At 40.1% G+C, this 122,270-nt stretch overlaps 3 protein-coding genes across 5 annotated transcripts; 1 reads left to right on the top strand and 2 right to left on the bottom strand.

Annotated features, from left to right (window-relative positions):
* Nucleotides 1–17,490: 17,490 nt before the first annotated feature.
* On the bottom strand, nt 17,491–58,190 carry pof1b (POF1B actin binding protein). Of its 2 annotated transcripts, none has more exons than XM_030069523.1 (13): nt 57,680–58,190; nt 51,014–51,091; nt 31,654–31,919; nt 28,713–28,746; nt 28,117–28,197; nt 27,576–27,668; nt 25,841–25,954; nt 25,550–25,702; nt 24,701–24,820; nt 24,191–24,322; nt 21,691–21,761; nt 21,457–21,571; nt 17,491–19,015 (listed from the first exon to the last, which is right to left on the bottom strand). In XM_030069523.1, the coding sequence occupies exons 1-13, from the start codon at nt 58,019–58,021 to the stop codon at nt 19,010–19,012; spliced, it is 1,605 nt and encodes a 534-aa protein (XP_029925383.1). In that variant the 5' UTR covers nt 58,022–58,190; the 3' UTR covers nt 17,491–19,009. The 2 variants fall into 2 exon arrangements, with proteins under 2 accessions (XP_029925383.1, XP_029925382.1); XM_030069522.1 differs by having other exon boundaries at nt 17,491–19,060.
* An 11,066-nt stretch (nt 58,191–69,256) lies between these two features.
* slc25a14 (solute carrier family 25 member 14) lies at nt 69,257–99,600 on the bottom strand. 2 transcript variants are annotated; one of them, XM_030068745.1, is made up of 9 exons: nt 99,462–99,600; nt 98,743–98,841; nt 97,381–97,519; nt 90,171–90,265; nt 77,840–77,925; nt 77,207–77,302; nt 73,175–73,299; nt 71,116–71,329; nt 69,257–69,866 (listed from the first exon to the last, which is right to left on the bottom strand). In XM_030068745.1, the coding sequence occupies exons 2-9, from the start codon at nt 98,804–98,806 to the stop codon at nt 69,825–69,827; spliced, it is 861 nt and encodes a 286-aa protein (XP_029924605.1). In that variant the 5' UTR covers nt 98,807–98,841; nt 99,462–99,600; the 3' UTR covers nt 69,257–69,824. The 2 variants fall into 2 exon arrangements, with proteins under 2 accessions (XP_029924605.1, XP_029924606.1); XM_030068746.1 differs by having other exon boundaries at nt 98,743–98,844.
* A 4,262-nt stretch (nt 99,601–103,862) lies between these two features.
* Nucleotides 103,863–105,260, top strand: LOC115371588 (cation channel sperm-associated protein 3-like). The gene is made up of 2 exons (XM_030069039.1): nt 103,863–104,858; nt 105,099–105,260. The coding sequence occupies exons 1-2, from the start codon at nt 103,863–103,865 to the stop codon at nt 105,258–105,260; spliced, it is 1,158 nt and encodes a 385-aa protein (XP_029924899.1).
* The last annotated feature ends 17,010 nt before the right edge of the window (nt 105,261–122,270 follow it).

Consider the following 122,270-nt stretch of genomic DNA (forward strand, 5'->3'; position numbering starts at 1 on the left):
GTTCTGTCAGCTTCTACTTGTATGGTTCCAATAACTGCTTACAGCCCCCCCCCCCCCCCCCCCCCCCCCCCCCCTCCCCTTAGCTTTATAATTGTTGCTGATATTTGGGTGAAGAGAGAAGTACAGTCACTGATCCATTAACTGACCAGGACTTGCTTGATTGGCTCCGGACGAACCCCCTGAAATAGCAGGATTGGCTGTCGGCCAAGCGCCCATTTCCTGTGTGTCTGAGAGGCAGCTCCAGCCACCAGGGCTCAAATGCATTTCCTGACTGTGTATAAAAGTTTTATTAATGACCAGGAGTGCATCAGTGGCTCTGCCCACTTGCCCACACTCACTCACTCATCAAGGGGGAGGGAGAGAGAGAGAGAGAGAGAGGGAGAGAGAGAGAGAGAGAGAGAGAGAGAGAGAGAGAGTCTAGCAGTGAAAGAGCAATAGAGAGTGAATGAGAGAGAAGATATGGCAAAGGGAGGAAGAGAGCAAGTGAGAGAGCAAGAGGGGGAAGAAAGAAACAAAGAAAGTGAGTGAGAGAGGGAGAGGGAGAGAGAGAGAGAGAGAGAGAGAGACTGAGAGAGACACTGATGGATGGATCAGGAGATGGGGAGATAGAATTAAGTGAGACGAACCAGGGTGGAGACATTAAATGAGAGAGAGAGAGCGAGAGTCGTCGACTCGTCTCAGTGCAGCTTCCCAGTTCAGCTGCAACCACACTGCAAGTCACATTAAAACCAACAGATGCATAAATGAAGGATTTCCTTCCAAAATGAAACATGCATCACTTAGCAAAATAAAATAAAATAAAATAATACAAAGTAAAATAAAATAAAATAAAATAAAATAATGATGATACTCATAAAATGATGGCTGGGATGAAAGTGAAACACATTATGGGTTAGGGTTAAGACTAAAACAATATTATCCGCTGATATTGGCTCGTTACAAATACATTGTAACAGGTGTAAATGTTGGCCAATATGCCAAAAAATACTTATTGCCGTAAAAAAGCAGTTCAAATAATTCAGAATTCAAAAATAGCATTAATTAGCACGAAAAAGTGCCAGCAGAGATTAAAATGAGGTCTTTGGGTGGAACTGGCATTTACAGCGATGCAGCTGTGGTGTTTTGCCTCCATCCTTGTTCTGATTTTTTTTTTTTTTATATATATATATAAAACAAAGACGCACATTAATTGGATGGGAACAACTCCACATCAACTAATAAGATTTGTCAACTTTCAAGTTTGTCACCTCTGAAATTTGGTTTTGATATCATTTGGAGTTGAATGAAAGAAAAGACATAAACTTGAATAAATGGGTAAATAAGTCATAAAACTTTCTTGATAAGGGCACGCAAAAATCTTAAGGAATCTTCAAAAGGCCTTGGTGGAAAGTGGGCTTAACATTCACTGTGGTCGGAGGTTTCCTTTAAGAACCCATAACTGTAATTGAATTTATATTGGAGAAACAGATGAAACTTGGTTGAGAGCTGTGAGAGAAACAGTGATACGTGGCCTCCGTCTGTCCTTTCACTGCACCATAACAAGAATGTGAATGGAGAGCTTCAGATGCATATAGAGGAGCATAATTACATCATATGGATGAAAGATGAGAGCTGTCAACACTTTCCAGGCAGGATGGATGGACAGAGAGAGAGAGATGAAGAGGAAGAGGGAGGGAAAGACAGAGCAAAACAAAGAGAGCGAGTGATAGAGAGACACTGACTGGCATGACTGGTGGAAAACAGATGACATCCAGGCTGACTGGACACAAAATGGCCATAGAAAGAGGCTGTCACATCCAGACTTGGCAACCCAAGAAGGCGAGGCGGTGCTCATTTTGAAGCGATGGTGCTGTTCTTTTTACTGTTGCAGAAACGTGTGACTCACTTTGCCAGATAGGCAAAATTTATATTAGGTTTATCTTTCTCCTCCATTGCACAGAAGGTTTCTGTGAAACGAGATTCATTTTGAAATGTTAGCTGCAAAATGTGTTGAATGTGGTTGTTAATTTGTAATTGTGAACGTAATAAACACAGAAAAGCATGGTAAACAGTGAAATCCCACAGCTGAATTGCCACCCCACTCAGGTCATATGAACATTTTATAACATAGAATTCTATAACATAGAATATTCTACCTGCTGGGGTACTAAAGATTTCACAACATATAATCAAACTCACTCCTTTTTCAAACTGGAATTGTTGGTTGAAACAGCCACATTATTATGTTCTGCTTCTGTGGTGAACAAAGTCCTTGCCGTTTTAGCCACGAAACTGATAATAGGCTGTGTAAAGTAAGTTTTTCTTCAGGGACTATTTTCCCTGGCGGAGGGAGCTTTTAATTCCGTCCAATTTCAAATTATTGACACACAACAGTGCTGCTGCTTTGAGGAAAACAAACATGGATGACTTTATTATGGTTATGGAATACTGGTGTGAAGGAAGTTTGAAGTCTCTGACAGTTCATTTTTATAATGTGGTGGAATGAATGGAAACCACCTGTTGGACAAAAGGGGGAGGAAAAATGATATCAGAGTTTAGTTTAGTTTAGTTTATTATAATTATTATTCCACATAAAAAAAAAAAAAAAAAAAAAACACATATAAGGGCTTGCCCTGCTACAATGAGACATACAACATAAAAGCAAACACAAACAAATAAATTAAGTAAGGGAAAAACATAATAACTAAGATGCTACAAGTATGCAGGAAAGTAGGGCTGGGACGATATGCTTTTGTCCCGATTCGATTCTGTAACGATTTTTTGGGTGCCGATTCGATTTAAATTGCGATTCTGATTAAACGAGTATTTCGATTCGATTTTACCAAGTATTGCGATTTTATATTTCAATTATTGTGATTTTCTTTCCTTAAACAAGAACAGGTAAAAAAAAACCAAACACTTGACAATACATCATAAGTCATATTTACATAAAACAATACACACATAACATCAGTTTGTGAGATATTTTTAATCTCTATGCATATGAAATGCACAATTACTGCAGTTACCCTCGACGCCTTGTATGATCCAGCTGGAAAACCGAGTAGACTCCATGTGTTGGATTTGAAGTTGGGCGGTGGGGGAAAAGAGTTCAGGTGGCTCTGTGGACGTACCCGGCTGGCTGCGCTCCGCCATTTTGTTGTGTGCGTTTTGCTCACGTTCAGGTTACTATGGTGACCCATGTGCTTGTGCAGATGACGAAAAGAGATGGCCAGAACGAACATGAGTCGGATTGACTTGATGTTGAGTGTAATGGCACAGAAAACATGGTCGTACAATAAAAACTGGTTGTCATAAATAAATAAATAAATATCGATTTTTGTATGAGAATCGATTTTTAAAAATCGCCAGAAAAAAATTGTGATTATATAAAAATCGATTTTTTTGGCCCAGGCCTACAGGAAAGGTGACTATATGACAAATGCTGTGAATGTGTTAAGACAATGACAATGGTTATGATGTTGCATTGATTAACTGGCTCAAAAATAAAAGAAAAAGAATAGATAGATATTACATTAAGCATGCTGAATCACTGGTGTGGTCCTTTAAAAATGGACAACCAACACGATTAACTCACACCTGCACTCTGTGTGTCTGTTGGATTTGTCTTAGTGAGACCTTCAGCTTCAAACCCTCACACTGACATCCCTCCTGGCCTCCCGGCTCACAGAGGGCAGATCATAATGTGTGTGGTGTGACTCTGACTTGTAGAGAGGGCTCTCTGCCCCCACCTCGACCCACTGGAGGCTCACAGCTAGGCAGGGGGCCTTGGTGGGTCGCTGACCCCAGGCATGGAGCCTGGTTATTGTGGGAGAGAGGTCGATAGGCAGGCCTGAGCGGGGAAGAGTGGAAGATGTCAATAGAGACCAGAGAGAGCGAGAGAGGGAGAGAGAAAGAGAGAGATGCCACACGTGACAGAGAGAGAGAGTGTGAACCCACTGTCATTTACATTTGCATGTATATTTTGTATGCGTTGTGAATGTACAGTATGTACCAAGTCCTCACATCCTATCAAATTTTGCAGTATTTGCTACCTTGAGGCTGTTAATGAAAATATTACACGCTAAACACACTGTCAAATCCATCAGTCAATCCATTTTTAATTTGTTGTCAGTAAGGACTAAACCTTTTGTTTTTGCCTGTTTTGCTGGTTGCTACATCCAGGTCAAAGTTTATAAAGTCTGATTTCATGGGTTTCATTTCAGGCCTCAAGACAGTAAAACTAGAAAATTTGGAGGAGTGTGCAGACTTTTGATTTCCATATGAGTGTTTTTTTTTTGTTGTTGTTGTTGTTCTGTATTTTTCCTTTGTTTGTGTGGTTGTTTGCTTACTTTGACTCCCTTTTTTCCGATGGATTCCCATTTTATATTCAAACACTTTAGCAATACTGATACCATATTACCATTCAAGCCAATAAGGCATATTGAACTGATTTGACAGGGAGAGAAAGAGGACAGGGAGAGAGAGAGATAGATAGATAGAGGGAGAGAGAGAGAGAGAGAGAGAGAGAGAGAGAGAGGCTGACTGGAGTGCGTAATGGGGAAGCATTGATTATGGCTGATAACTGTAGCTCTTTGATGTGGATAATGCAGTCTCTCTCTTCCTGCCGCTGCACTGCCTTTACACTCTAAAACCCCCGGGCCTCAGAGGATATTGAGTTTACAGGGAGAGAAAGAGAAAGAGAGAGACACAGAGAGAGACAGAGAGAGAGAGACGGGGGAGAGACAGAGAGAGAGAGTGGTTATAGCATCATGTGTGAATATACATAAAATTTGGAGGGCCATTTTAATTCTTTATTTCCTCTTTAAAGGCCACAGTGGCCACAGTTCAGCTCTGCCTGCTTTATTTCCTCTTGCTGGATGGTGTGTTGTATTTTCATTTAGAGATTATGGCCAAATGTAATAACCTCCAAGACATATTAAAGGTGCACTATGCAAAATTGCAGCTCAGTTTCCATGAGAGCTGTTAAGACTCAACTGAGTCTAACGGTGTTTCACATTTAATGTCTGTTGAGTCTAAATAGTCCTTACTCAAACTGACCCCCACAAATTTTGCACAGTGCACCTTTCAAGGTAACACATGCTGATGAGTTAATTTATTGACCTAACTGATGCATTAAATATCAACATAGCTGTCTGTATGCAACAGACAGTCGGTACTGATGTGAATGTTTTATTCCTAGAGCACTGAAGAGTTGTGGTTATACCAAGAAACAACACCAAGTGTGTCATGTTGTCAGCAAAGTGGCTAAATATTGCTCCAAACTTAGGTTAAATTTTGGTGAGGGGAAAATAGCATGGCTTAAAGATCTCTGAATGAAAATGGGTTCTCTGGGCAGCCACGGCTCTCCCCTTTGCAGACATGCCCACCTTCTGCTAATCCCATGCAGTCCTAATGTGTTCTTTTGCTCTTTTGGCCTGTTGTAAAATGGTGTGTTTGTGCAGACTGAAGCCTAAACAGTCTTGGAGTTGCATCAATTGGCTTTGACTGGAAAGCTGAGACTCTTGTGGATTCAATGAGCCACATTTGATTCAAGCGTGATGATGTCAACCCCCATAGGAGCCACAGTATGGGTAGCCACAGTAGTAGTACAGTACTCACTGTATAAACTGACCTATAGATCACAGCCTCGTGAAACTTTACAACCACAAACTAGAGACTGGGGGCATTCACAGGATGTCTGCTTTTCCAGGTTGACTGACAATAAGGGCGAGTTTCTGAGACATTTCCACAACAGAATGCTCACCATCCAATCACCTAAAAATTCTTACAGAAATCTCCAAGTGTCAAAAGATTTTGATACCAAAGCACAGCATGAATTTTTCTATGGTGTTCCTCAAGGTCTGAGTCCTAATGTGGTATTTTGGAGGGATCATTGACAATTTTTATTTATTCTCAAGCACCATTGGTATCAAATTATTCTTTTCAAATGGCATTAAAGTTTGTAACAAGTGGTAAACCAAAAACCCCTGCAACAACAAGTGACACATAATTGAACACAGGAATGACCATCATATACTTCCACCCTAAGGTTCTAACTCTTATACAGTCTGAACTTTAAAAATTTGAATGGGCGCATTACTAAAACACAGTGTGTATTAGAGATTTATGACTAGAAAAACTTAATTAATTAACTTAATTAATCTTCAGGTCCCTGGTTTTCAGATGATTTTTACCACTTCTATGTGGCATCTACTGCAGACCTTTTATCCATCGCTAAAGATCACCACTCACCACCTCCCAAAACAGGTCTAAAAGAATCAGGGTGGAGTGGAGGAGGTTGATGTGAAAATTCAGGCATGGAAGGGCACAAGGCAGTAATTTTGCCTAGAGCGCCACCATAGGTAGAGCCGGCACTGTGGATAGAACCACGTGTTTAGCAGCCTTGCAAAGAACATCACTCTGACAAGCTGCACACTACAACAAACAAACAAACATATATATATGTATGTGTATATATGTATATATATATATATATATATATATATATTATTTTATTTTTTTTTACAGTGTAGATCCTCATATTTAATGCATGAGGCCTACATAGAATGGGCTGCATAATTGACTCAGTGAAGAAATGTGTCAGTGAGGAGAGAGGAAACATGGTGAATGACTTCAGCCACAACATGTTTTTAAGCCTAATGAAAAGAATAACAAACTTTATGCATATTGCACTACACTTTACTACCACATTTTGCACAAAGTATAGCACAAAGTGCTTTGTCGCCTATAAAACTATCTCAAATAAAAGTGACAAAACATTCCAGATGAATAAATCACACAAGGACTTTTTATGAATGGAATTTCAAAGTGCTGATTTGATTTGCTTGTTTTCTCCTGCTCCTGTAGACACACACAGTGTTTTAAACAGTGACTGTCACTCATATGCAGTCACCTACAAATCTGAAGTTCAGTGATGCAACTTGTTTTATTTGAGTTTATTTATTTTGAGTTAGCCTTTTCTCCAAAATTTCCTGCATGAAACAATGAAACAGACATTTACTGATCCCCATTTACCAAGTGAACTGTTATATTAAGATGGACAAAATGATGTGTATCAGTAGATATGATCTCAAACAAGCAAAAACAAATAAACAAAACAATAAATAAAAATGAATAACAATCCCATTCCTGCACACTTTTGATGAAGTGATAACAACAAGCTACCTTTTTTCTGTCGAATCTCAAATCTGATTGTCTCATTTGTCCAGGTATCTGTGAGCACTTGCTGTCAGCAGTTCTTGTGATCTCTTCATGTGTAACCGGTTACTGGTTGGGCCTGGCAGTACGTGTGTGTGTATGTGTGTGTGTGTGTGCGCAGTGTGGCCCTGTGTGAGCTTCCACAAACCCCGACAAGTAAGTGAAGTCAAAATGGTTGACAAGCATCCAACTGAGCCAAGCCCTACAGAGCTGGGATGACCTCATTCTCTCTCCCGTCTCCCTCTCTGTCAGCTCCACTCAGTGACCCCGAGCAGGCGGGGGGCCGCTGCCTGTGCTGTGGGAAGCTGGCCCCCTCTGCTGGTGGCACTTTGGGACAGCACCCTTGAGCCCTCAGTGTGGAGGTGTTTCCATGATGGATTTGTTCGGTTCAATATCTCAGGTCCTCTACCAGAGGCCTGTGAGCCTGAGGGTTCTGCGCAGTATCTTAGCTGTTCTGAGGACTGTGCTCTTCTGGACAGAGATCTCAGATGTTGATCCTGGATTCTGCTGGAGCCGCTCTCCCAGTTTGGATATATGGTTACAAATCTGCTACCATGTGGTCAGTTGGACAATACTCTAATACCCCTTTTCCACCAGGGCTGGTTCGGAGCGGGTGAGGGCCTTAGCACCAGTTTTTTGGTTTTCCATCGCCCAAGCACCGGCCAAACTGGTTCCAAATCAGTTCCAAGCAAGCACCAACAGCGAGCAGGGGCTAAACGGGAGCCAGAGAAAGAACAGATGACGCGGCCCACCGCGTCATTGGTGGGCGGGCTTACAGACTCAAACGGGAGCAGCGATCGCTATAAACGTAAAGCTAAACATACTCACCGTTCGTTCCGACTACGAATACGACAGGTAGCCGGCAATAATTGCGTTTTTCGCCTCTGGACCGCAATATAGGCTTGTAAACACACGAGCAGTATTTGCATCGCTACGGTGGGTCGTCCATGTTTGTTGTTGTGATTCCAAGCGAGCGTCTCGCACACCCACGTGATCACGTTTTACGATGACGTAATGATGTGGCTCTGACTTGGCTCCGCTTGGCTCTTGGCCAGTGGAAAAGCAAACCGGTTCTTTGTTGGCACCAGTTAAGCACTGGCTCTAGCACCAGCTCCGAACTAGCACCATGTGCTTTTTGGTGGAAAAGGGGTATAAAAGTACTTTCCCATCATTCACAGTAGACCTTATGAAGTGATACTTTATGTCCACATGTTTACACCTCTGTCTGGACACAGGGTTCTTGGCTAAGCCAACTGTACCTTGGTTGTCCTTATAAACTTTAGGTAGTGCATACAGATGTTTATCAATAGCCTCTAAAAGTTGTGAGGTACAGACACTCTTGAATGGTTGCGGCTATAGCAATATACTCTGCCTCACAAGTGGACAGTGGGCTTCTTTTTGGTCTTCCATGACACTAAAGTGCCGCTTTATAGCCTTACTCTGCCAACAAGCTCGCCAAGTTCAAGCACTTTGATGAAGAGTTCCAGGCTGGGACACACTGAGTGGAGCTGGCTGACGGTACGAGGTGCAAGGGAGTGGCAGAGCGCCGAGGCGATGCACAGGTCTGTCTGATCGACAGCAGAGGCAGACATCTCAACATCTATAATGGTACATACCTATACCTGGATATGAACAAAAATACAAGCAGGAGGGCCGTACCAGCTTGGACGTCACCTGGCTCAACAAGGTCTGCATCAGGTGTTGGGGAACCAGGGCAGCCTGATGACAAGTTGGCTACTGGAACAAGCCACACTTGAACTAAGACCGAGAATAACATAGCAGAGGCGAGAAACGGCTGGACTGGGAGACAGCACAGAGGCTCTGATCATGGCAGCACAAGAACAGGCTCTAAGCACCAGATCCATAGAGGCCAGGGTGTACCATACCAGGCAGGAACCCAGGTGCAGGCTGTGCAGAGGGGCCCCTGAGACAGAAAGGCACATAATTTCTCATAGCTGTGAATGAAAGAGTGCATCTGTCTGTGCTGGCTCTTTGATGGACTCGTGAGCTCACAGAGCTTGAATGGAGTAAAATGGTCATTCCCATTCAAACCAACATACCAGGATGTGCCCCACTGCCATGGTACCAGGCTAGCTTTCATATAAATTGACTTCCAGAGAGCCGCTGGCTCTCTGAGATGAGAGTTTTGACTTTGACTACAGTTTTGACTACAATGTAAATGTAGTAATGTTGATAACAGAATAATCCAAATTGCACTTTAAATTTAATGTTCTGTTTAAGACACTCTGCTTCTCATTTGTCTGCTGTTGAACAAACAGTTTAATAATGCAGCTCCTCTGAAGTCTTCTGAAACTTTGACATAATAATTCATTCTAATTCACACAGTCAGAAAGACCTTTTGTGTTAAATAAACCACCAGGCTTAATTTTTGTTTGCGTGTTGCAGCTATTCTTCACTATAATTCAGTGTTTACCTGTCATGTGTTATTGCTTAATATAGAAGTGCTATGCAAGCTGATAGGCTTGTATCATGTTGCTTATTGACTTACTTATGTCCTTGTGGCCATGTAGGAGGATTTTTATTTATGTGTTTGATTTTCTGCAGTCGTTTAGGTGAGTTTTGCATGTGGGGAGGTTGGGGTTAGGGAATTTTTATATTTGTATTATATTTGTATAAAATCAAGTGCCACTGAAATGGCACTTGTGTGTTTTTTGCAACCATTCAAAGTGAAATCTCCTATTCATCATGTGAAAACTGCAACAACTATTAATTTTCTTTTTTCAGAAAGATGAGAAAAAATATGGAAATTTGACTTAAACTAGAAATATTAGAAATAAAGGCTACTTTATTTGAGTGGGGTTTTATGTATAAGGTGTTATATTTTCATAGAAAATGTAATCCAAAGCTTCACTGTTTCCATTTGTTGATGACAAGTTTCCTCTAGAAGTCACAACTTGGCAACTTTGTGATCAGAGGAAATCCTGTCTTTCCCTGATATATTTTTGTCATATGATTACAATATTCCCAACCACACCTTGAAGGAATTTTATTAGCTCCATACAGTACTTTTTTGAGTATTTTTTCAAGGGTAGTAATTTTACTTTTACCTTCACTGCATTTTCATAACAGATAACAAAATGATCAATGGCCGATTGTGGAAACTTTAACTTTAAAAGCTCAGTCAGCAAAGGTGAGCAGAGGAACCTGCTTCTGCTTTGTTGGTCCTACTTTTTGTCATCTCCAAATTTCACAATAAAAGCTGCACCATGAAAAACTGCAGATGGTTGGTGGAATCGAGGACCATAGAGCCTCAACTGACAAAAAATGTGAATACGTTTGGGGAAAAAGGAGAAGAATATCAGTGACCTGGTCCAATGATGGTCCATCTAGACTCAACCATCAAATTATGTTTTTTATTTCACGTGTCAGTTGAGTCTACAGGGTCCTCACTTCAGTTGAGTGTAATGCCCCTTTAACAGAGTGTAGTTTGCAGCGTGTTCCCTCCTCCTTTTCTAACTGCATGGAAAAGATCCCAGCTAACACAGTTACTGTTTGGAAAAAGGAGCTCAGTCACTTTTACTGCCAGGACATTTGAAATGACACACTTCACTTTTACTGCAGTAGATTTTTACTGCACTACTTCTACTTCTACTGCAGTCAGATATCATCAGAGGAACAGCACTTCTACTTCTACTGCAGTCAGATATCAGCAGAGGAACAGGAATTTAATTTATAGTAGCACACATGGAGTGCTGCTGGCCTCTCAACTTTTAATACTAATATATTATATTTACAAAGAAACCACCCTCAGGTCAACTACATAAAAACTCAAATAAAGGCTCCTTATTTTGTCATTTAACTTTCCTGGCGAGGCAGAAGGACTTTTGGCGCCATCTGGTGGCCAATGGTTAGCCAGGTTTTAAGGCGTACAGAACATTGAACAGTGTCATGCATCTTCATGATTTATACTGATAACTCAGCTGTGGTTTTATAGTGTGATCAGGAATCAGTTCCTTCACATAAAATGATCAAATACATAAGAATACTTTCCAGCAGACTGACCAGACTGAGTGTGCTACATGTATATAGTGCATATATGGGTAATTCTTCAATTGAGGGAACTTTTGACTTCTTAAATTGTAAGAAAATACAACTTGTAGAAACATATTTTTATCCATCTGAATATTGCTTTTATTTTCTCAGGAATTCATTCTTGTGGATGGTTGTGACCATTTATTTCAGATATATTAATATATTTATAGGTTTTTCCAAGATGTCAGGACAAAACGTCATTACCATCACATCATCAAATAATGAATTATTTTTCAAAACAACATGAAAATATGGTGTTTTTAAAACATTGCATGTAATTTCAAACATTAATTTTGACTAAGCTGTGCTGAGAATGATTTTTATTTCATTTTAAACATATTTATAGGGGTTGTTTGTTCTGATATTTCAATATTATGTTAGATGCTACTCTGACAATTCAATTTATGCTTTCAGTACATTAATAATTTACATATTTTTTGGATAAAATGTTAAGAAAAAATGTTAAATTCTCACAAATACAAAATAAATATATAGAAATTATTTAATAAATTTGTTTTTCTCAAAAAATATGCTCTGTGGTGGTAATGACTGTGTGTTGCGGTAATGACAAAATGTTTTGGTAATGACATTTGATACAAACAGCTAATGTAAAAATGAATTAAATCCACCTTTTGAAATAGAAAATGTTTATTACCTTGTTACAAAACAGTTAACGTTAATGTTTTTGACCTTTGCGCAGTTGTTTTTGGTGCCATGTTGAATTAACTGTAGCCTATTAAGAGAAAATGTATGAATTTATTTTAAATGACACGTGAGGCCTTTATAAAATATTCAGACATAATATTTATGAACTGGTGCAGAAAAATGTTATTCAATAATGTTATAATGGAGTTATTTAACACAGCTGTTATTTTAAAATTTTAACACATATTATCCTTGGGGTTAAACCTCCAGAAAATCACACACACACACACACACACACACAGACAAAGGGCTCTAGTTTCGCAGACCTGGCGAGGCGGGGGCGTAGCGCAGATGCGCTTCGCCAACTGGGTGTGGCCAGGTGGATTTTCCAAGTTTGGCACGCCGTTCTCGGTGGCGCAAGTACTCCGCCGTTCCTCCTACCGGCGCAAGGGAGGAGAGAAGGCGTGGAGTGGGTTTGGCACAGCCGATTCACATTTAACCAATCAAATGAGCCCCTGTCCTCGCCTTTAAAATGCGCTGCGTGAAGGCGTAATGAAAGTTTACACAGCTGACATGGAGGTCTATTGCCGCAGGCGGAGCGGAGCACAGGAGACAGGCGCGGAGCGGAGACCGGCGAGCAGTGCAGACACGTCACCAAAACCTCACAGGCAGGCTTCCGGAATGTCAGGCACATTAACGATGCAATAAATACCGAAAAAACACTATTCAATGCTACGATCACAATCAGCACATACATATATCTCCATATCAACTGTCCCGTCACAACTGATGTCAGATCAAAGGAGATTGGCACCGTTTGTGCTGATTGTGAGGTTTTGGTGACGTGTGCGGCAGTCAGCCAAACTTCCACTGCGCCGGCTCCGCTCCACCTTGCGCTGAAAGTAGACTTGCCCTGCGTTCCAATACTCATACTATCATACTATTTAGTAGGGAAAAAAAAGATTTAGTGTGTCCCAATACATAGTATGTCAGATGCACTATGCCAAGAGTACCAGGATGTTCTACTACATCCGGTCAGATTTCGCAGTATGGATTTCAGCATGCTGCTCTGGCCATTCTGACCCACAATCCTTTGTGCAGCGGACGTTACGTCGCACTGACTGAGTTGCGTGTACAGGCCACACCCACATATGGACGACAACAAAACACACATATCGCACAAAACTCGCTCAGTGACAGCAGAAGAGACAGGAAGACAGAAGATCAGAAATATGACAAAGGACAGGACAGTATGAAACAGCACCGGCATTTTGACAACAACATTCAAATTTGCCGCTATACGCACGGCGGCAGAAGTGAGCGAGAGGGCCGGACTTCAGGGACGATGTATGTAGTGTGTCCCAATAGTATGCATATGCATGCATATTTCATACTAAACTACATACTTTGTAAGGGCAGCTGCAGTACATACTAAAAGTAAAAAGTATAAGTATGCGATTTGGAACGCAGGGCCGGTTTCAGATGGCGAGCTTTTGGCGCACCTCGGCGAAGCCTTTTGGCACGAAACTGTCACTGCGCCAAGCTGAATCTGTCGGCACCTCCCCCTGCTGCAACGCCACTCCCATCTTGGCGCACCTCCGTCTGCGAAACTTGCAAACTGTCTCACTGTGCCACCCCGCGCTGCGCCGGGAAACTAGAGCCCAAAGACAGACACATATGTTTTATAGAAGCCAGGGCCCAAATTGACCGCATCTAAAACTCCAGTGTCAAAATAGTCAAAATGTGTACTAGACATTGATAATATATCTGTGAATTTTATCTTTACTCAGTTATCTCCATTAAATAAGGAAAAATCATTGAGTATGAGGCAAGAAAAAAAAAGAAATGTCATTACCACCACACTTTGTCTTTACCATCACAGCTTATTGTGTGGTGGTAATGACGTGTGATGGTAATGACATTTCTTACTTTCCTGGTAAAAAATAGCTCATTGTATGACTTGGTAAGGCTAACCCAACAGCTAACATAAAATGCACTCTAGTTACACACAAACAGAGCAAATTTTCATAAAACTACACTAAAATAACAACATTGAAGCTTATTTGGTAATGACGTGTAATAAACATACTCTACTGTCACCCTATATAAATCTTGAATTTACTTACATTTCTGATGATCAAAATGTAAAACTTTCCTCTTTACAGCCATGTGCTCATCTGCCTCTTCCCATATGCAGATGAGTGAAGTGAACTGATTTTGGAAAACCTTTATTATTCTGTGATTTGTTCAAAGTGATGGTAATGACCACAGTACTTAGGGACAGCCATATTTTGTTTGAGAAAACCCACATATGGCACATTAAAATGAAATATCTATGTGAAATTTATTTATTCAACTTGTTTTGAAGAAGTATAATGTAAAAATTTAGTTATTTTTAAACTTTTTTTCACTTTATAACATAGTTGAAGTACCACACTCTGGGCTGGGGACATGGCCAAAGCACTGAAAATTTGACATAAAACACATTTAAAAACGTATAAAAATACATGACAAAGAGACAATAAAAAAAGTTCAGGGTTAATTTTATTGCTACTTAGCAAATGTGACAAAACCTAATATGATTTTAATTTTTTTCATGAAATTTTAGGCCAGGGACTGAAAAGTTACCCAAATTGAAGAATTACCCATATACTGCAGGTTAGTGATGCCAGGGTTTGTTAATCCCTGCACCCACTTGACCCGTTAGCAAAACCACAGTGAACCACAAGAAAAAAACAAAACAAAACATAAAAACAAATTAACAAACTTGTAGGTGAGGCTTCCAGGCTCTAAAACACATGCATTGACCAAACCTTCAATCACAAAGCTGCTTGTGTGTGTGTTTGTGTGTGTATGAGAGAGAGGAGAGGGGGGACTAATAATGCACAGCTGAGCCCATTGCATGCAATGTTTCTGTAACTTATTCATAACTTACTTTGAAAACGGCTTTGTAACTTTTTGACCTGCCTTCCCAGACCTGTGATATTTTGTAGTAGGCTTAACCGAACCTGCACGACCCGCAGGTCACTAATGCACCAAGTCTCAATAGATGCTATTAGATCAGAGTACTTGCTCCACACGGAGCATGTGGAGGAGCAGTGCCTGAAAACAGCTGCTGAAAGACTTGTGAACGCTTCCTTGGATGGCAAAACCATAACTGAGGCAATTAAATGTGGTCCAAATTTTATGGTGAGTTTAGTCCCTGAAGTTTGATGCCGAGTGAACGGGATGCCTCTCTACACCGACTGCTGATGTGCTGGTTACACGCCAAATGTGATTTTCACCAGAAAAAGAAAAGGAAAAAAATAAATAAATAACTTGAGAGTTTCATTTCAACATAACATATGGACTTGAGTTTCAATCACCTGCTGTACCTGAATGAAGAAGAAAACACAAGTGCACTTCTGAAAAGATACATGACTGATTTTAATCACAAACTATTATAGCTTCAACATTTCTCATTGGGCAGGACTGAGGCAGTAATCTTGCCAGGTTAGTAGCCAAACTCCTTTTGGATTGGAAAATAAGGAAATGGTCTGAATAAGAAAATAGATTTAGAAGTACACACATCAGCAACAGCCTCTTCATGTGGCTCAACACACTATGTACTCTCTCTATAAAAAAGAAAGGCGAGATTTGGACTTCTTAGTTAAGGATCACCCAGGTAGCAAACAAATGAAGGCCATTCATTTGGCCAGTGTTAGTGCTGCTGCTGGTTGAGGCTGGTGAAGTGGTTTGAAAATAGGCAATCTGGCCAGATTCAGACTGTGGGGCCAACTGCGGTAAGGATGATGTAAATTATGTGGCTCACAACAAGTCCACAGCTAATCCAGGTCAGGCATTTGTTTGCTAACATGGTAAATAGTCTGAAAGGCACCTGAGGAGATACAGTTTTCATTAAAATATTTAATAATCCTAGAGGCTTTCTTGCTGGAATGAGGCTCTGTGTCCACTGGGCAACTCTGTTTGATGTTTGGTGTTGGAAGTGCTGCTTAAGGAAGGGCCGGTCCTGCAATCAAACTGAAACCCTGTCTGAAATGCAGCACTCTTTAGGTGAAAGTTTGAATATTATTTTATCCTTGAGATCTCTGTGCTTTGAGCAGCGAAAATGTACTCTGTTGAAGAATGATCCACCACCTTCCTAGTGAAAAAGTTTAGGAAAAACACCAGCAGCCTGCAGTGCCATTTATGCTTCAGTTCCACTGTAGGATTGTCTGAATGAAAAACATATGACTAAAATCAAATTTATGACACCACTCAAACTTTAACCAACCCTCTACTGAATGTAAAATCAGTAGAGGGTTAGCCATCTTTTTCCCTCACTGAAAAAAATATTAACTATGCACACTGTTAACCCTATAAAGCCATTTGTATCATATATGATACACGTTTTCAATTCCGTTTTCCGTTTTCAGTTTAATCAATACTTGACCACTTGACTAAAATACCTTTGAACACTTCCCCTGTTCACCCTGGACCATACCATTGGCACTTCAAGTACATATCAATTCTTTCATAGTTCAGACTTTATAGGGTTAATTTAGGCAGGGAAAATCTGGTTGTTTCGCATTATACTTTAAAGGAATACTGCAACTTTGTGGACAAAATACCTTTTTTATGATTTACCCAGACTGAGACAAGATGTTTGATACCATTTTCATTTCTGTAGTGGTTCAGCTGCTATGGGTAGCATTTTGTGTAGCTTGGGTAGCTTAGCATATAGACTTTAAGAATGCTACCCATAGGACCTGAACCACTGGATGTGCAGAGGTGAAAATGGTATCCAACGTCTTGTCTCAGGCTGGGTAGTGGGAAAAAAAGTGAATTTTGCCCAAACCGTTACAGTGTTCTTTTAAGATACTATTGCTTTCAACATGTGCCTTCAGTCTCCATGGTGCAGTTAAATACGGTCACAGCTTTTGTGACAAATCATCTAGTTTCACTGTAATGTTTAGTGTCAACTTTACATCCAAACTTACAGTCATTCAGACAGTCAACTGGTGCTGCAGGCGGCTGTGCCTTACAGATGAGCCCCCAGTGGACACGCAGCCTTCAACATGCTTATTCTTTATAACAGTAAAGTGTTAAGCCTGTGCACAGACAACCAGAAAGACAAAGCAAGTAAAAGACATACATACAGTTCATATATCTTGTGCTTTTGAACTTGATTCCACCATCTTACAGACCAATAAAACCATGCCCCAATTCCCCTCCATTGAATCCCTCTTGTAAATCCTGCCATTCACCCAACTCACACCCGGATCCTTCACCCTAACCCCCCCTCCTCCTCCTCCCCCCACCCGGCTCTGATGCCTTACACCCATGGGAGTCTATGCAACCTTCAGGAGCCAAGGCTTGCATAGGTTCTCATTGGTGTCAAATGTCAGGCTGCCTCTGGCATTCAAAAACACATCAAAGCTACATGTTAACAGCACATACCCATGCACCTCAGATTACATCAGGACAGACCTCAAAAGAAACTGCTTCCAAAACAAAAAAAAAATGATTATTACACAACACAGGTGAGAGCTACAACTACCATTTACCATAAAACAAAGGCAAAGCAAACTACCCGAACATTAACAAAAAAAAAAAAAAAAAAAAAATCCATCACACCATATTAAATAGGGCTGCTCAACAGTCTCATCTGAGAAAACATTCACTGAGCATGCCCAACTTTCGAAAAACAAACAAACAAACAAACAAACAAAAATGTACATGCGGAGCAGTAATCGCAACAACACCTGCACTTCCTCGTCCCCAAGGCTGGCACGGCTGGTGGCTCTGTTAACAATATGACCTTACATGCTGGAGCGTATTAAAAAGTGCACTCATGACAACTGGAAGCTGGCACTGGGTTCCACAATGTACTCCTTGGCTTACCTGGGATAATACACTGAAACATCTCGCAAAAATAGCTAAATTGTGTTTTTCAGAGGTGGATACCACCAAATGCTGTGAGAAACATTCAAATAAATAATCTACTGTTAAACCTGCTCACTCATCTATATATACAGACTTTTTTTTGCTTTGGTCATGGTCATTGTGATGTTTTGGTGGCCCCACACCCACTATGTGTCACCACATGGGGACAACATAAAGATTCAAGTCATGATAATAATCCAGGGAGTGGAGAAACACAGATAGAATGGATAAAAACAAAGACAGTGATTTTCACTGTGAGAGCCTGGAACCATCTACCTGATGTGACTGTCTGATCTGATTTACCTCCTCTTAAATTACTCTGTGTAATACATTTCATAGAGCAATTTATTCTCAAATATTTTCTCATTTTTTAAAAATGCATTTTAACAGTAAAGCCACTCTCAAATGACTATTCAGCACAACATTGTTTTTTTTTTTTCAGTATATAGACATAACATCTAGCTTGTGATGTCTTCATAATGTTAACAGAAAATATCTCCACTAGCATGACAAGTTTCTCACATTTTTCTCTTGATGCCAATAAGCACAAACAACAAAACTGCACAATCTGAACCCTCTGGCTTGCCGTACCTGTCTGCTCTGCGGGCCCTGCCTGGCCAGACCTCTGCACCAGATTACAGGCCACATCTTTGTTTTTATCTGCCATCTTTGCCACTGCTATATACAGAGATGCTGTGACAAGTAGCCAATCAGGAACCTGACTGACATGGAGCCATTGTTTTTGGTTTGATATGGTTGGTTCATGGTACGGTGGCCAACAGGGACAAAAACTGAGAACAGGAAAAGACCAAAGGGATTCAGATATTTTGTGTCAGATGCCAGTTTCCAGCTGTCATGGATGCTCCTTTCCTGCCACCTAGTCCTTTTCACCTTCCCTTTGTCAGCAGCATCAGCTGAAAATAAGATTGTTGTTTGATTATCAGTTTATTCAGTGCATTTACAAAAAGCCCAAACAAAATGATCAGCCCAAACAAACCCAATTTGGTCAAACAAAGGATTTGAGCCAATGATCCCAAATTTAGGGGGGAAAGGGAATTGAACCACCACCAACCCTAGGAGCCCTGAGGAGGGGATGGGTGCGACGGGGGAGGGGGTGCATGCAGGGTGGGGAGAGGGAGAGGGGAGGAGGGAGGGTGGGTGACGTCTGCGTCTTCTTGTCGTTCATTCATTCCTGTCGGAGAGAAGCAGTGTGTCTTTAAGGAGTTGTAATGATTTCCTGTTTCAAAATAAACAGAACACAGGTACGTTCGTTACGTTCGGCACACATGTTCAGGCAGTCAGCTGCAGAGAAAAAGGAGTCCGCTCATCAGACGAGGGCAGCAGTCAAATACACTTTTGTGATTTGGGGAGAAGATGCTGAGTGCTTGATTTATCTTAGATTAAAAGTAACATAAAAAACAAAAACAAACAAAAAAAAAAAACAGCAAGATAAATCAAATGTAGCTCAAGCACTTCAGAAAGGAATCATTTACAGCAAGTGTGAGGGATCGTCAGTGACTCTGTCAGGTCTTCATTTACAGCTTGCTGTTATTATAATTATACAGCTATTTACCACAGGCAATCATTTAACACAAAATACGGATTTATAAGGATCTGATTGTAAACTAAAACAATTTAGAGGCTTCTGCCCACAATAACAGGCCAGCAGATCCGTCTGCAGTAATCAAGGAGGAACATATTTTAACTGCAAGCTGCTGATGATTTATTTGATCGGAAATCAAGAAAATGGATTGGACTACAGAGTGAAACGATTGAATGTGAAACAGCTGTGTGCTATTCAGAAAAATATTAATTGCTTTACTGTCTGATTAAAATTTAGTCTTCCTAAAAAAATAAAAACAAAGAAAGAAAATATTAATTATTGTAATTATGAAAATAAGAATGCACCAGTACTGTTTACCACTATGACTGGATATTATGCTATAATCGGACTCTACATAAGTATAGGTATAGATCATTTCTCCAACAGTAAAATGGGATAACATGTTAGAATTTGGGGCAACACCACCTGACTTTTCAATGACGATGTTGGAAAAATGAAAGAGATCTCAGTGATTTTCTGTCAACATCCAGTGATTCACTAAAAGTGATGTAGCAGTATGGGTGCATCCACATTTGAAAATACGTTTTGCATTCAAGTTTGGATTTGAACCGGATGTGAATATAAGCCCAGTGAAAATTCAGATATACTGTTAACTGAATTTCTCTCACCTGGCCTTCACTTCCCCCCATGATACAGATTATCAGTAACACATTGTACATATCTGCTGTTGTCTAAAACCTCTGCATCTGCACATTTATAGTGCTTTGCTTTGTTCCTTAGAAATAGCCATGGCTATTTCTATGCTAAAGTTTCTCCATTAAAGCCTGAGCCTGTGTTTAATGTTTTGAAAGATACAGATGCCATTTAGAAAATAATCTCTCTTTTCTAAATTCCTAAAAACTTCTCTTGACAGTTAACTCCAATTATGTGAGCCCTGTTGACTTTAACCTGGACTGCAATAATGATGGCTATGCCTATACCTACGTCACTCAGGTTTAAACAGACTCTCTCTCTCCTACAACAGCAATGTTGGATATCTTATTTTTCATGCACATGCTGACTTTACAGCAAATGAAGCAAAGTTGAGAGAACAGGAAACAAAAACAGCAGAAAAAAAGAGAGAAACAGAAGAGAGCAGGCAAATGAGGTTGTGTGTAGTTGAAGGAAAGCAGATCTAACTTTGAGGAGACTTGATTGGTTTTGGGATGTTTTTTTTTCCCATCAAATTAACCCACATGTCTCTGGTGAATCACTTGCTCTGGTGCTTCATGCTAACACTTCATCATACACTCTGCTGAGTGACAGTAAGCAGAGACTGATGAGCAGATTTTTATTTTTGGATAAAGATATTAGATAATGATATATAATTCATAAGATAATTGAAAGTACTGGAGATGGTTTGATGAATCAGATTTCAGATGGTTTTTGGGGTGTGTTTACGCTTTACTTTTATGTGGTGAGACACAAGTAGATAGTTATCTGATTACTAATGATGCATTTTGTGTGCCAAATGTAAACAGGAGTTCATGGCATGTGGCCAAGTCTGGGATTTTTGTTTTGGTCATAGAAAATATTTTACAAATGAAAACAACTGAAAAAAAAAAACAAAAAAACAAAAAAACAAAAACAAAACAACTATTCAGAAGTACTAAAGACGTCTTTGCTTGTTAAAATTCTGCAGAGCTAAAAATGTCTGTGCTGCAGATGAATACATGGTTGCCTACATGAAATAACTGCAACAATAAACAACAAACATCACCCATATTTACTTAATGACATTTTGCTTTTAAAATGTATGACTCTACAGGCCTGGCAATTAATATCATGTGAAGATATTTTATAACTTGGAGGTCGGTCTTCCCACTTCGATATTTAGCTACTATCACTGAACACAGAGCTCACTCAAGTGTTAGCATGTGGCACAGATGTATTGTGTATTGTGTTGTCATTTTTTTAATTTGTAGGTTGACCACCACGTCTCTTATAAAACATGACTCTTATTTTGCCCCCTTATAAAAGATTACAGTCTTCTCTCATGTACTTTTTTTTTTTTTTTTTTTTTTTTTTACCTGTTTGATAATCTCTCCTGTTCTTTCGATGACGATGGTCTTGGCCTCCTTGATGGGCGAGGTCGCCTGGTAGTCGTCACCCAGCAGACCAAGGATGGGATACTGGTTCCTGTACCTACACGCACACACACACACACACACACACACACACACACACACACACACACAGGTCATGTAGCGTAGTGTACAGCAGCATAATGAAGTAGTGCGGTGTATTTTGGTGTATCAGCCCACCTCTTGGTGATGATGGTCTTGGTGACGTTCTTGGAGCTGTCAGTCTTCTCCTGCAGCAGCTTCTTGATCTCCTGGCAACCACAAGGGGTCAAAGGTCATGAGTGGTCATAGGGTTAAAAACTCAGTGGAAAGTCTGTTTGTACTCAGTGATGTTGACTGTATGTCTTTAATGCTTTGATACCGCCTTTTCAGATTTTTCCCTCTCTCCTTGAACTTGCACACACACACACACACACACACACACACGCACACGCACACGCACGCACACACACACACACACACACACACGCGCGCGCGCGCGCGCACACACACACACACACACACTCATGACAGCACTCACTATTTAATACACATAATTACTGCCAAAAAATTAAAAATTCTAACAAAATATATTGCCTCATTTATATCCTTTGTTATTTTGTTGATTTGTAAATTTTATTTGAAATTGGTCTCACAGCTCTGCTAAACATCTTGCTTTTCTGTGGTTTTAACTGGTGCATGTGTGTTTGTTTGTTTTTTTGTAAAAGGTCATGCTTCTATGATTTATTACTATGCAAATCAACTGTCAGTTGCAGCTCATGCTTTTATATGTCTGCGTCTCAGTGACAGAGGTTTCTCACGCTACAACCCACAGGTGACAAACACATTCCTGAGGTAAAATGAAACTGCCGCCTGGCTTCATGATGATGACGATGATGATGATGGAAAGATGAAAGAGATACAACCCTCAGAATGCACTTGGACAAAACTGCTGAAAGCAAATTAGTGGAATAAAGAAATAATTAACTCACATACCTAAAAGGTGTGTGTCTGTGTATGAGTATATATTGTATCTGTATAAACGTGTGAGTGTAATGTCAATATGAAGGTATGCATCTCTTCATTTCTTATAAACCAGTTGGTTTGGTTTTCTCAGGGTACACAGTTCAATCCAGGCAACTTGAACAGCTCCTTTAAGTAACTTGGGTGTTCCTGATTATGAAATATATGTAGTTACTACAAAAAAAAAAACAAAACAAAAAAAACATTAACTTAACATGTATGTACATGAATAATGATCAAACATGTTTACTAAATAAAAAGTCAAAAATTTAACTGAATTTATTTGTGACATTAAAATTATTGCATTTTGTACAATTCATGTTTTTTTCATTACAGGTTTCGCATGAAGTCCAATGCATCACAGCTTGACTGGGTCCTGATTGGCTACTGCACTAAAGCTTTACTCAAATCCGTCCAGTCAGGCCAGTTTGCAGTTTGCCCCTGCTCGGCAGGTTCACTGGTTCTCCCCGACAGACTTGTGTATTTATCTGTGCACTTGCTTGTATCTGTGCTGTGTAGTTTTATGGCTTTTTTCTTGTAATTGTGTGTATTTGTGCATTTACAAGGATTCTACACTTATTTGCCATTACAAATTCAAAAACTTTTCCATAATTTTGCCATGACCACATAACAAATTTCCAGGACTGTATTTTTCTGTGGTGTAATGAGTGAAACAACCTTTTCAACTAGGAGGTGGAATCACAAGGCAAAATATGTCTCATTACAACTGACGCGTCTCATGACTCTGATTGGCTGGTTTCCTGGAGTGATAGGAGAGCTGATCGAGGAAATAAAAGCATCTTAATTTCTCTGCCTTCTCAGGCTGTAGCTCAACTTGTCAAGATTACAGTCATTTTTATACATTTGCAAAACTGGAAAAATGTCCAGGTCTGGGAATGTTTGTTTTAAGTTCCAGGACATTTCCAGGATTTTCCAAGATGTGTTGGACTTCGTCTGAAACCCTGAACTGATTCCTGGCTGTAAATCACATTTCCCATCTGGAACAACCTGGACTTGGTCTCCATATTTATTCAGTTTAACTAATTCAAATCAACTTTTAACCAAACTACATTCATCTGCAAAACATCACTGCAAAAAACTCAAAATCTTACCAAGATTATTTGTCTTATTTCAAGTCAAAAATGTCTTATTACTAGTCAAAATATCTCATTACACTTAAAATAAGACATGATCACCTCAGAAGTAAATTGTTTTTAGACTTGTTTTTTGTTTCAAGTGAAAATTTGCTTGAAACAAGTGAAAATTTGCTTGTTTCATTGGCAAAATTTGTTTCTTGTTTCTAGCTAATTTTCACTTATTTCAAGTTAATTTTCACTTTTTTCACTGGCAAATTTTGCCAATGAAACAAGCAAATTTTCACTTGTTTCAAGTGAATTTGCACTTGAAACAAGTGAAAATTGTCTAAAACAATTTACTTCTGAGGCGATCATGTCTTATTTTAAGTGTAATGAGATATTTTGACTAGAAATAAGACATTTTTGACTTGAAATAAGACAAATAATCTTGGTAAAATTTTGCGTTTTTGCAGTGATCACATCTGTAAACAAAATCATGAAAGCTGAACAATGCAGAGCCTTTAAAAAGAATCAACCCAATCCAAGGAAATGAGCTGAAATGAAAGTAGTGAGACAGAAATGAAAAGTGTTTGTGTGCTGACCTCCTCCTGTCGCTTGATGATGCTCTGCCGCTGCTCCAGCGAGGCCAGCAGCTCTGAAATCTTCAGCTGGAGACTTTTCTCTGTGGACGATCTTTCAGTGGTGACCGTCGTCTGGATCTTCGTCAGCTGGGACTACATGTGAGTGTGTGTGTGTGTGTGTGTGTGTGTGTGTGTGTGTGTGTGTGCAAAAACATAAATACAGCAGAGAGAGCGGTGGTAAGTAAACAAGAGTGATCTATATTAAAGGACTGTTGTCACTACTAACAATAGCTTCCACTAGACACTACAAGCAAATACAACATTTATGTTTAATTTGTTTGAAATTCCAAAACAGTAGTTCTGCTGAAAAGGTGTCAAATTTAGAAATGCAGTCAGACTTTCACAGGTTTTAGTGTCCAAGAGCTGAGGGCTTCCATTACAGCTGTCAGAGGGTGTGTTAGCTCTCTGTGTTTTGATCCCACTTCACCAGATACCAGTTTATATGTTTAACCCTCCCTTCGCCCCTCTCACCCGAAGGCTCTGCAGCTCCCTGTCTTTTTCCTCTCGCATGGAGTTGAGCTGCTCGTTGTACTGACGGGACAACTCCTCTGTCTTGACCTGCAGGGTGGAGCTGCTGGCCTGACCTGCCAACTGCAGGACAGACAGAGAGAGGGAGACAGTGACAGAGACAGAACCATCATTTAGTAAAGTGGGCCAACTGTAATGGCTTTGTCTGTGTATACAAAATGTCATGACCACAGAACTTGAATAAAGTAGAATGGACATCGCTCTGTTTGCTGTGGCACAGAATGAAATGGTGACTGTGGTTCTTTGCTATGGTGACGAGTCAGTAGGACCGTGAAGTGTGTCACAGTGACTTGACAGACGTGCAGACATGTTGTGCTGTGGCTGTGGCCTGAAACTGTGAACATTTAAATGTGTGTGTCCCGAGGTGTTCGCATAACATTAGCTCCTCTTCTTGCCACTGCTTTGGTCCTCACTGCAAAACCTCTCACCTGAGAAAGTCTGCCTGAATCTAACGTCATTTTAAGTTGACACTGATGTGTTGCCATGCTGACAAACTGGTTTTGTCTGGGTTTCAAAGAGAGGAGCAGAGTGAAGTAAAAACTACAATGTCAGGTGATACTGAGAGAACACGCGTCGTGTTTGTAAAATAAATCTATTGATCAAGGAGGCATCAGGGGCGCCCAGGTAGCTCATGTGATAGTGCACATACCACTTGTTTAGGCTGAGTCCTGATCGCAGTGTCCTGGGTTCAAATCTAACCCCAGGCTATTTGCTCTCTCTCTCTCTCTCTCTCCTGCCATTCCTGTCTGACTGAGTGATGGCGTCTAGGAAATAAAACAGGATGTGCGGTACCTTCTGCCTGAGCATGTCATTCTCCTTCTCCAGCGCTCGCAGCCGCCCCTCCAGCTCCTTCAGCTTGAACTCCCGACTCGAGTCGGTGCTGCGGACACTCATCAGCTGGCTCTCCAGGGTGCGCTGGTTGGCACTGCTCTCTTTCAGGGACAGCTAGAACGGGGGGGGAGGACACAGAGGAGTTTAGAAACACACACACACACACACACACACACATCCCCCCTCTTAACCCTCAACCTGAGCACTGACACACACACACACACACACACACACACACACACAGAAGAGTACCTGCAGCTGTCTGTTGTTCTCTCTGACACCCTCCAGGAGGCGATCATACTGCAGAGCCTGGTCTGTCTTAAAACTCAGATCTCTCTCCAAGACCTCCTTCTCACTCTCTATACGCTGGGATGAGAGAGAGAGAGAGAGAGAGAGAGAGAGAGAGAGAGAGAGAGAGAGAGAGAGAGAGAGAGAGAGAGAGAGAGAGAGAGAGAGAGAGGGAGGGAGGGAGGGAGGGAGAGAGAGAGAGAGAGAGAGAGAGAGAGAGAGAGAGAGAGAGAGAGAGAGAGAGGAAGAGAGAGTCTCAAATCTCCTACCTTTACATGAGCAATGCCACAATAAATTCAGATATTTACATACTTATTTCATCCCCCTCTTAAATAATTAGAAAAATATTTTAAAAATCTTAGCAGGTTCACTTGATTTCTTAGAGAACATGGGAAAAAAAAAGGCAATGAGGGTATTTGGCAGATAATTCGCAAGAAATCACCAGAAAACTCAGTGGGTGGGGAGACCAAACCTATTTTGATAATTATTAATACTATATACTTAACACCAAATCAGCGATGCATGTTTTCAATGCTGAGGCTGTGGGTTAAACAGAGTTTGCTCCCAGCAACAACAAGCAGGGAACATGTCAACGTAATGAGTTCTCACTATGCTGGGAAAGTTCATGACTTACTTTAAAGTCATCTGACAAGACATGATCATTAATACAAAGTGAATGACGTGTAATAACCAAAATGACAAGGTACAAGATCTTCCAAGTGAACCCTCCTATTATCGTTGATGTCAAGTGTCAATTTGACCTCATTCAGTGTCTAACATCTCTAAGCACATGATTGATGTTTTTTTTCCATATTAAATGACTTTTCATAATATAATGGGGACAACTAGGAAAACATGAAATTGACATGATGATATATTTCCTGACATGATGATATATTTTACACCCATCAGTGTTTCCTTAGGGTCAATTTGACCCCAGGCTGTTTTAGCTTTTTTTTAACATACAAGAAATATTAACATTTGACAAACATTTACTTTAGTTGTTTTGGATGACGCTGAGGAACTATAACATGACAATTATAATGTGCCATTTATAATCAAAAAACTTCCCTCTTCTTTAGGGCCCTCACCTAACATAACACACCTGTAGTAACATAACAGACCTGTAGTAACATAACACACCTGTAGTAACATAACACACCTGTAGTAACATAACAGACCTGTAGTAACATAACACACCTGTAGTAACATAACACACCTGCAGTAACATAACACACCTGCAGTAACATAACACACCTGAAGTAACATAACACACCTGCAGTAACATAACACACCTGCAGTAATATAACACACCTGCAGTAACATAACACACCTGTAGTAACATAGCATAGCCACACCTGAACTGTAATCATTTTCTGAAGGTTTAGATTACTGGAGTCAATTTGACCCAAGTCATTGGGGTAAATTGGGGTCACTGGATAAGAAAGTGGGAGGCAATAAGCCCTTTTAGGTCAAGACCCTGATTTCATTTTTCATGTACCACTAAGTGACTAAAAGAAAATGCTGGAATGGCAAATCGCAGAGGAATTTGAAAAGAGAAAAGCAATCTTTCGGTGCAACTGCTGTGAAAACTACCAGCAGCACGAGCAATGAAGTTACTGTTTATTTCAGACATGGCAGCTCCACAAGGATCTAATGCAAATCCTAGAGACTCATGGAGCCGGATGTCTGGTCTTACCCTGAGGTCATCTGACATGTTGATGAGCTCCTCTCTGAGGCTGCTGAAGGTGGACAGCAGGAGACGCATGCTCTTATCCGCAGTGAGACGAGTCTGACGGAGAAGCAGAAAGAGGTTAGTCCTGCAAACACAGTGAAAGACAGAGAAACAAACACCGTGGACACATTTAGAGTGGCCTGCTCTAAACTCTCTTCTTCAAATATAATCCATTCTTGAAATTAACTGCTGACAAAATCTGAATCCACAGTGAGTTTGCATCAGAGTCGATGTGAATAAATCTTTTACTCCTCATAAACACTGAGGCAGGGCTGCTGTCCTTCACTGAATTGTGTGTTAATATCGGTGGGAACCAACAGACAAAGATAATATGACAAAGATCCTGTTAAAAAAAAACAGATACAACAAGAGCAGCTTTTCACTAAAGACAGAGAAAATAACAACTGAAAAGATACATGTTGATATTTGTGCTTGGTCCAAAGGAGACGCCACAATCACAAGTGTCACATCAGTCTTTGTCAGTTTCTCTCTCTCTGCGTCTTACCTGGAGCAGGTAGCGAATCTGTTGTTTGGTCAGTTCAGTTGCTCCTCTGGGGATCAGTCTCTCCACCTCTTCTTTCTCCATCTGAGCACAGACACACAAACACACACACACACACCTTGGGGTTACCACCTTCTAAAAATTAAAAATCATTAGCGAAACAATGGAATATGGAAATGCAAGCAAGAGTGTCACATTTGGTTCCCATGTCTGAAGGTGACTGGAAAATAAATTCTTTCTTTTCTGTAACTGATTTTACGCTGGGTGTAGTTGATGCAGCTGCTACACAAATGTATAAATTGGGTGTTTTTGCTTAGTGCTAACATTTTAAAACACAGTAACACAGTAACTACTACCTTGTTTTAAGAAAAACAAGATTGTAGCGTTGAACATGGGATGAAATGTATATATATATATATATATATATATATATATGACCATGTGATGATGATGATTTCATATGTGATACTTCACTGTAATCTGATTGTTCACAGTAATTGTGGAGTGTTATGTGTGTGTGAAGCACAGGTAACTGTTATATTTGTCCGGCCTGGTGCAGATGTGGCTGTCAGGTGTTTCACATCGAGTCTGGTTCATACCTTGTAGTCGTTGCTGGGATCCAACTGGTGTTTCCTGTAAATACACACAGAGGAAAGACAAACAATGAGGAAGCCGGCATGACAGGATAGGAGGGGGTGTGTCTGAGTTTGTGTGTGTGTGTGTGTGTGTGTGTGAGTGTGAGAAAGTGAGACACACAGAGAGTGTTTGTCTATGGCGTAAGTGTGTACATGACTACTGTGTGCATGTTTCTGCTGTATTTTGAGTGGCTTGCTTGTCCATAAATCATCAGGGTCTCAAACACATACTGAGACAGATGTGTGTGTGTGTGTGTGTGTCTCTGCATTCAGTGACTGAAGTCATGAGTGGCTGACAGAGAGGGTCAAACGTCAGACAGAGATTAAGCCCTAGTGACTGATCGCACTCATTCACTTGCGCGCACAAACACACACACACACACACACACACACACACACACACACACACACACACACACACACACACACACACACACACACACACACACACACACACACACACACACACACACACACACTTTTCAACTTTTGAACCTTTGCTTTAACCAGCAAATGCTCACTGACATTAAAAATCTCTCAAGATAGGCACCAGCACACATCAGTGTTGTAGACATGTAAGAACATATAACAAGGTACAGAAAAAAAAGGAAACACATACATATATACATAGAGATAGATAGATAGATAGATGGACATAAGTAACTAACTGTAATTCTGAACCCGTCTTGCTGACTGAAGTACAGCAAGACCAAAACCAAAATATATATATTTTTTTATTTATTGAATTTTTTTTTTTTTTTTTAGCTGTTACACAGTTTTCAGGCTTCGTTTGTGCACTGCAAATTCTCCCATGGATCTCCATGACGGCACCGACTGTGGTTGCCAGGAGATTTATGACACAATCAAAAGCTTCACAGTATCTAATGGCACATAATAATCTAATAATAACATATGCCAAACATAACTCTTCAAAAAAGGAGAGAGAGCACGAGATCGGAGCATCACTGATGAAAAACCAACGGGGGAGAGGGAGAGAGAGAAAACCTCAGATGGGAACCGAAACTGCTGCTGTTTCTGATCTGTTCAGGCATGTTGCTCTTAATACTGGATCAAACTGCCAAACTCGGTCTCCATGGATAAAGTCTTCTCTAGGAATGCTTTATTGTTTTGTAAAACCACAAGGATGGTCAATTATGTCAATGCATAACACAGCGGTGCTCAGTGTTAAGCGTTCACACTGTAACAGATTTCATCCAGTAGCTCAGCCGTGCTGGGAGTTTAGTTTCAAATTCATGTCTATATCCAAAGTTTGAAGTTTGCTGAGTCACTGGCCCTACAGGTTACATATGCTACTTATTTAGTGTCTCGGTGTGTCTTTGTTTCTGTTACGTCATGTCATGTGAAAACATGTCAAAACTTGGATTCAGAAAATATGTATCACATGACTTTTGATGTATTTTTTATGCAAAATGCAGGTTGTAGATAACATCTGATACATGCAAACTTTACTGCATTTAGCTGGTATAAATTTAAAGTTCATGAATGAATGGTTTGATACTGTATGTGAATAAATGCAAGTAATACAACACTTTCATTTAAAAAAAAAAAATAGCTCTTGGATGAAAAAAGGTTGGAGAGCCCTGCTCTTTCCTAAGTGTGGTCAGAAATGATGTTTGGAGAAGTAACTCCCACATGGCTCAGTTTCTCTTTAGAAGCCCTCTGGCCGGTACAGCAGGTCCCTAGGAGGCATAATAAACTCTCTTTAATCTGAACTTCCTCCACAAAGCTGCACAAAACTTCAGCTGGCCCTGCACTGAGTTTTCCACTATGATTTATCAACTCCTGTGAACTGCTATTGTATTTGCATGTATGAGTCTGTTCCACTTTGTAGTATAACATACAGGATATTCTGTTTTACTTTGCAGCGTATATCTGTTGTGTTTTACTCAAACTGATGTGCAGTGCTACAGTTTGTTGCATCTTGTAAATCTTGTTTTATTCATGTGTACTGAAATGAACTCCACCGATTTGTATGGCCATCAAAGGAACTTCACCTTGAACCAGTGACTTCGTGCACTGCATGATCCTTGGGTCTGAGGCTCACTGTATATTTGTGCTTGTCAAATTCTATGACTTCCAGGATTTTTTCCATAACACAGGACTATGGAACAATTTTCATGACCAGTGTTTGGTGCCCGGCATTATTCACTTCAACATAAAAGACTTCCATCATTTGGCGGATCACTCTCTGCCTGTGTCGTGTGGGTTTCCTATGTCTGACCACACCTATGGACCTAAAACAAGAAACCTTGGGCGTTAAATAAGGTATGTCTGTCGGTGACTCTGTTCAAATGGTGCATTTGTTTGTTAGATATGCTGATTAGAATGATCTTTACTTGTATATGCAACTATCAGTAAATTATATAGGATAAAATACAAAAATTCTAGAATGGTGTCATTACTCTATCAACTCGATGTAACTTGACGTAACAGGCAAACTTGACATTTGATGCTTTACTGGATTTTTCTGAATGGATATACAACTTGAGGATTACAGGCTTGATCCTCCAGTTTTTGGCACAAGACCACTTGGATGGGAGCATAAATGATATTCATCCAAGTTATTATAGTCATAAATCTGTAATAAACATTGTGTTTTGGTTAGGTGCCTATGGTTTGTTGCCCAAACTGCATGGGATTAGCATAAAGTGAGAGTGTCTGCAAATGGGAGAGCCGTGGCTGTCCAGAGAACCCATTTTCATTCAGAGATCTGCAGGTCAGAGGTCAAGGAACCCCCTTGAAAATGACAATGCTTGTTTTTCCCTTGCCAAAATTTAGCTTAACTTTCAGCAATATTTAGCCCTTTTGCCAACATAACATGAAATGCTAGACATCAAACGATTCCTTAGGTCGCCTAGAGAGTAAGATGGTCTTTGAGACCTACCGTCCGCGGATCTTGGCCACATGCTCGGAGATGCAGGAGTGGATGTCGCAGTTCTTCCTGTAGACCTCGGCCAGCAGCTCGCCGAAGAAGCGCGTGTCCATCTTCGTCGGCTGAGGCACTTCCTTCACCTCGCTTCTCACCTCTGTCTTGACGACCTTCTCGATCACTGCAGGCAGCGGCGGCGGCGGCTTCTGCTCGATTACGTTGACGATCTCCACCTCCTCCACCTCCACCACCTCCTCTTCCTCCTCCTCCTGCTCTTCCACCTGGAGGAACATGAGAGAGAAACTGGCTCACACACTTACCAGTAACACTTTACTATAACCTTAGTTATTAACCTTAGCTTATTAAGATTAATAAATTGGATATTAATAGTTAATTAAACTTTAGTTTATAATAAATTTACAGTTAACAAACATTAAAATGCTAAATAATGTTTATTTAACACAGTAAACTATGTATGAACAGTTTATTATTGCAGACATTAGAACATTACATTTACTATCATAAGTATTTCTTAATAATTATCAATTGATTTGTAAACCATTCATAAATTATTTGTAAAACAGTTACAAACATTACACAGATAGATGGACCAGATATTTTGTAACACTTCATTAATGGGTAATAATTGATTTATAGATTGTTATTGTGGCCTATAGACGGTATTTGGATGGCTCTAATGAGGTTACAACTGATGATTATAATATCTTGTTAAATGATTAATAAATATACATATATGTAAATAAAATGTTAGGATATGTGCAACAATAAACTGTTAATAAACAGTTCACTATATAATAAGTAAACATCATTATTATGATATACATTATTATTAAATTATTAACATGCTCAATTAATTATTTGTTAACTGGACATAACTATTGACTAAAGTTTTATTTACTATTAATTTACCATTTATTAATGATGGTTATTATACAGTTTTACTCACTTGTCTGCTGAAATTGGATATTTAACTGTTGCATCCTGGTTAACCAGGAGGCCAACTGATGCTCTTTCTTGTTTTCTTGCTTTCATACTTTGCATTAAAGCCATAAAGCTTTTATAACCATAATCAAGGTTAAAGGTTGTTATTGTTTTATTCAGCCGGTGAGGCTGTACAGCTTCACCTCAGGTGTTGGCTGTGACGGGAGACAGGCCAGAGATAAAGTGACTGCACTGATTAGAGGTCATAGGCCAGGGAGTGACACATTAACAAAATAGACCGAAACCCCACAAACTGCCTTTGTATGGACACTGGCACACAAGGAAGTCAAAAATTGAACAACTGATGGATGTTTTGCCAAGACTGTGTGAGGAAAAAAAAAAAAAAAAAAAAAAAAAAAAATCCATGTAACTGATTATACCCACAGAATTACAACAGGTAACAGGTGAGTGATGACACCAAGCACAATGTAATAGAAGAGTATATCTTCAGATGTCAGCGTGATAATATACACATACATGACATCAGCCGTCACTCATCATTACTGGGTTTCTCAGTCATGCAAGAGATTTATTACGAGCTGCTCCTCGCCTCAGGAGCACATCTGCCAAACCGCTGCTCAAACACATCATCTGGTGAAGGAAGAAATAGGAGTGGAGGAAAAAGAAGTAGAGGTTGGAGAAACACACTTTAGAAAAGACAGCATAATTATACCAGTTGGAAAATGCAGTAGAAGTTCACAAAGTATTTCACTGATCAGAACAGATCAATCAGGGTCTTAGGCTAACCCTCACCCGAAATTTGATATTGTCCATGTTGTTGCCTTTTGAGATATTAATATCTCACATGTTCACATCTAGATAATGATATGATTACGATATATCATTCAGGCTTACTGTGAACTGAAAGCCTGCAACGGCTAACACCATTTCTACCCATTCAGTGTCTCTGATTATATCCCCCTGACACAGATCTCCCACACTGCAATCACACACTCCACCTCTATGTGATCGCAGGAAAACACACCCACCTGTTATCTGCGTGCAGCTGCAGGGCTGAGACAAACAAATGTTGCATAACCTGTTACCCAACATGGCTGTGTACACTCCTCGCTCTCTACAAACGCCTGTCCATCAAGCTCTCTGTTTGCTGACACAAGATGGACTGGAGGTCTGACTGAACCAACAACAAGCAGACTTTGTTTTGTCCCCCTTTTATCCTGAGAAGCATTTTGTGAGAGCCATTTGGTGAAAGAGCGTCACAAACGATTTCTGCTCACTCACTAGACCGTCGCCATGCTCTCACAGCCATGACTCGGAGGCGGGAAAAGAATGAGCCACAACTGATTATTAGCGTTGGGCGAATTGCTCTGCAAGGGATTCCACCTCATGTTTTTACATGGTTGGGGTTTCCAGACGCCTCTCTTGTCAAACCGAGTGTCATTTCAGGACAAATGATGATGTACACAAGTTTAACAAAGCGATAATGTGTGACTTTTTTTGAATATGGAAATTTAAACGAATTAAAGACCAGCTCCAAGTCATGAATAAAGAATTCTGATTAAGTTGTGTCGATGCTGTTTATTTTATGGAGCCACACTGATAAGCCACTTAGATGTTTTTGGCCTTCCTTGCAAATTTTCTTTTATTTTTTCATTTCCATTTGTTGTTCTATATAACTGTATGAAGTATGAACTGTATGAAACTGTGCTACAAAACATGCTAAAAAGGAGTGAGCCAAAAAATCCGGAATCAGATTATAGATTACATTTGCTTTGCCATTTTTTAAATTATATCCTGAAGTGATCATAAAGTAAAATGGAGGCTTAAGTCCAGTGTTTCCTCTGTATTAGTTTAGCATTGATGACCACCACTGCAAGAGAAAAATGTTCCATTAAAACAAACTTTGTGATTTAATCTTACTGTTATCTAACTCTAAATGGAGCATTCCAAATGTTTTAGAAGTAACGTGTTTTTTTAATTAGGATTAAAAAACATATTTTGCACTGGAGCCCTAACTTTTATCATAACTTGGAGCAACAAATGTGGAACAAAACTAGAATTATCGCCAAATCGCAGAATACTTTTTATAAATGGTCTCGTGATTTAGATGGTTGAGGACAGAGCAGGGAGGCAGAAGCAGGCGAGACACAACTGTTGTATTAACATAAGACACCATGGTGAGGAAATAACTTCTAATACTGTATGCCAGGGTTTACGGTACCATGATATCATGATGTGAAAATGTTGGGCTTGTTTGGACTGAGTTGAGCTTATTGCCTGTGGGAAATGCTTGCCACCCTCTACAAAAACAAACATCCTTGAGCCACCGCCGCAGCTCTCTCTGTTTGGGTTGAGGTGGCTGTCGATAGTCGGGTTTCCATCCACCTATTTTTTGGCAAATTTTTAATTTGTGCATAAATAAACCTGGTTGGAATCTGTACTTCTGACCAGAGCTCCCGTGAGGCTGGGGTGGTGCCATGGATCACCCCCTTGCCAAATTAATCCCTGTTATTTTTGCATATCCAGGAGGCACAATACTTCTTCTGGTAATACTTACTGCCCACACGTTTGTAATGTCAACATCATTTGTGGACTGTGGCCTGAGCGCGGTGCAGCAGCAAGAGAGGCATTCTTGCCACATACAGTGGATTACATCTGAGCGTGGAGATCATTCAATCACTCCGTCCTCTGTCTGGCTGTTGGCGCTTGTTCACGTGCTATTAAAGAGCCCTTTTCAGGTTAATTCTCATCATTTGATGGAGACCTGCATTTGTTCACATTTTCTTTTTCCCATTTTCTGAAAATTCAGTTAAAATTTGCAATACATTTGGATGGAAGCCCAACTAATTCAACTCTGCAGTGTGAATGACTTCCCTATTTTGCTTTAGAGGGACAGACTGAATTATGATTCCACCTTCTAAATTTATCATAACAAAATTTACAACTTTTTTTTTTTTTTTTTTGATTGTTTGATTTTTTTAACTTCCCCTTTCTCTCCTAAACTATTTTCTTGGAACACTTTATGCTTTGATATTTTTTTCTTTTTTCCTTAAAATCAAATGTTATTGTTGTAACACTACAAATGACATTTACTGATTTTTTTTTTTTTTTTTTTTTTTTTTTTTTCTAAGCTTGTCACTTCCACTGCCAAATCAGGCAAAAGTGGAATTTTAAAGGCAGGATTTCCTTGTTAGCCTGGTTATACTTAAATATGAAATAATTTATCAAATTAACTTGGACATTTGGAAATCTTGGATATCTTATTATTCAAATTGTATCAATGATTCATTATAAGTGAATCTTGTGACCCTATAAAAAAAACAAAAAACAAGTAGGACAAGAGAGAGAAAGGAAGATAAAGAAAGAGACAGAGAATTAAAATGGACTTAAACAACACAAGAAACTATAATTTCAGCTCCCTTAAAAAATAGCTCTTCATAAAAGCCAGCTATGTCACCTCTTGGACCATGGGCTGTATATGATTTCTGATATCAATCATCCCAGGCGGCATTAAGCCTGGTGAGATCCAAAGGTTGAATTCCCATTTCAGAAGTCCTGTGAAAAGACAAGTGTGACCGTAGACATGAAGAAATCTTTTCAGGACTGATTCAAAAGACCAAACCGCTTCACTGCATGTGGTATTCTCATGTCATGCCAATACATACATCACAGAAACTCTAAATATGGTTTCCATAAAGGTCAGCACAGGTTCAGTCCTCCCAGTCTCAGACAAGGGGGTTTAGTGACTGTACACTAGAACTGCCTGATGGTTGGTTATGATATCATGGTAGTTTAACTTCTGGGAAGATGAGGAAATCTATGCCATTGTAATGATTAGATACAATCCAGGAGAAATGTTGGCGAGAACGAGAGGGATTTGTGAAAGAGGCGAGTGTCTTCCTGAATGATACAAAGGCTCAGTGCAAGCCTGAACACATCGGCCTAATTACAGTCTGTCATTTGCGGTAAGATTTGATCCGATTTCAACTTGTTTTCATTTTACCGCGGAGGGAAAGAAAGGGAGAGAGAAAATGGTTTAGCTGATGTCATCCCTTCTTAAGTATCAAAGCCGTGGCGGTGCAGAGAGTGGAGTGGTCCAGGCAGATTCCACACAGGCCTGGTGAACCACTCGGGCCCAAAAACTTCCCGGCAGGTTGGAATGACACTACTGTGTTACTGGACGGCCGCAGAAGACCCCCAACGGAGCCCTACGGCACTTCAGCCATCCAAATAAACAACCTCATCTACTGCATAATATGTACGTTCTGTAAAGGTTGTGACAATTTCAGGAGGAAAACTCACAAATTTCCATTTAATTGTAAACATGTTTTTAAGGCTGATTGGAATTTCAGTTATGCAGAGGGAGAGCTGCTCTGGAGGCAGAAATTATCTCCTTGGTTCAGTCAAAACTCAGTGGGCGGGGCCAGAGAACCACATTGTTTCTGGCTAATTAAAGCTGAGAAATAGTAAGAAAAAAAAAAAAAAACAGGGGGTAAGAGAGGAAGTTGCTAATATCAAGAATGGCATTCCAAGTTCAAACGAGCCAAACTAGCCTATAGTTTAGGGTATGGAAAAAATACAGCATAGCAAAGCGGTATTTTGTGTGTTAATACTGTACTGATGATACATGGATGCCAAGAACTGAAGCAGCATTCATGACAGAGCTGGTTACTCTGCCTGCTTGACAATCCCATTTTGCTGAATTAAAGTTGATTGAAGTGAGATAAACAGAATTTAAACATGATCTTTTCAGATAAAACAAAATTCAGACAAAGTTTTCCCTTGGGGACATAAAGATGGGAGACAGGTAGGTTCACACTCTTCACTGAGAACCTGCCAGCTAAATCTCATCACATGGGGATCCCTGAAACTACATCTTATCAAATCTGGGTCTGCAGATTGGTGTGTATCAGTTTGGGGGTCCCTGGCACCAAAAAGGTTGAGAACCAATGAGTTGGTGTTCTGATCTTCCAGCATCATGAATGTCATGGTCCTGAATGGTCCACTCAGAAACATATGGACCCCCAAACCAGCCCTCAAAGTCACACAATAAAGAAACTGGAAGCCATTGTTGGGCACCAAAAATTTCAATTTAATTTTGTTAATATTCTAATAAGCCATGTCTTAACCAGCCTTGGTGTTTGATTCATTTGATGGTGCATTTGATTCTCATGTGTCATAACTATGCTAATTGTCAAAATTAACTCCAATACAGCTTCTTTATTGCATGAATGATTAAGTAAATAACCTACTGCAGTTTATCTTTATTTATATTTCAACCAGAGCTTCATCTTTGTCACTGAAGCTTGCCAATTGGGTAACTTGTGTTTTGGAAAACTGTGGTTCTGTGGTTGGGCTTTGTCTTCTCAGATTTTCCCAGCCAGTGTGGGCAAACAAGCCAAACCAGATTGCTCCTCCTCTCCTCTAGTGCTACCATTTTGTGAGCCAGATACAAGATGGAGAAAATATTCTAGTGCTAACAAAACTGTCCATTTCTATTGTTTCAAAATGTTGCCTTTGGACCACTGCTCTTTGCACTTCCTGTAGCTGTTAATCAGGAAAACCCCACCTGCTCACCACCAGCCAATCGTACAAAGACTAAACAATGATGTCATCACTCTCAGGAAATGGTTAATGGGTCACACATTGCCACAGGAACGGTTCAGCACCATTTTCATGAAAAAATCAAAGAAACTGAGCATGAGGGAAGAGCAACTCGGGCAGCAGAGTGGTCTACAGTGGCTCAAGAGATCTTCTTGTATCTGGAAGTTCACAGGTTTGATCCCTGCAACTACAAATGCACTTTTGAGCAGCGGCACATTTGACCAACCTGCTCACTTACCGGCCTGCGTAGCTCAATGAGCAGATAATGGCACTGACACTACCTGCGCTCAGGGTTTCACTCCCGCAGAGACCACACACACACACACACACACACACACACACACACACACATCACACATTCAGCTATTCAGGATAAAAATAACACCAAATATGCAAAACATTACAGAAATTATGCTAACTACTGTTGCCATGCCAACATTCACTTCTGCAAAACCTGAATCAACATAACTGAAACCTAATCCTACCTGACTAACCCTGGATACACATGCACTCAATCACTCTGACATTCAAATGCCATAACTGCATAACTATGGGCTTGAGGGGTTTGTGGCACACTTAATCCCTAAAAAAAACAAAGAAAAGAAAACAAAAGAAAAAAAAACAATAAATAAATAAAATTGAAAAAAAAAAAAAAAAAAAAAAACGCACATGCACACACATGCATTACATTAATTATAAATCAGACACCTCTGGAGTTACCTTGTTCCTAGCGAACTGTCTGATCTCATATAATTTGGATAAGCTCCCGGCACCCGAAATCTTGTTCATGTGTTGCAGAAAACCGCAGGAATAAAACTTAGTTTGGGGTTTGGGTTTGGTATGGCGATTAAACTTGGTGGCCACAGGGGGCCACCTACATGGAATATTTGGTGGCCACAGGACAATTTTTTGTGGCCAGGGGCCACAGGGTCATGGTTACTGTCCCACCCTGTAACGGGTGGCCCAAAGGTTAGAGGCGTATTTTTGAATGGAAGGTTGAATCCCCAGACCATCTGAACAAAAACAACAGAGACGAAAACAGAGTAAGAAAGAAAATCTGCGTGGTCAAGAGGGAGGGAGTTGTGCTTTCCACTTGAACTGCTGCTGCTGAGGTTGTGCTGCTCAGGAGCCAGCAGCAGAAAACTGTGGGTGGTGGGCAGCTGCCTGGTGTGAATGTGCATAAATGTATGAATATGAAATGGAGAGGTGCTGAAAAAAGAACATGCATGCTCAACAAAATCCTCTCCTGAATTAATGAGCTTCAATAGAATTGAAGAACTCAGGAGGGTAAACCTACAATCATTTCTTAAATGGATGTTTGTCTTCTCTCAGTTTCCCACTTACTTCATAAAAACAGACTCAAGTATCCCCTTCTTCCCAGCCTGAAGCCTCTCCGGTCTGCTACAACATGTCACTCAAGCTTTTAAAGAGAGCCTCTCTGAGTGTTTCTTAAGTGTTGAGCAACTGTTGCGCCGTTCGCCCCCTCGTCATTCACTTGACGTCTTACAGAGAGTGAAGCAGCAGAATGAGCTACAACTACTGGGTTTCTGACCTTGCAAGAAAACCATAGTGAGGAATGCTACAAGGATCTGATCACATGGAGGGTTTGCATGCCTGTGCTCTGAGAGGTGTGGCAGGCTAATATGGTAACATTCCTGTCATTCCTGCAGTGAAAGGGAGTGTAGAGATGACAGACTGAGATTTACTGGCCTCTGATTACCTGAACCAGTCTGAGGGCAGCAGACACCTGAGGGCAGACACCACAGCAGAAGCAGAGCGCCAAATTCAGTGCCAGCTTTGATTTTAGACCATCTTGGATGCACTGGTATTTATATTTCATATTTTAAAAGGGCGAGGAGTGGTATTTCAACACTATTAAGTTATCACCATATAATTGTGACACTAAGGTTTAATTAATACGGGAGTGACCATTCACCGATGCATCTAGAAGTGCTGGGTTTGATGTGTAAGATGCAGCAACATTGATTCAGATGAACTGTATTGGTACAAGGCTGAAAACAAATTGCGACAGTAAAGAAATTATTCACCATCAAATGTTCATAAATTGCAAATGTGGACTAATTTGGGTTTATAAGAGAGATGGGAAACTTTGATGGACAACATTGATGGAAAAACATGTCAAACAGCAGGGAAACACAGAGGCGGCACCACTAATCTTATGTTTTACATCCAGAAATGCCCCGGAGTCACGAGTGACGTGACCTGCAGCTTCAAGCATTGAAAAGGCAGCGTCAGAATGTTCCTCCACACATTTCCCACTTCCTCTGCACAGTCACATTCTACCAGAAAAACCACAGCACTCTTCATATCGAACAGTATCATCAAATGAAACAGAATATCTCACTGCAATAATGCATTATAAAGACTGGACTGTTTTAAAGAGTTGAGTTATTTACATGCTTTACAAACAAATGAGGTTTTTAGTAAGATGCTGACGGCGCCACTCTAATGTCCCCTCCTCATCGTTTTGCATTATGACATGGCCAAATCTTATTGTACCAATCAGATAGCTACTTAAAATGCATTCATCAGTGACTGTTTTACATGACGCAGAACAAGAAGAGAGTGCTGTTCTTCCAGAGGAAATGGAGTTTCTGGCAGCTTCTGGTAGATGGTGGAGGGAGTGAAATGTTGATGGAAAAAACCTCTTCACAGAGGGGCAGGGAGGATCAGACAACTACAAGTAAATTTGATTTCTGATGGGAAACCGTCTGAATTTGGAGACGTTGTAGCTGACAGTCTCATCCAGAAACTCAGTCAATGAAATCAGTAACTTACAGCTTTACGAGCAACGGAGTAGAGAGGTCAAAGGTCAAAGTCACACTGACCTGGTGATATTCCTGTGACATTAAAAACACTTTTCTAAAATCGTTTTCCTGGCTACAATGGGTCAGTTGTCTCAGTCAGACAGTTAGAGCTACTTCGCCTTTCTTCCTCTGCTTTGTCAGTGATCACAAAAATACCACAGGTTGACTGCCTCAGAATAATGAGTAGTCACCTTCAGACGCTAAATTCCACTGATTTATTGCTGCACCACAGTCATACGGGTGTGCAGAATGTGTGGGAGGGTTATAGCAACCATATGATGATAGGTTACACTCACAGTAGAGACACGTGTGTGTGTGTGTGTGTGTGTGTGTGTGTGTGGGATGGGCTGACCTAGAAGACAGACAAAGCAGGGAGGGAACAAATCAGACCAGAGTCAAATGGAAAGCTATTTTAAATTCTTAGCATTTGTTTTGGTTTTCTTGAGCTACCAGGTGGGTGGAGCTGATCTATGACCTCCGACCTCCCTGTTGAGCAACAACAAAATGTCCTTACGAGGATCAATAAATATACAAATTCTATTAGTTCAATCATTTATTTATTTATTTAAACAAGAGCCAGTTCATCAGAAAATAATAACTGAACTTTATTTCTAATTATTTAAAATTTCAAAAATAATTTTATGGATGTCAGCAAAGCAACAATAATGTCAATTCTAAAGCATAATAAACTCAAATATGACAGGGATGACCATTTCTTTCATTTTGAACTTGACTTACTGTCACAGAATGAAACATGTGACATATTATAAGAGCGAAGCCACTGTGAACGTGAAAGTGAGCCTTTGTATCAGGAGGCATGTTTCAGGTTTGCTGGTACACAGGTTTACTGTTTTTGGAAAGAAATTCTGTGTTGATGTCCTATTTTGTTCTATTTTTCAAGTCAATGCACTGTCCTCCTGACCAGTGGAAAAAAAATGGTAGAAAAAAAAAATCCTATATAGAGAGGTCAAATATAGCACCATCATTGTGTGACAACAACCTGATAGTGGGGATATTTTGTTGTTTCTGTTTTTGCTTCTTTTCCACTCCCTCCTCCTTGTTTTCAGCTGTATCGCTGCTATATTTCAACCACTAATCCATTTTCTGGATTGTTTTCTGGCTTCTGAACAAATGTCCTTGCTCGACGACCACAGCAGCAGATTTAAACCACAAACACAAATTTGACTCCTTTGGGAAACCCGGAGGGGAAACTGAAGATAAAATGTGGTTTATCAAACTTTCAATTTCATTTTTATTGAACTTATTATAGCATAGGGCTGATTATTTCAGGAATTACGCATAACTGATATTTATTTATTTATTTATTTTATTTTTAATGTCACATAACCCTTAAATGGGGATAGGCATAACCCAATCTGAGAACCACTGCCTTAAAGGATGCTGATTGGTCCGGCTGTTTTGTGGCTTCCAGTGAAGCTTCAGTTGGAGCGGGGCCAGATGGTTTCACAAATCAAATGAAAAGCACCTTGGGAGAGAGGGGAAACCTGACTACTAAAATCTGACACCCATAACCTGAAAGGTCTCACAATACTCAACACCACCTAAATCTGAAATGTCATGTCTTCAAGGCCTGTCTCTTTACAAACTATGTGAATCCTGTCACTGGATATAAATGATGGTTGATAACTAATCTTGTGGAAAACCCACGGCGCTTTGGCCCTCAGAGTTGCCGTAGGTGAAAAACTACTGGGCGCCAAACTTGCTTGAGCAGTTGTGACTACTGAAGTATCATTAGTGTGTTGGTTTGGCTGGATCTGAGGTGTGGAGGAGGAAGCAGATCAGTTGGCAGAAGTTGGTGTTCTGATGTCAGATTCCTCTGGCGCTGTGGCTCCTTTAACATGTGTGTTTCTAGGCTGCCCTGTGTGAATCGTGCACCTTAATCCCTGCTGTACCTACTTTAAATGCCGTTCAACATATTTAACATCTTGCCTCGAAGCAGTCAGCAGTTGATGCCAACTAGTGCCGTCATTTGTCATCTTCTGGCCTATTATCATTTCCTTTGCATTGACCTATTTTCTTCTAGCCTATGCTTGTGGCTCTTCTCTTCAGTCAGCGCCAGAGCAGAATGTACTTAGAAAGTGAACACAGTCAAATGTATGTATAAATATTCAGTTGCTTTTAAAGAACTATACCAGTGATCATGCATATTTGACCCACTTACTACAATTTCCCCCAATTTTACATCACAACAAACCATTTTGCAAATCATGCAGGGGTACTAAAGATTTCACAACATAGAATCAAAATACCTCCATTTTCAAATGTCAATTTTTGGTCGAGACAGCCACCTCATAATGTTCAATCCTTAGTGTTCATAAGCCACCGAACTGAGAATTGGATGTGGAAAGCAAACATTTCCCCGGGGACTATTTTCCCTGGCGGAGGAGGGAGTGTTTTTTTCACCCCCAATTTCAAAAAGTCATCAAAAATCATGCTGCTGCTTTTAGAAAATAAATAAATGAATGAATGAATGAATAAATAAATAAATAAATAAATAAATAAATAAACAAACAAATAAGATAAAGTGGAGGTCTTTATTACAGTGATGGGGTACTGTTGCAAAAAACGTTTGAAGTCTCTGAAAGTTCATTTTCATATCATAGTGGAATGAATGTAAACCAGTGGCTGGTTTACAGGGAAAAATGAAATATGACTGCTTGCTTTGGGAATAGATTAGCAGAAACATTTTTTCCATTTTGTAAATATTACGCTAACAATGCACAATCACTGGTGTGGTCCTTTAAGGCACAATTTCATTATGTGAGACATGTTATTGTAAAAGTGAAGACCTTTTAAGACTCTTCAAGGATCTTTGGGAACCCTGCCAAACACATTTCATTTGATTTCAAAGGAAGTAAAGTTACTGTATTCAAACCCAAACACGTATCGGTAGATATTTTTATGACACCGACCAAGTTGCTTCAGTACTATCAAAAACCCAAGAAATAAATCCCATCAGTGTTATTGAGCCAACAAGCACACAATATGCTGGTACCAAGGTCTAATCATGCTGGTGACTGGCTGTCTGACATTACACATCGTAAAGGCATGCAGGAAAAACATCCATGGAATAAAACTGATTTACTAACTGATGGTTTTGTTTTGCTTCATCTCTACTCTCCAAACTAAAGGCAGAGCAGATGAAGCAGGTTTCCTGTGGCTCCAACCTGAGAAAGCTGTGTCCTTAAAGACTATCTGCCCTGTAATCCAAGAGGAAAACACAATACATCATCATTCCACCTCTTCACCGTGGCAGGCCCTCTCTGGGCTTCACCCACAAAGCCTTCCTCTGTGTGTGTGTGTGTGTGTGTGTATGTGTGTGTGTGTGTGTGTGTGTGTGTGTGTGTGTGTGTGTGTGTGTGTGTGTGTGTGTGTGTGTGTGTGTGTCTGGTGTGTTCTGTGTGAATGCTGATGTAGGTCAGTGTGTGAGCCAGGCCTTCAGGACTCTGTGTGACCGTGTAACTAGAGTCTGCCTATTGGAGAGAAAGGAGTCAGCTTACCAAACAGCCACTTTGTGTTTGTGTGTGTCTGTGCGTGTGTGTGTGTGAGCGCAAAGAAGGACAGAGGGAGAAATATCAGAGGAGTGGGATCTACCGTGGTGCCAGGGGGTGGCATCTGCTACCCTTAAAACAGGTCTTGCCACCCCAGTTTGGCAAGTCTAATAGGAAAAAAAAAAAATGTAATGTCAGAAATGTACAAGACTGAAAATCTGCTGTCCCAGAATAAGTGAATGTGGCATAAGATGATACAGCAACAGGTCCCATTCCTCTATTTTTTCAGAGCGATTTCACCAGTGATAGACAGAAAACCACCGATACAACCAGAATGACATAATATTTACTTTTCAACTCTGAAGAAATTTGAATTATCAGAACAGTGTCAAACTGGTGGGTCTATATTCAAACAGTTTATGGTGTTTGCTCATTAGTAAAAGTGATGATCTGTCTATCTGCCACCCTGTAAAGTTTGCACGTATGAAAAAAAGGTCATGAGAAGTCATGCACGCACACTTTGCTCGCATCAAAGTGAGAATGAAATAATCCCAGTTGGAGTATTTGCCTGTACAGGATTAGGTTACTGTCGGCCTGCCAAGCCGAGCCTCTTCTGCAGTCATTATCAGCTGGATGACATCCAGCTGTCTTTTCAGCATCAGAGATTTCAACACAACAAAAAGTTCAGAAGATAATTAGTCTCCCCTTTGAGAAAATCCATCAGCTTAGGGTTAAAGGAGCATAGTGTTCTAGTTCTTATATGGATGTACAGGAAAGAAAAAAAAAAAAACTACAGCACTGGATGTTAGGGTTAGGTAGATGATTGTTTTTTCATTTTTCATTTTCACCCTCCCCTGAGAGGTGTGAGGCTCACCCACTTTGAAAACCTCTGGTCTACAGTATTAAAACTTTGAGATTAAAATAATGTGACAACAAATGGGTTCGACCTGTCTCATCACAGTCTCTCCTGTCTCACTCCTCCCACTGCGTTATCTGATGAAGCAGAAACAACGTAAAGAAGCACCTTGCATCAACAGTTACGGTTCAGTATTCCAGTAGCACAGTTCCTCCTCAGATTTAATTCTTAGCTCTCAGTAGTAACGCGCAGTATTGAGCAAAAACAGGCAAAGATAAAAATACACCACAACTCCAGACTGGCTGCCAAACTGTTACAAATATGAAGTCAGATATCATCAAGAGGTCGTCACTCTGTTTACAACACCGAGCTTGAGACAAAGAGGTAAACACAATTTTAATCAGCAGCAGACTCCAGGTCAGATGGTGTGCAGATCTGCTATGATAAAAATGAAAATATACAAATGACTTCCAGCTGTATGACTCTGAATGCAAACAGAGCTGTGTGCTGTGAACTCTTCAGCTGCAGTGTGGTGCAAGCTATCAACATGGACGGGATGATACAGTATTTTATCGCAGCTCGTGAGTCTGCAACATTCACAAAAACTTCCTGTAAGCATTTATTTGATGATATATTCAAAATCTCAGTCTTTATCATCTGCCATACCCCTCATGCAATCCAATCCACCAATTGTTTTTTTTTTTTTTCCTTTTTTTTTAAGATATGTTCATTGCAATACCACAATAAAACAAATCAAATGGAGCCAAGGAAGCAAGAAGTACCTTTATGATCACAGTGACAAAGAAAGCCGAGAAAGCCAGAGATGTAAACACACACATGCACGCACGCACGCACGCACACACTAGAATCTCAACAGTGCGGCTGCTGTTGAAACTGTAAGTGCTGTATATCAACTGTGAAAAAAAAAAAAAAAAAAAAAAAAAATCCCAGGAGAAATACTTACTTGATACTGGATTTTGGTCGATTTAGGTGTAAGGTGTTAAATGATTTATTTGCTTACATTTCCAGTCCAGACTTGTGTGCTGTCTTGTTATAAGACGCATTATAATTCAAATTAGCCGGGAATTAAAATCTTTATGCAGCTGGCATAAATTCTAAATGCTTGGACATGTTTGTGTGTCTCTGCTGTATTTGATTATAAGTGATTGCAGTTGCTTTGATTGTTATTAACGTGGTCTATCAACACTGGAACGTGTGCCTTTTCTGACTGCCAGAAAGACTAAAATCTTGGACTGAGGAAGTTGTTGTGAGTCGGGCACGGCCTTAATCTTTACTAACATCTGGCAGCCTGTGAGGAAGAAACATAAAGTTTGTCAGATTTATTGCAGCTAACAGGGGCTGGAGCTCATGACGCCGAAGGCCATCGCCAGGCGTTGTTACAGAAAACAGGTCTCTCCTAGTTTTGATGTGGATGCTGCCGTCTGGGATGTTGTTGTGAAAAGGTGGTGGTGAGACTCCCTGCTGTTTATCAAGGTGCTCTATGGGAAAGGATGTCACCAGAAAAACAAGCCAATTAAATCAGAATTGGACGAATCATAACGGGCCTCATCAAAAAGCAACCAGTCATTTAGAATATTCAATTAGCGTCAGCCTGGCCATGTTTTAGCAGCCATGTGGGGCACGAGGGAGGAGGGCGGGGCCACAAATGCTATCAGCCAATAAGCAGACAGTGTCACCAAAATGGTTTGATAGATTCCAAGCAAAGGCAGATTTAGAACCAGAGGTGTGACTCAGGTCCAAATGACTGGTCAGCGATGTCCTCATCAATTGTGGATTGTACCTTTAATTATAAAGGGTTGCAAACATAATACCTCTTCAAGTAATTCTGGATAATGATATTGTAATAGATGTATCCTGTTTGGCTTGTTGACTACGGTAATACATGGCACAAAATGTTTTTTTTTTTTTTTTTTTTTTTTTGTCAGAATGAGCTTTGAACAGTGATATCCTGTCTAGCGTGCCTGCCTCGCCGGAACGGGACACCTCCTCTGTAATGTTGCTCCATCCACTGGCTCAGTGTGTCCTGTAATTAGGCCAAGATACTTCACATACTGTGGTGGTGGTGAGTAAAGCCTCTTCAGAGGGCGAGCTGTACAGACAGCACTCTAAAAAACGGGAAATACCACTGAACTTCAGCTCAGAGAGACGTCATGCTCCTGTGATTCCCTCAGTCTGTGATGTGAGGTCAGACAAACGCAAGTCAGCAAAATCAGTCTCACCCTCTGCGGAAAAAATGCAGCTTTGACAGGGAACAATACAGATACCACAAATTTGCTTCATATCCAGCCTTTTGCATAGAAAACCTACATTACAAGGTGATACATAATACAAGGCGAAAAAAAAATATCATAACAAGCTGTCCTCATGTTAATGAATGCAAAAGTGTATACAATGTATATAATTGTGTATGTTTGTATATAATGTGTGTATGTATATAATTTTGAGTTTAGCCTGAGGAGATCTGTAAACCTCCACCCAGAGCTACAGGCAGAACTCACACATGCCTTTTCCACCAACAAAGAACAGGTCCAAATGTTGAACCATTCTTTGTATTTCCACCAAATACAGAATGGTGCCCAAATGGTAGTGGCAAGTGGCAGAGTGTGTGCCAGTCACCAGCTGCAGCCTCCCAGCAACTTCACAGTATCTCTGCGTTCATTATACACTGGAACAAATGAGTGTTCTCACACTTAAAGACAGGTTAGCCTGGCGAGGCTGATGTCCCTCATTTAGCACCCTGTCACTTTGTTTTAAACACTTTCCATCATGCCATAAAACAAAAACTAGCAAAACAACAAAAACTGAGTATGAGAAAAAAATAGGATGCCATCTTTTACCGACTGACTGTCAAAGTAACGAGATAAAATACTAATTATACAGCAAATTAACCACACATAAATGTAGGTATATAAATAGCTTAATTAATCCATATATTATATTGCAATGTAAAATTATAGTGAAATAAAGTAATATAAATGGATTTTTAAAATAAATAAATAAATAAATAAAAGAGAGACCCGTGACCCTTGTGAGGATAAGCGGTTTGGACAATGAATGAATGAATGAATGAATGAATAAAAGAGAGAGAGCAGAGGCATGGCAGCCATTTTCTCCACATGGCTGTTGCACCTTTTCAGTTCCTGTAGGAAACCACCCAACCTGTGGACAACCTGCCCTCGCTGCCGTTGAGGCCATCAAACAATAAATCATCAAAAGATTTCCTTGAGAAAAGCTAACAAGTGACTATGCGTTAAAAGACTGACACCCCAAACTATGTTCTGAAGTTGGATCTGACTCAGGAATAAACAAATCCTGGGCAAGTTGGAGCGAATTTGGATTCACTCACAGATACACTCTGGAGATGATGCGAAATGCAAGACTGAGGGCAGCAGCCACATGACTTTTGTTCTTGTTGTTTTTTTTGGTTTGTTTTGGTTTCTTCAGATTTTGACTGGAAGCTGCATCGGTGCCACACAAATACGCCTGTGGCTTTCTGGCAGGAAGAACATGAGTGACACTGAGGCGGAGGAGTCACTCAACTCAACGTATCCAGTCAACAATCAAAACATGCAAACCTACATGAAAACGGGAACTTCAGTGGCATATTCTTCCATTATGCAACCAGCATTATCAAAGTCCTGTCAAACTCAAAGTAATGATTGAGAAGTTTTCAATCAACAAGGCTTTGACTGAAAACAAGTGACATCTATTCTGATAAAATGAGCACTGACAAGAAATTTAACACTTGATATCAAAAAGAAACATTTAAATTTGCAGGTATTTTGCAGCTTTTGCCCACCAAACACCAACATCTTTATGTTTTTGAGTGATGAACTGCAATTACCACTGTCACTTACATAAAAACAGCAAAACCTATCAATTACATTACTCTGTACATGCAAATGAAGTCAGGAGTTTTTCAAGTGCTGCCAAGCCGAGTGGCATTGAAGCCATAAATCAGAGATCCTCCCTGTTTTGAAAGCGGCTGAAAGCGTGACGCTGCAGGTTCAAATTGAAGGAATGCAGCCACCCACAGCAGAGGCCTCTGGGAAACAGACGGACACACCCTGGTAAACCCCCACCCTGAGAGGTTAGTCAGTGTTGCCACAATCACAGGCCAAGGTCCTGTGATTGTGAACAAAGTGCAGTTGTAACTGTGCGAATGTGAAAGCAGGGAGTTGTTGGAGAAGAGGGCATGCATGCTCAGCAAATCGCCCCCGGCTAAATAAAAGGTTTAAGTACAAAAGCTCTCGTCATGTAACTGTACTTTTGCACGCTGAAACGCTCCCATATTGAGCTGTCAAGCTGACAGTGTCCAAATGAACTCTTGTGCTACACACTGCACAATTGCTTCATATTTTTCGGCCTTTTTTCTATCTCTATCTCTGTTTAACAGCCACGTTGTCTCCAGTAACATTTTATTTAAAGTGTTGAACCAGTTGGAAAGTTTACCAAAGGGGAGAAATTCATGTGAACCTGACACTGGAGGCCTTATTTTGGTGATGTAATGTTACATCACTTATGGAATTTTAGCCCTGTTTAACGTTTATTCTGCCTATTTACATGTGAAGCACTCGGTGCATGTCATTTATGTAAAGCACTTTGAGCTGCCTGTCCTGTATGAAAGGTGCTACACCAATAGAGTTTGTTTTAATCAATTTATTTATTTATGTAGTTATGCATTTACGTTAGGCTAATTCTGGGAATTAAAGCTTCTTCCTCTGCTGTGGATGCCCATCAGCGCCATCCTGTCTAATATCAGGTCAAAACTCTTTTCCAAAGCTTTTATCAAATCATAAATATCACATTGTGACAATTTTGTGTTTGCTTGAGCTGATGTTGAACTTGGCTGCGCCCATCATGAAAAAAACAAAAAAAAAACAAAAAAAAAAAACAGCCAAATTCTCTGTAAATGACCCTCACATGGCACTTCTAACCAATCACAAGAAGCTCATCCAGGCTGCACTACAACACTGTGCAGGTTAATTGTTATATTTCAATGCAAGACATTTATTCTATCAAAAGGTAAAAAATTTAAAAAATGACAGTAATTGCATATGGGAGACATGCCAGCTTGGGAAATGAGGCAAACCTTCACCGACACTTGAGGTGGAGTGACGCTGGCAAAGGCCTCGTCATCTGCAGCCTGTTGTGACAAGCAACAGGATCCTTTCTGTGTCTGTGAGCAGACTGTCACTGTTTCTGTTGCAGTTAAAAAGGCAGTCACTGCAGCTTATCATCCTGCTTTCTCTGTCTCTTTATCTTTGTGTAAAGAGAGACTGGATATTTACAGGAACACTTGTATTTGCGTTTGATCTTACTGTTTGTACCACTTTGCCTCTATGTGTTATCACTGCACAAAAATGTCAAAGTAAACTAAACTAAACTAGATAAGACAAAACCAAACTGGATCAGACTGAGTCACGGCTCAGGAGGCGTTTTGCTCCAGCAGACTTGTAAGAAGCATGCTTGTATGTTTGCCAGGTTTTGGGATTATTGTGCCTTTTACTCCTGCAGGAATGTATTCATCAATTTGTCTGTTTGTGTGTGTGTGTGTGTGTGTGTGTGTGTGTCTGTGTTTGTGTGTTTACCTCCTCCACACTTGGCTCTGGGCTCTTGATGGGGCTGGACGACTGGCTGAACACAGAGGAAGATTTCCCGTTGAAGCTCTGAAATAACAGACGGGACAGGGAAAGAACAGTCTGTTTTATTTGGATGTCAAACGGCTCAATGACTAAACAAAAACTAAACAATAACTAAACAAACAGTACCACCATGTCTTTGTGCTTCAGTCTCTGAAAATACCACTGTGAAAAATGTAAAATAATCCTGCTTATGGAGAAAAACAGCTCTATCTTGATATAGTTTGTCCAGTGAAGTTTAAAAAAAAAAAAGTCCAAGTCAGCAGTTTTCTAAGTAGGGTCTTTGATTTCACTGCCATTTAATTTATTCTAAATATTTACGATAAAAAAATATATATATATATATGAGATGACATCTAAATAATTTAACCCTTTGAAACCTGAACAAATTCACTTGATTTCTTTCAAAGACATATGAAGAAAGGAAAACTAAAATAAATAAATAAATAAATAAATAAATCAAACACTGGTACAAACAAGCAAACAAACAAACAAACAAACAAATAAATAAATACAGAAAAAAGACAAGACAAACAAACAAAAAAATGAGACAATTAGCAAAAAAATAACAAACTTAGAGAAATTAGAGAAAAAAATAATATTAGCAAAAAATAACTACGTAAATAACTAACTAATTAACTAAATAAATAAATCAGTAAATAAACAAACAAAAAAATAAATAAATAAATGAAATACAACAATAATAATAATAATTCCAAGAAACTGACATTTATATTTGTTAAATGTCAGATCAGTGATGCTGGACTGACATTAGATTTATTATGTTTAGATGCATTTAATATTGCATACAAATGAAATCATCTTTTAATAAAAGGGTCTCACTACACACCACCACTCTGCAGCACACTGGACCCTATTTAACGTTAACTATGTGGAAGTGCTGCTGCTGCCAACGTGGTTGTTTACTGCTGAGTGAGTGACAGCAGCGGTTCAGAAAAAGAAAAGCTACACAGAACATGTGGTTCAAATCTGAGCCAGCAGGAGGGCAGCAGCACCACAGAGACAGATTCCTCTGAGGCAGCACATCAACATCACAGCCATGTGACTCACAACACCAAGCAACAACACAATACTGCTCCAAAACCGTCCCATCTTTGATTACCGTTTGGCTCCTGCCCGCATTTTCTCCTCTGGTTATCACACCGTCAAAGCAACATGATGTCACTTGTCAAAACAAGTCAGTAGCGAGGCCTTGTACCGCTGAAAAAGTGATTTACTTGTTGCAAACTGACATATTTACCACTCAGAGAGTGCTGTGTGTGCTGATGGCCAAGTCTTACACTGGAAGCCTTGGTGTTTCTCAAAATTAAGATAACATTTCCCATCAACCCTCCTTCATCCTGATGCAAAGATGATGCTGTTACTCATCCCCCATCCGTGGTGCAGTTATTTAAAAGAACAAGATGCAGGATATGAGCCCACTGCAGTGCTGATAAAAAGTCACTGTCTATTAAAACAACATGAGCTAACATGACACTGTGTATGCATAATTACTCCTGTTCTGCGTCATACAGCGATCGGACTGTCTGCCAAGACCAACCGGTGCCACACTGGATGCTAGAGGCTGCCAGACTTCTCAGCAGCAATCTCCACTGTTAACAGTAATTATGCTAATTTATCATAATTACTGCCATTTGTTGATGTTTAAATACTTCATATTGCAAGAGCTGATAGTGTATATATTGTTTCGAAAAATGAGAAAAATTATTGGGTTGTCACTGATTTGAATAATAGATCTACTGTACTTGAAATCAATGAGTGCAGCACAATGGCATGCATATCTCCTTATGGAGATCACAACTCCACCAACACTTCCTGAACAACCTTATTGATAGCCAAAACCAACGCATTTCAGCTTGTGGCCTTAGTCAGGGTCATCATAAAACACATTTTTTATGATGAGCCTGATGAAGGCCACAAGCCAAAACGCATTGCTGTATCAGTAAAGTTGATCTTTATGCTACAAGTGCTGCTGGAGCTTTGATCACTATAGACTTTCTCGTTTCTCCATGCACCTTGGCAGTAGCTGAAGTTCTGCCAGTAACTCCTGCTCAGCTTCACATTTGTCCATATCACACATAAAGTGAATATGAACTTCTAGCTTACAGGTTATGTCTATGAGATAAAACACTCTGATTTAGAGTAACCATGTATGTATGCATACAATGTGTGATGACCATTTGATATCCACAGTTTCATTATTCTGATTTTCAACAAGACATACTTTTGTTAATTCAGTGTCTTTGCAGCATGAAACTAGTCTATCCAAACTGGTAGTGTGCAGCTCGCTGCAACTCTCCACTGTCCTTTAACCAGCTAACATGCATTCATACAGTCCCTCATGATGGCTGATTGGCTGCAGCACATAGGTCCCAGCAGGCTGATTTTATGTTTGTAAAGCAACTACGAGGAGTTTTAACTGATTATGAAACAGTCAGTTTAATCCTGGTGGCTCTATATGACCTGCATCAGTAAACCAGACCATCAACGAGACGATTGGCTATTTCTGTATTGTTGATCTAAATGCTTGCTTCCTCCCTTACATGAAATATTGTCACTGCAGTCGTATTTCACTGTGTCAGGATCTTTTTTGGTGAAGCTAAGTGTTTGAGTGTTTGCTGCAGTCAAAAAAAAAAAAAAAAAAAAAAAAAGTCCAGTAGTGGCATGTTAAGAATGATAAACCTCTGTGGAAAAATCACCACCACATGAAGATAAAACCAGGCAAAGAGTTAGTGGATCAGTACCGCGCAGGACAAGGCTGCTTATCTGAACAAAATACAAAGTTATTGCACATTAGACACCTCATCTCTTTAATGTGCTAATTAACTATGGTGAGGAAAAATACAGTTAACTGTTTCTATCGCTGTTGTCACAAAAGCTGCTTTGGGGCAGTATTTTATGTCACTGAGTCGGAGCTCCTAGTTGGTTTGGCACGTGGGCTTCAATAACAATAAAACATAAAAGAGACAGAGTGAAACTCCCCACAGCACACTAATACAGAACAGGATTCAGCCCGACCAAGACAAGATGAGGAACTTGAACCTAAAAAAGGTAAGTACTTCTGTCTTTAAAAACAAAACAAAACAAAACAAAACAAAAATATGACACTAACCAGAATATGGTGCTTTGCAACATACACTGCAGACCAGTTCCCACATCAGACTACACAACAAGCCTCCTCTACCTCTTAGAGAAGAACCACAGCAGGAGGGACAGGGAGAACCAAAAGATGTGAGCTCCATGGAAGCCAATCAAACCTCAGTTCTGCTCAATGTCTCCCCCAAATAAAAGGAGAAAAGAGAAAGTGCCTTTCATTTGCATAAGGTCACATAACTATCAAAAAGTAGTCATGATGGGTGTGGTTATTTCGTAAAGACAATATTTTCATCAGGTCTACAGAAAACATACTATAACTGTGATATGAAATCGTTCATCACAGAAGATTTTGTCCATATGGCCCAGCCTAATTTCAGGCATGTAGCTGATGCTCTTGCCAACAGGAGACTTTTGACCTTTCAGCTGCACGGCAGTCTGTCTAACCACTAGTTTGCAGCCAACAGGGGTGATTCAGCAAGGTGGAAGAATGTGTTTGTCTTCAAATGTCAGGGTGTGCCACTTCAGCAGAACTAGACTGGGTGTGGCAGTGCCTCTTTATCAGGCGTTCAGCTGAAGCTCTCATTCACAGCAGTGAACAGCGATGGCACCACAAAAACAAAGTGAGGACTGTTTTTTTTTTTTTTTTTTTTTTTTTTTTTAAATGACCCCAGATTGATCAAGTAAGAAAGCCATATTGTAAAAGGGCACGTTAGAGTGAGCAGAGGAGGACAATGTGACAGAGCAGATCTGACTCACAGAGACGGAGAGGAGCGATGCATCGATTAAACAGAGGAGCCTGTGTTTTAAGCTCAGGGCTAAAGCGAAGGCATTCAGGAAGTAATCACTTATCAGACCACTGAGCAGCTTGCTGCCAAGCCCTCAGCAGGTGCAGGAGTACACCGCTGTCTGGCAGCAAGGCTTCCATAGACAGAGGAAAACATCACAAAGTCAAACACCTTCACTGTTAATTATGGCCTTTTTCCACTAGTACCTACTCGGCTCGACTCTACTCGGTTTGAGAGCTTTTCCATTAGGTGGTAGCGCCTGGTAGCAGAAACCATTTTGGGACCTACTCAGCCGGGGATCCAAGCGAGCTGAGTCGAGCTGAGTCGAGCCAAAATGTGACGTAAACGCCGTGCAGGCCACTGATTGGACGGGGAGCGATGACACATGAGAGCGACTCCTGCACGAAAACCAAACCCGGCATTTAAAAAAAAAAACAAAAAACAAAAACAAAAAACAAAAAAAAAACAAATGGCAACAGCGACCGTGTGCATTGTTCATCGCTGAAGTTGGCAAATTAGGAAAATGGCAAGCAAACTGGTACTGTGGTCAAACGAAGGGGTGGAGACTTTTCTGTTCTTGGTGGCGGCCCAAATAATCCAGAGGGAGCTGGACGGTGCACCACCTTGCTATGAGGACTCCACCCACGGTGAGCTGGTACTCAATTGTAATGGAAAACCACCGAAACTGCATCGAAGCGAGTAGAGTCAAGCCGAGGAGGTACTAGTGGAAAAGGGCCATTAGAAACAATCTCTGAAGCCTGAAGCACAGTTTGGATTGTAGAAGGCAGGATGTCCATGCTTTAGGTCAGGGCTTTTCAAACTTTCATGTTCTAGACCCCAAGCGGACACTCATGAGGCCCCGAACCCCGACTTGAAGGGATTTTGTTCTTGGAACTCTGACTTTTTAGTTTGCATTAGTCAACAAGTATGACACTGAGACAGTGTCATACTTGTCAAATGCATTCGAAGTGGTTCATTCAAACACACTTGTCAAAATAATCACTTGTGCATATTTTTTTGTGTAAACACAACATCTAGTTAATTAAGCCTTTGTTACCTGAGCAAATTAATTAGATTTGCTCAGGTAAGAAATAACATAATTAGCAAACACTACTACCACCACTACTGTTACTACTACTACTACTACTAGGCTACTACTAACAATAATTATAATAATGATAGTAATAATAACAAGAAAAACCATATCTAGAATGATTAATATGACATATTTAAATGTCAGATCAGTAATACTGGATCAGCCTCAGATTTGCTGATCCTGCAGGGTGATCATGCCGTGTCTGTGTCCAGTTAACATTCGTACACTCGGCTCTGATGTGTCTGGCTGTTCACACTTCACAAGTTTCTTGCCTTAAAGGAGTACACAGCTGCACAACCCATGCCTTAACAGCCTTGTGCCTTACAAATTCCCTTTATAACTGCCTCCTCCCATCCACATCAACCCTTCACACAAGAGTGGATTTCGCAGGTGAAATCACTGAGGTTTCACACCAAGCATATTTGGAGCTGTTTATTTGAACTATAAAGCGGCATTTGAAATTTTGTGACATCAAATAATGACATTGAGAGCCTTGAAAATGTCTCAGTCTTCTTATGAGCCAACATCTCAATTATAAGAAAGTAATCCAACCTGGTGATGCATCACTCAGGGTTTCTGGGGCCGATTCCAGTTGTCTACACACATGATCACCTGATGACTGATAACTGATCACTGATCTGACTGATCAAACTTTCCAATAACATCAGGGCATCAAGTAAAAATACACAGCACCTTAAATATCTGTATAACAGGTAGCTGCCTTGAAAGTTGATGTTCTTTTTTCTCCAGCCAAAACAGTGATCATTCACTATCAATCACTGGTAATCTGTTCAGAATGTTTATTGATAATATAATGATTGGTGGTTAGTTGATTGGTTCAACCTTGGCTAAAACACAAGTTTTTATGTCTATAGGCAGGAAGATGCTGACATCTGGAAATCCTAGCATAACAAAACACAGCCTAGACTCATGCTTATATTAAATTGTTTCTTCATGTGTAACTGCATTTTTTTTTTTTTAATAATTTCAAATAAGTGTGAACCCACAGTCACACTGTATGTCATATCAGTGCCAAGATAACTGGCATAAGTATCCAGGTATGAAATTTTGTCCACATCTTGCAGCCCTTGCATGAACACCACAGTAGAAGAGACAGACAAGTCCATAATGTTAGAGAAACCTACAGGAAGTGGAAGTGGACTTTACTTTTGATCCTCTCACTGCCAAACCCTCTCACCTGGCAGGGAGAGAGGGTGCCAAAACTGTCCAGTGCAAGGAACAGGCTACTCGTGAGTCACTTTTGTTTACAAGCCCTGAGTCATGTGTGAATCTAAACAAACAGCCAGCATAAACGCACAAATACCCGAACCACAGAAAATAAGTAATAATAATAATGTTAATACTAATACGACTACAAGAAGCTCTGTGTGAACACGATCATAACAATAACAATAAACACTATACATTAGCAATCTACTTGGCTGCTGCTCTTCACGACAATCACGATCATAAACAATAAGAAGGAAAAGAAGAGGAATACAAAAAAGACTAGACCTCTATAAGCCCAGCTTTTCCTCCTGCAACTCTGACTGCTTATATTATTAATTTGAATAAAGTACTGCCAGGCTGAGGTGCGCAAAGGAGCAGTCAGCTCACCTCGGACAGGCTGTACTGCCGGTACATGGCGTCGGACTCCTCCTGGCTGCTGACGCTGTAGCGGGGTAAACTCTGCAGGTAGACCGGAGAGACCATCTGAGGGACCATCTGCGGGACCATCTGCTGAACCATCTGCGGCATCACCAGGACAGACTGCTGCTGCATGGCCGCCTGTTGCACCGGCACCAGGTACCGCACCGTGTCATACGAACCGTTCATGCTGTAGGGGAGTGGGGACAGCTGGCCGCCCTGGATCACCGTGGCGGTCGTCGGTTCCGACGCGACGTTCACGGTCCGGTACATGGTCCTGGTTGTCGTCGTCTGGCCCACCGGAACAGACATCTCGACGCGGGTCAAGAGTTTCTCACACCAGTAGAATCAGGCAGAAGTTTAAAGATATAAATTAAGTGTTCCGGGAGAGAGCGGAGGTGCGGGGTGAAAACCCTGCGGGTCTGGAGTTTCGCTGACTTTGTGGAAGTTGTCGGCGGTGCGGGGCGGGAGGTGAACTACATTCGGTCCGCTTCCTGCAGCTGGCAGGCTGGGCTGGGCTCGGCGGCCAGCCCCGCTGGTGGGCGGTGCTCGGAGCTGTATGCAAATACTATTACTTTCTGGATCAGGAGGAGGAGGAGGCCCGGCCAGTGCCTTCCACAGACCATCCACAGAGGGCCTTAACAATAACATAACACAACACATCACATCATAACATAACATAACATAACATAACACAACATAACATTCTCTCTCTCTCTCTCTCTCTCTCTCTCTCTCTCTCTCTCTCTCTCTCTCTCTCTCTCTCTCTCTCTCTTTCTCTCTCTGGGAGTTATTAGTTATTATTTCACAAAGTAGGATTACAAAGTTAGCCGGATATCTGTGAAAACATGATGCTGCTTGCTGGTAACAGTGATTTAAATCCGTAAAAAATTTAGATATATTTCATTTCACTTTTTAAGAGGTACCTGGCTAATTTCCTTTGTGAAATACGCACAAGATAAACCCTAACAAAAAACACACTACCACTACTACTGCTACTACTACTACTACTACTACTGCGATTATATTACTATATTTATTATTAATTTATAATAATAATAATAATAATTATTATTATTATTATTATTATTATTATTATTATTATTATGTGGAGTGTATCTGTGACCTTGCACCCTGATTTGTGTGTGTGTGTGTGTGTGTGTGTGTGTGTGTGTGTGTGTGTGTGTTCGGAATAGACTTGAAGACTAACCCAATAACCCTGTACAAACTGACTAATAATGTGACTTGCGTCCTCCATGTTCCTGGTTCAGTCAGGTGCCGAAAGGTTTATGCGGGTTTACACAGCCAGTAAACTAATGACCAACATCGCCATCTTGTGGTCAAATTTATTTATTACAGTACTCAGTCTACCACCTGCTTTCTTTTTTCTTTTTTTAAAACGTGGCATCCACCTTTTGAAGTGACACACTCAAAATGACCAACAGCACACCATTAACACACAAACAACAGATGAAAATAGATCACTTATTTATTTATTTTCATTATTTTTATTGCTTTAATAAACACTATGGCTTTTGGGGCTTTCAAGGACCTTTCAAGGACCTTTCAGTGATTTTAAAGAGTTTGTCTGGCCCAATTCCAGGAAGCATGTGGTATGTTAAAAAAATAACTATGTATGTATGCATTATTAATGTTGTTGCTGTTGTTATTATTTTTATTATTATTACTGTCATCCTCATCATCATCATCACTTTGCAGCTAAGCCAGGAGGGAGGCTGGGAGGAGGATTAATCATCCAGGTTTAGAATGACATCCCAACTCAGAGAACAAGAAGAAACACAGGACTCCAGTATGGAAACCATCAGTGGATATATTTCATTTCCAAGTGTACATTTAATTCATGTAAAGCCAAATCCAATTTGTCAACAAGAAAGAAAGAAAGAAAGAAAGATAGAAAGAACAGGATTCACAAGCCAAACTTCAACCATGACAATCCTTGGACTGAGAGAAGCAAAAACATGGCTGAAACCAAACAGGCTGCACAGACATTTGAGCAAAGTGCAAAATGACCAGAAGTGACACAGAGCTAGCAAACACATTTACAGTTTCCTGTTTTCTTGCCGTGGTGCCAGATGCCAATGTTCACCACATGACCAACACACCTTGTGCCAGAGTTTGTTCAGACTGTCAGAGTAATTCAAAGTAAAAAGTATAGCTCCTCTAACTTCAATCTGATGATTTTCAGAGATATCAGTGTTTCCCAAGGATTTTCCTTTTTGCCATACACCTGAAAGATTTAGATTGAAAAAAAAAAAAAAAGACAGAAAGAAAAATGTATATAAGCAGTATATAAACAGAAACTGTGAGGGAAAAAAAATCTATCCAGGTTTTAGGGATTGTTTTTATGTTGTTGTATGGGAGAAAACTGGGATGAAACTGATTTCAGTTTTCTGTTATTAATTAAATGAAATGTGTTATTTCATCAGTAGTTGGTAGTGTTGCAAAGGGGTGGCAAGTTTCCGGTAAATTTCCCGGAAAGTTTCCGAAAGTTCCCGTGGGAATTTTCGCTCTGGAATATTGGAAATTTTCAGGAGATTTTGGCTGTCACTTTTTTCCAATTTTTCCAAAAATTCCCGGGAAAATTCGGCTCGGGAAATTGGGGAATTTTCTTTTTTTTTTTTTTTTTCTTGTCATCAATTTGAATGAAGTTTTTAAAAAGTTTCCATGGAAATTTGAGCTTGAGCTTGTTTTTGGTGTTGTGAACTTAAGGTGAATGGGGCAAAAATAAACAATCGATAAAATGAATGTCAACATCAATATCACCATTTTGGAAATGGAAACTCTAATCTCCTGAACTCAGGACTCACCTCTAACCCAAAGGCCACAATGCCAGCATACTGTAAAATCATCATCCCCATACCCAAGTGTGTGAAATAAAACTTATAATATAAAACTTAAATAAAAACAGTCAACTTTGCACTTTGGTAGAAACAAATAAATTCAATGCAAATTCAACTGTCCACCATGATTCACATATGCAATTAATTTCGAGCGCATTTGATCATCATCAATCAGTAGCCTATACTCCACTAGGCTGCAGCACTTCCACTGAGACAGACGATCATCACATCAGCATCAGCATTCAGTTTCCTGCATTTCTATGCATTTTAATGGGTAGTTTGAACCACTTCATATGCACACCTTAACAACAGTACTACACACAGTCCAATGCCTGAATTAACAGCCTACACCTCTTACTAACACTGTATAACTGCTGGTCGTTACATTAATATCCTACAACAGAACAGACAGGATTATTATAAAGAGAAAATTCGTTACACACGTGTGATACCATTAATATCTTAATGTAGGATATTTACATAAAACGCCCCGATGGATCAGGTTAATTTCATTTGAAAAACAGATTTCCCAAGCATTTATATGGGCTACGCAAACTTCAATCCACATGATAAAAAAATCAATCCACGAACCACCAAAGTAACGTTCAACTTACTCTGGTATGGTTGGAGGGGGGTGTGCCCCAGTATGGTACGGGCGCTCATGCACGAGCACATGCACAATGTAAATCATGCCGTCCTCCTGCTTCCGCAAAATTGTTTAATGCGCACAGCGCGATTAACTGCAAATTGCGGCATTGTACAATCAATAATCAACTGATAATAATAATCAACCAGATCCAGCAGATGTGACCGGGTGGCCGCGCACACTGTGTGGCGCTGGCTGGCACTGAGCAGGTGCCGCTCCCCCAAAATTTCACAATGTTTCCATCCAGGGGAGCTCATCTCACCACCAGGGGAGCTGTGCACCCCTTTGCTCCCCCTTATTTCGCACACTGGTTATGCCAATATTCACGACAGTTTGACTCAGCTAGGGAAAATTCCAGAAAATTCCCTGGAAATTCATTATAATGTAACATGTTTGCATGCATATCTGCTTATAACAAACCAAAATGCTTATTATGTATACATATATATGACCGGGTGAATACAGTGAATATAAATTCCCGAAAATTCCGCCAAAATTCCCGTTTATTCCCGTTAATTCCCATTAATTTCCGAAAAATTCCCATGGAAATTTTCCAACTTTGAAAATTCTGTGAATTTTGCAACACTAGTAGTTGGTAAAAATGGGTCTAATTTCCACACTGGCATCTCTCCCTCATGAATTTACTTTGGTTGTTGTTGTTCCGTTATTTGTCTACCTTTGGATAGAATAAAGACTTGAGATGCTGATACAAAAAACAATGATACAACCCAAATGCCATAATATTTACTTTTCAAGTCTGAAGAAATTTGAATTATCAGAACTGTCAAACTGGTGGGTCTGTATTCAAACTGTTTATGGTGTTAGCTCATTAGTAAAAGTGATGATATCTATCTACCTATCTATCTATCCATCCAACCATCATCCTGTAAAGTTCCCATGCCACCCTTTCATGCCCCATGGATATTCCTCTAGATGTGCCCCCAGTGTGCACACTGCATTTGAAAAAGTGGCAGCTTTGTGAGGAAAGAACAACTCTCAAGTCTCAACTGCAATGTATAGTAAATGTTTTTAGGCAACTACCATGAATGCAGCTGGATTGCGTCTTACAACCCAGGAGGGAGAGAAGCCGATATGGAAGAGGGATCTAATATTCATGAACACTGGAGGAATCCTTTAACACAAACACAAATAATAACTTGCAAATGCCATGAGAGATAGGTGTGGTGACGTTAGAGAATACAGGATTACAGCCACCTGATTGCAGGTAAAAAATGAAGTAATCAGATTAATGACAGAGGTAATTACAAGGTGGATTAGTCAGGAAAATGTCTGAAGGGGAAGTGAGTATTTAGTTGTGAAACTATGGACACAGCAACATGTTTTTACATGACTAAAAATATACATATTAAAGTAAAATAAAACAGATGGAGTCAAAATAATCCAGCATTATCTGAGAGTAATCCAACGGCATCAACTAATTTAAGAACCGAAGCAGGCTGCATTAATAAACATGAAGCGCAACGCAACGTCAACAGTAATCTTCTGCACACCAGATCTCGAGACACACACGAAACTTGTTGTCCATAGCTTCTGATGGCACTCATGAAGAAACCAAATTTTTGAATACAGGTGTTCACCTTTCTTTCTCTGTATCAAACACATCATTTTTTATTATTATTTTAAAGATAAAGAATTACACAAATCAGAATCAGAAGAATTGTATTTGTAGAGCACAGTGACAGCACATGAATCGTCTTGTGGATTTCTCTTGCAACACACGCACACACGCATACACGCACGCACACAAAAAAATATTTAAAAAAAATATTATTTGGTATCAAAAAGGGTAACCCTACATCCAAAGAGCTTTTTTCGTTAGTGTTTAGCTCTCTTGGGAACTTTTGAGGCTTTTCTTGATTTGTTGTGTGTGATAATAAAGCAAGGCTTGTCATTTCACCAGAGTGTAACAGCTGGTGGGAGTTTCCCGTTTAGGATGTCCAACATAAACAAGTGGAGACAGCAACTCAATCAATAAGCTTAGCTCAAATTAACACAACACATATAAAGAGGTTTACTCAAAAACAACCTATTAACTGATTTCAGTAACATCTACTAACAAAATGTTTGACTATTATGCAGGAATAATAGTCTAATTCATTTAGAAATATCTTACTAATAATATCTAAAATCAGTACAAACATTTTTACCATTTTTACAATTTAACTGTTTGTGTTTGTACTTTTCATATGTTGGAATGAAACTGTATTCAGGTTGGATTGTGTTAGTAAGGGAGCCTGTAAAAATAATGCTGGTGATCAGAACAAGCTTTTTAGGCAAGGAGAGCGGTATGATGAAAAAGTGTGTCAATTCAGTGCACATGAAAACAACATAAAAATGAAACACACAAAGTTACAGCTGTTTACTACAAATTAAAAAGACATCAGCATTAAATGCATTAACCACTGCCAGGCAGGAATGGATGACAACAGCAGCCAAACTGGATTCAGCTTCGCTAAATACATGAACAAATAAATACATCTTTCAGTCTATTGGGTCAAATCAGACAACAAGCATAAGTTAATAGTTAGAAAGTAGATCAAACTTTGCATTATGGGAAAAAAGAATATATACACTACTCACAAAAAGTTAGGGATATTCGGCTTTCGGGTGAAATTTCAGGATGAACCTGAAATGCATTCTAACCTTTACAGGTGAACTTAATGTGACCTTCTGTAAACTTTTGAATGCGCATGTCCAACTGTTCAATGTTTCAGTACTTTTTGCACAAGTTGCTGTTCTCTAACAAGGAGTTTAACGGCAAAATTCACATCAGGTGTTTGATGCTCCAGCTCATCGAGGTCGTATCATTAGGGAACGGCTGCTGGAGACTGGGGTACCTCAAATGGAGTGGCCTGCACTTTCTCCAGACCTGAATCCCATAGAAAACCTATGGGATCAGCTGAGTCGCCGTGTAGAGGCTCGGAGCTCTGTACCCCAGAACCTCAATGACCTGAGGGCCGCCCTTCAAGAGGAGTGGGATGCCATGCCTCAGCAGACAATAAGTCGACTTGTGAACAGCATGAGACGTCGTTGTCAAGCTGTAATTGATGCTCAAGGGCACATGACAAGTTATTGACACTGACATTTTTTGTTGTGGTATATCCACCACTGTTGTTGGCTTTTGTTTCAAGAAATTGTTTGAGATGAGGAAATCACCAGTGCATGCTTCTACTTAAATGCCCTACTTTCATGATATAATATCACTGTAGCGTGAACTTTTTACATTTTCCATAAATTTCACCCAAAAGCCAAATATCCCTAACTTTTTGTGAGTAGTGTGTGTATATATATATATATATATATATATATATATATGTACACACACACACACACACACACACACACACATACACACACACACATATAATCAATAGGAGTGTCTGAGACAATACAAATTATAAATGGAAATCTTTGGATGTGTTTAAATGGTGGAAAGGTCACAACATAATTTCCATATAAAACAGAAAGGGCACTCTATCGCTTCCAACACATCTGTGTCTAGTTGGGGACAACACAAGTTTATTAGTACCTTCATGACTTTGTGTTGAAATGTAACATCGGGTGTTGTCACAAAGTAGCCACAGACTGCACAGCAGATTTGCTGGCAATTGTACATTCTTTCAAACAATTTAAATATGATTGTTAAAACAGAGCTGGCACATAGCTCTGGACCCACAGAACCAGCATGGAGTAGAGCGGTCCTTGAACTGTTTGCTGTGATCATGTGACTGGTACAGAACTCCTTAGAGACCCCATGAAATGCACTCTTAGTTTCTTGATTTGATGTATTTCCTGTTGAAACAGCATGTTTGGGCAGTACATGGGGCAGAGAAGGATCATTCACGTGTAAACCAAGAGTAAATCAGTTTGGGAGAGAAAAACAACTTCATTTGAAGGGCTCAGGTGAATGACAGAGGATGTTAAAAGATTTGTGAAGGTTTTATTGGTTGAAATTACAATTTACACCCACTACTGCACAATGATGTCACTATTAAAGATGCTCTGTTTTACAGGAGGTAGAAGTCATGTGAGGTCATTTCATGGGGACTTGAAATGCTACAAACTGTCTTAGTTTAGCCCGACTTTAGTGGAGAAGAAAAGTGTTTGGTAACTTTATAATGCTAACAAACACAAGACATCTTCCCACTGCTTTGGTCCTCACTGTGAAACCATCTCTTGCCTGAGCAAGTCAGTGATTTGCTACTAGCCTGGTACCATGGCAATGATACACATAAGCATGGCTGCTGTTCCAATCATCATGGTATGTTGATTTGAGTGAGAAAGACCGTTCTAATCCATTCAAGTTCTGTGACTGAACCCAAACTGTGTACACACACCACCAGCCGCAAATGCTCCACTCCTTTTCTATTACCAAAGAAACATCCAGCATATAAAACATGACACCGCCAATCTGTTGCCAATCATATGACTGTAATGCTGTTGGTGTTTGGAAACTGCATGGCAATGCTCCTTCTAACAGTATGAATACAGTTTTCACCAAAAAAGAAAAAAAAGGTACCAGTAAATACACCTATGTATTAAGCTTGTTTTCTTGACTCTTTGTATATAACTATGCAAGTTTTCATAAGTATGGATGCCACAATACCACAATTTTACCCAATGATAAAATATGGCAGACCAAGTATCACAATACCAAGTACAGTAGATTCAGTGTAACATGTCACAGACTGCAGAAAGCTGCTGTTAGTATTTGGTACATGAAGAAGTTTTAGATACACTAGCGGGCCACTATTGTTTTACACTTTGGAAATTAGAGTATTTAATTGTAAAACATTAACGCTACTAGCACAAGCCACTCTACAGTATGCACCATAGATTTTAATTCTCAGTATGATAATTTAGACTCTTTGGCATCATAGCCAGGCTGTTGTGATCTATCTATCACACTTTAGGGACTGAAGGTGTTACCACTGCATTTCATCTGTTTCATTAGCAGTGAGTCTTGATGTTGCAATGGCAATGCCTGATTTGTTTGATCGAGTCACAGATTCTCTGCAGGAGGATAAATGAGTGGGTTTGTGGTGTTTGGTACTGTGATACTTTGGTTGATCTAAGTATTGTGCAAAGCTGATGGCTCAGGAAAGCATGACTGCTGAAGTAACAGTACATATCTGTTCACAAAAATACCGAAATGGATGTCAGCTGGTTTAAAAAATGTCAACTTAATTACTGAGAAATATTATATTACTATCATCTATAGAAAGTGGAATATAAAGAAATATAACCTCACGTGAAAGCACACAAACTGCACATGATAATGAGGCATCAGTACAGGCATTCGGCAAAAATTCATAATAATGTTGACAGGTGATAAAAGAAAAGTGTAAGGCTTGAGGAACTATGTTACAGTGCACCTCTCACAGCAGCTGCACAGCTGTGGACTGGGTTTCCCAAAAGCATCTTTGAAACCAAATTCATGTTTGTTCTACTCAGGCAAGACATAAAAGCACTGCAAATGGCTAAGACACAGTTTACAGTTTTCAGTGGCTTGATTCAAACTCAAAGAATCAGGCACATCAAGACTTGATGCATCTGATCTGAATTTGTTTTGGGTTTTAGCTGGCCTGGTCTCCTCTCCAGTATCGACTTGTAAAAGGTTGACTGCATGACAGGCCACAAAACAGAAAAGATAAGAAGGCGACAGCGGTGTAGAAATGCTGCTAATGCTTCCAATCTCCTGCCTGTTACAGCATCCAGGGAGTTTGGGCCTTTAACAACAGAACAAAGACGATGTTTTTGGGGAACCCATCTCTGACCTACTGACAGAAACTTTCCTCTGACAGAGAACAGCTGCCAGGACAGGAAACTGTTCAACAACCACCTGCAAAACACTGGAGTTCCTTCTCTCAGCTGTGATCAGGGCATTTTGAAACTTAAAACAACAACATAGACAACAACAACAATAATAATATAAATAAAGGTTTTTTTTGTTTTGTTTTGTTTTGTTGTTTAACAGCTAAAATGGTGAATGTGTTTACCTGCAGGTAGATGAACATGTGAGATTTCCTGCCCTGGCAGCTATTACTGAACTGTACAAAACAAAGGACAATTACGAGTATCTGCAAATAATTCCTAGAATTTGCCAAGAGTAATATTAAAAAGTAAAATGAATTGCTCTGATTCTGCAGTTATTTCAGCAGCACAGAATAGATTATTAAAAATTATAAGTAGTAAAAACACATGCTGCCATCTTTCAGTTTACAGTGTCAAATTTCTATAATTTAAACAGCATCATGTATGTTATTAGTTGTGAATGTGTATAGTATCAAGTAGTTTCAAATGAAACTCTAGGAGTTATTAACAAAAACCTTTTGACAAAACAGAGTTTGGCACAATGGCCCTTTCCTGTCCATGTCAGGTGCCTCTTTTCCATTCATGCCTCAACTCTAATCGCAAGAGAGGGGAAAAAAAAAAAAAAAAAATTATATATATATATATATATATATATATATATATATATATATATATATATATATATATATAGTTTAGCATGGTTATATGTACAACTGGATCAAATCCTGCCCAGGATAAAATACATCCACCTCTGTGTGTGTGTTTCTGTGCGTGTGTATGTACGTGTGAGTGTGTATGTGCGTGTGTGTGTCTGTACATCCATTGACAATATGTACGCACAGAACACTGGGAACACCATGACAAACCACAACAGGCTCTCCCAAAATTCATTAAAGTACTTCCATTGACTGTGTCCATGCATATGAGTGCGTGTGTGTGTGCGCGCGTGTGTGTGTGTGTGTGTGTATGAGTGTACCCAGGGCAAAAGCAGGCTCAACCTCTCACTGATGTAGCTTGATAACACTACACAAAAAATAAAATAAAATAAAATAAATGTCATAGTATAAAAAATGTTGAAATAAAATAAATAAAATAATATTCTTCATTGGGATTGAGTGTGTAGGTTTTCATAAAAATAAAACAAAATAAAAAATGAATAAATAAAAACTGCGAAGTGAAGAAAAAAACAATTTGGTTTGTCATGGTGAATGAAAAGAGCAAAAGTCATTCCTTCTCATTAGAGGGCTTTGGTGCAGATGTTAGATCGGCTTCTAGTAGCAGAGTCGACTTTAGTGGTGTTGTGGGTTTGTTTTCCAACGTCTGGAAATCGCTGCTTTCAGGGAAAAACTTTTTCACTAAACTTGTTAAAACTTTGACTTAAAAACTCACTCACTTTTTTTTTTTCCCCCCTTTTTTTCGTACTTTAATTTCAAATTTACAGTAATTTGTGTGTTGAGTGAGTTCTATGACCATGAAACATGTTAAAAACTCCACTGTATAATTTCAAAAAAATATATAGTCATTTGATAAAATCAGCACTCTTTTCTTCTTTCCTGAAAAACCTTTTTGGAGATGAACTTTTTGGTTTTCACCAAGAACCAGGCAGAGTTTGGATTGGGTTCAGCTTCAAATCTACATGATACTCTCCGTGTCAAAGCCATCAACACTCCTAAGCAGAGCTGACTATTGGAAATTTTTCTATAATGGGGTTCAAAACAATGTTGTTCTGATACCACTCGTTGTTGAATGAAATTGTAATATGGAAATTTGAATTTGGTTTTGTTTTCTAAAGCAAATCAGACCATGCTCAGCTGAACTTCTCAATATAAATTCCTATTAAAAGAACATAAGTGAGCTCACATTAAGAATGTAACACCAAGGCTTTCCTGAAACCCAACACCAAAATTCAGAATATATTGCTGGGTTTGTTTCTGATAAAAGGTCTAAGCTACCTGGAGTGATGCTCTTATTCTGAAACTACAGAAAACGGCGGGGAAACATGCTTCCTATTTGTTGCTGTAAACACTGTCTTACAGCATATCCTCTAATACTCTCTCACTGACAAGCCATAACAGTCATGTTGTCATTAAAGCCACTGTAGCATGCCATTCCTCAACATTCAACACTTTCATGCAATGCCAATGTGTCTAAAATACAAGCTTCCGACACATTTTTCATTTCAAAATATCATACTCTTTCCAGATCTTGTTTTTTAAACTTATCCCCATATTTTCTGAACTACACAATTTCCAGGCTTTTCAGCACTTGATAATGATCAAATTATGTTTTAAAATATTTCCAAACATCCATATGAGCCTCGAGTTTACAGTCCTAAGCCTTTTCTATTTCTCTTGGGGAAAAAAGTCATAAGATTCTTCTCATCAACTCCAAAGCACTATGTCCCTTTTTCCTCATCAGCTCATATGACAGTGACAATTATCTAACTCTGGCCAAAACTCAAGATTCCATCTTCTGCTACAATCAAACATTTAGCTGCCTATGGTGTCAAAAGGTGGTTGAGGGTGAGAGCAATCAAAGCAACACTCCTCAAAATAATGCAAAAAACAGAACCAATAATGATATAATAAAATAAATCCAGATGAAGTGAACAGATGATCTGGATGAGTAAGCAGACTCATTGTGCAGAAGGATTATGAATGTAACAGGGACAAAAAGCAGGGGTGCTACTGTGTCTGCCCTCCCTCCACCTCTGCCCAACACACACACACACACAGTCTAGTAGACCGACGGAGTGTCCTGCTTCCTGCTCGCACTAAAATGGAAGCTTCTTCAGCTGCTCGAAGGTGATGAAGAACTGAGGAGTTTGTTAAGGACAATCTCATGAGTCGCATCACAAACATGTCATAAATCTCCGAGCGACCACATCTGGAACTTTCATTTTAAAGTTAAATAATTTTTCCAGATTTCAATCTCTGGATGGGGCATAATGTCGCTGGGTAATACGACTGCACCATACATCCACTACACAGTCTCGGCACGTTAGTGTGTGGAAGTAGGTATATGTTTTCATAACTGTGTTTTTGTATTGTTTATTCTGTCTAATGTCTGTCAAGAATTTGTCTCATTGATGTCTGTACAGAGTATTCTGAAATTTTTTCCCATGGACATGGAAAAACAAACAAAAAAGTACTTGACTTGACAGAACATCTATAACCACACAAAACAAATGTAGGATGTGTGTCTGAGCATAGCGAAATTGTTTCAAACATCATCTTATCATTACCATTAACATTAACAACCCTTTCAAGATCCAGAATAACATTTAAATCAACATTTAGGACTCTATTTTAATGATCTAAGTGCACAGTCTGAAGAGTATAACACAAGCACGTTTAGGGCATGTCCAAGTTCACTTTTGCTATTTTAAATGGTGGAAAAAAAGTGCATGGATCAAAAAGGTTATACTTAATCTCTTAATTAATCATAGGTGTTTTTTGGACATAATGTGCAATCAACCAATTGAGTGCCGTCTCCCATTCTCTTAAAAAGCCAGGTGTGCTTGCACCTTGGCAGATTGCTATTATAATGGTGTATTTTGCAGGTAAGAAGGAAGGCTTCTCCGCAGAAGCCTCTGCAGAAAATGAAAGTGCACAAGCAGATAATCTATGGCAACAGAAGGACTCCATCAAAGATCCCTGAGGTGAAGCAGTCGTCCCTGTGTGTGGAACAGGCAGGAGCACACGCACTGGCGCCTGCCCATATAGGCGCACATTACTACCTTGGTAATGAGCTTCTAATAACAGAGAAAACTGCAGCACTAATTTAAGACCTGCTTTTTGTTTCTCACTCACTTTCAAGTACCTCAGGATACCAATGCAGCAACATTGCACCTGACCACAGCTCATTTTAAGACCAACACGCCCATGGGCGCTCAGATGGACATTTGCTATTTACACAACGTGGACACTGGATGGAAAAATGACAACTGCGCCTTTTAGAAACAAGCAAAGACACTTGCATTGCCTGGTGTATGACAGGGCCCTTAGATTTTCCATCAATCCCTTCCAGACTTGTGAAGGACTCCTGTAGACAGAAAAGGATACAATGATGTTCCAAGGCCCCAGTCTCAGCCAGTTCGGCCAAAATCCCTTATATAGGGCGAAGAACCCCTCGTTCCTCCATGTCTGCATCACTCCATCCAGAGTTCCTTTGTAGATGGGACTCCCTGACAGAACTCGCTGGTTCATCATCCGGGTCCTAACAACATCTACAGGGTTGGAGGCCAGTGCCCCAGCCAGGCCACACGTGAAACTTGAACTGTGGACATATCCGGATATGGAACAAAGTTAAGTATAGTTGAAGAGCTTCATCCAAAAAAAGATATAACTGTCTATTCTTACAGAATAATTGCTGAAATTAAAAGCACTGCACATGTAAGGTTTCTTTTAAAAGGTGCTACATGTAGCATTTTATCATTAACACACTGTAAACAATGCTACACAGAGCATGTCCTATGTCGATGAGTTGGGATTATACCCAAGTTGTATACCAAACAAAACGACACGTTACCACAATCAGGATGTCTCCAGATATCAGAGTGATAAATTTGCTAATTTTTAAGACCTTTAGAAAATACCTTTTAACAAAATATAATTTTTATTTTTTTTTTTTCAAAATTCATTCTTTTCTTATTCAAATGAGGACTCCAAGTAAGTGTAAAGATAAGAACAATATGTCTGGTCTTGTGCCATGGTTGGTTTCAGGTAGGCATATGTTTGGTTATTGACAACATGATTGTGACAGACTTCTTTAGCTTAGATAGCAAGCTGCTGGTAGGAAAAAAAAAAATCACATCAGGACATACAGGTTGGGGATTTCTCTCTACAGATGCTTAAGTGAGCAATCTGGCTTCTTTCATGCATGTAAATGTAGTACATAACAGTATGCATGAGTGAGTAATCTTTAAGAGTGCAACATGTCAATAAAAAGCAAGTATTGGTTTCAGGAGGTTTGGAGTTTTGTAACATCAGAAATGAGGAACTTCATGAAATTAAAAGTAGGGCTGAACGATTTGGGAAAATAATCTAATTGCGATTTTTTCCCCCAATATTGCGATTGAGATTTAATATGCAATTTTTTATTTTATCCTCTTTTTTCCCCCAAAAAAATCGTAATGATTGATTTAAATTTGACCAACACAGTATTAGATACATTTTGTATACAATGTTCTTTCCCGTAGGCTGGGCCAATTTGTTAGAATTAAATTAAAAGATGTTTCGGGGGGGTTGGGGGGTCCTATCAATTCAGCTACCAATGAACGAGCAGTAGTATGCCTGCTGCCGTCAGGCAAAAGATACAGAAGTATTCGCTGCCGTACCACCAGACTACAGAGCAGCTTCTTCCCTCAGGCTGTGAGACTACTAAATGCACCATCTGAACTCCTCCAGGCTTAATCAATCAAGAGGGAACCACTATTTATCAATCCAATTAATCAATCGAAGGGGGAACCACACTTTAATTTCATTATTCAACCTGTTGTATAATGACAAATAAACTTCCTTGTATCCTTGTATCCTTGTATAACACAGATTGAAAAATAAGCCGAAGTGATACCTCTTCTCTGAATAGACAAGCTAAGCCAGTGTGCTGCTGTTAGCCAGTGAAAATACAGCAGAGTGGAAACTCTTCACTTTGTTACACAATCTATGTCAAAAAAACTCATCGGATCTGCACGATTCACACAAGTCACCCAAATGGCCACCAAGAAAGCGAGTTCCGCTTTTCGGCGCACTGTTTGCATCCCTGAAAATAATTCCACACCACTGACATGCTGTTCCTCTTCGAGACTAAAGTCTCACTTGTGTCAGTTTCTGACTGCTCCATTGAGCCAGAGGACATTGCGTAACAGGTGGGCAGGATGAAAAGTTGGTGCGGCTGAGAGCTCTCAGTTGCGGTTAGGAAAGTTACGGTTAGGAAATCGCGTTTTATCATATCGCAATATTATCGCAAATGCAATTAATCGTTCAGCCCTAATTAAAAGATAGATAAATAATGTTTACCAAATTGAATTTAAGACATTTTAAGACTTTTTAAGAACCTCCGGACACCCTGCTTATGCAGGACCATCTCTTGAAAGTAAGAAAGAAAAAAGAAAAAGCTTACATAAAATGTGCCAAAATGGTGTCTCCCATGAGGCCTGAGCGAATGAGGTGCTTCTTTGTGATGTCATAGACAGGAAGTTCAACGCCGACAACAATGGCTGCTCGCTGTGCTGTGGGGATGACGCCCTGAAGAAGAAGAGGATGGAGAATATGGCCACTCAGCGGACAGATCTGATTACATAATGAGAGACAACATGTGACAATGACTGTAAAAGATATTAATGTGTGTGTGTGTGTGTGTGTGTGTGGGTGAGAGAGGTTTCTGCTATGTTTTCCTGAAATGTGAGGTCACACATCAACAATTTATGTATGGATTGACAGAAATCCTGATATGTCTACACACACGCTGAACACAAACATGTAACAAACACACATTTTTACACTCACACACCCATTTTCTTACATCCATTATCAGCCAACATGTCATTTTCTGCTCTCAACAGCAGTGACACCTTCAGCAAGAAAAGACAGAAATGATGGCAGAGATTCTCTCATGTCAGCTCCTGCCTCACTGCCAAGCAGTTTTGACTGTCATGCTAACTGTATGTTAAGTGTGTATGTTGTGATTTATTTGGATGAAACTGAAGCTTATTTTTAAGGGTTGTTAATGCATTTCATTACTATACATTTCATTGAATATTTGATTTGTGAGGTAATAAGTATGCAAGATAATTTAGAGGCCAAATGCTTTAGGTTGCATAAAAAGGACTTCCCCATCCATAATGCTCCTAGAGCAGAAACAGGGAACGATGTTTAGACAACAGTTTGTTTTTTTAGGGGCCAGGCAGCCTAAGCTGCCAGGGGCCTATTTCACGAAACCTAGATTAGGCTTTAAGCCTGGATTTAGCAGCTATCCTGGCTTAATCTAGCCAGGATTAGGGATTAATGGGTTTATTTTACAAGATTAACTGGCCAGTAACCTGGCTATAATTAGCCTGAACTCGGTTTCATGAAAGTAATCCCACCTTAATAACCATGGAAACTTAGCCTAAGCCATAGCCTGCTACGGACCAGGCTAGAAGTCAAGCTTAAATTAATCCAGTGCCCTGTTGTTCAACTTTGTGAAATTACTATTAGTCAATGACTCCAATCGTAAACCAATGACTTTGTTAATTCAACACCTGTTAGTATATGGACTAATTTCAAATTATACTACATTCAAATAAAATAAAAATAAATGCATTAAGATATAATCAATTTAATTATATTACTCTTATAGTGTGTGGCCATGAATCATAGTTGTTTCACAATGGCTCATGTGATATAATCATTGTCACTCTCAGTCTCTCATTATTATGGAAGTACACATTTAATTGGTATTGCCATGCAATCATGGCATTACACGGCACTGCAGATAGAGTGATAGATAGAGCGCATATAATAGGCCTATAGCATTGGAGATTAATAGGTTGACAACTGCTTAGCCTATATATTTATGGACTAAATAATAATAATAATAATAATATATATATATTTGGATATATATATATATATATATATATACAGTACAGGCCAAAAGTTTGGACACACCTTCTCATTCAATGTGTTTTCTTTATTTTCATGACTATTTAAATTGTAGATTCTCACTGAAGGAATCAAAACTATGAATGAACACATGTGGAGTTATGTACTTAACAAAAAAAGGTGAAATAACTGAAAACATGTTTTATATTCTAGTTTCTTCAAAATAGCCACCCTTTGCTCTGATTACTGCTTTGCACACTCTTGGCATTCTCTCGATGAGCTTCAAGAGGTAGTCACCTGAAATGGTTTTCACTTCACAGGTGTGCCTTATCAGGGTTAATTAGTGGAATTTCTTGCTTTATCAATGGGGTTGGGACCATCAGTTGTGTTGTGAAGAAGTCAGGTTACTACACAGCCGACAGCCCTATTGGACAACTGTTAAAATTCATATGATGGCAAGAACCAATCAGCTAACTAAAGAAAAACGAGTGGCCATCATTACTTTAAGAAATGAAGGTCAGTCAGTCCGGAAAATTGCAAAAACTTTAAATGTGTCCCCAAGTGGAGTCGCAAAAACCATCAAGCGCTACAACGAAACTGGCACACATGAGGACTGACCCAGGAAAGGAAGACCAAGAGTCACCTCTGCTTCTGAGGACAAGTTCATCCGAGTCACCAGCCTCAGAAATCGCAAGTTAACAGCAGCTCAGATCAGAGACCAGATAAATGCCACACAGAGTTCAAGCAGCAGACCCATCTCTAGAACAACTGTTAAGAGGAGACTGCGCCAATCAGGCCTTCATGGTCAAATAGCTGCTAGGAAACCACTGCTAAGGAGAGGCAACAAGCAGAAGAGATTTGTTTGGGCCAAGAAACACAAGGAAGGGACATTAGACCAGTGGAAATCTGTGCTTTGGTCTGATGAGTCCAAATTTGAGATCTTTGGTTCCAACCGCCGTGTCTTTGTGAGACGCAGAAAAGGTGAACGGATGGATTCCACATGCCTGGTTCCCACTGTGAAGCATGGGGGAGGAGGTGTGATGGTGTGGGGGTGTTTTGCTGGTGACACTGTTGGGGATTTATTCAAAATTGAAGGCACACTGAACCAGCATGGCTACCACAGCATCCTGCAGCGACATGCCATCCCATCCGGTTTGCGTTTAGTTGGACCATCATTTATTTTTCAACAGGACAATGACCCTAAACACACCTCCAGGCTGTGTAAGGGCTATTTGACCAAGAAGGAGAGTGATGGAGTGCTGCGGCAGATGACCTGGCCTCCACAGTCACCGGACCTGAACCCAATCCAGATGGTTTGGGGTGAGCTGGACCGCAGGGTGAAGGCAAAGGGGGCCAACAAGTGCTAAACACCTCTGGGAACTCCTTCAAGACTGTTGGAAAACCATTTCAGGTGACTACCTCTTGAAGCTCATCGAGAGAATGCCAAGAGTGTGCAAAGCAGTAATCAGAGCAAAGGGTGGCTATTTTGAAGAAACTAGAATATAAAACATGTTTTCAGTTATTTCACCTTTTTTTGTTAAGTACATAACTCCACATGTGTTCATTCATAGTTTTGATTCCTTCAGTTAGAATCTACAATGTAAATAGTCATGAAAATAAAGAAAATGCATTGAATGAGAAGGTGTGTCCAAAGTTTTGGCCTGTACTGTATATATATATAGCTTTTAGCTTTTTCCATTAATATCAGTTTTTGCAATTAGATGAACTACAGTGTAGCCTAATTCATATGAATCAGAACAGAACTTCTTTCAAATTTTTAAGTGAAATTGTCAGCTTCTTGTCCACAGTGACATATGACCTTCATATCGACTAAATCATATTTCTCCAGAGTTGTTTTCTGTGCAATTTAATCTAAGTGAAAATGTCCTGTGACATGTTTTAAGGCAAAGACAAATTAACATGTACTGTGCATCACTATTTAACCATCCTGTTACCTTAAAATTTACTAACAGTTATTTATACCTCCATAAAATGATTATAATAAAAATTGTTACCCAAGTTTATGTGTCAGGTACTTAACTAAATAAAAATAAATAAATAAATGAATAAATAAAATATTGCCTTCCCCACTCCCATCCCCTCTTATCCCCACAGGTGTGGTTATGTTACTACAGGTGTGGTTGAGGTTATGTTACTACAAGTCTGGTTATGTTACTATAGCTGTGGATATGTTACTACCAGTGTGACTGTGTTACCACAGCTGTGGATATGTTACTACCGGTGTGACTGTGTTACTACAGCTGTGAATATGTTACTACCGGTGTGATTGTGTTACTACAAATGTGATTATGTTACTACAGGTGTGATTATGTTACTAAAAATGTGATTATGTTACTTTAAATGAACCCCAATGAAACACTGATGCATGCACAATGTGACCATCACATTGAAAACATATGATCATGATAATTTAATGTTTACTCATTTGCCCCCATTAAATTAGGGGAAAAATAACATCACAACACCCATCCCATCCCATCTCATCCCATCCCATCCCACACACACACACACACACACACACACACACACACAGTAATCCACCACTCACTCTCCACAGTCCCCTGGTTCCCTCTGTCTGGTAGATGTTGATGAAGTTGGACATCATGCTTCCTTGCAGTAGGCTACCCTGGGCCTGCATCCTGATCTGCAGCAACACACACACACATACACAGATGCAGTAAGAAAAACCAAATTCACACTACTTCACTCAGCAAATAAATATTTAATTTTTTTTTTTAAATTATTTTCATTTTAAGGCCAATTTCAAAACCATCATTTGTCGATAACCAATATAATATGTTTAAAGTTTCCCATTCTCATGCCAGCAAGAATTGCAAGGATTCAGAATTTTATTCTTATCAGTGTCCTTACTGCACTGATGAACCACCCAAATAAATGAATTTTATGAGGAAATCTGGGTTATGTTGTGACATTCACTTAGGAATTAATTACTTAAATAAATAAATAAATAAATAAATAAAAATAACTGAACAAAAAAAATGTACCCAATTTAATTTATTTAACTCTTAACTTATTTAATCTCCTCACTAAGCACAATGTAGCTGTGCTCAGTGAGGAACTTGCATGGACAGCATGACTCGTCAATATCTCATGTACCGAAAGGCCAACCTCAGACCTCTATATTTAGCGGTCCAACATGTATTCAACACCTCAGATCTACCTTGAGGACATCAGTAGGGTTGGCCAGAGAGGAGGACAGGACTCCAGATACAACTCCACAGAAGACGTTGATGACCATGGTCTCATCTGTCAGAACAGACAAAAATCAGTGTTAAACTAAAACTCCTAGCTGAATACCAGCAAACACACACAATAACATGTAGAGTATATACATACAAGCAAAGCTATAAAGAATATTATGTTTTGCCAATAGAATATGATATCATGCACAATCTTCAGGCTTAAAAATGATGTGTCATTTTCAAGGAAGCCATGTGTCTAGCTTGGGACAACCTATTTATGCAACTTATCAACACAATGCATAAATATTAAAAGGTAACATTTAGACACTTTTGTTGAATAATCATTTTTGCTTGGCCAGTGAAGGAATTTTAAAGCCTGCTGTGTCTGAATAATAGACCGCTGATTCATTTCTAATCAAATTAACTTAACTTTTTGTACCAGAAATAATTTACTTTTTGGTCATTGCAGACAGTCCTGCTAGAATACATGACAGACTTTTTTTTGTGCTCCTTTTCCATCTTTTACCTGGCAAAAAAGAGTAAGATCCCACCAATGGTGAGTTGTATTAATTATTTGATTTTAAAATCTATGTAATTTCCATCCATGCCTGTTTTTGTTCATGTCCTTGTAACTTGTGCTGGACACATCAAAGAGAGGTGTGCATTTCTCTAGTTTGAACATCAGCCTCTCTACATGTCTACTCTCCCAGCATGAACAAAGCAGAGATTCAGTGCAGTTTCCATCCAACAGCAGAGCTTTAGAGGCTTGGTACACAAACCACATGTCACTGAAATAGAGACAAAGTGACAAATCTTTTAAAACCAAAGCAGTGGTGCTCGCTTTACTTGCTGACACTCACTGCAAGTTTAGACATCCTCATTCAAACTACTAACTCCTGTTCATTTTTTGTGGCAGCTCTCCATTTGCTTGATCACATCGAGTTCAGTGAGGAACACATGTCAGGCTGGGATCTTCAGTCAGCAGGTGTTAACTTTGCAAGATGACCAAATGATATGTATCCATTACAGAAAAAAAATAAAACAAAACTAATAATAATAATAATGACGATGATGATAACAACAACAACAACAACAATAATAATAATAATAATAACATTTGATTTATATCATTCACTGTCTTTAAAATATAGAGGAATTACTCAAGAAATAAACTTCATGCCAACCAAGCACTTTGGAGGCTTACTATTTTAAGTATTAAAAAAAAAATTAAATTAAATTTAAAAAAATACTAAAAATAAAAATAAAATGAAAATAATTTAAAAAATGGGTTCAATCTAATTTTGGAACAAATGGTTTTGTTTTATTTTAACATACTACTAACATACTAACATACATAAATCTATGTTGTTCAAAACTGGACACACTGTTTTGAAAGTGACACATGCCGAGAATGTACAGAAAGGAAGAGGCCATGGTCAAGAGGCCAAGGCCATGATAAAAAAAAATAGCAAAAATTTGCATACATAGACTATACTTTACTGTAGGAAGGCTAGAAAACAGAATTAGGCTACTATGTATACTACAAACCAGAAAAGACAGAGAACCTTGCAGAAAAGAAGTGATAATTTTCAATAATAATTTTGATTTCAACATCTATTAATTAGAGATTCATACAAGCATGCAGAATTTCCTAGACAGTAGTAGGGAATCTCCTAAGGCAAAACAAAGCAAGGGTTCTGTTAGTCTAACTACTAGGCTATTCAACTCTGTCATGGCGGACATTTTATACAGTCCAGTATAACAGTATATACGACATCCAGGCCTGGGCTCAATGGTATCTGCAAATGATTCCTAATGTTTGTTTTCCCCAGCTGGGGGACTGCACAGATGGAGTCCACAGCATTGGGACCTTTAAAGGAATACTCCAACAGTTTTGGGCAAAATCCCCCTTTTCCGACTTCCCCAGACTGAGACAATATGTTTGATAAGATTTTCACCTCTGTACGTCTCATGGTTCTGTTCCAATGGGTAGCATTTCCTGTTAGCTTAGCATAAAGAGTTGAATTAGTTGTTAGTCTGACTCTGTGAAAGTAGTAAAAAAAAAAAAAAAAAATTAAGGCAACTCTGTGGTGGCTCTATTTACACCATACATCATATGTACTTGAAATACATGCCTTGGAATTAAAAAAAAGTGTTCTATGGACCGTTGAAGGTATAGGTAGATCCAGTATAAATGAAGTTCTCCTATTAAGGTTGATTTATGGTTCTGTGTACGCATAGCTCACGGAAGATTTGTGTAGCAAATGCATCCCTTGCGGGTACTCTGCGACTGCCGCAGAGACTTGCTGCGCACCTCCCAAAAATTGTAACTATGTGTTGGAACTATGCAGACCCTACGCAGACCACAAGAGCTATGATTGGTCTGCCAAACTGCATCATTTTCGGCATTTCGCCCCTCCAGCTTCACTGAGCACGTTTACATGCACACCTTATTCCTGTATTAACCAGAATATTCGCAATATTCTGGTTGTGCACGTGTCATGTAAACACGCACCGAACCCGATTAAGGTCATATTCCGGTTGGAGAGAATTCCGAATAAGACCCCTGGAATATTCCTGTTCCAACCGGAATATTGGGGCATGTAAACACCTTAGTCAGAAAACTCCCCGAACCAGAATATTCAGTCACGACTGCGCATGCTCGACTCAGAAGGAATTCTGTGGCATCTTTGTTGCTATGGTTACCTGCAAGCGGGGAAAACGGCAGGGCAAACAGCAGCAAGAGCCAGGAGACTGCGGTCCACCTTCAGCTAATGAAAGACTTAAATATCACGGAGGATATCGATGGGAGAAAACATAGAACTAGCGACAGAAGAAGAAGAAAAAGAAGAAGAAGACAAGGAAGAAGACTTCTTCGTCTGTTTTTCCGGCAGACCGGACGCCTATACGCGTACTGCTGCCCCCCACGGCTGAGTGTCGCATTACGTCAGAGAGTGGAATACGCCGAAACACGGGAACATGCCAAGTAACATGTAAACGGAATATTCCAGTTGCCGCGGCGCAGTTACCTTAGCCGGAATATTGAGCCGAACCGGAATATGGTGTGCATGTAAACGTACTCACTGTCTGCTGTAGTATCACATTCCAATAGATTTCACCTCACTACTTTGCACCTTTTGTTTGTATTGACTTGCACATTCCAATAGTTTTCACCTCACTACTTTGCACCTTTTGTTTGTATTCAGGGTTCCTACAAGTTTCTTCAAGTTAAATTCAAGTCTTTTTAAGACGATTTATTTAAAAAATTAATACCTATTTCTCGGCCTATTTCACAGCCCTACCGGCGAAGAAAAATGAACTCCTTGAATGTCGGAGTCGGGGAACATGCACTTGAAAAGATGTGAAATACCCTCGTTTCCATTGTATGACTGGTGTTTGGCGATGGCGTGAAGAGTCCACAACACCTCTGCTTTCAGCGTTGGTGTGGACCCGAAAGACGCGCGTAGATCGACTCTAACGTTAGCTGCGGTCGTAGCAGGAGGGGCTGAAAAAGCACTAGCAGCTAGCTGGCTAGCGTTAGCTGCGACTTCAGGCGCATTAGCAGCTAGCTGGCTAAAGTTAGCTGGTGGGAACCTGGCGGTGATTGAAGGAGTTTTTTCCTTTCCTCTGGGGTATTTAATGTGCCTAGCCGATTTGGCGTGCGACTCCAATGCCTCCACCCCCACTGTTCCAAGCTGAATCCTCTTTTTGCACAAGGTGCAGTAGGCTTCAAAAACGTTATCTACCACAGGTTTTAACCAATGACGGAAAGAAATTTTATCCATCCACGCTTCGTTGAATTTACATTTCCCCATTTTCCAAGCGTGAATTAACTAACGTTAAAAAAACAAAAACAAAACTACTTGTCTTGTCGTTCATAGTCTTGTGTCTGCTGTAGCAAGGTCTTCAGTGACGTAGTCGTAGCATTTTCCCGGGGCTGAATTGCGTTCGAAATTATTGGTTCAGCTGCTCTGTTTACATTAAAATAATTGTGGTTGACAAATGAAATGTTTGACGGGAAATGTGATACATACAGAACAAATTTTAAGACCTATATATCAAAATTCAAGACTTTTTCAAGTCTTTTTAAAGGTATTATTTCCAAATTCATAAATTTAATGCTTTTAAGGCTTTTTAAGACCCTGCGGGAACCCTGCGTATAACTAAAAACTTTTTTGCCCTTAAATTTCAAGTCATGTATTTCAAATATAAATGATACACTGTGTAAACAAGACAGCTTTGGAGTTGCTGTAAGGTTTATTTTTTTCACTTTGGTGGAGCCAGGCTAATGACCCATCAAATATCTTCTCTCAGTCTGGTTAAGTCAGAAAAAGGGGATTTCACCCAAACTGTTGGGAGTATTCTTTTAAGGAAAGTTGATGATCACAGAAAACTGGACTGAATGGACTTGCAAACAGTCCACACTTTCTGGCACTCAAACTCCACCCATCTGGAACTCCAGCAGGTTAAAACAAGCACTGAGGAATTATTTGCGAAGTCTGAGCCTGTCAGTGTTAGCGAGAGGTGGATCTCATTAGTAGAAACCCGGTGTGTTAACTACAGTGGAGTGAGAGGAAGGAGAAGGAGACAAAATAATAATGGATTGAGTTTAGAACAATATTTACAGTGATTGATCAATGTGACCAACAGTTAGTGTAGCGGTCCTCGCACCGTTCATTTTTTGGGGCAGGGGAACAGGCGTTCGATCCCACCACAACCACAGGGCAAACCCAAGCCTGTATCTGCATCAAAACAAGCATTCAAATCACAGTGGCACCTTCGTGGCACAGGGCATGCAGAGTGGAGAGGCAAAACAATCAGCAGAAAGACAGTGCTTGGTATTTTTTACAAAACACACACATCAAAAAAGCTGAAACCCTTCCTTCGTTACCATCCTACCCTCCTTACCTCACCCCCTTTCCTTCTACTGCTTCCTGCCCACTTTCACTCTGAATCAGAATCAGTTTTTAATCAATAAGTATGTATAATTCAGTCCTTCTTATTACAGTGGAAACTGCTTACAGTGATCAACTGCTTATATGGATCAAAAAGCTTGGGACAGAAGCAGCGGTTACACACTTCCAGAGTGTGGGTCTAATGTCAAAGTGAAATAAATAGCCTACAGAGGAGAACAATAAAAACTCAAGAGGCTTTGGGAGTTTTATGGTATCCTATTTGTATGCTGTACTGTATTATTGATTTAGACAGTAAGTTTCTTTGTAATTTGAAAAATGTTTGAAACACCTGTACTGTATTTTGACACAGTCAATAAAATTCAGTGAATAGTGAGGGTGTCAATTTAATTACCACATATTCATGTAATAAATATACAAATGTCAAATAGATGGTCATCTCACAGAGAACTAAAAATCATTTCCTTGTCTGCTTATTATCCATTCTGCCTGGACAGGTGTGATCACAATAATGTAAACAGCATGTTTACATTATGCTGATGTTTGTTATCATGCTGATAACAAACTTCAGCTTGTGGGCAAAAAAGCGAATGGCCTGTATGTACACTGGGACAGTGCTGTAGAAACTGTGCCATTATACAGTTGCTATGCAAAGTACAACTAGGCTGATCAATAACAAAGTGCACCATAATGACAAAAAGTGCAAAATACAGTGCCATTCCCTCCTGCTACTCCTATCTGTCCTGCTAGATTGAATGGCTCCATCATTTATATCATCCATCTGAGGTAGAGTGACTTTTAAACAGAGAGAGAAAATAGAGAGAGCAAAGGCAAGATAAAGAAAGGAAGACAGAGAATAAGGAGGAAAGAGGCAGAAATGAGAGAGAAAAGCAGACAGAATGAGGGAAAGCAGATCACCTGCAGTTGCTCATTTCCTCTGAGCTTGAGAAACACGCTGGCGCCGGCAATTTGCTGATAAATGTAATGTAAACTCATCTGACTGATAACTGGAGTCTCTTTCGCTCTGTCTCCATGATAAATGGACACAGGCCTGTGATGCTAAAACCTTTTTTGGGAAAATATCAGTTTACAGCTGCTCAGTTAGAGCAAAACTTATGGCAATTAACCCAAATCACTTAGATAAATATTGAAAATTTAAATATTATATTATATATCAAACTTGTTGGCTATTTCAGGGAAGAAAATTATGTTTGTGCACTTGTACACATATATGTATATTTTAACTTTTTCGAGTATTCCTCAAAGCAGCAGCAGTGAGACAGTCTTACTTGAACTCTTACTGTGTCCTTATTTTAAAAAAATCAGAATTACAAACACTTGACCTTACACTTGACGTTAAGGCAACTTTTGCATACAATCTGGACTTGTTTGTCCTCATCCTGTTTGAAACCAAAGCATCCTCAAGTAACAGCTCACAATCCACTTTTAGGAACTAAAATGTTTTTGTTCACACCTGAGAAGCATTTTCCTCTAAAATGCTGTACTGCTCCATTCTTTTTGATTTTGCTCATGGCTATGTTTTTCCAAAGATCATCTGTGTAAGGTTTTTCTCCTTTCCCAGAGCTCTTCTCCACCTGAACTTTTGTTTTGGTCAAATTTGGTATGTGTTTGCATTCAAAGTTTGTGATCAGTCACATGTGATGGAAACTTTTGATAAAACCACACTGAGACTTCATTATTATTGAATCGAACAACGCTTAACCATAGGATAAGGTTGGGCAATAGAACATATTTACTGGTAATGAGCTGAATTTGTCACCAGTGGATTATTTTTTTGCCAATTTCAAAAGGTTGTCAGGGTTTCCTAGCAGTTTGTACTAGGAAACCCTCCCAGTTCCCAGTAGGCTGATCTGTGGCACAGTACCACATATTTGAGCAGAGAAAAAAAAAAAAAAAAACGGTTGGTTAACGTTGAGATTTGATCTAAATTAATCTCTACTGCTACACATTATTAGCAACCACAATTAATGGTAGCTAATTTTAATTTGAACTACTCTGTTACAGTTTATTTTAAGTTCTCTGACTGTCTCTCTCTGTGAGTGTTCAAATGTATTCTAGGACGCAACCTGATACCAACAGGAACTGACAACAGTGTGAAGAGACTCAGTGAGTCGTCACATCTGTTTTTGTCTCTATGTGCTTTTGCAAGACGTTTTGAGCAGGCTTGACCCCTAAAAAACAGTGAAATTGGGTTTTATTTTTGATGCAAAATAAAGAGACCACCACCAGGCCTTCATAGCAATTGCTAGATCAGCCTGTGTACCACAACGTGTAGGTGTATGTTTTTAACCTTTCTCATGCATTAGCCATGCTAATAAAGGCTTTTTACCTTTCTACCACATGAGTCCCTTGGTCTTCCAAAGATCAGGTACTCCTCTCTCCATTGTTCCGCATTAGTTTTTACGTTTTTTTTATTTTGTTTCCTCAGTTGTGTATTGCTGCTCTCCATGCTAATACTGCAAATGACTCAAACAAATCACGCAAGATTTACCTACTGCCATAGCAGCACTAACAAATTCTGATCTGAGTATTAAGTTGCATGTAGGTCGCACACACCTCAAGATCCATTTTGTATCAAATATTCATGTGATGAGGGGGAAAAAAAAATCAGAATTGGGACACTTTCAGTTGCAGTGGGATTGTAGCCAAACTCTTTCTCTGTGTTTTCCTCTCTCCTCTCCCTCCCTGCCTGCCTGCAAGCTGTCTGCCTCTTGTTTAGCTTCCATATTAGTGCCGGCAGGTTAACTCTGTCTCTGCCTGTTTTTAGGTGCTGGTCTGCGTCAGCAGAGGCTGTCTCAATGTGTCTGAATTGCATGTGTGTTCTGCATGATAGCTGCAGATGAAATGACGTGGCCTATGAGGGGAAAATTCTGCTGTCAAGCTGAAGAGTTCAAGAAATCAAACACTCCCAACTGATATGATGATGACAAATTAACGAATGCGTCAATACATTTTCCACCGGTGACCTCATCATTAGCTTACAACGCTGCGTTTAGGTGGAATCAGAGAGACGGTGAGCGGCAAAATAGCACAGGAAAAAAAAAACTGTGTGACAGAACAACAGGAGGGCAAAAAACACTAAAGGACGATGGGCTGCTATGGTGATGCTGTATCGTTTGCAGAAAAAAATATAGTGTTCAAAACTGTTTTGTGTATGGTTTATACAATTACATTCAATAACACTGGTAATTCATATAACTCTAAATTACCATATTAATATAGCCTGCCATTGCAAATGAAAGGATTTATATTTCTATAGGACTTCAGACTCAGTAATCCTAATCCTGAGTATTGTTGCATAGATTACCATCTTCTTGTCCACCAAGTTTTTTGTTGTGTGATATGCTATGTAACATCTGGTCAAAATTCCATCATGGAGGATGGCAAAAAGTTAAAATATTTGCAGTCCACTGTTGCTATTGCCAGCATAATATGCCGGTCTCCTCTGATTTTACCATCCTGCTCTCCACCACAATAATGACATCTGGATTTCCGTCTGTTAGCTGATTAAAGCTTGGTATTGAACTTAGATACATTTATGGCACCAACTGAACTGTTTCAACACTATCTAGAATTGAAAAAAGTCATGGTACCGAAATTTGGTACACAATGTTGTTCAGTGCCAAATTTCAATACTTAAGAAGTAAACCCTATCAGTGTCATTAAGCTAATAAGCATGCAATATGCTTGTACCAAACTCTAATAATGCTGGTGACTGGCTGCCTAACATTAAATGTCATAGAGGCATGCAGTTAAAAAACTACATTACACCCAGAGCTGTTATGAAATTGATTTTTTAAAACTGGTATGAAAAAAAAAGTATTGTTCAGGACCCGGTATTTAAGTCAAGGTACTGGTACTGGTACTGGTATCGAAAAACACTTAACAATACCAGGCCCTATACCCGATTCCATCTAAATGCAGCATTACCTCACAACCTGTTCTGAGCTTTGTACAATGAACCCCGCCCTAAAAACATTTTTTTTTTCTTAAATGTGACCCACTGATCCAGCAAGTCTTTCTTATCGTGACCATATGTACATCACTGATTCTTGAGAATTTGGATAAATCATGTCCCACTAAGAAAAATGCTATTTCTGCTGAAAATTTACAACATTTTAATGAATAAAAAGAATCAAGGGCATAATCAGGGGGTCCTTTGCACATTTGTAAGGTTCTTTTGTAGGTTTATTTTTAATTTGTATTAATTTAATGATTATATGTTGGCCCATGGCCTACAAAACCAGTTGTCCTCGGATAGGAGATAATCATTTCAACTTGATTAAAACAACAAAAAGTAATAATTTCATTGAATAATATCTTTACCACATGAAAGAGTACATCATAATATGTATTAAAAACTACAAATGATGAGTTTTGAACAATATTTACTATTATTTTGTGGTTGCTCAAAATGTGTCCCAGATATTCGTCACCACCGTCAGATGTTTATTTAAAAAATAATAATAAAAAAACTACAAGGTCAATTACATTCCTGAGGATCCCTTTTCAAACCTTCAGCTCTACTGCATGCTTCAAGACCGCTCAGGCTCCTGGAAGTTTTCTATTTTCTCTTAAATCTCTTCATATTTTTGGACACTGCTACTGTCACAACCATAAATTGTCAACACCATCACTTCTGTATAAAAAATATTAGATTAGATTATGGAATAAATGTATACTTTTTAAGAAGAGGTCTGATGCAGGTAGCAACAGGGGGGAAACAAGCTGTATAATGTGAACAACTCATGCTTATCATGTGAAAGAGCAGGTTTTTGTCACCACCGTCAGACGTCACCACCGTCAGGTTTTCTGTGTGACAGTGATGACTGAAGTCTGAAAAATGCTTATAACAGTGCTCAGGATTGTTATTTTTTGTACCAAATAGTTAAATAAAGTTGTTAAGCAAGAAGCCATTGACTTGAGTGGTATAAATTTTGGAAATGTATGTTGTAACGAGGCCACTGTCACCACCGTCAGATTAGTGTCACCACCGTCAGAGGCAGTTAAATTGGTTTTAAATGAATATGCTTACAATATGTTTCTTTGGTGCTGCTGAGTTATTAAAGTAATAGTCTCTTTAATACAAAAATATGTTTTTCAAATTAAAAAAAAAAAAAAAAACATTACGGTGATGGTGTTGACAAAAACAAAGTAGCCTAATAACTGGAAAAACCTATTTTATGAAAAAAATGCAAAATGAGGAGGTTGCACCGGTACATTGCTGAACAGCCAAGACCTTGGCCTATAATGATATACCTTCAGATTTTGTAATTTAACGCACTTTTTTTTTTCAAAATTAAAACTTGTTTTATCCAAATTCCCAAGAATCAGTGACATATGATTCTGTTTCTGTTTGCCAGTGCCAGTGTCACCAAGTTAAATCCCTGTGCATTCAGTGAACTTGTACAATGATTCTGATTATCAAGCTGCTTTACTGTTGATAATCCATTCAGCAAGAAAAAAAAAAAAAAAAAAGCAACAGTCAAAGTTGTGGTTCTGCATGTGCAGAGATATGCATTTCAGATTCAGTTGAATCTGTTTAATTTCCCTGACACTAAATGATTGTGATACATTATGCATACTTGATCCACGAGAGACATGGTCTTTTCTCTCTCTCTCTCTCTTTTATTTTTTTTTCTGAGATCTCCTGAATTGAAGTAAATCCCAGCCGTGTGGGACTCTAAGCTGCTTAAGACAAGCGCAAAGATTATTTGTGAATGCTCACTGACCCAGGTCTTCAGTCTAGATAGCAGCATCCCACTAAGACAGCTTTCACAATCATCACACTACCCACTAGTCTACACCAAAACATCCGGCATGCAAGAGAAGTGTCCCTACATAACAATCAGAGGTGAGCAGGTCTGTCCTTGGATCTGTGTTATTTAAAAATGAACACAATTCAAGGCATCACACAGTCACAATAAAGGAAAGGGAAAGGAAAGGCAGAATACCAGAATAAGAGGCCACTCACACTGGCAAGTTTGATCCGCGCCCAAGCACGATTGCCCTTAAAATCCGGATTCTTTGACCAGTGTGATCGCTCCGTATCGTGCTTGAATACAGTACACTTCCCCCGCTCTGGCACGGTTGGAAGGGGTGTGCTTCAGCGCGGTACGGGCGCGTACATGAGCACATGCACGGTCACGCACGCAGTGCGCGGATGTAAATCATGCAACTTTCCTCCTGCCTCTGCAAAACTGTTTAATGTGCACAGCGCGATTACCGGCGAATGGCCGCGTTGCGCAAACAATAATCAACCATGTTGTCTGTGTCATTGTCCGTTGTGCTGCTGCAACCACGTATAAACAAAAGTCGGTTTATAATGAAAGTACAGCAGTCTGTGTGCGGAGATCCGGCAGACCTGGTGCTGGCCGGCACCGCGTCGGCACTGGCCGGCACTGGCCGCGGCACCGCGCGGTGTGCGGCCACCCGGTCACCCGGGCTGCCGGATCTGACAGGTGCCGCTCCGGCTGTCAGTTGGACCTTTCTGAAGGAGGAGAAAGTTACCTCCGAAACTGTCAAGGTAAATAAACATCCCATGTCTGATTAAAAGGACCAAAAACGTTTTTTAGTTAAAAGGAAGACATGATGTATTTGAACTACATTTATTTATAATGACATCGGGCCATGCCTGTTGTTGTCGTATTTCAACGTGATGACGCGCACACCGGGGGCAATCGTGCTTGGGCGCGTTTGGGAAAAAGGTAATGTGAGTGCAGGCCAGCCGGGGACTGGGGAGGGGGGGATTTTGGCGTTAGCACGATACGGGCTCAAACTTGCCAATGTGAGTGGGCCCTAAGAGAAAAGAAGAAAGCAATATGGAGTAGGGTCAGGGTCAAATATATCCCATGACTACTATTTTTGCCTGGACATAAAGCACTGCGAGCATCAAAATAAAATACATACTTGCTTCAAAGCCTTAATCTGAGCCTTGCTTAGTACTGTTTCTTGTAATGTTGGTTATCTAGAAGTCAAAGTGTATCGTACTATTACACTTCAGGTACAAACTGTCCCACTGTGGGTCACTCTGAATGACAGCATCACTTAAACAGCTAAAACTTAAATGCAATGACCAAAACAAAATTATGTACAATTCACCAGCCAAACACAATCAAATCTTTTGTTGTGGTTGATTTGATGGTGTGCTAGTCATCATTTTTGCTGTGTTTTCTAGTCTACAAACCTGGCTAGGTGGAAAAAGAAGTGAAAGTCCCAGGTGAGTTTTGGGGTTAGTTATCACCTGTAAACAAACAAGTCTAGTTTCCTTCCCCACTGGTAGGTTCAAAAACCTTGGTGATGAGAAAGGTTAAAAGAGAAGGAATCATAGAGGAAGTAAAGCAGCACATCAGAGTAAGAAATAAGTGACTCCCACCTTCTGGACGACTGACAAACAGCCTCTTCAGGGTGTTGTAGGTTCCTATCTTGATTGTCCCATATGATGCTTGCCTCAAGAGGGCTGGGGAAATCCTGTGAAGAGAATGGGAATATTTTTGGTGGCCTTTTCGTGACTGTTGCTATGAGCAACCAGTTTGTTTGCTAGCTACATGGCTGTGCTTTTGCAAAGAACAGAACCCATTGCTGTTTCTCAGTATCGCTCTTCCATTCTTGGCAGATCTGATACAAAGAAATGAGTTAATTTCTTTACCTGTCAACCCAGAGCCCTGTCTGAAGTCAGGGGTCAAAAAGCAACTGGTCAAGTGATTAAATCTTATGTGTGTGCATGTCTTGTTTTCATTCTGCAAATGTGATTCCGTTGCAAATTAGCACACTTCTTTTTATTGAATAAAAGCTTTATCCAGCTCAAGAAAACATCTAAACTTTTAGTCCCATTTTGGGGGGATTTTAATTGCCATTTCCATAAAGCAGTTTTAGCCCATGTGGCAAAATGTCATTTAAAAAGGTGTTGATGGAAACTACTTTTCTACTAATGGCCAATGAGCAGCTGAAATGAATCAGCTGAGGGTAAAGTGGTGATGGTGAAGTGCTTGTCATTGACTTTCCCTGCCCAAGTTTTTCTCCAGTGTTTCTCCAGGCTAAGGACTCAAGCCACCAACCTTCTGAATCACAGGCCGCTCCTCTCACCTCTGGGTTAGCGCTGCCTGAATATCAGGCCTGAGGCTGGATAGAAGTCATTCTGGATTTGAGCCTGAGACAAGTGACACTGGACAGAACCTGCACTTTCAGCTTCACTGAATGTGTAAAATGTTATGACCACTCATCTTTCAAGGAAGCAGGCTGACCAGATGAATCCTGATGAAATCTGATCTCTCTCTCTCTCTCATTTTCTGAACTTGTCAGACTATTTTAGTTGTTCTGTTATTTGTCTAAACCTACTAAAAATTCCATGTAAATATTTTTTGAAAGGACCAAGTCTTTCCTACAACATCATCACAATATTGATAACAAGGTATTTGTCCATATCACCCAGCCCTAATTCAAAGCAACACAGTTTCATCTGTAATACGCAGACACAGATGGATTGATTTAATGTTAGTCATGTTAGTTCACTCCTAAAAGGACCTGACACAAAGAGATCAAGCCCACTGATACTGATATTAGACAGGATTAGTGATTTATCAGTACACCTGTACTGATCTTTATTAGAATTCAGTCAGCATCACCCATAACGAAGGTGACAAAAATGTTTTAGTTTAGACAACCAGCGTCAGGGGTGAAAGTCTATAAAACCTTCACTGAAACCTGCCTCAGTCTGACTTGAAGAGCTGCTAAACCAACATAAAAACTCAATTAGTTTGGCGTTCAGTGGAGAGGATTAGTGCCCTTGATGGTTTAAATACAATTTTAAAGACTTTTAGGTGTGTTTTTCCACATTCTAATAGTCAAATTTAAATATAGAGAATACTGGCATAAAATATCATTGACTGGCAAAATATTACTATGGCCCTTCAAAAAATGCCAGCTGAACCTCATTATTTTACATGCTGTTTTTGTTAGTTAATATTGGGTGCTCTTGTTTGATGTATACATGGAATGTAGCAGGATTATTTTCCGTTTGCTATTTGTGCACAAGCCTGCTATACTGTATCTACAAATGAGGAATTTCTTTACAAAATAAAATCTGTCATCAGCAAGGAGCACAATGAATGAATGAATGAAAGAATTTGATATTTCCCAAAGGAGGGCAGAAATCTTAACTTCCCAACTGAGTAAATATCAACACCACTTCTCACAGCAAAGATTCCTGTTACATATTAACTAGTGCTGTCAAGTGTTTTTTTTTGTTGTTGTTGTTGTTTTTTTCACATTAAACACAAGGTAATTCATGGATTAATCATGATTAATCATATAATGAAAATGTACTAAATGACTTGCTTGCTTAGCCATTCACTGCTAGAGTATGTAGTGTATTTTGGAAACAACTGTTGCTCTTCAAAGGGGTTAATATGATCGATTGCCAGACACAATTTGACATTTGTCAGCCTGTTGTCTTCAACAACACTGATGGGCCAACAGTCCATATCCATTCAGCAGCTGCATTGCTCAGTTTTGTTGAGTTGACATATTTGTTCCTTTCACACTCCACAAACATGGTTTGACTGCACTGCTGCTTGTAGTAACTTACTACAGTGGAAGCTAGCAAAAAAAAAAGTGTGGCATTTCCGATATTTTAAACTTCTTGTACTCAAACAGAGCATCATTTCAATATTGCAGTTTGTCCTTGTGACTATACTTCTTTACAGAGATCAATCTGGAAGGTTCTTGAAAGAAAACTCTCCATCCAGTGGGCCACAGGGTGTCTTGTCATTCATTTTGTTTGTTATCGGCATTCACAAGCTTGTTGCTAGCAGAATCTACAGTGTGACATTGTTTTGAACATGCCTAAAGTTCAATTCAAGATTAGGTTAATTGGTGTTAAGTATTTAATAACACATTAAATTTCTTAAATGAATCACATGCAGTAAAATGTTAACTTTGACAGCTCTTATATTAAACAAAGAACCTGAGGACAGACAATATTTGCTCACAAGGTTATTAGAACAGTACATAAACATTTCCATTGCTACTCTTTCATGTGCCATGCTGTGTCTGATACAAGATGCAACATTTTGTGCAACATGAGACCCTGAAGCAGCTCAACAAAACCAGAATTTCTAACTGACAACCAGTGTTAACTTCGTCAGACGAGACTAGACGAAATATAGTTGTCAATGATGGGTTTTTTCATGACGAAAACGAGAAGACGAGATGAAATCAATACCCTTAAACACTGACTGTGACGAAATTAACACACATTTTTTTGTTGACGAAAAAAGACGAGACGAAATCTACTTCATTAAATAAAAACTTAATAAAATGTCTCTTTCCTTTTTCGTCATAGACTTTTAAATTACAATCCAAAAAGTGCATTCATTGGATGCGCGTTAGTTTTTCTCCTCCTGCGCTGCTGTGTGCTCATGCTGGGGTGTGTGTGTGTGTATGTGTATGACTGAGGAGCACACACCCACCGGCGCTGTCTTAAGTGTAGCTCGGTGAGAACAAAGTTAAAACCTGCTGCCAATCAATACACAGTCATTTCAAGTGTTAACCTATGTTTCAATTCCTGCCTGAAACACACAGAACACATTGAAAGATAAACTTATTATTCCTGATTTGAGATGTCGTAGCTGCATCTGGATATATCTATATCTATCTATATCTATATCTATCTATATATCTATATCTATATAGATAGATATAGATATATAGATATAGATAGATATAGATATAGATATATATATAGATATATAGATATATATATACACACAGTACAGGCCAAAAGTGTAGTAACCTGACTTCTGCACCACACAACTGATGGTCCCAACCCCATTGATAAAGCAAGAAATTCCACTAATTAACCCTGATAAGGCACACCTGTGAAGTGAAAACCACCTTCTCATTCAATGCGTTTTCTTTATTTTCATGACTATTTACATTGTAGATTCTCACTGAAGGAATCAAAACTATGAATGAACACATGTGGAGTTATGTACTTAACAAAAAAAGGTGAAATAACTGAAAACATGCTTTATATTCCAGTTTCTTCAAAATAGCCCCCCTTTGCTCTGATTACTGCTTTGCACACTCTTGGCATTCTCTTGATGAGCTTCAAGAGGTAGTCACCTGAAATGGTTTTCCAACAGTCTTGAACGAGTTCCCAGAGGTGTTTAGCACTTGTTGGCCCCTTTGCCTTCACTCTGCGGTCCAGCTCACCCCAAACCAACCCGATTGGGTTCAGGTCCGGTGACTGTGGAGGCCAGGTCATCTGCCGCTGCACTCCATCACTCTCCTTCTTGGTCAAATAGCCCTTACACAGCCTGGAGGTGTGTTTGGGGTCATTGTCCTGTTGAAAAATAAATGATCGTCCAACTAAACCCAACCCGGATGGGATGGCATGTCGCTGCAGGATGCTGCGGTAGCCATGCTGGTTTAGTGTGCCTTCTAATGTCCATTCCTTGTGTTTCTTGGCCCAAACAAATCTCTTCTGCTTGTTGCCTCTCCTTAGCAGTGGTTTCCTAGCAGCTATTTGACCATGAAGGCCTGATTCGTGCAGTCTCCTCTTAACAGTTGTTCTAGAGATGGGTCTGCTGCTTGAACTCTGTGTGGCATTTATCTGGTCTCTGATCTGAGCTGCTGTTAACTTGCGATTTCTGAGGCTGGTGACTCGGATGAACTTGTCCTCAGAAGCAGAGGTGACTTGGTCTTCCTTTCCTGGGTCGGTCCTCATGTGTGCCAGTTTCGTTGTAGCGCTTGATGGTTTTTGCGACTCCACTTGGGGACACATTTAAAGTTTTTGCAATTTTCCGGACTGACTGACCTTCATTTCTTAAAGTAATGATGGCCACTCGTTTTTCTTTAGTTAGCTGATTGGTTCTTGCCATAATATGAATTTTAACAGTTGTCCAATAGGGCTGTCGGCTGTGTAGTAACCTGACTTCTGCACAACACAACTGATGGTCCCAACCCCATTGATAAAGCAAGACATTCCACTAATTAACCCTGATAAGGCACACCTGTGAAGTGAAAACCATTTCAGGTGACTACATCATGTAGCTCATCGAGAGAATGCCAAGAGTGTGCAAAGCAGTAATCAGAGCAAAGGGTGGCTATTTTGAAGAAACTAGAATATAAAACATGTTTTCAGTTATTTCACCTTTTTTTGTTAAGTACATAACTCCACATGTGTTCATTCATAGTTTTGATTCCTTCAGTGAGAATCTACAATGTAAATAGTCATGAAAATAAAGAAAACGCATTGAATGAGAAGGTGTGTCCAAACTTTTGGCCTGTACTGTAGATATGGATATATATGGTATATATATACACACACACACACACACACACACACACACACACACACACACACACACACACACACACACATATTTTATTAGAATATGTAAGGCTTTATTTGATACCTATTTTTATTTCAGATCAGAAAGGTGGGTTTATTATGTTGTACTTATAGCAAAAGAGTGGTTTAAAAAGATATTGTTGCATGTTCTGCTATTTTTTTTTTTATCTTGACTGTTTTAAAGTTCCAAAGAGTTGTTTAATCATGTTGGTTCATAATAAAATAAGCAAATTAGAACATGGATGTATTTCTGTGAATATCAGACCAGGCACCTTTAGCAACGTAGCATTCCTAATCATTCAACATGTGGATTGTCATCAGGTAATAATCACATAAACCTTAGAGATGAGTGAAAAATGACTAAAATGAATCTATTGGTTAGACTACATTTTTTAATTAAAATTAGTGTCAGTCTGCATTAAAGACTAAAAAAAGACTATTGACTAAAACTACACTAAAATACTTTGGAATTTAGTCGACTCAAACTAGACTAAAATGTCAAGACTTTTCGTCAACTAAAATGTGACTAAACAAAAAAGAATACAAGTTGACTAAATATGACTACAACTAATAAGGGCATTTGACACAAAACTAAGACTAAAACTAAACTTAAAAACAGCCAACGAAATTAACACTGCTGACAACTATACAGAGCCTATGACATGCTGATTTAGTTACAGTAATGTAAGTCCCATATTTTACATGCCAGCAATACTGCTGCTCCTCCATTGGGGGAATTATTAGAATATTTCAGGACTGTTTCCTAACAGAAACATGGCTTTATCTGTGTCCATTTCAAAATAAAGGATTTGTTCTATGAAAACACTGGGTATCCATTTTGTACAAAAATTGCTAAACATAGATACTCTGGAGTATCACTTTTGTATAAAGAGCGTAAAAACATTACAAACATCAAAAATATTCAATGCCAAGTTTTACTTTGATATCAGCAATGACTTAGATCAGCTGTCACGTTTTATAAGTGGCCAATTCTCCATTTGGAATGAAACTCCTTAAACACAGCACAGCACCATTTTATATAATGGATACAAGCAGCATGACTAAAAGCCCTCTGGCATTTACTTTAGGCATGTTCACAAATACAAACAATTCCCAACATATCTAGCAACAACCAGCAGCTGACACAGCTAAATCATACATGACAGGTATTGAGGTATCTGGAAGACACAACAAGGAACCTCTTTTTAAAATGTCAGTCTGATTGAGGCTACACGTAGAGCACGCTGTCTGTGCTCAGCCTCAACATCAATACTCAAATCTCAATAACCACCTAAAAAGATAAAACACTCAAGACTGCATCCAGAATGTCAAAGACAAAGAAATGCCGTCTTAGAATTTGAAAATGGACTGAGCTTCCAGTCCTAGAGAGCTCCTTTGTATTCAGCAATATCACAGTCAAAACTCCCACAGTGTGCTGCAACGTGGCGTGAGCAGCGCTTACTGTTGCGTATTTTATTAAATATGCTGTTCCCATCAGTAAAGAGGAGATCATGAAGAAGCAGTATGACAAAGTAACTCATCTCAACAGGAAAAGAAAGGGTATTGCTTATCTGGATGAAATGGAAAGCAAATACTGCTGAGACGGCTCAGCAGCCGCCCTGCCTGTTCCCCACTTTCAAACCTACATATTAAACACACTTGTGTTTAATAGAGTTGGTTGGTGTGAATGATGTGGACTACTCATTCTTGCTGTGAGGTGGTTTCAACACAATAAACAGGGTGGGAAATCAGCTGGTTAATTTCCACTGACATTTGATAAGATTGTTAATTCCTTCACCTATCTGGCAGCTGTTTTTCAAGTGCACTGTGTTCAAGCATGTCCACTATATTGGGCTGGTAACAATTCTGAGACACAGGTTGAAGACACAGATTAGATTCATCTGTCTATGCAGCAGGTAAAGCAAGATATACTTCTACACTTTGATAATAAAATGTCGACTATGTGAAAAAAAAACATGTGAGGAATAACTGTGATGGTCCGGAGTGGATCGAGGGAACAAGAGATTTTAATCTCTCACCCTAACACACTTCAAAACTATCTATGACAACTACTGACCCCCCCCCCTAAATTAGCGTGGACGAGGTTAGATCTTAAAAAAAAAAAAAAAAAAAAAAAGACATGATGGTCAAATCAAGGTTATAACCATACTGTGATGCTAGGTGGATGTGATTTAGTGCATCTGAAGCCTAAATATAGACTGTTCCATACCCAGAGTAGAGTGCCCGGACGCCTTCCTCCTTGCCAATCCTGAAGAGCGCATGAAACATGCCCCTGTAGCGCACCTCCATGTACTGGGACTGACCCTGGACCTGCAACCGGGTCTTAGTCAGGTCGATGGGAAACGTCCCTGTGGGTTTAAATAAACAGACAAATAAACAAGACACTTACATGCAGATCAATCTTTCACCATTTTCTCTGATGCTGGGAAAAGATAAAACAGCACATTCTGAAAGAAGGCCCGGACATAGTAGGACTACTGCTCCACAGCAGCTGTATTACAGATAAAAGAGCAGCAGGGAAACTAGAGTAAACAGGCTAAAACTCCAGTGTGGGTCAGGCACTCAGCTGAGGTGCCTATGAGAAAGAAACTGAATCTCTACCAGCTTTGGGGATGAACTCTGACTTATCTGGCAAAGGTAACAGGCAAAAGAGGATTTCCTTAAATGCAGCAATACATTTTCACATAAAAATGTATGTTCTGAGTAGATTTGGCAAGTTTACTGTTATATGCTATATGCAGGCCCGGTTAGAAAATCAGGGTAGCAGAGGAGGTGTCCAAGATTACATTGTTTGGAAGCAGAGGGATACTTTACCAGCACCAGCTAACCTTGTAGAAACTTTTAATCAAGAGTTAAACAAACTCTTCCTTTATGGTACATTTATACTTTAAATCTTAAAGGCAGACTATGTAGCTGAAAGGGGAGGGTGCACCACTTTGTTGTGAAACAGTAAAAAAAAAAAAAAAAAATACGAACACCAATTAATTACATATACATGCCTCATGAGTTTAGCACGACTCCCTAACCTGAGAGGTTTTGTCCTTCCTCTAAATCGTCCTTTGCATTAGTAAACAACATAGTGTACTTTGTGAAGCAACAATCCAGCTCCAATTATGCTACGAATACATGAATAAAAAAAAAAAAAAAAAAAAAAAAAAAAAAACTTGCTGCATGGAATCAATTGTCAAATACACACGGCATCTGGGTGCACAGGCAGGTTATCCTATAAACAACACATCCGTATGTGCAATGTAGAATGCATTGTATAGCGAGAGGTGAATAATCTAATGCTATGCAAAATAACGTACCATCACTCAGTTTCAGAACGATACTGAGAATTTTGTGCAGGATTTAGAAATTCCAGAGATTTTTTATTCAATTGGACTCATCATTGCCTGATTTGACGCCACTATCAGCATCACTCTTGCAGAATTCCTCTACTGCTCCGTTTCCTATGGATCTTAATAGACTCCATTTGCACATCGGTTTTATTCTTTTATGAACACAACAGATTTACCCAGAAACACGCTGCATATGGCAGTCGGTATGTATGTCGTGGTGCATCACGTACCAAATTCTGCGACAATCGAGGCCATCCCTCCGTAGATGAACGGTTTCCAATTGAAGTTGGCCATCTCCGTGGCTGCGGCCGCCTCTACCTGCTGCAGCCCTGCTAACAACAACAGCAGGCCGCCGAGATAGAGGTAAACAAAGTGCTGTAATCTCAAACAGTTCAGCATATTGGCAGACATTGATCAGATGATGCTACAGATAACTGGACTCCTCAGCATCAGCATCCCAGAGCACTGCGCCGGAAAGAGACGCCCGCTGTGTCAAACGTTCGCAACAACAGCCATCGTAACCATCGGTGGGCTGCTATTGGCTAAGAATGAAATCGCTCCAAAATTCAAGGATTTCAACTGGCTCATATGTCTGTGGGCGGGCAAAACATTGAGTGACAGTAAAACAGTGTCACGGGAATATAATAAGGTTAAGATAAAACAGAAAAATAAAAATTAACTGCCATCACACAAGCCACCCCTCAAAGTACGATTTATTGGTAAAACTAACAAAAAAGAGCACGTTGTATAAGTTGTCCTCTTGAGCAAACAGAAGGCCGTCGCGAGGGCTTCGGGTGGTTGCTAACGGTAGAAAGCACACGAAGCAGATGGCAGTGGCTAGGCTAACGGCTAGCCAACACTTCTACAAATTATTAGCCGGCTTGTTAGCTGTGAAACTGGCCAGCAGCTAACGTCAACAGCTAAACGCAAAAAACAAAACGCCACGTACCTGTGCTGTCGGTAAAAGATGCGTCTTGTTATTTAACTATAATTTCCATGACTTGTCCGCTAATGTGGGCTAACTTTGACGAAGTGAAACCCGAAAACTTCTCTCCGGCCGTTAGCTTCCCATTGCAACCGGTGTCAAGCCAGGGGTAAAAAAAAAAAAAAAGAAACTTCCGCTACGTTTTTCAAAATAAAATATTCTTATGAATGAGGGTGTTGCAACCACGTAGACGCCTCATAGGCTGCCGCTGCCTATTGGAGCTGACGTAGCAGCGTGGCCGCCATCTTGGATGCGTCCCTAATGCGCTCCCAGTGCATTTATTTCTACTGCAGAAGGTGTATCCCCAACTTTAATAATCCATAACTCCCCGAATTTTTACCCGATTTTCCCACGGTTTGGTTTGTTACAAACAGCAGAGTTTCAGTTATGATACAGGATGCTGTCACACATTAAAAATACGTACTTTCATGCTGAAAGACTTTGTATTATAACAAAAACATATCATATGGCATATAGATAAATGTATAAATGAATTAATTTTATAATTTAAAAAAGAAACAAGTTTGATTTATTTATTTCTCTCTCTTTCTCTCTCTCTCTCTCTCACTCACTCACTCACTCACACACACAGAGGACATCACTGAAGCCTGACAGTCTGACCCGTCCTGCTCACTACAGAGCTTTGACGACTCGGTCGCAACAAAACCCTCCCGTCTTATAGCAACTTCCCACTGCCTCCTCAAGCCTGTATCACTGGAAAACCTTTAAAAAGAAAAAAAAAAAAAAAAAACAGCAATGAGAGAGAGTACCAGTTCCTGCTGTAATAACGTTACACCTAAGTAAAGATGATATAATATTATAAATGGTAAAATAACCAAAATTATTGTTCAGTCTTACTTCTGAAAGCTAATCCCACGCGATCTGATTTAAATCCTGTGCCGGTTATTGCAATCATAAGCTGCACAAAATATCGGCATTTTTGCTAGCTCTCCAATGACTCTGGTTGACTCTGGTGCTAGCCTAGAGTGAAGAGACCCATCCAATATGGCGGCGACGCAGCTCACGTTCCAGCACGTCATGAGGCGTCTACTTATATTATGTCTATCCCTGCGTTCCAATACTCATACTACCATACTATTTAGTAGGGGAAAAAGAATTAGCATGCATATTTCATACTAAACTACATACTTTGTAAGGGCAGCTGCAGTACATACTAAAAGTAAAAAGTATAAGTATGCGATTTGGAACGCAGGGTAAGGCGGTACTGCTGGGCAGCCAAGCTTCGAGGCGTGGCGAGTATTAAGGGGGCGTGTCTGAGGAGCTCCGCTTCTATCATGATAGGCTACGTGAGTGCCGGCCCCAGGTGCGTCATCAGCATGTTACCCAATGAAATGAATGAGTTACTTTGCGCTCAAACGGTCCCGCCCACATTCAGGAAGAAAGAAATGTGTACAGGTAAAGGCCCATTCATACCCTTTTTTCGTCCGTCCGTCTGTCCGTCTGTCCGTCCGTCCGTCCTCTACGTGTATACACTTCATACCTCCGTACGTCTTTTGTGTTGGCGTGCGCGTTAGCACAACACTTCCTCTAGATGGCAGTGCCGAGCGCCAATAAAACGGCATTAATAAAACACGGCGACTGTGGAAGAAGTTCTTTTATTGTATTTGCCCCGCAAACGTAAAAAAAAACAAAAAAAAAAAAACAACACACATTTCGGTGGAACGTGAGGCCACTAAAACCTCAGCTGCCCCTTCAATGGGGAGTTCTGGTGTTTGGTGCTGCCAATGCGGGAAATGGATGATGAGCGGCATTTCCAGTATTTCAGGATGTCCGCCCCAACTTTCGACAAGTTAAAAAAAACAAACAAAACAAACAAACAAACAAAAAAAACTTTTGACAAGTTGCAACACCACGCTCCATTTTTAAATGCCTTTGCAGATCTTCTTCGTGACTCTGGTGATTTGATGACAATCTGGACTATAAACTCAATACTGCCCCCACGAATTCCGTCGGTTTTGCTCCGTTTCGTCCGTAATCGTAAGCTCCCCCGCTTCGTGCAAAATGACGGACGAAATGATCGGACAGGACGGATGAAATGCTCCGTCCGTCTCCGTTTCCGTCTTTTACGTAGGGTATGAATGGGCCTTTAAGAGAAAAAAGAGAGACGGAGACGGAGTTTATTACGGCGAAATAGAGCAACTTACTTGGCTTTTTCATAGCACACCGTGTTGAGCAGGAGGAAACTCCTGCGGCCATTCCACCACTTGATTTAAATGTTACGAGTGCAAGTGCTTGTTTACCGGTGAGCTCAGCCGTCCGGCCCCGCTCCCAAAGCAACGCTAGTCCTCCTCCTCCATCCATCCCCTCACAGTCATGTCAGCAAGCCAAGCCACAGTAACAAATATAACTGGGACCATTTCTGCTGCACCTAATAGCCTATGATAGATGTATTATTCTGAATAAGCCAGGGTTGCCAGCTCTCACGCATTGACCGTGACAGTCACGCTTAAGCCTCAATCTCACTCTCTCATCTTCAAGAGAGAAATTTCACGCCAAATCTGACTTCTTTTCTATTGATGGGTGGTCTGCCGGATCTGGTGGATTATTACTATCGGTTGATTATTGATTGTGCAATGCCGCGATTCGCAGCTAATCGCGCTGCGTGCATTAAACTATTTTGCGGAAGCAGGAGGACGGCATGCTTTACATCGTATCCACGCTCGCGCGCTGCGTGCATGACCGTGCATATGCTCGTACATGAGGGCCCGTACCGTACTGGAGCACACCCCCTCCAACTGTGCCAGAGTAATTTTAAGTTGATTTAATTAAACAGTCACACGTTACTTTGGTGGTCCGTGGATTCATTTTTATCATGTGGATTAAGTTTGCAAGTCCATATAATTGCTCGGGGAATCTGTTGTGGAAATGCAATTAACCTGATCCATCAGGGTGTTTTATGTAACTATCCTACATTAAGATATTAATGGTATCACCCATGTGCAACGAACTATCTCTTAATAATAATCCTATGTCTGTTCTGTTGTAGGCTATTAATGCAACGCCCAGCAGTTATACAGCGTTAGTAAGAGGTGTAGGCAAATAATTCAACGTGCTCCATGAAATCTCACTCCAAGTTTTTTTTTTTTTTTTGAAAAGTTGGCAGCTCTGATAAGCTACCAAAGTAACTTGGGCCATTTTATGCTGTGTGTACGTTTCATCCGTTGTTTATAAAACGGATGCTTCCCATCCTTAAATGTGTTTGGCTGAGCCGCGTTCCATGCCGTTGTAAAATCAGTGTAACCCACTGGCAGACCGCACCACAAAATATCCCTGCGCCACTGTAAACAAACATTGCGCGTTGTGCCTTCTGGAAGGTTCTCCTCTCTCCACAGAGGAACTCTGGAGTTCTGACAGAGTGACCATCGGGGTCTTGGTCACCTCCCTGACCAAGGCCCTTCTCCCCCGATCGCTCGGTTTAGATGGCCGGTCAGCTCTAGGAAGAGTTCTGGTGGTTCCCAATTCCTTCCACTTATGGATGGTGGAGGCCACTGTGCTCATTGGGACCTTCCAAGCAGCAGACATTTTTCTGTACCTTTCCCCTGATTTGTGCCTAGAGACAATCCCGTCTCGGAGGTCTACAGACAATTCCTTTGACTTCATGCTTGGTTTGTGCTCTGACATGCACTGTCAGCTGTGGGACCTTATATGGACAGGTGTGTGCCTTTCCAAAACATGTCCAATCAACTGAATTTACCACAGGTGGACTCCAATTAAGCTGCAGAAACATCTCAAGGATGATCAGAGGAAACAGGATGCACCTGAGCTCATTTTTGAGCTTCATGGCAAAGACTGTGAATATTTATGTACATGTGATTTCTTAGTTTTTCATTTTTAATAAATTTGCTAAAATCTCCAAAAAAAAAAAAAACAAAACAAAAAAAAAAACTTTTTTCACGTCATTATTTGGTGTTGTGTGTAGAATTTTGAGGAAAAAATGAATTTAATCCATTTTGGAATAAGGCTGGAACATAACAAAATGTGGAAAAAGTGAAGTGCTGTGAATACTTTCTGGATGCACTGAGATCTGCAGTCTGCTGTTGTTTTAATTTAATGTTATTGTTACTATTATTATTTATTATTATTATTATTATTTGGGCATTTATGCACAAATTTGTAAAATGCCAGTCAAAGGCACTTGTATGGTAACAGTGATAATTACTTTTGTGTGATCATCAACATGTCAAGTGTTCAGCAGATTCCATTTCCATGGTTTTGACCCCAAAACGTTTATTTTCAAACGTGTTTGGAGCAGAACTTTCAAAAGTAAGCACACACAACCTGTCCAGCACACAGCTGTGGCCTCACACTCTGCCCAGATCAAGACACAGAAACCTGGACTGAAAAATGGAGCAAAACACAGAAGAAGTGAAGAACGAGAGGAAAGCTCAGTTTGTGGCTGCGCAGGAGGGAAGCCGGACGGCACAGCAGCCAAACCGCGAGCGAGGCGACGCCGGGAGGGGACCGGCAGAGAGCGAGCAGCACCAGAGGAGAGCCGGCGGTCTGATCGTCAGGATCCACGACTCCCCCTGGTTCCGCATCTTCATCATGGCGGCCATCGTCCTCGACGCTGTGGTTCGCGCCACGCATTCCTACAAGTTTCTGCGTGAATATCTGCACGAGCTCTTCGTGTTTGAGAGCGTCTTGCTCACCGGGATTTACACCTTGGAGTTCCTGATCAAAGTGTGGGCTGAAGGCTTCCGGTATCTGAAGAGTAAGTCCGGCGTGTTTGACGCTCTGGTCCTGGGTGCCGTCTACCTGTCTGCGTTCAGACCAGATGAAGCGTTTCCTCTGACCGTGGAGCTGCGAGCCGCGCGCCTCCTCAAGATCATCTCCTTCATCCCGGCGCTCCGGGACGTGGCCGAGTGTTTGTTCCTCGTCATGAGGAAATCACTCTATGCCTTCTTCCTGCTGCTGCTGTTCGCCTTCTTCGCTGGCGTCTGTGGATTTTACTTTTTCGGCGGCCCAGACAGTCCGGATCCTCTGCACTGGGAAGACAAGTCCAACTCTTTCCTCTCCGCCGTGGTGCTTGTGACCTTGGACGGCTGGACCGACATCCAGGACGTGCTGGACAACGCGGGGCTGAAATCGAGCCGCATCTTCACCGTCCTCTGCATCGTGGTCGGCTACTTCATCCTGTACAATTCTTGCATTGCGGAGATGAGCGCGTACATGACGGACATCACGACAAAACGAGAGGCGACTCGGAGGAAGATGGAGGAGGAGGCCCGGGCTCTGAAGAGGCGAGCCAGGAGGCCAGAGGGCGAGGAAGAAATCCGTCAGGTCAGAGGCGATTTCCAAAGCCTGAAGGAGCAGTTTAAAACCCGTCCTCGGAGCAAAAAGGTGAGAGTATCTTCATATCAAAACGGAACTGCTATTTTTATTATTCCTGCCCCGCTGCCATTGACTTTTTTTCCCCTGTCCCATCCCAATTATGTGAGCAGTGACATATTATTATGATTATTATTATTATTTGTAATAATTCCAACACTGACACAGACATGTACATCACGCTGTAGAGCAAGTTGTGCTTTTCTGTTAGAAGATTGCTCTTTGTTTTGTGTATCATTTGCACACACACAGAAGGTGAGAGAGGAGCCGTGCTCCAGCGTCAACTTTGCCAAGCTCTACCTCACCGCCCAGCGACGCCTGGACCACAAAACGAAGGAGATGAGCACGTGTTACAATGAGATGGCAGAGGTGCTGCACGAGCTGAAGGAGGACGAGCAGCTGCACGAGCCGTGAGCACGACACCACGGATATTCTGCAGCGAGACTGAATCACACACACAATCACACACTGTCAATAAAAATGTTCTGATTCTTGATTTCCTTGTTGACAGACACAACTTTTTCATTGGGAAAAGGGTCCTAAAAAACCCCAAATAACAAAGTTTGTGTTTCCCTAAAGTTCAGCAGTGAGTTGCACCAGCTGTGCGTACGTTGAAACGTAGCCTAGTTTGAACGTAAATTCTTACTTAGGCAGGAATTTACGCACTACTAACATTTTAACGGTTGCACCAGCTGAAATAGTTGCAACGTAGGCATAAGTTATAACTTAAATATTACACCTAGCCCTTAGTAGGTGTAAAGTCCTCCGTAAAGTAACGGTTGGCTCAGTTGGCACGGCGCATCGCTTTGAGAGGTGGGACAACTTGGCGGAGGAGCAGCATTATGCAGCTGTTTTGCGGCGGCAACACGTTCTCCGTGATCGATTACATCCGTTGGACAATTATGATGATCTTGATTTGTACTCACGCTTTCGTTTTCCACGAGCGGAGATACAACGGATTAGCGACCTGCTGGCAGCTGACCTGCAACACCACAGTGCCCTCAGGCCCTCCCTACAGGTGTGTTGGGGTCTACGGTATTTTGCCACGGGGTCGTTTCAAAACTCGGTGGGTGACTCCATTCAAGTTCATATTCAAATCTACAGTAGCCTATGTAGAGCCATAAGATCAGTCGCACTCTCGTTGTGTCAGCGCTTCAACGACTACGTTAAGTTTCCAACTCAGCCTGAGCAACAGAATGTGACGCGAATAACGTTACATAAAAAACATCAATAAACACAGCGATTGGCGACACAAGTACTTTATTTTCTAAGACGATCGTAATTTGGTAAATTACAAAGCAATGACAATGAAAAAAACTCACCACAGATGTAACGTGACAAAATTACAGTCTATGAAACTAACGAATAGCGATAATGTTATTATTTGGTTAGTGTTAATGAAATATGAAAGCCTTTATCCCAGATTGTCAGCCCCACTGTCATTATGTTTACGTACTTTGACAACACGGTAATAAACACTGAATCAAGGATGGCGCTTTTCCCTGATTGGTCACAGAAAGTGAAAACGTCATTTTCTGCGACAATATTTCAGTTAGTGTGGACTTTACGCCAGTGTAGATAAGATGAACACTACGTCTGCGTGGTGCAACCAAACATCGACACAGATTTAAGATCAAACTATCTAGTTTCAACGTATCGTTTAGTGTGGACTTTACACCCTAACTTAAGAGAGAACTTACACACAGCTGGTGCAACAGGCTGCTGGGGAGGAAACGAGAGATATCCCAAAGAAATGATGCTTGTTTTTACTTGAAGCTGTAGAAAAAAATCCAGGAATGAAGAAATGAGTAAAGGTTGAACCGTGTTCAGAAACCTGAAAAGTTAACCCTTATTGAATGGATCTTTGTGGGTAATAGAAAAATTAAATGAATAACTCATAAATAAATATAAGGTAGATACATGTGTGTCCATGTGTATGGACTGACTTTCTACAGCCCACCTGGCCTACAGTTCAAAAGATCGAAATGCAGAATGTGTGTTTTCCTTTGATCGTCTGTAGCTGTCAGTGTGTGTTCTGCGCTCGCTGTGTGACATCAGAAGGTGAGGTTTGAAATCAGACCAGTCGGAGACGTGTTCTCAGTTTGAAGGCAAAGTCTTGTTTTGGCCTGAATTGTTTTCGCTTTCCTTCTTTTAATTCAGTAGAGCTGTAATGAAATGACACGTACACAGAATGGAATTGTTGGTTACAATGTGTTTTTAACTGTAAATATTTAAACTTTTTTAACAAAAAATAAATGAACCGAATAATGAATTAAATGAATATGAATTGACAATGCAATTAGGTAGTGCTGCTGTTCACTGAGCTCAAGCCTCGTCACAGGACGAGTTACAACAGAAACCAAACATTCCCAAAATAAAGCACATGTTGCTTCTAATTTGCACCGATAATGTAAATCACTTGAGTGAAAAACAAGACACAGCACTGCCTCCTGATGGCTTTAGCATTAGCTCACAACCACTTAGCCTAAGTGCTAACATAATACACAGTGGCCTAGCCTAATGCTAACAAACAGCCCATCTGATTGGTGATAATTAGCAACACACACGTTTTAAACACAGCAACTTAACAGTTGGGCTCTGACAAAGGCCAAATAATCAAGTCCCACCAACACAGGCAATAAGCATGAAAGGAGGCCTTCCAGGCGGATGTTGGCCCAGATTTCCCCGCAGAGAGGAGCCGCTCACGTCGGTGCAGCACGCCGCAAACAGGAAGCGGCCAAAGGGCAGGAAACTGTGCTGGGTGAGTATATAAAGGAGAAACCATAGGGGGTGCCGTTTAGCAACTACTGTTTGAGGAGCTTGTCAGTCTGCTAAATTGTCTCTATTGGCACTACTAGATCTTTTTTTTTTTTTTTTGACAAGAGCAAGAGCGATGTGGTTTCTAACTTTGGTAAATGTAAACTTGGAGCTTCCTGGTGAAAGTGTGACGCTGCCGACTCTAAAAGCTGGAGGAACAGAAGGTGTTTGGTGCTGCTGTCCTGTGTGCGATGTCCTGCTGTCAGAGGCCCAGCTGGTGGACCGTTTCCTCCTGAGGGTGACACGTCCCCGTCCCGCTCCTGCAAACACACTCCCGTCCCGTCCTGATTCCACGACACAGCACAAAAAATTCCCGTTCCATCTTGGTCCGTTCCCGTCGCCGTGTTGAGGCAGTGCAGTGATTGTGATGCGGTGTCCTCAACTCCCCCCCCCCCCTTTTTTTTTTTTTTTTTGTCATCATTACATTTAATTTGCGCTCCACCTGACTGTTTTTGGTCAGTAGGTTGACCCACCAGGATTTAAAAAATGACTATAATTATGTTAAAAATAAACAAAACCACATTTATTCATATCAGAACTGTATCTTCATATCAAAACTGAACTGCTATTTTTATTATTCCTGTCCCGCTGCCATTGACTTTTTTTCCCTGTCCCATCCCAATTATGTGAGCAGTGAAATTACACACACACACACACACACACACACACACACAAACACACTCTCCAGCCTGAACTAGCTGAGGCCTGTATCACGAAGCAAGCTTAGTTTTCGCTGGATTAGCCAGACCTGTCCGGATACACTAATCCAGATCATTGTGATCAGGGATAAGCGGTATCACGACGCTGGTTATCAACTCGCTCATTCGATCCAGGTTTGCCTAGTCAGAAGCCGTGAACGCGCACTTATAGGGGGCGGAGTCTGAGTCAGCCGACCAATCACAAACATGAGCGACAAGGAAAAAAGCACAGCGTATGTCACGGCGGAGGTGAGGCATATTATAGCCTACTGGAAAAGTATGAGAAGGAAAAACAACATCTACACACTAAATCGAACGCCGCGGCTGCCGTGAAGAGAAGGCAGAATGCTCGGCAACGAGTTGCCGACTAAATGCGCAAATTACACATCGGTGGCTTAAGTCCACATCTGACGCTGAAACCTATGAACTCACTGCACTGCACAGATGTGCTGCGTGTATGAGAGATATTTAATTCCTCCAGGTGTAATCCCTCAAAAAATCCCCCAAAACACAAGAATATCATTGCATTTTGTAAGTTTGCCATTTTATTATAGGCTACATTTATTTATTGCCATTTATTATACAGGCTATAATAAAATGAAGCGGACGCCAAAAATTAATCACGTCAGTCAGTGCATCAGGTTGACAGCCTGAATAAAATCAGATACTGAGCTGCGTTTGAACAGGAACAAAAGGAAACTATAAATGCCTACTCGCCCTCTTGAATGAAGGGTACAAATGATCCTTTTTCATATTTGCATCAGCGAGCTGTCAATCAGGCCCACTCTCTCACCCAGGAATAATTTGCCCCCCAAAAATATTTAGAGCTAATTAATTGAGCCATTTTAAATGTCCCTAAAATGTTGTGAAATGCCTCTAAAAATACTTTTAATTATCAAATTTTTAAAAAACAACAACAAAAAAACAGAAACGATTTCTCATTTCTGTTTTCCTCTCCCACAGAGTGTCAGCTCTGTACAGCAGGCAGCTGTTAGCCAGGCTGAAGCTGCTTCACATTAATATTACAGCCTCTCTCTCATACAGAGGGTTGTCGGCAAAATGTTACGGATATGGCCGGTTAAGGAAAATCCTTTAATGCCGTAATGCTCTCCTTATTTGGACTCGTTGTTCAATGGGATCGTCAATGATTGGACAGGCCACGGTTTGGCAAACAGCTGCCAGGGGGCGGTCCTTTATGTAGGATTCAATCCTATCCTGAAAGTTAGCCTGCCCCGGAGCAGGCTAGCGTTCAGGATAGGATTAGGACAGGTTTTCTATCCCGATCAGAGGTGAACCAGCTTTGTGATACAGAAAATCTGGAGTTGAGCCTGAAGTTATCTCGCTAACCCCTTAATCCTGCTTCGTGATACAGGCCTCTGGTCTGCTGCAGTGAAATAATGAACACAAACACACAGCAGAAACAAATTAGTCTTCTATTAATTGTTCTCAGCTGTTTGGAGTTGAAGTTTAATAGTGATTTAGATTCCCAAACTCACGGCACACACACACGTTTAGGAGAGTGTGTGTGTGCCGATGGGTTTTTGATAACGTTCGCCGCAGTGTGTGTTTTGGTTCCTGTTTATTGGACTGAACTTGTTGTTTTCCGCCGTCCGTCCACATGTGGACGTCCGAGCCGTCACCACGTATCGTCCCTTCCCCGCTCGCTGATCTCACACAGACGGCGGTGTGTCTCTCGTCGTCTCCGCTGGTATTTCCTAGATGATCTGTTTGATCGTCGCCTCATCACCCCCGCCAAAATGTCACGTGAAACATGCCTTCTCACAGTTTTCACATTTTCACCTGTGACTGGCACTGATCACATGTGAACTAGCAGTTTCGCACGTGAAACGAAAACGTCCCATCTAAACTTTTAACTTTCCACATGAGATTCGCTTTTCACGTGTGAAATAATCACACGGGGTCGCATATCACATGTTGAAAAACAACCATGACATTACACCACATGTGTAAGTGTCGCAGTGAGAGATGAGTCGGATCCTCGGCTGAAACGAGGATCCAGTACGGATAAAGACTTTCTGACGAGTTCAAATGAATGAATGAATGAATGAATATGTTTATTTTCGATCACAGCAGCACAACAAATTAGAGAATTAAAGAAAATGAATATGGCTGGTCGAAAAGGGTTTTTGGCTGAAGCAAAAGCTTATGGCTGCCGAACTCTTGTAGTCAATTTCATTTCTGTTTCATCCCGAAATCCTTTATAACGATAAGCAAACAAAACACGGATAAGATATTAATTCTACTGTTTACATGTACATACATGCATAAGTGTGTACCTGAGTGCACATATATACATATAGTACATGCCAGTTGTCATACAAAAAGCTTACATACCGACATACATACTTTTTTTTTTTTTTTTTTTACGCAACCAGTATCCAAAACACTCACTAAATAAATGGCCAAAATAACAGCAGCTCAGATCAGAGACCAGATAAATGCCACACAGAGTTCTAGCAGCAGACCCATCTCTAGAACAACTGTTAAGAGGAGACTGCGCCAATCAGGCCTTCATGGTCAAATAGCTGCTAGGAAACCACTGCTAAGGAGAGGCAACAAGCAGAAGAGATTTGTTTGGGCCAAGAAACACAAGGAATGGACATTAGACCAGTGGAAATCTGTGTTTTGGTCTAATGAGTCCAAATTTGAGATCTTTGGTTCCAACCGCCGTGTCTTTGTGAGACGCAGAAAAGGTGAACGGATGGATTCCACATGCCTGGTTCCCACTGTGAAGCATGGAGGAGGAGGGGTGATGGTGTGGGGGTGTTTTGCTGGTGACACTGTTGGGGATTTATTCAAAATTGAAGGCACACTGAACCAGCATGGCTACCACAGCATCCTGCAGCGACATGCCATCCCATCCGGTTTGCGTTTAGTTGGACCATCATTTATTTTTCAACAGGACAATGAGCCCAAACACACCTCCAGGCTGTGTAAGGGCTATTTGACCAAGAAGGAGAATGATGGAGTGCTGCGGCAGATGACCTGGCCTCCACAGTCACCGGACCTGAACCCAATCCAGATGGTTTGGGGTGAGCTGGACCGCAGAGTGAAGGCAAAGGGGCCAACAAGTGCTAAACACCTCTGGGAACTCCTTCAAGACTGTTGGAAAACCATTTCAGGTGACTACCTCTTGAAGCTCATCGAGAGAATGCCAAGAGTGTGCAAAGCAGTAATCAGAGCAAAGGGTGGCTATTTTGAAGAAACTGGAATATAAAACTTGTTTTCAGTTATTTCACCTTTTTTTGTTAAGTACATAACTCCACATGTGTTCATTCATAGTTTTGATTCCTTCAGTTAGAATCTACAATGTAAATAGTCATGAAAATAAAGAAAACACTTTAAATGAGAAGGTGTGTCCAAACTTTTGGCCTGTACTGTATATATATATATATATATATATATATATATATATATATATATATATATATATATATATATATATGATAGGTAATATTATTATTATAACCTATCATAAATGTGCATGAAGTGTATTCCTAAAATATTCTAGTTTTGTTTCACAGATTCAAATCAGTATCACCAGGATATAGCACAACTTCAAATTCAGCTGGTAACCATATGTAGGGGCACAGGAATAAATAAATAAATAAATAAATGAATAAATAAATAAATAAATACTCAGAGTGATTTAGAAAACAACTGATAGCTTTATTAGAGCAAATTTGTCACAACATAATAAAACTAGGTTAAAACATCATAAATGTCCTCACCCTCCAGGGATTGATCTGAGAAATATGACTTATATACTGTTTCCACTTTAGCTAGTTAAAATCCTCAACTCTGTCAACTCAACAGATCACTTTGATAATGAATTAAAACACTACACTAATCACTGTTCAATAACCACATGAGATTTTATCATTGCAATTATTATCACTATCATGATTGTTTGACTAGGAATACGTTCTTGGTTATTGTAACTTTCTGATCGGAGAAGGTATAAAGACAGGCATGTTCAATATCATCGACATATAGAGGGATAACTACAAGGAAGTCTGAAATCTGTGACAGCACATTTCACATTACAACAATATCTGCAATCAGTTCCTCAGCAGATGAGGCCTTTTTTCCCACAAAATTTAAACAAATGAAAGTGTTCTGTTGTTGTTTCTGCATCCAAATGACTAAATAAATATATAAATAAACAAACAAACATGTGATGATGATGATGGTGATGATGATGGTAAAATAAATAAATAAATAAATAAATAAATAAATGTAAAAAATTACCCTGACACTGAACCAAAAATGCCATAGTCAGTGTTTTAGATATTTTTTACAGTTGGAACACATGCTGTATTTCACGGGGAATGATTTAATTCTTTTTTTTTTTTTTTTTTTTTTTTTTTTTTCAGTTATCCCTCTAGATGTGAATAGGCCTTTACTGATTCACCTCTCCTTCCAACATTTTCCATACACTTTTTGGAATTCACGTCAGCAAGCTCTGACCTTTAGGCGACCTCTGCACAGCTAAACACGTTTGACCTTTAGGCTTGGTCAACAGCAGTCTGCTTATCAAGCTGAAGGGAATACAGTACACTCAGAACAGGCACCTACACACCAGTATAGCTGGGTGTAAACGAAGGCTGCTAAGCTGTCTGGCTGTTAAGAGTATCACTTATCACCTAACTTCAGTCAGCGGGTGTGTTTCTGGCCCAACCACTATTCCTTTCAGCTGAATATCTCACTGATATACACAACAAACACACACAGCCTCTGTCGGTCATTCCTGCAGCACAGCCTGAACCAGTTTTCATCTCCATACCATTGTAGTTGTTACACTCTAGATCGCCCCAGCAATGTCAGTGGCATTTTGTGTACCAGGAGTCAGCTTGGCCAGTCAGAAGACAGGCACAAAAAAACACAAAAATCCAACTTCATCTCGCTTGGGCAAACATGGCAGACTGGCAGTTGGTTATGGTCATACTGCCTGATTTAAAGGAATAGTCCAACGTTTTGGGTGAAATACACCTTTTCCAACCTACCCACACAGAGACAAGATGATACCATTTTCACCTCTGTACGACCTGTGATTCGGTTATATGGCATAGAATTTCGTGTTAGCTTAGCATAAAGACTTGAAGTCTATGGAAGTCATTAGCATAACTCCGTCTACGTAAAAAAAAAAAAAAAAAAAAAAAAAAAGAACTTAACATAACTCTGAAGTTGTCTTATTTACACAGTGGATTATGTGGATTTGAAAAACATGTTTTGGATTTTTTTTTTTTTTTTTTTTTTTTAATGAGAGTGGTTTAAGGGGATGTTAGATGGTGGAGTTGTAACACTGAACACATTTATCCCTCTGTTTACCACAGTGGTCCGTGCACCACTGAAGGTATAGCATGATCCACCACAAATTAACGTCTCTTAAACCATCTCTTGTCTCTTTTTTAAAATTCCAAGATGTGTATTTGAAATACACAATATACTGTGTAAATAAGAGAGCATCAGTCACATCTATTGCTGTGGGTTTTCTACACAGTGAAGATCTCTGTTGCTATCACAACAATAATCAAAAGATCCTTTGGGGAGATTACATTTTATACAACTTTCATTTACCTAGACAGAACAAATGAGGATCATGTTATTTATTTATTTATTTATTTTTCCGCTAATATCCTGCCTCGTGCTCTGCAGCCGCACACGTTCATAGCACGGCTCCACCTGAGGAGCTGCAGGTTTAGCACCTTGCTCATGCAGGCTGCTGCAGGAAGGAGGATTACTCCTTCCCATCTTGCATCACAACAGATCTGCCCAGCTGGCATTTTAACCAGCATACCTTCCCTGGCGGGCAATAGCCAGGTTTTGTGAAGCGTCAAGCTGCTGATCCTGCTAACAAACAGGGACAGAGCCAGGCTCACAGGTGGAACCTGAAAACGCATTTAAAACAGGAACTCTGTCTTCCGTTCCACCTCACTCGCATCTCACACAGCAGGCCTGCTATGATATCTAAAATGTTAATCTGCATCAGTAGAAAAATAGACATTTTTTTTTTTCTCAGTGGGATATGACACTCACTTCTGATTTGGCTGCAGTACAGTCAGAGATTTAAAAATAGTTAAGAAGAGAGGGAAAATCTGAGCTCAGAGAGATAAGGAGGCTTGGGACCTCACTTCAGAGAATATTCAAGTGATAAAAAATCCACAATCTGAGTGTGGCAAGATCACTAATCTTCTTTTTCTTCTTCTTCTTCTGCTTCCTCCTCTTCTTGTTGTTCTTCCTCCTCTTAATCTGTGAGTGGCTGATGTGGAGGTCATACTAGACGGCAGCTACAGCAGCAGGAATTGGCGCCTCAGTGTTTTGGGGTCAAACTGTGCTGGTGGGAACAGGAAGAACCTCCAATCACAGAGTGGTGCGCAGCAGCCGCATGACACGCTGGTAAAGCTGCTGGGCTACCGACACCAGATTCCTGAGAGAGGACAGAGAGACAAAGAGAGAAACAGAAAAGAAAGAAGGGCAGTGGAAAAAAGAGTAACAGGAAAGAAAGAGAAGGAGGGAGGGAAAGGGGAGATGGGACAAGAGGAGCAGGTTAAGACAGTGGGAGAGAGAAGGAGGGAGACAAAAAGGAAAGGAAAATGGACATAGAGACTTCAGGTGTGTTTACACTCAGTTTGGAGCAGTTTATTCAAATTTGTTTACCGCATTACTTCAGTTTATCTGGCCACAACATTATTTGGACTCTTGTGGCACCAAATAACCTTGGGTCGCAGTGCCATGTTTTAATAAACAATCTATTTTCTTCCAATAATCCTTTTTTTGTTGGCAGCAGCTTTTCTCTTATGTTGTCTGAGCACAGATTTCTTTATCCATTGCTCCAAATAATATGACAATGTCTCAGTTCTCTAGCAAGACCGATATTCTCAGTATAAATCAGGGTCAGAGTCAAGTCAGAGTCTAAATCTCAGTCTTAATAATTCATGTAATGTTAAATCCAGTCTTAACATCTTGATTTCATTAAATCAATACAGAAAAATCTGCCAGTCTGTGTTCAATGCCTGTGATCCAAGTGTCATTTTCTTGATCCTGGTAGGCTGATCTGTCTCTCTCTCTCTCTCTCTCTCTCTCTCTCTCTCTCTCTATATATATATATATATATACATATATATACATACATACATACATATATATATATATATATCTATCTATATATATATATATATATATATATATCTATATATATATATATATATATAGATATAGATATAGATAGATATAGATATAGATATAGATATATAGATATAGATATAGATATAATACACACACACACACACACACACATATATATGTAGGCCTATGTGTGTGTGTGTGTGTGTGTGTGTACAAAACCAAAATATAAAAACAAAAGTCCATCTTTCCATGATGGATCAAACTACAGAAAACAGACTGTAGTTGAGACTGAACATTCAACTCATTCACACACACACACACACACACACACATCATCATCACAGACTCACCGAGCTCCGACGGAGACGCAGTTGTTGCGGTTGGGGTGGAGGCAGAAGAGCGAGGCCACACAGTAGACACAGCACAACAACATGGACAGCAGCCGTCTCTTTAAAGACATCTTCAGTCTGAAAGCCAGGTCACAGTCAAATTCACTGCACAGCAGTTTGTGTTGGTGACACAGCTAATTATTTAGTTTTATTTCTCCATATTGACATTAAACAATAAGAAAACCCGTGAACAATTATTAACAAGTATCAAGAACAAGTAACAAGAACATACACACGCACAAGAACAAGTATCAATTCCAGCATCCATTTAACCTCACTGTTTTTAAAAAGCTATTGCTGCTTACTGACCACCTGATTTATCCATGATTACTTTGTCATGTTTGTTCTTCTCTATTGTCTCTATGCCCCTTAAAGGACCAGACCAGTGATTTTGAATGTTTGGCTCATTTACTACATTTTCCCCACATTTTACATGTCAACAAATCATTTTACAAATCATGCGGTGGTACTAAAGATATAAACATACTAAACATATCATCAAAATTCCTCCATTTGACTTTTTGACTTTTTGGTTGAAACAGCAACATTATTTTGTTCTGCCTCTGTCAATGTTCATAAACTGCAGAACTGATCATTCTCTGTCAGGTGACAGCCTAAAGGGAATATTGTGTTTGGTCATGTGTGTGTCCACAGCGAATCCATATACAACTGGGCCTATCAGTCTATTTTTTTTTTTCTTTGTGCACAGTTATGACTGTATGATCAACGACCTCTTGTGATTGTAGTGATTCAAAACCAGTTTTATACCACAACTGAGTGCTAACTCCTGAGCTGTTTTTTTTTTTTTTTTTTTTTTTTTTGCCTAAGTCCAAGCAGCAGAGTAGGGAAGCTATGCCTGGGGGAGATCTGCACTCTACTGAATGCACACCTCTAGCTGGCTGTGCAAAGTAAATGACTATTTTCCAGCAGAGGAACTGTTTCACCTCACCCAATTTCAAGACATCAAAACACAATAGTGCTGGTGCCTTTAGGAAAACTAATGTGGACGATTTTATTACAGTGATGGAATACTGGTGTGAAGAAAGTCTGAAGTCTCTGAAAGTTCATTTTCATATCATAGTGGGAAGGGAGGAAAAATTATATCGCAGTTTTAAGATTCAATTGCTTGCTTTGGGAATAGATAAGCAGAAATGTGAAGTTTACACATTTTGTAGATAATATGCTAAACATAAAGAATTACTGGGATGGTCCCTTAATTATACAGCTATCTAACAGACTGGAGTAAAGGAAAACAAAGTTTGCAGGTTATAGAAATAGGCTGGCAGCCTATACAAGTAAATTCCTGCTCCCACTGAACCCAGCACATGGCCCATCTCTATCGCATCAAAACATTGCACACATCTCATCACCTTAGCAATCCAGTCCAGTGGCAATCTCCAAAGCAACTTCTCCCCAAAAAGGCTGACCCTCCAAAAACCAGAAATCTCCTCTCTGTTGATCAAAGAGAGCACAGCGGTGCCTTCAAGAAACTTCCGGGCTAAAGGCAACGTTAGAAGAAGCCGTTGCGGTGAGGGAGGACGGAGTTGGCAGAGCCAGAGGTGTAAACAGGATCTGAGCTGCCTGGGGGCTGCTGGGCACTGGGCACAATTACTGCTGACCCACACTTTGTTTTGAAAGGCCCTGAAAGGTCTAGCAGGGGTGAATAACATTCCTACATTGTATGTCTGTTGGAGGCAGGGGGTTATTTTGGTTTGGGGAGGGGGCAGGGGCTTGACCCCTCTGTGATAAAAAAGAGGATTTTTCCTCTCAGGTTGCGGTGAACTCACCGTGTGAACCTGTTCTGACTGAGCAGTGCCAGTCTGGACTGGTTGGGATTACTGGGTTGAGAACTGTATATGCGTGTGTGCGTGTGTGCGTGTATGCGTTTGTGTGCGTGTGTGCGTGTGTGTGTGTGTGTGTGTGTGTGTGTGTGTGTGTGTGTGTGTGTGTGTGTTTATGACAGGGTGGCAGGTGGCATTGCATGAAATGAAAAACTGCCATTAATCATCCACCATGGCACATTATGTTTTCTCCTACCTTCAGCACAGGGGTCAGAGGTCAAGTTTCAGCTGGTTGGGATTCAGTGTCTTATTCAAGAACTCTCCAACAGTCAAAAACATTGCTGATTGTTGGAGATGCTGCTTTGCTGAGGGAACAGCAAAGGGGCATTTATCTTGTTCTTCCACTTTTGGTTCTCTGTTTACATTGAGCTGGTAGTTGTTTTCCTTTTTTGAAAATTCTCTCCAAGTTGTGTAAATATAAAAGCACTGGTTCGTGCTGTTGAGTGGATGTTAGAAATGGAGCTTTTGAAAGCACTAATGTGTGACTGTAATGTGATCAAGGCTGTAGTCTAAAGGCATTTTCACATAAAGCTTGTTTCGGTCTCACTCGGGTCGGATGAAAGCAACCAGACTGAGACCTCGCTGAGGAGGTGGTCTTTCTCAGTTACAAACAAACTCGGGAGCAGTTTGAATGTGAACCGACCAAGAAGCAACGCATCTAGCAGTTAGCAACATAGAAATACAATAAAGCAGTGGTTGACATGGAGCAAAAATGAGGTATATTGGTATATAGCCCAAATGAGCTGTGCAATAATAAAAGAAAAAGTTGCTGATGGTGCTCTGGGCCCATGTTGAAGACTGGATTGGTCAAATAACTAAAAAGATAGATAGACAGATAGATAGATAGATAGATATAGACATATCTATCTATCTATCTATCTATCTGTCTGTCTGTCTGTCTGTCTGTCTATCTATCTATCTATATATGTGTGTGTGTGTGTGTATAGATAGATAGATAGATAGATAGATACAGATAGATAGATAGATAGATAGATATAGATATAGACATATCTATCTATCTATCTATCTTTCTCTATATATACATACACACACACATAGATGATAGATAGATAGATAGATAGATAGATAGATAGATATAGATTTAGACATAGATATCTATCTATCTATACACACACACATACACACACACACACACACACACACACACACACACACAGAAGACAGATAGATAGATAGATGAACTTCCGAACTCTTACAGTCGTCCCTTCCTACCTTGTATCTACTAACATCCTGTTTCAACTGGAGACACATTAAAGTATGGAAGTGAGACACCAGAGAAATGGTGTGTCCTTGTGAATTTAAATTGCCCACTATTCATACAGGAGCTTCACATGATATTTTCTCCTGTACAAAAAGAACAAGAGCTAATTGCTTATGACCACTCAGACCGATCCATTTTCTATTTTTTTCTTGCAAAGTTTTTTCTTACAGACAGTAGCTTACAGAGAGTAGCCTGGGTTGGTACAGGAGAGGACCCTGGGTTGATGCCAAATGACATCTTCAGCGTGTGCAGTGAGAGAGTGTCATTACCCAGATTTATTTGTGTGGTGAATTCTAGTGGAAAATGGGTCCATCTTGCCAGATGTCTCTCCTGGGGACTCAAATAGGCTGGCAGCCAGCAGGGGGAGAGAGGAACGATTAGTGCACAGGACACAAGTGTTTAATTTTCCTTTGGCACTAAAAACTAATACATTTTCCCTGTCTGCTGTAAAATTTACCTCATTTGATCAGGCAGTGTATCAAATAAGGAAGCTGTGGTCTAACAGATTGTGAGCGCTGACAGCTGAATTTGCTTAAAAAAAAAAAAAAAAAAAAAACAACTCTTTGAATGAGAAAGTAGACCCAGCTCACCGTATCTACTTTCCACATCTTCTGGATCACTGGATATACTGTGTCATTCATAGAGTTATATTATAAAATAAATAAATAAATAATAAAAAAAAAACAGACCACTGCTTCCTTATGTGATCCTCTTTGAATCATTTTTGTAATTTGTTCATATTTTAGTTAGAAATATATATATTTAAGAGCTGTTTTGCGTACTTTATAAGATGGTTAAAACACATCACAGTAAATCATAACACATACAGTAATCAAAGCACAACATGCACAATACAGACAACAATAACAGACATGGTTACAGTGTGAACGGTGCTTACCAGTTTAGCAGAGTTGAATTGAATTTGGTATGAAAGACCAACTGGTTGCTACAGTGGCTCTATAGTGTCCTCCAGAGGGCAGTTTTATGAATTCTCTGAAAAGGGGATGAGCTGACTCAGAATTGGCTTTTTGTTTTACCTGCATTTTAAATATTCACAACCTAGCTGTAAGGTTATTCCAAACTCACTCACTGGACAAATCTGGGCATTCAACAGCTTGAAATGTGTGTGTGTTAGCCTGCTAACACCAGCATAGTGTTGCCTCATGCAGCCAACCTCAGCCTGGCTGTGTGTGTGTGTGTGTGTGTGTGTGTGTGTGTGTGTGTGTGTGTGTGTGTGTGTGTGTGTGTGTGTGTGTGTGTGTGTGTAGGTGTGTCTGTGTCTGTGTTTTTTACCTTTATCAGCAGCCAAGCACACTGATTGAGTTTCTGGCACAGCTTACTTTTGCCTATAAAAAAGATACAAATATGGGCTAAAACTCATTTTTTTCACAAGAGTACATAATTTAGCTAATCAGAGCAGAGATCCAACAGAAACATCTGTCCATAAAAATGCAAACTATTGCTTGATCACTTACTTTTTTGTTTGGGAAATGAAACCTGTTTTGACGCTGGATGTTCGCTCTTAGCATCGTCCTCCACCTTTCAGCAGTTAAAATAAGATAGAGGGTGTGTGTGTGTGCGCGCGCGCGTGTGTGTGTGTGTGTGTGTTTGGGGGTTGAGTCGATTGTTTCCAAAAGAGAGAGCAGCTGGAAACTAGACGCTGAAAAGATCACAGCACTGGGTATAGTAATCACTGATTGATTTGTAATGATTAACCACCTTATCAACCTCTTCCACATACAGTAAACCATGAGGTGCTGTTTTTTTTTTTGTTTGTTTGTTTGTTTGTTTTGTTTAATGCACTTTAAGGTTCAGAATGTAAGTCTTTTATACTGATATGTCATACCACAATGCTTGTTTTAATGCACAAAGTGACAGAATGTTTTTTTTTCCTAGGTGACGGCAAGTGAAATCCCCCCCCCCCCCCCCCCCCCCCCAACAGATATCGACATCTGTCACAATGTCCCGTCACTAAAGTAACGAGTAATGAGTAAATATATTAGAACAGCAACTGGAAATTAAAATGGAATCCCTTACATTAGCTTGTAACTGTATGGGAAAAGTAATCTAATTACAGTAATCAGAGTAAAATATAATTACTCCCAGCAGTATGCACTTAAATAAAATAATTAATGTGCAAACAAATAAAATAAAACAGTGTATTACCTCTATTCCTGCTTGGGAGAGGGCCAGCAGGCAGGGGGGTGGAACAAGGGTCAGTCCAAACAAGGAAACAACAGCAGACGAGCTGGAGAAGGCTGTGACTGTGTGTGTGTGTGTGTGTGTGTGTGTGTGTGTGTGTGTGTGTACAGGGTGAGGGGTTGGCTGATAATGCTTGTGTGCTTTGTCCTCCTTCAGCATTTGTCAAAGAGCTTTCGATAGTGAGACCGGTGAGATGATCGAACAGATCTTTAGGAAATGTATCACCTCTCTTGAGCGTTGGCAGCAGAAGTTGTGGAAAGATTATGGAGCAATGGATTAAAGTAATGCATGAACTATGTGTTGATGGATACAACTCTGCTTGTTTGGGAATTTAATTTGCCGTATCTCACCGATGGTTTGTATATGAATATATGGCACTCACAAGTAGCAGCTTGTTGTTATAAAGACTATAAGACTACACAGACAGATAACATCTGTTTTTGCCTGAGTAACTTTAAACAAAGGGTTTATTGTCATTTGTAAGTGGCATTTCTGTGTTTTCGGGCAAATGTTAATGAGTGAAATATTTCCCGCAGTATATTTGTCAAATGCATTCAAACCACTAAAATACAACCAGAAGATAGTTTACCTGACAGCTTAGAGTCAATTTATCAGGGAGGTAGTCACAAATTCTGCTGATTCAATAGACCTGCTAAAAGGGATGAACGGAATGAATCACTCTCACTTTGGACTGAATTGATATAAAATGCTTTCAAACTATTCATTGATAATCCTTCCAAAAAGACTTGATGAAACTTTTTTGTCAGTATTTTTTTTTTCAAGAAATCTATTGTGTTAAAGTAATTCTGTTTTTGATTTTTGACTACATTTCATAAGGAAAGGATAGTCTTACATTATTACATGTTTGCTCATAAATTTAAAATTCTGGCTTGAAGTACTGAATCAAATAGTTGACTGGAATCATGGTTTATAAACTCAAATATAATTTAATTTAAATAAAAAAGAAGACATACAATTGCATACAATTGTCAACGAATTAACTGAACTGAATAAAGGTTAAGTTAAAGACACACACCTCTAGTAGT

The sequence above is a fragment of the Myripristis murdjan genome, chromosome 14 (genome assembly GCF_902150065.1).
Source record: "Myripristis murdjan chromosome 14, fMyrMur1.1, whole genome shotgun sequence".
NCBI lineage: Eukaryota > Metazoa > Chordata > Actinopteri > Holocentriformes > Holocentridae > Myripristis > Myripristis murdjan.

What these genes read in the sequence shown, in the direction of transcription:
- LOC115371588 (XM_030069039.1), top strand. Translation starts at nt 103,863, where the DNA reads ATGGAGCAAAACACAGAAGAAGTGAAGAACGAGAGGAAAGCTCAGTTT. An exon ending in CCCGTCCTCGGAGCAAAAAG is followed by an intron (nt 104,859 to 105,098) that starts GTGAGAGTATCT and finishes GCACACACACAG; the next exon opens with AAGGTGAGAGAGGAGCCGTG.
- slc25a14 (XM_030068745.1), bottom strand. Translation starts at nt 98,806, where the DNA reads ATGGCCAACTTCAATTGGAAACCGTTCATCTACGGAGGGATGGCCTCG. An exon ending in CTCGATTGTCGCAGAATTTG is followed by an intron (nt 97,520 to 98,742) that starts GTACGTGATGCA and finishes TTAAACCCACAG; the next exon opens with GGACGTTTCCCATCGACCTG. An exon ending in GTTTGTCAGTCGTCCAGAAG is followed by an intron (nt 77,926 to 90,170) that starts GTGGGAGTCACT and finishes CTGTTCTGACAG; the next exon opens with ATGAGACCATGGTCATCAAC.
- pof1b (XM_030069522.1), bottom strand. Translation starts at nt 58,021, where the DNA reads ATGTCTGTTCCGGTGGGCCAGACGACGACAACCAGGACCATGTACCGG. An exon ending in GTGGCCAAGATCCGCGGACG is followed by an intron (nt 28,747 to 31,653) that starts GTAGGTCTCAAA and finishes GTGTATTTACAG; the next exon opens with GAAACACCAGTTGGATCCCA. An exon ending in ACATGTCAGATGACCTCAGG is followed by an intron (nt 25,955 to 27,575) that starts GTAAGACCAGAC and finishes CTCTCATCCCAG; the next exon opens with CGTATAGAGAGTGAGAAGGA.